Raw genomic sequence first — 144,179 nt, forward strand, 5'->3', positions numbered from 1 at the left:
TACAAAATAATGCAGCACGCGCTGTAATGGGCCTTAAGCGCAACATGCACGTCTCTGACGCCAGGCGCAGCCTTCATTGGCTTCCAGTGAAACAGCGCTTACACCACAAAGGCCTTACTACTGTGTTTAAATGCCTTCATGGTCAAGCTCCATCTTACCTCGCCACTAGGATCAAAAAGAAACCTGTCACCCGTTCCTTGCGCTCAAGTAGCAATACCATCTTGGTTCAGCCCCCATCTATCCTGAAAAGATTTGGGGGTATTAACTTTGACTCTTGGGCCCCGGCTCTCTGGAATGTACTCCCTAAATACCTTACTAATAGTGAGTCTCTGCCTATCTTCAAAAAGCAATTGAAGACCTTCCTGTTTGACAAAGGATAGGTCTCTTCTATCTCTTTAGCATAGCTCGCTCGGTATTGAAATCAGTCTTCCGCTATATTTTCCTCATCCTGCTGGTCTTTTGTGAGGTTTGGGTTCACCAAGTCTCCATGTCTCTTTGTTTTCCCTGTCTGACATTGTTTTTTGTTGTCTGTCTCCTTCTTCCTTTTGTGTGCGCCCTGAGGCCTATGAGTTAGTGGCGCAATACAAGAATACAGATAGATAGATATAGATAGATAGATAGATAGATAGATAGATAGATAGATAGATAGATACACCGCAACACACAGTTCTTTTCCAGGGACCCATTCTCTGTCAATAAATTCGCCCTAGGACTACCCATACATCAATATATCTATACACCTATGCATCTCTCCCTCTGAATGGGCAAAGCAGGTGTTGGCCAACTGTGAGGTGTACAGGTGGCCAGCATCTACAGCTCTGCCAATATGGGTGTCCCTTTAGAATTTGTGCAATGCATGGACTGTCCACCACTTTGAATTCAATACACAATTCACAATGATGTTTGCCACATCTGTAACATGCAGTGCTTTGATATTCTAAAATGGCCTGAGCACTTGCTTATCTCTGGTCATCTGTCTGTTTACAAAAGAACCCTTGACAGCCACACTAACAATACCCTCTTCTCCTGCGTGTTGATATCCCTCTGCACTGCTGGCATAAGGGTGTGGTACGTGCCATGTGGTTCCTCTGTCCACTCCTGAGCACAATACCTTTCTAGCTGAACGAGACCCAAGTCAATCCCTGAGTCCCTGACGTTTCACGAAAGGCATCAAGGTGCTAGGCAATAGCATTGCTTGAAGGCCACCAGGGTCAGGATCTCTGAAACAGAAATCCTGTCAAGTATCCCTGGAAAGAACTCCTCACACAGCCTAGAAACCTATGAATGGCGAAGGCCACAGTGGTACTGTATTTAAGATGCAACGCCTATCCCATGGACTGTGCCATTTGTCCACATGACTTCTCTCTAACCAACAACTTTGCAAAGCAATGTCCAAATATCCAAACACCAGCTGAACCTTCCTAAACTCACGCGTGTGCATAACCGGCAGCCACCGCAGCAAAGCCTGCCACGTGTCACGCTCCTCCTCCAGGAGCCTAGAAGCCAAAGGCACTCATTCGGCCTCAGCTTCTGTGCACACCAACCTGATACTCAGCATTTCTGCTTTTATTTGGCACTAGTAGCACTCTCAAATCCTCTACCTTCTCAATGAATTGCAAAAGCAGCCAACACAACCACAGACATCTGCTTTTTCCAAAAACTAAATGTCATTAAGGTAGCAAATTACTTTTCCTGAAGTTCCCAAAAGAATTCCATGTGACAATAATGCTTACAAATCTAAATCTTTGACTCTTCTATGCATTGCTTCGTTTGTTTAATTAGTACATTTGAGTTAGTCATCCATAATGTAATTTGCCCATTTTCTTGTTGTGCTACTTTTAATCTACCAAATCTTTATATTGAGGCTTAGCACCATATCCCCTGTTTTACCCTCCTCATGTCTTGTTTTCTGCTGCCACCCAGTTTATGGCCCTATTAGTGATCACCTCTCTTCTATACCGGTAAACTTTTTGCTATGCTTCCTGCCCTTCATCCATGGGTTTGACTCCCTTGGGTCTCCCTCACTACCTCTATTGCTAACCCACCTTTCCTTTACAACCACCTTTATTTATTTATTTATTTTATGTATAACTCTCAGACCCTGGGCTATCACGACCTTTGCCTCCCCGTCATCCCCTTGTACCGTGTCTTGTGCCGCCTGTACCATTCTGTTGTAGGATTGTGTCCTCCTAAAAAGTCAATACCTGCCAGTATAAGAATACTGCCTGAACTGCAGTCTGTAGAAGTAGGTCATGATCTGGCACATATATTTTTAAGTGTGTTAATTTGCCCGTAGACTTCTGAGTACACACTGAGTGCAACAGTACTTATGATGATACCCAAAGATAAAGCATGGATCCCAGAAAAGGGAGTATGAAAAAGAAATACCTTCTTCAATACCTGCATGTGAAAGCACTTTGCAGTTATCACTCCTATGGTAGATTGTTTGCAAGACTATTTTTTATTTTTATTTATTTAGTTTTTCATTTATAAAGCACACTATGCCCGGATGTATCAAGGCACTGTTACAACCAGCTATGCAAAATCTTGGGTGGTCAAAGAAATAGAGAAGAACAGCGAAGGGGGATGGAGAGAATAGAAGACAGTGGAGTATGTATTGGGTCAGTTGGGGTGAGTCCCTCAAAATAGAGTTTGTTGAACAGCTAAGTTTTCAGTGTTCTCCTGAACACCCAGTACAACTGTTCTGCTCTCAGAGTCAGGGGGAGTGCATTCCATTGTCGAGCTGCAAAGGTGGGGAAGCTTGCCCCTCTGGTTTTGGCTTTTTTGAATTTAGGAGGCACAAGCCTGTTCATTCATGCCGACCTGAGTGGCCTGTCTGACTGGGCTCTGGCGATCTTCTGAGAGAGGTAGGGTGGGGCTGGGATGGAAAGGCATCTGTGAGTGATGGATAGAGACTTGGAAATGATCAGCTAACCAACTGGGAGACACTGCACCTCTTTCCTGGCACCAGAGATGTGCTCCCTTTTGGCTATGTTGATGGCAGCTCTGATGGCATTGTTCTGGATCAGCTGCATTTTTCTAATGTTGTGTTGCAAGGTGCCAGCAAACAGGGTGTTGCAGTAGTCTAGCCTTGCCCTGATGATTGCTCTGGCGATGTTGAGGCGACTATCCTGGGAGAGGAAGGCTCTGGAGGCATTGATATATTTTGTGGTGTAGGCAGCAAATTAGGTGATGGCATTGTGTGGTGTGGGTGGCGAATGAGTTGATGGCATTCACCTGACGTGTGAGTGCAAGGCTGGTATTGAGGAGACAGGGATTTGGATGCTGTCAATGTTGAAGGATGCATAAGTGGAGTGCAGCTGATGGACCAACCAGAAGGATCTTTGTCTTTTTATCGTTCAGAGAGTCGGTGAGTGGCCTTTCCAGGCCTGGATTTTCGAGTACACTTTGTTTAGGATGTGCTTGTTATCTAGTTAATTGCCAGACAGGGGGAGGAGAACTTGGGTGTCATCAGCATAATTGTTGTAGAATATGCTGATGGAGTTGAGTAAGTCAAAAAATTGCAGAGGGTGGGGGCTACGCACAATCCTTGTGGGACTCTTCAGGGGATGGGCTCAGGTGGGGCACTGGCATTGTCAGCCAACACTCTCGTGGATCTGTTCTTCAGAAATTACGAGACCCAGGACGTGGCCTCGATGAAAAATGGGCTGCAGTGGTGAGGTGGTGGCAAAGGATGTGGTGGCCGACCACGTTACTAAGCAATAATATACACTGTTCCATGGGTTGTACCATGTAGTCATGTTTCAGGGTCTCACTTCAATGAGTGCCCCCAAGCGGCTTACACCAGGTGCATACCTTGTAATTAAATGTTACTGCAATCAGCACCCTGGGTCCAACTTCCAGGGGGCTAATAGCTCTATTTAACTTGTGAAACTGTGCAGTAGCAGTCCCAAATCTCAAGACAATGGTAGGAAGAGAAAAAAGGAGATGATACCTGTTGTGCCTTCTCCAGTTCCCTAGTGGCCATGTTCTGGGAAAGGGGCTGTGAAGGGAGGCAGGTAAGTGGTTTTTGGAAGGGGGAGAGTTGTAGGAGATTTTGTAAATGGGGTTTGGTTTATTATGGGCGGTGGGAGAAGGGGGAGAATAAGCAGGGGCAGAAGAAGTGTGCGGGAGGTTACATGGGGGTGTTGTGTCCTAGAAAATGTCAGGTGGATCGAGACACACTAAGCTTGTTCCAAACACAGGTTCTGAGCCACATGCTTCAGGTTGCATTCAGAGTGAGCTGATTGGCTACCGTAGCTGCCCAGTATTCTTATTCAGCGTAATGCCTGCATTCCAATAACAAGCTGACAGGCATGAGCTAGTGTATTATGCCAGTTTGAGGAGTGTGATTTCTCCCTGTCACCTCCTACCACGAGAACCTAAATTGTATCTGTGTTTACTTTCAGCCAAGAAGAGCCCATCGACCGGCTAATGGCCATCAGACATGCCTTAAAGATGGTACAATAGGCCCCCTGTTGCTTCTCTGTATGAATAATGATATGGGTGTCATCATAGTTAGTGAAGAACCTTGGACCTAAAAAGTGTATGAGCAACACAAGAGCCTGGAAATATAGGTGAGGTGCTTCATGGGCATGGCATTTAATATATCAGAAAGGCTTATATGTAGTGTTAAAAACCATGCTGGTGGGACAGGCTTGGCTGGAAATGTCTTGCTGGCTTTGTTCGGGCCCAGCGAGGGATTAGGGCCTTTAGCCCGGAGCTTAACTCTATTAGCGCCACGGGGCTCCCTCCAGGCTGCTAATTGATACAAAACTTTGTAAAGGGAAACGAGTACGTAATGATATCACAAGACCAATTTCCATAGACAAGGCTCTTTTCGATATGACAGCGGCAGCCTTTGCAGGAGTATGCAATTATGGGGGGGCTGAGGGTTTAAGGCAGAGGTAGAGCAGGTACCTAGGTAGGGGTTATGGGGAGGAGAGGAGGGAGGTAATGGAGGTGAGAGAGGTCAGTGATGGGGTAAAGCAGGTTGCCCCTGGGAAGACATGGTGGCATGGGGGAATGCCACTGGAGGCTGGAAAGGAATGTGGGCGGATAAAAGCTCATGTTCTTAGCCTCCTGATTTGCTGGTCCCATTCCCCCTGGTGCTAATGCTGTTTGAACTTTCCACATCATTTATTTATTTTAACAGCTAGACCAGCGTAATGTCCGATACACTGAAATATGGTCTTTCCTGTTAATATCAACATAGTGACATCCCTTCAACGAGGCTAATCTGTGTCTTAGGGCTCTTTAATCACATCAAGGCACTCCATTCCCTACTTATTAATGAAAGAGCACAATGTAATCCTCTTACCATTACTCCAATAAATACAGACTTCTGTGATGCAAGGCTATCTCCCTAAGGTCGTTCAGCCATACATTCCAAAAAGAAAAAGGAGTTCAGACCATCGCCCCCAACAATCTGAGTACGGTCCTGTGAACCCAAATACAACAGATGTGCTGGAAAATCCTTTCACTCATAGGGCCTCAAGTCTTGTAACTCACTTCTTGCTCATCTACTTCTTAATGATAAATTCCAGAAATGTCTAAGGCATGAAGACCCGCTACATCACTAAAGTCTATGGCTTTGAGCTCTGATATTTCCATGGGTGCTTAGGCCAATATTTTCTAGCCATAATAAAAGAGTCAGTCATATGCCTAACCTCTTCCACCTGCTTCCTCTTTCATTATAAACCGAGTTGCAGCATTAGCCATTACATTCCACTTGAGGTGCCAGGTGCCGACTCCTAGCACATCGGCCACTGGACGGATCTTTTCATGTCCTATGTTGTTACCCTTCCCCAAAGAGCACAGTGCGGGTGTGGTGTGGCCAGGGATGGTGCAAGGATTTCTGACACTTTAAGCAAATGGTAATTTTGTGCTGCCCTTACTTTTAAGCCATTGTGTTGTGACAATACCACATACCAGATGTCTACTCGCCACTTCACATGCATATCTTGCCCACAATGTTCGCAAGTTGCAGTTTCTCCTTCATGTTCTAGACCTTTTCATAACAAGGGGAAATTGAATCACTTTCTCTTACACATATGTTCAGATCGGGAAGGATTAGCAATACAAATAGGCAGAATCCAGAGCAATCTTTGATATCAGTAGAATTGAATATAATGACCGTTAGGAATCCCCTTCCCACATACCTACCACCTCCCCCCCACATACACACACACACACACACACACACACACACGTGTGTGCCTCTGTGAGGCAGTCTCCTGGGCTATTGTGAGCCATGCTATGTGCACACAGTAGGTCTCTATTTAAAGATTGTTGGAAGGATGCTATTCCTTCCTTCCACCAACACCACTGGTTCTCTGTGAGCACCCACTCCTTTGAGGTGGAACTACCACTGGTGACCACTACCATCTCCCATCTAAATCTACATACTGAATCTGTTGGTTTCCTCCATAACCACCATTCTGGCTTCAGAGCTGCCTGAAGCACGGAAACTGCTCTCCTGAACACCTTTGACAACTTGCTCTAAAATCTTGACTCTAATCTCCCTCTGTCCTCATTCTCCTCGATCGATCCTATGCTTTTGACACAGTCAAACATGCCATCCTGCTCAATCGCCTTTGTGACAACCTTGGTATTACTGATCAGGCCTTTCTCAACAACCCACCATCTCAGTCCAACTGGGGTCTTTCCTCTCTTCTATCTCTATCTCTTCTTGTGGTGTTCCCCAGGAGTCTAACCTCTCTCTCTGGCTCTTCACCCACTACCTGGCACCTGTTGCCCATCGCATCGCTACTTTCTGTGCCAATTTTCAATGTTATGTGGATGACACTCAGCTCTCTTTCAGGCTCCACTCAGCCACTCCTGCTTCTTCTCTCATACCAGACTATCTGGATGCAATTCAGGAATGGTGTGCCACAAATGATCTCTGCCTTAATGCCAGTAAGACTGAGATCCTCCTCATTGGGATACCTGCTCCCTCCTTTCCTCTCTCTGGCCGCTCACTCTGGGCCCTCTTCCTGCTCATTCATGTGATGTTAAGCACCTTGGTGTCATCTTCAACTCCACCCTCTCCTTCTCTCCTCACATCTCTGATGTCAGTAAGAAACCAAACTATCAGCTGCTCCTTCTAAGAGCTATTCTTCCTTTTTCACTTTCCCCCAGAAGCTCACTGTCTGCAGAGCTGTGGTCGTCTCTAGGCTGGACTATTGCAACAGCCTCTTCGTAAATCTTCCTGCCTCTACTCTTCATCCTTTATAACTTATTCAGATCAGGGCTGCAAGACTTGTCCTTGACCTCAAGGCCAGGGATCATATCTCTCCAGCTCTGAAATGTCTTCACTGGTTCTCCATGGCTGCAAGGTTCAAATTCAAGACCCTCTGTGTTGTACACAAGGCTTTCTGGGGCCTGGGACTGCTCAACCTCCATCTTTCTCTTCCAAAACATCTTCCTTCTCAAGCTAACTGCAAGGGTCAGACGTTTCTCCAAGCAGAGAGTTGGGGTCAGATCTATCTCCTCAGCTGGTGCCTCCCTCTGGAACAGCCTCCCTGCCTCTCTCAAACTTGAGCAGAACTACCTCTGGTCCCGGAAGCAACTCAAGACTTTCCTTTTTGCTTCCGCTTTCTCTCTTCCTCTCCCCTGCTGATGCACCTGACTGCTCTGAGCACTGGTCACCTGACCCCCCTCTGACCTCAGTCCCAGGCTCCTGTATGTCCAGTTGCCCCCACCCAGCCTCTGGGCTCCCCAGCACTTAAGGGTCTGTATCTGCAACCCTACAGTCCCTTCTCTCTGCACTTATGAGCCACCTGCTGGCTGCACTTCTGAGGTAACTGCACTTACCCTCTCCCTAAGCACTTCTCCCCTTCCCTCTTCCACGCACTTGTGCGATCTGAATGACACAAGTCCTAGTGAGATGGTTATTTTGTACTCCCTTTGTTTCCCCCTTCTTGTCTTGCCACGCCTAGAAACACTTGTGTACAGGTGCATTATAAATGCCACATCATATCATCACATCATATGCTTGCCATATGTCTGCCTCTGCCTCTACCCACATCCATTAAGCCTCCACTAAAGAGAGTGGTAGAAACAGCTGCTCGAGTCACTGAAAGTGAGAAGGTGTTAGTGTCTGGGGATGTCTGTAGTTTTGCTTTTGCCATTGCTAGCTCTCTTACTTTGTAGCCCACTCTCATCCTTTTTCAAGATGTCAGGTATGGCAGAAAAATACCCTTTGCTTGATTGCATTTGCAGGCAGATGGAGGAAATTCTTTGGCATCTCAGAGACAGCGAGGTGAACAGGAGTGAGCAATCCCCGACGTTCGCAGGCAGGTAGAAAACACTGTCTGTTGTTTCAAGAAATCCACCTGGTGAAAATATGTTGGCCAGTCTGATGACCACCATTAGGGCCAGATATGAAAGTGGCTCTACCTCCCAGCCAGGCCGCCATACGATGGAGTGCAGATGTGGTGAGATCTCTGCTTTCACCAGGTTTTCTAAATAGGGCCTTTAGTGCACTGTGCAGTTGCAGGTTTTACCAATTTTAGTTTCTCACTGTTCTTTCAAATGTCTCATTTCTCACAAATTCCCCAACAAATGTCATCCTGGTACCACTCAGTTTGCTGTGTAACATTTTTCATTGTGTTTCATGAATGTGTGCCGCACCACTTCCTTAACTCACTAACAAGTACAGTACTGGCACAAACTGTGCCAACTCCATTCACACACCAAAAAGACAAGACAACACATGGAGAAGAAGTTGAAGATCCCTGACACACAGGAAAGGTACAAAATGGGTATCAGAGCAAATTACCCTCACACAAAGAACAGCAACAGCATAGGGAGCAGTATTGAAAGATTCCATCATACACTGGACAGAGGCATCATGGCCAGCAACACTGCAAGTTACTATCACACCCCTAACAGGTACATCATGGGTAGCTGCAGGTCCAATTTCCCTCAAAGGTGCCCATAAGCTGTAGTCTATGCAGCAGTGCTGCAAGGTTTCCAAAAGTAAAGATTTCCACACAGATACAGCACATACAGATATTTTGTTTGTTTTATTTTATTTTTAAAATATATAAATTGCACAAACATCGTAGGGGCATTGAGGCGCTGTTACAAGGAAACGACTTAGTTACATGGAGCGTAAATACACGTGGCAAACATAATACTTTTACATATTACATACAGCTAGGTAATAATGTGTGGAACTTTACATAGCAAGGGGAATGTTGGCTGAAACAGCTGTTCAGTTCAGGCAAGCAGAAGTGTTTTGATGGCTTTATGGAAAGCAACAGCTTTCCGGTTAGGCCTCAAATGACACGAGATGAAACACTGTGCAGGTATGCATATGAATGGACAGAACTAGCTCTGGGATATTGGATACACACAACTGATCAGAATTACGACATATAATCTTCTCCATGACTATTGAGAATTAATGCTCTTCCTTCGGCCCTTCTTCGGCCACCTCTCCTACCTCCTTCTCTGCCTTTCCCCTTTTTTCCCCCCGACAATGTTTGTAGAAAGTCTGATTTATGAAAGTCTCGTCAAAACAGGTTCCTCCCTGTTCCTCCAAAACCATCAAAGACCACATTGCCTCCCTGGCTCCTGCTCTGGCCGACTTCTGCTACCACTCCTTCGCCACTGTAGTCGTCTCTTCCCCCCTGAAACACTCCCTTGTGCACCCTCTTCTTAAGAAACCCTCTGCCGACCCATCCTGCCCGGCTAACTATCGCCCAATCTCCATCACTACCTTCATGGGCAAACTCTTGAAAAAACTGGCCATCTCCAAACTCAATCTTCACACTGAATCTGTTGGTTGTCTCCATGATCATCAGCCTGGCTTCAGAGCTGCCAGAAACATGGAAACAGCTCTCTTGAACATCTGTGAAGACCTGCTCTCCAACCTTGATTCCAATACCCCTTGTGTCCTCATCCTACTTGATCTCTCTTCTGCCTTTGACACGGTCAAACATGCCATCCTGCTCAACCGTCTCTGTGATAACCTGGGTATCACCGGTCAGGCCCTGGTGTGGCTGATTTCTTTCCTCTCCGATCGAACCTCCCAGGTTCAACTTGGGTCCTTCCTCTCCTCCATCTCCATCTCTACCTGTGGTGTTCCCAGAGCTCTAACCTCTCTCCCTGGCTTTTCAACCTTTACCTGGCACTTCTTGCCCAACGCATTGCTGCACTCTGCCCCAACTTCCAGTGCTATGCAGATGACACTCAGCTCATTTTCAGGCTACCCCAGCCACCTCTTCGCCCTCTCTCATCTCTGACTGTCTGTCCGCCATCCAGGAGTGGTGTGCCACCAAAGATCTCTGCCTTAATGCCAGTAAGACTGGGGTTCTCCTCATTGGAACACCTGCTCTCTCCTTTGAAGTCACTCTCTAGCCGGCCTCCTTTGGCCCTCCTCCTGCTCCCACCTATGAGGCTAAAAACCTCAGGGTCATCTTCGACTCCACACTCTCCTTCCCTCCTCACATCTCTGACATCTCTAAGAAGTCACACTACCAGCTGCACCTCCTCAGAGGTATTCTTCCTTTCCTCTCCTTCCCCCAGAAACTCACTGTCTCCAGAGCATTGGTTCCCTCTAGGATTGATTATTGCATCAGCCTCTTCCTAAATCTGCCTTCTTCTACTCTCCGCCCCCTGAAACTCATCCAGAACAGAACTGCGAGCAGGCCTCAAGCCCAGGGATCATATCTCTCCAGGACTGAAATCTCTGCACTGCCTCACAGTGGCTGCGAGGATTAAGTTCAAAACCCTCTGCATTGTCCACAAGGCCTTCTTGGGCCTGGGGCCTCAATACCTTCAGCTCTCTTCCAGAATATCTACCTTCTCGAGCTCTTCGCTCATCTGCCTCACACTCCCTTAGGGTGAGTCGCTTCACCAAGCAACGTGTTGGAGGTAGAGCTCTTTCCTCAGCTGGGGCCTCCCTCTGGAACAGTCTACCTGCCTCCCTGAAACTTGAGGAGAATCATCTCTGGTTTCGGGAGCACCTCCAAACCTTTCTCTTTGCTTCTGCTTTTTCTCTTCCTCTCCCCTGCTGACTTCCTGGCCGATACTGAAAGTGCACTGGTTAACTGGTCACCCCCTGATCTTGGGCCAAGCCCCCCCCCCCCCATGCCAGTAGCACACCTGCACTGCCTTCCTGGCAACCCCCGCACTTAGGGACTGTTTCTGTATCCATACAGTTCCACCACCAGCACTTGACACCTGATGTCTGCACTACACTTGCACTTGCCACCAGCTGGCCGTACGCTACTTACTGTTTATTATTCTTATCCCATGTACTGCACTTTCCCCCTCCCCTTCACATGCACTTGCACAATCTGAATGATACCTGGCCTAGTAGGATCGTTGTCTGTCGTCCCTCTGTTCGCCCTCCCTTGCCGCGTCGCGCCTTGAAACACTTGTGTATAGGCGCGTTATAAATGCCACATCATATATCATATATCATATATCATATATCATAGTAGGATGTCTCACAATCGCAGACATTAGGTGTCCTAAGTAGGATGAGTGTCTCCTTTTTAAGAATTGATTAAGTGGTCACCTCACTTGTCTTGCTGAAAGTGTTATATAGACTATTTCTCACCAATACATACCTAGTCAATTACATGAGTCACGTTGACCACTTTGAGGATGTTTCTGCCCCAACATTTGTTCACATAACATGAGGACCCATTGAGTACTGAAAATACTAAATAAATGATATTTGGAAGGACTTGATTATGTAGCAGTAACCCAGTGGATTCCCTCAAGGACTATTGTCTTTTAGATGAACTCTTCGATATTTTATGTAAACGCGTATGACCTTCTTTGTGATGTACTGTTTCTTTTGTTTAATGTTTCGTGTAATTCTATATATGATTTCATTTCTTGCTTCTTAATCTCCCATGTATATCAGGTAACTAAAATGGTTTGCTCATTACTATATTTTACATCTGTTGTTATTATCCATTAAGCTTGTTTTCAATATGACAATTTCACATGTTTGATTTGTTTGACTTTGGTTTAACAATGTGTTTTTCTAAAATTGTTTTGACAATGTTTCGTTGCCCGTTTGATGTTGAATAAGAGGACACTAAATTGCGTTAGGAAATAGTAATTTAAAATGTACCAGTTAAAAGACTGTTCAGCAGGAGCATGTTTGTGTTAGCTCATACAGTTACTATGTGTATAGGACCAGCACAGGCTTCCCTCACAACCAGAACATATACAGGCACAGCATAGGCAGGGCCAGCGCAGGAATTTCACAAGCAGGCACATCATAGACCAGACCATTGCAAGCTTTCCTCAAAATCCATCAGGCCCCACATGGGAACGCACATGTCCCACAGACGCTTTCCACAAACAGATACAGCATGTGAAAGGTCACTACAAGCTTTTCGATCAAACAAGTATACATACTACATGGACTGGGTTAGTGTCTGATTCCATATCAAACAGATTCAGCATTAATACAAGTACAGACTTCTCTCACAGACAGTTCAGCGTCGTCAAGTGGAAGTTGCCTCACAAAAAAACCAAAGCAAGCATTCATCAGAAGAAAGTACAGATACAGAGTGCACAGGCCAAGTATGTGTCCCTCACACGTGGGTAAAGTACATCATGGACACATCTATTGTATGTTTCCTTACCAAATGGTAACATGAACAGCATGGGCAAGGCCAGACTAACTTCCTTCACAAACAGTCATACTGTGTGCCGGGTCACTGAAAGCGCCCCTAACAATCAGGTACACGTTAAGTATTGGCAGAGCAATGCATTGCAATGGCCTGTGCACACTTCACTGAAATGGGCTCATTTCTTCGACAAACAGAATTATCCCAAGTTTCCCTCACACACTAGTATAGGTACAGCACGTGCAAGGCCAGTGCAGGTTTCCCCCATGACCGTAAGTGCTGCATGGCCATTCAGAACCAGGGAAAGTTCCCTCAACAGATGACTTGCATAGCATAGTCAGTTACAGTGAAGGTTTTGCTTGCAGAAAAGTTACAGCATGAGCTCTAGAGCCATGCAAACCCCCTAGGTCTGGTGCATGTGGAGAGTGCCTCCTTTACATGACCCTCTAACACAATCAACAGCTTTTGTCCAGTAACAGTGTGCTGGATGGGGAAGAGGGAATGCACAGGGAGTGCATTGGGCAAGCATGCCTACTTAATCAAAGTAAGCAAGTATAAGCTGATTCCTTGCAAGATTGTTTAGCTTGTAGATCAATGGCAGAAGTATGTTTTGATTACTCTATTTCTTGCAAGAAATCAGCTTATTCTTGCTTATTTCGATTAATGCACATAATTGAAGAATCTGTTCTTCGTGAATATTGGTTCTTATACAATTGATCTACAAACTAAACTTTTGGACCATAACCCTGCGTGACTCACAAATACAGCAAACATCTGCCAAACAGTTCCATGGACGCTGTGGATAGAGCTTCCTGTTTTTGGTGATGAGGCGGGCAACAACACATATATTTGATTTAATGTCATTATTTTGAAAGCCAGCGCACACCCATTGGTGTTTCTACCCTTATATTATACTTACCATAAATATGCATTACTTCCACTTGCGAGCAAACAGTGCAACAGGTCAATTGTGGGGTCAGTAATCATAGTCATAGTCAGCCCTCTTGCAGCATTGTTTCACAAGTTACATCAGGTTTTTCATTCTAATGATAATGTTTCTGAGTAACTGTGCTGCGGGCACAGCACACTTTGTTTGACCTATTCTGAGATGACTAGCTCTTTCCTGGTGTAAAATACCCCATTCTAGCATATCTCAGAGGTCAATATTATCTGTAAATCATAGCGTCACTTCTGTCCCCTTTCTTAAATAGTGGAATAACCGCTGATCGTTTTCAGGAAGGGGGGCATAGGTCCCTGTGACTTATTAATGGTCATTGAAAAGGCTAAACATTTAGGAAAGTGTCTTCTTTTGATTTTGAAAGGCATATTTGTTTCAGATGGAATGATAGTTATGCGCGGCATAAGGACAGTATCTAAGTTTAATCCATCAGTTACACCGGCCTCTATCATGTTTCTTTGTGGACGTGTAATTGTCAACCTTGTTCCATTGCAGAGTCCCCGTGATGGCATAAGATTGCGCAGCAGCATAATCACAGCACCTACTTTCATTTGTCCTACACTTTTTTTTCACTCTTTAGAGACTGAAACATTGAGCCGGTAATTAACTGTTCATTGACACTGGAACTGCTGTGTGAAGAGAAGTGGGCTTGGAAAGAAGTACATTAACATTATTTGAATGTTTGCAATAGTGGAAGGTGAAGGTTTAAAATCGTGCTCATTCTGTTTTTTGAAATGATACCTGTTGTTAAACTGGAAGGGCTCACAGAGTTGCACTTTGTCATTTGGACAGCAGAGGGCAATGTTGCACTGATACATTCCATCGGCTGTTTGTTCAAAAGATAGGGTTGAAGTGGAAGGGCACACAGAGTTGCACTTTGCCATTTGGACAGCAGAGGGCAACAATGATAACTTGCTCTATGGCACCCCCTACTGGCTGGCACCGTCCCTGGGTGTGGCAAGAATCGCAACACAAAAACTGAAATAAATAAAGCAGGGAGAGTTTAAGGAGTACCTTTGGGACATTTGATCAGAATTACTGTGACAAGCATTATTGGGCCTCTTCCTCCGATCTCCTGACAATATTATTTTATAATTTACTTCATAGTACAGATTCTACCAGCTCATTTCCATGTAACTTTTAAGAGCACTTTACATGCTGATGAATTCCTAAGATTTGATGCATCTACGAAAATCTGTCAAGAGACAAAGCCAGCTCACTTGAAAGCAGAGGCACACTCGTGGTATTTGGGTATTAAAGGGAGAAGTAAAGAGCAGCCAGTGTCCTGAGGCGCAAGTTTTATATTGCCAGCCTCGCCATTGTATACCGTCAACAGGGTCGTTGTGTTGCGGTTCCTAAAATACGTGCTGCTTGCCAAGCAATTGGATAGGGCGAAGGCCCGTCTTCTATATGCTCTGACATGTTTTGAAAACTCGGTTTTGAAGTGCTCTCCCAGTCACCGCTTTCAAGCATCAAAGCCTGAACGGATGTACAAAGCTTTCGCGAGGGAATTGGGCACGCAAAGAGGGCGCTTCATCCTCGCTGCGGTGGCACACCGTGCCTATTAACCTTGGAAGTGCGGTGCCTTCTCTGCCCCCGGCCCCCTCCGTTTACTCGCCGCGAATTGGCGGTGAATGCAAGCTCATTAAGAATTGACGAGGAAACCGCTGAGATCCGGAGAGCGATTCTTGTTAAGACTGAGCATTGATGTAGTGCTTTAATTGCATATATAAATAGCTTTTTGACACCCTGACACATGAATGCAATTTTAGCTTGATTATTATTGAGTTAGCTTGTCAAAATATTTGAGAACTGTGAATCTTTTCCAGGGGAAGAGGACTGCTCCAAGCTCTAATAGTGGTGTGTGTTTTATACAAAGCGCCAAAATGCTGCGTTTTACCACTTCAAAGCACTTAATATGCTACACACTTACAAAAAGTTGTGAGCAGCGCTTATGTTTCACAGTGAAATACCACATCCATATATTTTTTAGAATCGGAAAATGAGAGAGATTCACAAAGTAAAACAATAAGTTTGTTTGGTGTTCATACATTTATCTTTCATAAAATCTGTTTGGTGTTGCCAGAAGTTGAGCAAGATGCTGTCTGACCTCTGTATGATCACATACAGTGCAGGAAATTGACTGCAATATGACAGAGCAGGGCTCTGCAAGACGGGCCTCATGCTGAGTTTGCAGGTCCGGAAATTAGGGTGGCAGTAAAATCACCAGCACCCTTGTTTCTGGACAGGCAAACTACGGGTTTGCCTGCTGGAGCTCCTGTGCCCGTCAGGTCTGACCCTGCCGGGCACAGCGGTCATGGCAGGCAAAGCCGTAACGGAAGCACCGGCACCGTTAACAATGGTGTCAGTGCTTCGGTGTCCCCACTCCCATGGGACAACATGTCTTACCCCCAGACCCAGGGGCTTGTCCACAACACTCACTCAGCATGGGTAACTGAAAACAGAAACAGCCAAATCCTCACATATGTGTTACAGCTGTCCAGACTGGTATATATGTCCTGCAATGTAGAGACATGTTTTCCTTATGGCGAGTCGTGTGACCAATTAAAACTGCAGAACCCAACTTCCATTATTTGCTCAAAAGGGTTTCTTAATAAATCACAATAGAACATGTTTCAAATTAAAAATTCGGGACATACTTATGTTCCCATAATGCTTTTTGCTTTTATGCAAATCGCTTGGATTGGGTTCTAAGAAGAGATAGTGTATTGCGCGACCTGGCCTGGGATCATGCCACTCGCCCTGCACCCTCCTCCCCATAGCCCCGTCCCTCCGAGGATAAGAGGGTCCCCTCAGTACATTTTTCCCATGTCCAGCACTGATCACTTACAATCCTAATTCCCTTCGTTTTTCTATTTTTACCATCCCTAAACTTACACAAAGTCCTATTTTCCTTTCTGCTGACCAAAATACACTGTATCTGAATTGTTGACATTCGAAGTGCTTTCTCTTTCTGATGGCTAAGAAGTTAATTGGCTAACCTAATTACTGATAACTGCTGCTACATTTTTCTTGAATGCGTTATTGTTCACCTTCTGTTTTCATGCACCTTAAAATACACTCCTCTGTCATCCCTTTGGATGAGCCACTAAAATATCTGCTGTTTTTGCTGACATCACGGCCATCTGATGCAAGACTGCAAATATATTGGCGGAGGTGGGACCATTATCTCTGATTTTTTAACAAGACAGTGTTACTATTTTATTGACAAACACAGCCACACAGCAGTTGCTCAATGTAAACAAAAATTACTGACAAACAGCAGTACTAGCTCAACTCCATACTAATGATGCTTTGTGCACAATTCTGATTGAGGTGTGCCATTTTTCATGACTTAGAATTATATTTAATAAATAAAAAGTAATACACCTATTTCTGTGATATGCAATACCCTAGAGAATGGACAAAGGAAACACTATGTTTCAGTACTTCAGTGTGAAATTTGGGGGCAGAAGAGTGTGTGAGGCTTTTAGTGACTCTGATCAGAATGAAACTGTGACGGCCATATTTGATGTAGTGCCTTGTGACCACCAACTGTTGTTTTTGACGTCATAACTGTTCTCGGTAACAGACTGTGGTAAATCACAACAGCAACTATTGCAGAACAGTCCTTTTGTCTCTGCCACTTTCCCAGTCCACCAGAGTATTCCAAAAATGCAGTGCTGGCTAATGGGCCGGATTTTACTGGATCTGGGATCTGTACTAAAAAATGTCTCCTGCCAGAGGACGTTTCAGAGCAACAACATGGAAGAGGAGTAAGTCGGGGTCTTAGGGGACCATTTGTTTGAACGAGAGTACAATAACCCAGTGTCTGCAGATGCGAGAGGGAGAACTGTTGGCATGAATTAAACCAGGAGCCCAGGTATTGCAAATTACACATTTACCTACAAAATGGGGCCAACTCCTGGTCAAAAGAGGTTTCCAAGACAAAGGCTTTCAAGTCAAAGTTTTCCAAGTCAAAGGTTTCCAAGACAAAGGTTTCCAAGACTAAGGTGTCCAAAACAAACGCTTCCAAGTAAAAGGTTTCCAAGTCAAAGGTTTCCATGACAAAGGTTTCTAAGTCAAAGGCTTCCAAGTCAAAATTTTCCAAGATGAAGATTTCCAAGAGAAAGGTTTCCAAGACAAAGGCTTCCAAGTCAAAGGTTTCCAAGTCGAAGGTTTCCAAGTCAAAGGTTTCCAAGATGAAGGCTTCCAAGTCAAAGGTTTCCAAGATGAAGGCTTCCAAGTCAAAGGTTTCCAAGTCGAAGGTTTCCAAGTCAAAGGTTTCCAAGATGAAGGCTTCCAAGTCAAAGGTTTCCAAGTCAAAGGTTTCTGAAATATGGGTAGCACTGGCATTTGGGAGAGTAGATCAGTGTGTGATGAGAGAAGGACCTGACAGAAGTCCATATCTTAATGCTACATGCATTAGAGCAGGGAGCAGGAGCCACATATGTGTTTCATTGGCCATGTCTCTTGAGTAAGGGGTTAGTTTGAGGAATCGACCAGACAGAGAGCATGTGAGTGATGTGTCGGACATCCCTACAGATGAGATTGTGTTCGATTGTGTTGGGATCTAACCATAGCTTATTACTCTGAGCCTTGTAAAGATGTTTCATTTCTTGTATAATCCCCTTCAACAGTGGGAGCTTAAGAGGATTTTCTTTTCACACATCACTGTCATTTAGATGGGTCCGGTACGTATCAATGAATGTTTTTGAACAATATCAGTTGATGTAGAGAATGTTGTGATGTGGTATATTGGAAATATATTTTTCTCTAAATTCAATAAAAAGAAAAGTACTAAAAACAGAAGCTGGCACCTGAAACTTGGAAGATAAATGAATGAGCTGCCTAAATAAGACCTCATTCAAAGAGCTAGAAACTGCTGGATGCAGTCAAACATAGTCATACTCGCAGAGGATTTCATAATGAAGGGGTGTTTCCCTCCAGGAAAGACTTCCCGGCATAGTAGCTATGCTCAAGGGAACTGGTAGGAGCATATCTACACCCAGACCGCATATATGGGGCCACCAGGTTTGTGGGATCTGGCAACTGTGGAAACCAACAAAGGAAATGAAAGATGAACAGGAAGCTACATGGTAAGCACGGCCATTGACCAACATTGCTTGCTGCAAGCCATGACATCCATAAGTCAATTCTGCATTGACAAGCTCTCTGGGAAGATGTGGCCCTGATCACTGCCCAGTTTTGCATGTAGGGATGCAATCTTCCTGTGACTGCGTGTTTGCAATTCTATGTTCACAGATGGATGTGGGCTTCATGGGGATCTCTTGTCTGATTATATACCTAGGTTTGTGCGATTGATTATTTTCATGATCTTGCTAACCAATCCCAGAAGGTGTCTTAGCTGTTTTTAAAATATCTTTGCAAGTATACATGTCTAATGTTTCACAATCATTAAACCAAAGAAGAACATTTTCGAATGTAGATGGATTATTTTCCAGCCATTTCAGTGCCATATGGCACCTCATTCAGATTTTATTTGATCCAGAAAAGAGTGAGTAAAGTTTCAGGTTCAATGTTATTTTGTGTGTTGACCAAAAAATAGTCATTGTATGATTGTTTTTTATGGTTTCTGTTTTCTTCTTTGCATTTTTAATTTAGTGAGATATTAGAATACGGAGCATTCTTGCTATCTTTAATTGTGTATGTGCTGTCACTTGGTTTTATCTTTTTAATGAACTGTTTTGCAAGGGTTTCTTGTGTATTTGGAAACCAAAACAAATTTAAATAAATAAATAAATAAGTAAGTAAATAAATAAATAAATAAATAGTCATTGTCGGCTTTTGTAATATAGACATTATATGTAAGCTACACATGCGACTCTAATTTAGAGATGTGCTTGTCTCCAAGGTTTCAGGCCTCTTCAAGAACTACCTCATGCTGAATAAACATTTCTGGTTGAAGTCAGAAGGAATAATCATTCGGAGATACTTTATAATGTACAAGAATTTAACTTTATCATGAATTGTTCCTAATCGTCTTTTTTCAAATTCAAAATCAACAGCTTGGCAACCACCTCCCTCCTTTTACTGCTGAGTCGTATGAACTCTTGTTGATTCTGATTCTTCTCTTATTATTGGGATATTGCCCTTCCCTAACTTGTGTTCCTTGGCTACACCTCAGGCCATAACTTGGTGGCAGCCAATTATTGCACAATAATGACCCCTCCTGTGCACTTTCAGGCTCAAGGGCTTATATTGATCTGGTTAGTTTTAAATTCTGATGTGGACATGGACTGCCCATAGAATCTATCCATCCAAAAGGTTAATACTATGAGAGTATTGTTCTCTTTGTAGGGTAATAAACCGGGTAATGCTCCCCCAAATGGAAGTTTTACATATCTTCATGGCTGTAGGGATGTGGGAGGATCATCTATTCTATATTAGTTTCCTAATGGCTTATTCTAAGGTTACCATGAATTCTAGCTCAGATACAAATAGTAGGTCAATATGCCTGCAGTATGGCGATCTGCTTTCCAGTCTCCTAAAGCTATTAATGTTGTCCCAACACAGCTAAATCATTGACTAGTTTAGAACAAAAGCCTTGATCATTGGAATTAGAACTATGTATATACTAGCCTTAGTGATATGCTCTGATTCGGGAAAGGGTTGTTTTGGCACCAGCCCATGTTCTGCGTCCGTCCACCACTGATTGCTCTTTTGGCACCCCAGAGTTTGACCTCGTGTGCAATGAGGGCCACTGTGTGTATGCCTGGATCCTAATATGCTCACTGCAAAAGCTCCCCACTCATTTCATGTACTCCTCCAATTCTATTGCTAATTAGAACTGCCCCACATGCTTTGACACAGGATACACAGATGATACTCTCAGGTGGAACGCCCTACATAGTAATTATCATGGGGCTTACCCCGGCACTCAGAACACTTACCCATAGCTTTCACTGGAGGCAGAGAGGTAATGTGCAAGTGTAACTTTGGCTATAGGACACTCTGAGCACTTAAATGGCTTTGGGGTAGGATGGCCAATCCTCTAAGACAAATGGGGGGAGTGAAGGGAGGGGGGTAAAAAAATAGGACAAACTTAGATGGTTCTTTCCTGTGAGCACTGGAAACGATACCATTGGTGTTACGCCATAGGTGGCAATGTCTAGTTAATGTATTTGCCTATTCCACTCAAAGAATACCACTAGACAGGTCCTTTCCAATGGTAGTAGGCTAACCCCCCACCAGAAGATTCACTCGAATGAACCAGTTTATCGCCTTGGGAGACCTAGGAAAGCAACATCGAAGATAAACTCCTTCCGAGTTTAAGGTATGTATAAATCACACCACGTCTGTGGACACATGCCGCAGGCACGACTCCCCATCCATGCACTCTAGAATGCAGCTACGGCTATGTCAAAATCGGTCTAGTTGCTTGCGTAGCCATTGCCACTGAAAACCCTGATGTGTCTTAACACTTCTGCCATTAGCATACAGCGACAACCTACGCCAAATTCGGTCCAGCTGGGTAAACACTGAGTCTCCTGTCTAGTACTCTCTCTTAACCACCGACAGCACACGCCCATGTACTTGATCTCTAGGTTTCTTACGGGAGCCTAGCCAGCCATCCTAAATCCTGACAGAATGCACACACATCTTGAAGTAAACTCTTAAAATGTTCCCACACCTGGACTTCGGTACCTGAGGGCGGTCCAACGACAAAGCGCATTGAGGCAATAAAACTGGGGAAATGGCGCTAAATAAATGACTACAATACAAAAGAATGTCAGCAAGTGCTGAAATGACAAACACTAGTTACTACATGTCCAATCATAGACCCTTCCGACTGCAGTTTACAGGTCAGTTCAAAATGCAAATTGTTCTAACCCAGTGTGAACTACGGTACTGTCCAAATCCACATAACACTCAACACATATTCAAAACATATGTAGGAGGAATATTAACTTAGTCAAACAGCTATATGCTGGCAAAAAGGCATGGTTTTAGAATCTCACGTGCTCAAGCTATAATGGAGAACCGAAAGAAATAGGGACCAGGGAAGGCTGGAGAAAGGAGGGTTATATTGAAGGGTTAGGGTGAACGAAGTTGTGTGTGTGTGTGTGTGCACGCGCATGTGTGTTTGGGTGACAGGGTGTGTGTGTTTGTGTGCATGCGTGTTTGTGTGCGTGTAAACACTAGAGACAATTAGAGAGTGGAGGAAGAGATCCTGGGTGTCAGAGATAAAGAAAAGGAACAGGAAGCCAGACAGAGAAACAGAAAATGTGAGAGATGGAGAAGAAAAAGGTCAGCGTGAGGGGGAATCAGAGAGAGAAAATAGGTGTAGAGAGATCGAGGTTGAGATGTGCACTGTTAGTGAGCTAGGGAGACAGAGAAAGAGAACAATGGAGATAAGGATGCCCCAAGAAAGGTTTGAGTGGGAGAGGGTCCAAGATAGAGGGAAATAGAAGGAGTGGAGCAGGGAATGATGGAGTGAGAGAAAGTGTGTTTGTGCCAGAGACAGCAAGAGTAAGTGAAAAAGAGGGGTGACGAGAGTGAGAGGGCGAGAGAGAAACATAGAAAGACAGAGGAAGGGAGGAAGGCAATGTGGAAGAAGGAAAGAGAGCTATAAAAAGAGATTATTATAGAGAAGGAGAGAATCTGGGATTCAGACATCGTGGCATTGAAACAGAGAGTGGGCAAAAGTATGACTGGGAAAGATACACAGACAGTGGGAGAGCAACCGAGAAAGAGCGATGAAGATGGAGTCATGCGGCGGCGAGTGGCAGAGAGATCATTCTAGCGAGAGGGAAAGTGGAAGCGAAAGAATCGGAGAGAGACGGGAACAGCGGTACGAGAAACGAGGGCGAGAGAGAAACAGGGAGAGAACTACAAAGTATAGCAACTAGGAAAGAGGCAGCGAGGTGCCACTCGTGGCTTAATACAAATGCCATTTCAATAAACTCAACCGATTCCCCACGGGATGGGGGGGGGGAGGCTGGCCCTATTATCTTGTAGCAATGTTGAAGTAAGGGTCTGGGGCTCTTCCATCTGAAACCGCGCTTCCCTGAAACTTTCATGTGAGCAGTGCGTGCCAATCCTACGCCACGGTGACACCTGCTGAGATAACATTATGCTCGGCAGTAATTGCATTTGCTGAGAAATGATTTGCATAATGTAATGCAGTCATAGTATGCGGGCATGTGGCTTCCCTTCAGTTGACTCCACCACATCTCATTTGTGTCTGTGCCAATCAATCTGCGCTGGCAGGACCTGAAAGAGGGGATCGCTGCGACCTTTTCCCCCTGCTGGGCCTGTGTGTTCATCAGTGCTGTGTGCCACAACAGATCCTGGTGCTCGCCTCGCAGTGTCACACTGCAACCAGAACACAAGGATGCACAGACGTCCATAACAGGCACAATGCGAGCTTTCATCTGTCTCCCCTTTGATGAAATGAGTCTTGGCAACTGGAGGGCTGGCTGAGTTCTCATGCTGCTGGAATACTTATTCCAAGAATGTACATTTCATATCTGGTAGAGTGAAATCTACATGGAGAACTTTAGCAATACTCATGTGCAGTGTGATGCATACATAAGTACATACAGGGCTTGATTCATGGAATATTTTGCACGGTGCAAAGTACTTTTCACTGGTGCAAAGTGACTTTGAACTGCCAACAAACACTCTGATTCATGGAACAGTGCGAAGTGTCTCTTTGCCGTGCAAAGTTACTCTTTGCACTGCAAAAATACCCTTTGCTCTGCTCCACCCTGATTCATGGAACAGTGTATTTTTGCAGTGCAAGGTCACTTTGCACTGTTCCATGAATCAGGGTGTTTGTTGGCAGTGCAAAGTCACTTTGCACCAGTGAAAAGTGCTTTGCACCGTGTAAAATTTTCCATGAATCAGGCCCACCGTCTCTATTTTCGTGGCAGAGACAAGCACTTTGCTAATAAAGTACAGTCTGTGCAATGTTCATGGTATCTTCAGCATAGAGATGGTGGATGGGTCTTAAAGTCCACTCGGATCCCATAACGGCTTGTGCAATGGATTCTCCTGTTTTGAAAACCATGTAGAATCCATAGGAAGTCATTATAATGCTAGCTGCCATACACGTACTTGGTAGCCAGTATTAAGGATGTTTTGTTTTAGTTGCTATAAAAACGTACAGGAATCTGAGACCATCCAGATTCCTGTGTATGGACAAAACAATCACAATTTCATGGAGAGGTCCGCGGATAAGCAAATGTGCGCTGGCCTGTTCCTTGCTTGCAATATCCACGTCACTAAGCCACGTAGAGATTGGGCCCGATTCATGGAACATTTAGATGGTACAGAGTGACTTTGCAGTAGTGCAAAGTGACTTTGCATTGCCAACAAACACCCTCATTCACAGAGTGGTGCAAAGTGTATTTTTGCCCTGCAAAATGACTTTGCGCAGGTACAAAAGTGGTGCAAAGTTCCTTTGCACTGCAAGAATACACTCTGCACTGCTCTGTGAATCAATCAGGGTGTTTGCTGTTAGTGCAAATTTCTTTGCACCAGTGCAAAGTCAATTCGCACCATGCAAATACATCCATGAATCATGGCCTTAATTTGCTCAAGTATATGAGGAAAGGATCAGAAGCTGACAGAAGCCTAATTCAAAGTGATGATAAGTTGGGAAAAAGAGGATTCAATTAAGCTTGCTTGTGAATGGGTGTTGAGTGTGTAAACGAGCTATCCATTAACTTGCTAGAGTCCGTGAACACCTCAATGGGAGTGAGCTAATCAAGGAGTGAGTGTGCATGTTAGCCGATTAGGGACTTCTTGAATGGGTGAATGTGTATGTGTTTATATGAGAAAGTAAGTAATCAAGTAAACGAATCAGTTTGTGATCATTAGGGAATCAGTGACTGACTGACTGACTGACTGTCTGACTGACTGAGGGAGAAAGTGAGGGAGTGAATTGAATGCAGTGAACAGATGGGAGATTGGGAGAGGGCATGGATCACTAGTGGCCTCAGTGAGAGCAGGCTCAGAGACAGGCAGGGCTGATGTGAGTCTGTGTGCCTGTCCATGCCTGGGAGAAGGACAGTAATTGCATGTGCGTGTGTGAACATGTATGAACATGTGATTAAGTGAGCACATGAGCAAACGTGCCAGTCAGATAGTGAGTGAAGAAGTGAGTGAGTGAATCATTGAGTGAGACAGTAATCAATTGTTGAAGTCATATGGAGGAGGGACCACCTCTGGTTGCGGAAGCACCTCAAGACCTTCCTCTTTGCTTCTGTGTTATCTCCTCCACTCCCCTCCTGCTGATTTCCTGGCTGAAACTGAAATTGCACTGGTCACCTGGCTACCCCCTGTCCTCGGGCCCTGGTCCCCTCTCCACCCCATACACTCAGGGGGTAAGGGCGCTGTTTCTGTATCCCTACAGTCCCCTACCAAGCACCTGACACCTGATGCCTGCACTTACTCCTGCACTTGTCACCACTAGGCTGCACTTCTTCTTCTTGTATTTATTGTTTTTTTATTTATCCTATGTATTGCACAGCCCCCTCCCCTTTCCTCCTCACACTTTTCCCTATTCCCCATCCCTTGCATTTGCGCGATCTCAATGTCACCTGGCCTAGTATGATCGTTGTCTCTTCTGTTTCCCCCTCCCTTGCCTCGTCGTGCCTTGAAACACTTGTGTATAGGCACGTTATAAATGCCATATGATATCATATCCTATCATATCTAATCAAATTACATGAATGTGGTGTTAACATTCTTAAGTATCAAACTACAGGAAAGATGACATTTTTAAAGAATATAACACAGAGGTGCATTGTTGAAGAAAGGTAGAAGGAAATCAAAACATGAAAATAGCTTCTTGTAGAGTACTCCTATGTAAATTGATTCCAACAGAACCTCGTGAAATCCTGGAAATTGCTGGACATGTAAGGATTATTAATATTGTTATTATTATTAGGGTATTTATTGAGTGTGGACCGAGCTTCAGGACGCAACAGAGCACTTTACAATCATAGAGGGCCGAACACAGTGAGGGAAGCAGAGAAAAAAGGAGCAGGGAGCTAACAGGGGAGGGTGGGCAATTGGCAGCAATGGTGGGAAGACAGGGGGAAGCAGATCACAGAGTCTCAGATAGGGTGGGGAGTGCAGTTTCTCTGGACCTAGGTGTTAAGGAGGATCCATTCCTTGAAGAGGTAGGTCTTGAGCACTTCCCTGAACTGTAGAAGTAATGAGGCAAGTCTAATGCTGATGTGGGAGAGGTTCCAGAGTCTTGGAGCAGAGGTAGAGAAGACCTGTATCCTGGTTCTTTCCTTCCTGCACTGTCACAATTCAAGTCTGCACATTTCCTTCTGCTGGATCGCAGGGCTCTGGGGATGCTGCGTTTCTCAGTTAGGTAGCTTTGAGACTTCATTATGACAGCCTTGTAGATGATGCATCAGGATTTGAAGATGATTCAGGCTTGCTGTGGGAGCCATGGCAGTTCGATGAGGGTTGTAGGGTGCATTTAAAGGCCCCAAGCAGAAGTTCCTTTCACATGAGTGGCAGGGTTTTAAACACTGAAACAAAAACGACCATTTGTTTTTGTTTGTCAAGTAAAGTTAAAGAGCCATTTAGAAAGGGGCTTACCTGTCATTAACAATGGATAAGCAGCATTTTAATTTACAAAAGAAGGAGGAATCAAAGATCCCTGCCACATGCAAAACAGGACTTTGAAACATAGAAAAACAAAAACGCCCTGTACATGTGTGTGCAAATAAAAAACATTTTTTTAAAAGTAAAAGTGAAAACAATATCACTGCTCACAGACAAATATCAGGAAAACAAAACATGATGTGTGAGTTGACAAAGAGCAATACATATTATGTTTCATCTACAAAACTCCAGTGACATTTGGAGAGCAAGATTGTCTTCATGAAAAGAAATGCAAGCCTAAAGGCAGCCTGGATGTCACACCACCCATCTAATGACCAACCACAATAAAAATTTCCTGCTAAAGGCATCAAAATTCAGTGTTCTCCAGACCTGCTAGCTCTGAAAGCAAAAGTTACCCTTGGCTGGAGCATGACTAATATGTGTGAAAATGGGGACACTCACTTCAAAGAGCAAGCTTCCAACACAAAGCAGATTGAACAAAACAAAATAACCTATGGGCACTGGCTCACCCAGTGAAAACAAATGGATGGAAGCAGGAGCAGGACCATTTGTACCACATGAAGATTCACAATTCATTTAAAATGACTTTTCTCAGCCATCATAAGTTGGATGGATTTCATCTATGTAAACATGTTTATGTCATTTCCAGGCAATTTTGAGGATATAAAATGAATCTTCCTGTGACTCTGGGAACTGTAAATGCCAGTTGAACTAAGTTTCTGGCTGATCTGAACATGTTCCAAATGTGAGAGTTGGTGAGTGGGTGGAAATTAAATTAGGGATATACTTAATAACTTACAAATGTATAACTGTTGTGCTTTTTATGGAAACAGCAGAAAGGTGCCACATAGTTGTGCTACATGATACAGATTTGGTGGTTGGCTTATCTAATTCCCTATTATTAGCAGAGAAAAACTTATGTTTACTATGGCAGTTGCTGGTAAAGTTATGAAGCTGTGATACATAACTAGTTTTGCCAAAAAGTTAAAAGGAGAACAAAGGATAATGACAAATGGGAATTTAAATCTGTTGCTTCACACCACAAACCAATCCTGCCTTGAAGGCTGAGTTGGGAAGAGAGAGAAGCGTAACTGTCCAATCCTAGTGGCAGGGATTATAGCAGGGAACGTCCCCAAGATTGTACAATTGGTGGTGTCATTGCTGCTATATAAGGGGGAGTGCACCAGGACACACACAGGAAAAAGGAGAAAGACAGGAGAACAGAGAGAAGAGACAGACCATCAGGAAGGCTGCTGAAAGTTACCATCTGACATCTCTAGGGAGACACCAGAGGAGATTGCTGAGAATGCATCTGGGTGGAGCTGTCTATCTCTACAAGGGCCTCAAAGCTGACTGGGTCCTATGGTGGAGAGCAGGAAGCCATCTTTGAGAGTGGAGTGACCAGACCCTGGACTCATCTTTCCAGAGTGTCCAGAGATGCAGCTGGCTTTCCTGAACCTTAAACAGAGGCATGCTATGTAAGTAGAACTGAGCCCTGGGAAACAAAAAGATGGGGGAGTCTGCTTGCCTTGAATCCCTTTCCTTTATAGTGGGCAGGAGGACAAAACTGTGTACATCCTTAGTGTAATTAACCAAAAATATTAATTTAATTAATTCTCCATTTGGCAAAACACTACAGGGTAAATTTTAGAAAAATTCGAAATTAACAAATGTCACTTCCCAGTGTTTGCTGAAAACTATAGCCTATAAATGAATTGGGTAATCCTTGTTGTCCAGCTAACCGCAAATTCTTTAAGGCAGAGGGGTCCAGATTTCCTCAAAGCATTCCAATTTTTCTGTCTGACTTCACAACATAGGCCAAAGCAGGGGGAGGGGGGTGTCTGAAAAACAAAGTGATACATCACACTGTGTTTATTTTTAACCAAAAGTGTGGGGAAAATTTTAATTGCCATATGTATTTTTATAAATCTTGAAATCCTACTGCTACCTTTTTAAGCCTGAAGGAAAATCAAAATCGCACAACATTACCTAAGAGCCAGTGTAATTATTTCATGAAGTGAAATTAGCAGAAAGTTAAGTATTGTAATTGCGTTCTTTTTAAACTCACTTTTTGGATTTATTTATGCTGCGAGAAGTTGATTGTGTAATGCCACGGATAAAGTGGTTTCTGATATTTGCGTGCTAATTTATATAATTATCTTTTAATTTGAATGAATAGCAATATATTTCCAGTACACCAGCCAGGTTCTTGGATCATTGTTAGCTCAGGGGAGAGGCATCCAAGGGGAATGATATGTGTCTGAGATAGGGCTAAAGAAAAGAATCTGTCAAACAGTTTGATGTGTCACCACTTGAGTGGACAGGGAAGGAACTCCCTGTGTTGAGGGTGGCTTATCAATAAACAGCTACAGGGTTGGAGTGATGTGGTCAAATTTTCAGAGTCCTTTAATGAGTCCTGCTGCAACATGCAACACACGTTTCAGGTCTACCAGGGTAGTCACCGGAATCCCTTCAAAAAGGGCATTGCCACCATCCAGGTGGGAGAGGACCAAGACTTGGACATCGGATCTGAAATTGTTTTCTGGAATGAAGAGCTTGGTTATCTGCAGTAGAGAATGATGGTATCAGGACATTTAGTTCTTCCTTGCGATGTGCTGTTTCAATGTGAGCTGTCTATTAATGTTACACCTAAGCGACTTGGCACAGGGGGGGCAGCTGGGGTGTGACTCCTTTGAGGTTCATAGCAGTGAGCCAGGTCTGGATGTTCAGTGTTGATGGTCAGCAGTAGGAATTCAGTCTTGGAGGGGTTGAGCTTTAGGTAAGCAATGTACATCCAGGACGGGATCAATGTGAGGCAAACCTTCATTCTGTGGATGTCTTCGATGAAAGATATCTTGGGTTATATCTGCGTGTCATCTGCATATTGGTGAATGTGGATGTTGTGTGGAGAGATGAGGGTTCTGAGCAGTTCCATGCAAGAGTTGAAAATCACAGAGGACAGGACTTGAGGGACTCCACAGGTAATGGATAGAGTTGGTGATCTGGAAGAAACCATTTGTAAGAACTGTTGATGGTTCGCAAGGTGGGATTTGAACCAGCTGACGATGATCTCGCTGATACCCATAAGGTGATGCAAATTGTCAGTGAGTGTCTTGTGGCCTATTGTTTCAAATACTGCTGAGAGGTCAAGGAGAATTAGGAGGCAAAGATGGCCATCATCGATGATTTTAAGGGCATTGTCGATCACCGTGATAGGATGCCGAATGAAGACATCTGTTGCTATGGCAGAAATGTAATGTGGAGAGCCGGTTGGTCTCCTCAGACAAAAAGAATCACTACAGTGAGGAAACCTTGGGAAAAGAGCTTCACCAGGCAAACCACACAAAAAAGGATATACTGGACCGGCAATCAACGCACAGATACAGAACCAGTTGCAAAATGATCTCAACAGACATCTGACATACGCGTTTGGAAACTTGCGCAGATATTTCTTCAATAAACATACAGACAGAGAGCCCAATTCATTACAAAATGCTAAATTAGTGCAACGTGTTAGTTGCAGCACTAATAAAACATAACACTGCACAAAGCAAAACGGGGTAAAGGCAAGACTGTAGCAACGTACACGCCAACAACACTCCGTCGGGCCTGCCCAACACTGCATCGTGGGCCCACAAGGTGCCAAAACAAAGGAGCCTTGGATGCACATTGCACCGCTACTGGAAGTGCTAAACAGGCAATTGCAGCTAGTGAGAGGCGCAATCTTAGAGAACGCCTCAAACAACTGCTCTCTTCAACCTCCTGGCAAAGATAATCTGTGAGTGGTGCTATCATACAAGGGCTGACCATAGAAAAATGCAGCACACCTGGAAGAGGGACTACCAAGTGTGATTCACCTCAACATACTGCACCATGAAATCAAAGCCAATTACATCACAAAATGGCCAAACAGCAGTACTAGTGGCAGCAATGTATGTGTAGCATCTGGCCTTGAGGCAACATTACTTATACTGAAGGATGTTGTTGGTCGGCATCTGTTGAAGTACATGGACGGTTACTAAATCACCAAGGCGGAATCCTAGGAATGACATATTGATATTGGGCCAGTAGTTTATGAGCCACTTGGGTGAAGTTTTGGTTATTTGATGATTGCAAGCATTTTAGAGTCGTGAGTGTTGAGGTGAAGGTGCTGTGGTGGAGGGAGCTGTGGATGATTGCCAGCTAAGGGCCGACTTCTCCTGATGGGAGGGCAGGAGTACAGAGGCATGGAGGATGGTCTCTATGTACCATGCGTCCTTCAGTCAACATATGCATGAACAGAGATGTCACATTGTCAGAACTTAAAAGTTGCCAAGTCAGTAGTCCTTGAGCAGAACTGGGTGTGGAAAGTGCAGTCAGTTGTGCTGCTGCTGACTTATGTGAATTTGGATTCAGAACAGCAGCTACATGATTATACATTCCATGATGTTGGAATCCTTCATGGACCACAGTACGTGTGTGTTGGGGATACACTTCATGCAATGTGTCATGGCCCCAAGGCAAATTTACCTTTGCTGTTCTCAGAGGCGTAGCCAGGATTGTCCAGCAAATGGGGCCTGAAGCTAATGTAGTTGGGCCACCTCACTGACAAAAATATCTGTAAATACCCACACAGCTATGCTGAGTGGGCATTTATAGATTTTGGGTGGGCCTTGATTGGTTATTTATAATGCGCTTAATATCCAGAGGTTTCCAAGTGCGGACCCAGGGATCGAACCAGTGTTGCTCCGTGTTGTCTTGCTTCCAAGGCGAGCATGTTGCCCCTGAGCTATCCTCTCGAGAACTTTAATGAAAGAGCTACCGATATTGACATCCATTAGGATTGACATCTTCTTTGGATGGTCTCTTGATAGTGTGCTATACATACTGCAGATGAGGATCTCTCACCTGTGTGTGTATTTGGGTGACCATCAGGTCCCAGTCATGAAGAAGGTGTACAGGTCATGTGCATGGTTCAGCTTGGCAATTTATGATGAATGTCACATTTTTGACGGCTTGTAGGGAAACCTCACTCCTCATGTGGGCGGGTGCAGTTGACGTGATGACAGGTAAGGGTCTGAGGTAACAGAGATGCCATGTCTATGATGTTTCCTATGAGCAGATGCATCACCAATGAGTGGAGATGATGATTCTGGCTTGGAGGAAGGGAGAGAGGTGCTGCAAAGGCAGGGGGGCAGCAGAGGTCATATCACCTACAACCACTTGGCTCCCACAATGACACCCTTTTGTTGATCTCTTGCCAACTGCTCCCATCCATGTGCGCAGACTTATATGATACATTAAGTGATCCATAGCTTCATGAAGCAATCTTACAATCAATAAACACACACATGAAAAAAGAAAGACCTGTTCCAAACGTCTCACCCACATCACCTCCTCATACATCCACCAACTGCTTACAAGAATACACTTCCTTCATGTCTAGCAAACACTGGAAGGTGTTATGCAAGTTATGTGTTGCCCAAATACACAAACATGTGAAAACTGTGAAACCGTCACCTGCTAACTCTTTTCCGTGACCATCTATATCCGTTGGCCATGATACCCCGATACATACCCACACAGTGCATCATCCGTACACATTGCCCACAGGAACATGTTAATTACCTGATTGACTCACAGAGTATTGCATCTAACCGTGTATACTCATACCACAGACCCTGGAACATGGAGATCATGTTTCAAACACACAGCAACATGGTCACTAACCAACACAAACATTCAACAGCAAGCAACCACATTTACCAGATACTCTAATAAAGCTTCAAAAACATAGAATGTCATAGAAAATGAAGTAATGTAATGTAAAAACACAAGATATGAGAAAATCAGAACATATGTGCATAAAGAAAAGGAAACCTTTCAAAACAAGCATTAAACTATCCATCCCAAATAATAAATAACTCCACAAGTACAAATAGTAATTGTACTCCTCCAGTTATGCTGACCCACGCTGGTGCCTGGGCAAGGCTAAGTCAGCCTACACATTGAAGGTGGGCGTTACTTTCTATTTGGAGGATCTCTAGGGTCTGCCACATTCTTGCCTCAATGTCTGGGCTGCCCTAAGAGACTCCTCCATGATCAAATCGCGAGCCCAGGTTGTGGTGCCCTCTGCATCAGCCCTTGTATTGGCAATGACAGCTGCTTATGCCACAGCCCTGCTTCTCCGCCTGCTGCCTCATCTGTGCAACCACAGCTGCCACATGTTTGTACACCCCTAACCTGGTCTCCTGACTTGCATGGGTGATGTTGCAGATCTGTTTTACCCACCTTTCCTTCTTGGTCTGAATGTCACGCCTTCTCTGATGATTCAGCTCCTGATGCCTAACAATCCATTACAGCCGCTAGTTCTATCTCCACAAAGATGATCAGCTCTGGAGAGAGGAACCCATCCTGACACTGTTCTGGAATGAAAGTTGCCCCACTACATTCAGTCCTCCATCAGGCACCATGGCAGGTGTAGAGGAGGTGACAAGTACAGCCTGCACTCCAACCGTGCATTTTGAAGTACCAGGAACGTTCATGCCGAACTATGTGACCTATGATGAACAAATAAACCAGCAGAGACCCGCAGTGGGGCTCTGTCCAGTACCTATCAGAAGAACAATGCTTATTTAAGTACCCATACCAAGGAAACCATGGACAGTAAGGTACCCATTGAGAAAACCGTATCAACTAATTAAACAAAATGAAGATCGTCTGAGTACAGTCCCTGAAGAAACTAAAACGGTCTTAATGGAAGACGAATGGTGACGTCACGAGATCCTGGACTGACTCACATACAGAAGTAATGACAACCAGAGAATGACGTAAAGAGACGGAAACTCCATGAACAAGGGGTATTGTGAACCTAAAGTAAAGGGACGATGTCAAATATATGAAGCTTAAGCTGTAAGCATTTCAAAGATATTCCACCAATTTACACATGTATATATGCTTGGAACCGCAAGAAAGCTAAGAAAGTCATGCGGCTTGCTATACTTAGTAGAAAGATAGTGTGGCAAGTGCCACCTATACATATCTACCTCAACAAAGCATGTTATATAAGTATACTTCCACTTTGCACAAGAAGCAGAATTAACCAACGGTTACTAAAGGCCACACGATGAGAGCTTCATATTTGGCAAAATCGAGAATAAGCGGCAGAAACGAAACTCAGCAGAGGCAAATTGTGCCAAAAAAGCTAAGGTCGTATCAGTAAAATAGACAAACAGAAGCTACAATTAATTGAAGCTAAAAACAGAATATCCTGCTTCAGAAAGGTCAAGATAAGAAACTGGAGGCAGGTGGTGGGTGAAACGAAAATCAAATACACAAATTACATGAAGAAGAGGCAAATTCACTGTGTCTGAATCACGTGATCAGCTGAGCAAGAAGAAGTGAGACTTTCACACCTATGCATGCAGCAGGCCAGGAGAAGATATCAGATCTTTTCCAGACAGGAGATGCAGTCTCGAGGCCAACCACAGTGAAATAATTGACACATGGCCACTAAAGTGATGATTGATTGTAACAATAAGGAGCTAAGGGGCACCCTGCACCTGGCCGACCATTCTGCGTGCTGCTAAGCAAAGTGGAATAGTATGAGTGGGGTTGGTGCCAACCCAATCACAATGGACCAAGTAATCTAGGGTACTATAGTGCTTAGAACCAATGGGACGTTGTACGTTTAGTGACGTCTACAGTAGCCATTTTGAAGGTAGGGCTTAGATGTCCCACCCGACAATGTTTATCCAATCCCCTTACTCTGTTACCATAGACAGACATAGTACCTATGTTAAAGTTACCTTTCTAGAACCAATAGATTTGCATGCCAACTTTTAAGCGTTGAACTTCAGTGATGACGAGTTTTTAGTATAAATGATGTGTTCTTTATGAAGTTCGTTGGAGTTGTGAAGCGAGAGAGAAGATTATATTCATGAGACTTCCCGTTTTTTGTACTTGTCATTGCCAAACCGTTGAGTTGTCATTATTGATTTGGCGTTGGAGAATTAATCTGCACCCCCATCCATCTCACGGGTGCAGCCATCTTGTCTTAAAATGCTTTTGGGCAAACCCTGTCTCTCTGGGCCTGTTGGGGGTCCCGGAGTACACAGGGCTAGAGGCCTGCACCTTCCCCTTCAGTACATCAATGGACGCCACCTCATCTGCCTATGTAAGGACCCCTACCTCCACTAGGAACATAGGTAAATCCAAACAGGCCAATGGTGGGACAGCAACAAAAGAGCAGAAGAGCCACAGAAGATGCCAGTCATGGAGGCGCCACTTGTGGCAGTATTGGGCACAGATGTGGAGGTGGGGCATAGAAGTGGAGAGCCAGAAGGGACCACCCCTACTCAGTGGTGCTGCTAGGTGGGTGAAGAGAACAACCACATGGGATGCTGTGCAGCCTGTTGATGAATTGCAAACACTGCATCAAAGAGAGCATTGGTCTGATGCAAACCACTCACTCACAAAATGTGGCAGTACTGTGGCTGGATTGTCTCTTCTGCATAAGAACTAAGAATTGTCTAGGTGGAGGCATCAAAAAAGGTATGTAGGGCAGTGGCTGATGTGCCTGGGACAGGAGGATGTGCTGATACCCCTACAGTGTCCTGGACACCCTCTTGTCTCACACTCATGTCTGCAGCATGCACATCCTCCCTCAGATCCTCCACCACACACGAAGGGCAGGCACTAAAAGTCCTCCACCTCCCCCTCCAGAGCCAACACTGACACTACAGTTGAGGTCTCTAGACACTGTGGCTTCTCTGTCACCAAGGAAAGTATTCCCTGTGCCTCTATTGCCGAAAAAAAATCCACAAGAATAACCTCACCAATGTGGGTTTGGTCGTTTAATTTTGCTTCTATAGCACTTTACATCAAAGCACTTTACACTAGTTAATGAGATGTTAAATGAATAAATTACATAGAACCAAGGAAAGACATAGCAAGAAAAAGAAAAATCTTATAGAGAGAAAACATTTCATAATGAATTAATAAACAGATGGGATGCAGGTCCGGCAATAATATGCAGAACAAAATTAGGAGAACCCACACAACTTTGATAACCACTATGGTGGGAAGGACCCTTCTAAAATAATCCGAAAATACTGCAAAACATCAGACCAGGAATGTAAGCGGACCAAAATGAGTAAGTACATGATGTTCATGGTCTGAGCATAAATGTCCATACTGACAGTACATTCCAATCCCAGCAGACAAAGGTGAAAATCCATCAGTTCATACAGGCAATCTGAATACCCTACATCCAGGGGTAAAAGGTGAAAAAGAACCTTGCTGTGCCCCCTCAAACAGTATCTGCTATGATCGATGCAACTGCTCAGTCCTCAAGCGTATCTTAAGGGCACTTACTATGGCTGTGCAACCCGTGGTCCCTCCTACTGGCTGCCATACAATAGGCACACAACATGATGCTGACACAGCTTGCTGACAACACTACCATACACCTTCCTTCTTCTGCTGGGTAATAACGCAGCAGCTCTGGAGCCCCAGTCTGTAGAATCATATAACATACACTGCCTACACTGCACGCAACACTGCACAATTGAATCAGTGTCCTGGGCGACAGAACAGCTCAGCCATGCTGCAACATCATGGGGAGCAGCTCCATCAGAGGAACAGTCGTAGCAGTAGCGGTGCGATGCAGATCAATGCATCATGGAAGCTCTGTCTCCTCTCAGTCAAGCGTCCTACTGCAAATGTGGGCTGACCAGAGCCATATGCTTAGGAAACCCGGGTTTCCTCTCCTTAGAAACGTCAGGAGGACAACTCTGCCAATGTCCTCACCCTCGCCAGCTGTGCCCTCAGAGGAGGCTGCAACCAAAAGCATAAACACCTCCCAAGAGATATGATATGATATTTGATTTGTATCATGCTCTCACACAAGTGTTTCACAGCGCAAATCAAAGTAAAGATCAATGCAATGAAGTGGTACTGGGGTCTGTGGGGCCATCTGGAGGCATTATCCCTGGACTGTAGCTTCTCCTCATGGGTGAGTCCCTCTGAAGCTTCTTGAGATACTGCAAAAGAAGGACAAGAGAAAATATCACCGTGAGTATGCGTAGTGACATGGTGCCAGGCAGCCAATAGCGTAGACAACACATGTACATTTCTCTGGACACAGCTGCATATATCAAATGCATGTCTGCAGAGGCAGTGTAATGGAAATGGAAGATGGGCACTTGCCATCCAATTCACTGACTCATGTCTGTCCATCTTGCTATGAGCATCCCGTACAGTTTGGGAGAACTGTATGCAATGCACGTGAGTCACCGCCAGATGCTGGACTTGTGTACCCTCCATCACACATACACTACATGATAGCATGTTCCCTGACACTCTGTAAATGTGTCATGCTGTTCTACTTTTTTGGCAAAAGCATGGAGGACAAAGCAAGAGAGAATGAAATGTCTTGCTGGCATAAGCTTCTCAAACAACCCATGGGCATGCATTGCATGAAATGCTTTTACTTGTTGGCCAATTTACCCCTAATGGTACTACACTAGCACATTCACCTCCCACAGTCCCCTTTGGCCATCATCCCTCACATGCTGGCATCAGGCAGCACCAGATGCATGTAGTCTGAGCAGATGATGAGACTGCATGTCCTTCCACACTTCACTTGTGAGCGCATCACACCGTCTCATCTGCAAAAACACTGAAGAACAGGGAATGGACACAGTCGTTGTAATCAATGACATCTGCACATGCCTCTCACATCTGGCAGAGCTTGCATCCACTCTTTGATGTTTGTTTACCCTTTGTGGTCCACTAGGCAAATGTACCCCTTACCTTTGTTGCAGCTTGTCAACGAGCCACCATGCAACATGTTCATTGGATACCTCGCTGTTAGTTGTAGACATCTTATATCCCTACACCTAATGTCATCTCCTCCATGCCAGAGGGAACATGCAGGAACTGCTTTCCTTCGTGTACCCACCAGCAGCTTGGATCCAGGCCATCGGATCCAAACCTGGACAATGTGAATCCTGCGTTTCATGCCCAGGTAATTCACCTGCAGGCCTGTGTCATGCAATGACAGCCACAAAAATGGACCTCCACCACATATCCTGTCTCAATGGCCACGCTCGTTGTGTTCTGGCTCCAGATCCGCATGTAATCACAGTACTGCTTGACACTGTCAACAGCATGACTGACATCTCCTCTGCCTAGATGTCATCTGCAATGTCGTACCTGATTCTTAAAAGGGTGGATACCTCAAAATCCTTGTCAGCACGGAATAGAAACCTTTTAATGCCTTAGGACCTGGTCACCCAGGCTACCAACTTCATTGGCGGAGAAATTAACACCCCTCAGCCTCAACACCTTGGTGGAATGTGATGATGCACCAGCAATTGCAAAGGTGGGGCTGGTAGGGGTGAGAGTGGGCTCTGTGAGTTCCTTAACTGAGGAGCTGCGATCGTCCAACTGAGGTGTTGGCATCCAGATGAGTCCAATGGGGTGGGCAGGTGAAGTAGATGTTGTAATGGTGCACAGTGCTCCAACTTGATGTGACGGACACTGGTGGGCAAACAGTGACTCCAGGATAGTGCAAGTGGTCCGCCATAAATGCAGGACTACCAGGTAGCAGGAGTTGTCAAACAGGAAAGGGGGCAAAGGCAACAAATCAGGCAAGGTAGAAGCACACACAAGGTAGACGTGGCATCAGTGAGCACTATGGGGCAGCAGATGGAAGAAAGCAGGGGAAAGCCCTCAGAATGTAAGTTTTACCATGCACAATATATGCGCTATGCATGCCCTGTGTTCATACATTCAGTCGCAATCGCAAGGGGCATAGCCATTGATTGCTTTTCTGTTGCACCCTCATAGGTGGTGCATATGTCTATCCGATCTGTGTGACTCAATCACATGTGACAATAGGACAGCGTGAAGCACCATGAGTCAGAGGCGACAGCCACAGGAAGAGAAGGGCCCAACAAAAGAAAAGGAACTATCAAAAGAGAAGGGCCCAACAAAAGAAAAGGGTCCGCCAAGCAAAAAAATGTTTGAAGATTAGGAGCTGATTATCCACACATACTTTGCGGAGGAGCATGATGTGGAAACAGGAATGATTTACTAATTGTATACAATTTATAGTGGGGCTACTGTTAAAACACCTACCAACCCAATCCTTATCAACATATGCACAATATACTGTAAGATAATATGCAGCAATTGATATAGATGCCCCACACTCAATATGCATGCACACATGTTCATGAATTGATTCTCAATAAAGAACTCTCAATGAAGATCTAACACTCACCTGCAAAGTGCATTTATTTTTATTAAGAGAAATACGTACCGAACTTTGCAACTATTATTGTGACTACACATACCACACTCAATTTAACAAAGGTTATCAATGAAAACACTTCTATAATTTTCTAGCTTACATTTTGGCTTAAAATGAATCACCCAAAAACCAAAAAACACAAAGCCAATCATTTGCTCATCAATTCTCACTAACAAGCCTCATGAATTGCACTACCCTTTCGGAACTTCCCTATTTTTCAATGTGATTTTAAAATGGGTAAAACTATCTCTCATATTCACAAAATGCTTCTGTGTAGAGAGCAGAGAGCTGAAAGCCTGTAGCTGGAGGAAGGCTTCTTGAGATGTGCAATTGAAAAATCACCAGAAAATCCACAAAATACAAAACATTAAACTCAATCCCCAAAACTACCTGGAAAATCCATCATGACCTGCTAATGACTGTAACATGGCCTAAAAAGAGATCTAGTTTCAATTTTAATTGACCATGATGCAAACATAAACCAAAATTGAGCAAGATAAACAAATGGTTTTCAGCTGCTGTAGCTAAGGGCTTGGGGCTTCCTTATACAGCTAAATAAAAAAGGATAGTTCTCTCCAAAAAAAGTCAAAAGCAGAAGCTTCTTGAGCCTCTATAATCAAAAATCCAATTTAATGCTGCAAAAGCTGTGGAAATTCCAGGCAGAAAAAGAGGCCCGATCGGCCCCTCCTTCCTCCGTAAATCAGAATGGAGAATGTTTCCCAGCTTGCTGTAGGACCCCAGTTCTGCCTCCCATCGGACTGCATCCAGTGGCAAAACCAAACAGCTCTGTCCACCCCTCCTAGATCCTCCTTTTATATCGCTTCTAGGTTTATGCATACTGTGATGAATCAGAGGTGGTCATCCCAAAAATTCGGACCCGAAACTTTGAGAAGGCTGAAATCTATGTGGATTTCAGAGGTCGCATAGCATGAAGCAGTAGTGAAGCCTGCTGCTCCGCAGGAGAGAAACACTCAATACGTCCTGTAACCCAGTGTGAGATTGTCAACAGTGTGCGAACAGAGCTGTGCAAGCTCCTTTGACAGCAAGAGCAGAGCTGTCAAATGCTAAGGGAGGCCAGACGCGTACAGAAGTAGAAGCGGCGAGTCAGAAGGAGATGCCAGGACATACCAGTGAGTTGGCCTGATACAAGTGGCCCTGGGGTGCTCTGAAGTAGATCGCTGTATGAAAGTAAATCTTTTGAATACCGAACATTTGAATTTAAGCAAACTGGGTGCAATTCTCCTATTAGGAGATGTTGAATAGGAGAATATTGTAACATGCATTGCCAATGCCAAAAAGAAGCACATAATTTAGAATGAATACAATTTGCCTAAAGGTAGATATCTAATAAGAGAATACTATAAACTGAATTCCCAAGTCAAAGGAGGCTGTGAGTAACAGCAAGGCAAATTGAATATTACAAACACAGAAGTAAGTACACCTTGGGAGAAAGTTGTAAACTCCATTGCCAACAGCCAATAGGCTGTGTAAAACAAAATCTGAAATTTCAGTAGAAAGACCTTCCTTATACATGTCATTAAGGAGGGGAGAACAGCAACCTGCATTTCCTATGGTAACCAGATCAAAGTAAGAATAATTGTCAGTTGTGAAGTATATTTGTGGACGAAGATGTAAGCCAAGTATGTTGAAAGTCCAAGAAGCAGTTGTTAATTAACTTTCCCCATTGCAAATGTAATTGTGGAGAGTTGGGAGCAAGCCTTACCACATAGTACAAGGTGTAGTAGTAGGTGTTTTATCCTGGCAGGCGAGTAAACCAGGAAAGGGAAAAGAAGTAGTTAGTACTGGCAGGTGAGTGGACCAGGAAGAAGATACTTTGAAGTACTGTAAATGTGGTGTACATTTGTAGTGGAAAAGAAGTGTAAATCCCACTACCATGTATGTTGAACTGTTGCATAACCATCCTGACTAAAGTATTGTTTATGAAAGAGAAACTAAAATGTGATGCAAAGTGATTGGTCTTCAGAGAAAAGATTAGGTACATTGACTGTTGAGTTGGTATGAAGCAACAGTTTTGTTGGATTGCCAAGTAGAAGGTTTGTGGAAACATTTGCCTCGAAGTGTGAAAAACCCTTTGGAACTAAAACTGTCACTTTGCCAAGTATAAGACCTAATGAGGAAACATTTATTTGTATTATATATGGAGTGGAACCTGGCCAGTGAAAAGAACATTCTATAAATTGAACTTTGCTTTGAAACATCCTGAATTGATTCAGGGGAAGGGGACCCAACCCTGGTCATAAGGATACTTGTTTATAACTTTTATGTTTGAATTTATATGATATCGTGTCAAGTTGAAATAGCCACACAATTCCTGTATGATTTTCATGTATGTATTAGTGTGAGGTACAAAGTATCTACTACTTGAGACACTCCCATCCCTTGTACACTGTTGGGTGTCCCCACCCACGTTTGGACTATTATGCTGCAACATTTGGTGCTGTGGGTTTAGGAAATCCAAGATGGCGGAAAAGCCCACATTTGCGTCAGGATCCTGGAAAACTGAGCAGTTTTTGCGCACACCAAAATGGTCGCCTAACCAGCCACCCACCAGTGCGAGCGTGGTGGGCCAGAAGCGCCATGAGTGAAACGTGGTGCCAAAGGAAAAACAGCAGTGCCTGTTAGATCAAAAAGCGCTTTGAAATCACCTTTGTTTCTCTGAAACGCAAGCTAAAAATGCCTATTTTAAACATTGCAAGATATTCAAAAATCTCACTGAACACCAGCAGACATTTGGCAGAATGTAGTCTTGTGTGCATACAAAATCTGGAAAGATGAAGAGCCTAAAATAATGTTTATAACAAAACTGGCTGAGCTGTGGATGTCAGCAGCTGAAGTGAAATTGGACTTAAAGCCACTAAAATCTAAATGTTTAAAATAAATGAGTGACCAACTGTTGAGTGTCACATAGTTTGCAACTGTTAAATGTCATAGTTTTGAACTGAGAATCAGCATTCTAGCTGCATGTGTAAAAATTGTAGGTTTGATTTGAATGAAGAAAAACTGGGAACAAAAGTGACATTTGGCTGAAGCCTGGCTTGATGAGAGTGAACTCTGCCTGGCAACTACCCCCGACAGGAGTTGAAACTTGCTCAGTCACTCTTCCCAGGCCTGGCTGCATTCTGCTACCCCACCAAAAGGAGATGACACCTCCCTGATTGAATCAGGGGAGGAGCACCTAGGGCTGGAGGGAAACAGAACAATGAGCCTTCCTTGGCTCAGGCAAATGTTAAATTAGGGGGGTCGTAAATGGCTTCCTCTTGAGAGAAACGGGGAGGGGCAGTGCCTCTGTGAGCAACTTGAGTTGAAGGAAGTGGACAAACCAGAAATTCCACCATGTGCTTTGGGAAACCACACCCCTCTGGGCCAGAGCATAATTTTAAAAAGATGGATAATTCGTAGTACGGACTTGTCAGAATTATATAATTAATATCATTATTCTTGTGATTTTTCTGTGCACATTTTAAGAGGTGTTAGGACTCTGTACCATGTTCTGAGGCAAAACCCCATGAATTATGGAGATTGCAGACACGGGGTTCACGCTAGAAAAATGAAAATTTAGTGGAATATGTGTAGAAAGGCGGTGGACATCTGTGTAATTTTTGGTAAAAATCCAATATTGGTAAACCAACTAAAAACGAAAATAAGTTGCCATTTTTGAACCCTGGCTCTTAGAAACATCAGAGTTGGAACAGAGACCTACCCAAAGTAATATATGATATGTACATGTAATGTCAACCACTTGTGTATTTCGGAAATATGTTTAGTTATGAACATGATTTTCTAAGGTAAAAGCAAAGGGGAGTGTTCTTTCTTTGGAGCCATAAACATGACACCTGATGACATAGGATGACTCACTGCTCCCTTCTCAAATCAGGTCAAAGAGAAATCCCTGACCTATCAAATCATGAGTGGGTTGGGCATAGAAAGTTAGCATCCACACCCATTTTCAAAAGACATAAAAAGAGCCACTGGAAGCCAAACAGGGACATTGATTTTCCAACCTTCAACTGAATTCCTGCGCAGCACGCTGACGGAGAACTCCAGAATCCAGAACTCCAGAGATCCAGACTACCTCCAGAACAAAAACTCCAAAGAGCTGAAATCTTCAGCAAGCCTCAAAATCTTTTGCAAACTATTCAACCGCCGGGCTGTGCGGTTTGCTGCTTGCTAAGAGTCCTGTGTATCCAGAACAGAACCAGTACCCAGAAAGCAGTGCAGTATCCAGAATCCACTTGATCCAGACCAGCAGAACTGGAGACCCAGACCAGACCGCTGTGAACAGAACCGGTGCCTGATTGATCCGCCGAGCAGAGAGAACCGCAGCTAAACTTGTTGACCAGATCCGTGACGAGGCCATTCCTTTCAAATGTATAGTGTGAGTTCCCAGCTAGAACTGTGCAGAACCCATCTCTTAGCTTAAAATAATCTGATTCAAAACATTTAACTTGTCCAAAACTGCATCATAGAATCGTGTGTCCCTTCTCCGATTTTAAACCTGTAAAAGTGTCATTTGCCATTTTGAATCATTATTTCATTTCTGAAAAACTACCTTCATAAAATCGTCTGTATCTCTTGAACCGTTTGTGCTAGGAACGAGATTTTCCCAGCTTTCCAACAAGCTCTAAACCGACTTGCTACTCCTTATAGCCCCTCCGTAATTGCGCTCGACGCACTCGTAAAAAAGTGCCGCGATTTGACATTTGCTTCATTTCAACCATGTGTAGAAAGATCTGTCCTTTGCTTCCATTCCTGAAATCCGTTTTCAACCTGATAATCCCTCATTAATCATTGTTAGTGTGGACCTGAACTGATTTAAAGTATCTCTCACTCACCCTGAACATCTAGAGGGAATTAAAATCAATTTTAGCATATTTCACTCCCTTGCAAATCACCTGAAAGTCTTTTGCCTGTGTTTCAAAATCATCCCTGGTGCTATAAGATTGCTAGGGGGGAACTGAATTCGTATTGTACTGTGATTGTATTCCTGAAGACTTTGTGTGTTACTTCCAACTCCTTACATTGCATAGGGAGGGAGTGAATTGTCAGAGAAAAAGTGATCATATTATCTTTTGCTGAAATCATCTCAAGTTTATTTCTGTACTGCCTTTTATTCATCTTTGCATCTCCTTGAAACCATAAAGCATTCCCAGCTACCTTGTTCTTTCCGTACCAACTCCTAAGTAATAAAATAAGTGTGCTAGTATAACATTATCCATTGTTGATCGACATTATACTCATAAGTGTGATATCGAATATTAATTTATTATAAAGTGTGATATATATCTATTGTTTAATTTTTCAAATAAACCTTTTTAATTTGCAAAACAAACCTACTTCTTGGCTCACTGAGGTCAGGGGGATTCTAATTGAGGGGCGGTATACAAGGGTTGATCATCCAGATGATAACTTGTCATAAAAATATATAAATAAGGGCTTCCCTTGAGCAATCCCAGACAAGGCACTGACTTAGTGGGAATGTTTTATTGGAGTCATTAACAGATTGAGGGCTCGTAGCCGGGGATTCTGGATTAGGTCTACCGCTTGTGCAGCTTAAAACAGTGTACTAACTGATAGGATACATAAATCCTGTTGGATCACCATGCTGTGCTACGCTGTGAAAACACCCCTCAAAAAGGAACGCTCTCAAGAAACGGTCTGTTTTGCAAAATAAAATACTAACTTCGGTAAGTCAGGAAGGAAATGAACTTCCAGAATGACGATACTGGTAGACATCAAAATAGCCAGAGAGCACTTCTTACATAAGCTATTTGTGAGAGGTGAGTGGGCTCATCAGGACCAGGCGGTCTGGTTGCAGGCAATCGCACCCCAGATCACTGAAACAAGGTCAGACATATGGAGAGATCAGGTTCCATTACATGTGGCCCTGAGTGAACTATATATGGCTCCTAAAGCTAAAGATGAACACGACAAGATTGTCAGGATAGCAGCATATTTGTATCTATATATGGGAGCCATACAGGACAAATGTGCTGAATGCCAAGATCTGGCAAATCGGCAAATGATGGCATTACAGAAGGCCCAATCTGATCTGGACTCTTCTGAGCAGAGGCTGCACAGAAGCCAGGAGTCCGAAAATGAGAGTAGACAGTACATCATTAAAATAAAGGAGGATATGGATATCCTGCAACAGGAAAAGGCTGACCAGGATACCAGAATTCTGGGCTTGCAGAAGGAGCACCAAGACAGTTTGGACTCCTTACTGCAGAGCCAGAAAAAGCTGGAGCAACAGATCAATTACAACAGGGCGTACACAGAGCAGGTAGCCACCCTACAAATCCAACAAGACAGAGAGAAAGAGGAAAGCAATAAAATGATTTTGAAATAACTGGATACCCAGGCAGATTTTGATGAAGAGCGCCAGAAAGCTGGTGCCCTTCAACGGCAGAGGGACGACCTGGCGGCACAGATGCAGGCTCTTACTCAGGAAAGGGATACCTTAGGCCAGGAAGTCTGCCACATAAAAAGGAAAATGGAAGAAAATCACCTGGCCCTCCAGGGACTGGGTTACCTCCAAAAATAGCACCACGACTTGTTAGAGCACACCAGGAGGGTGGAAGATGCTCTGGCAAGAAAGGATCAGGACAGTAGGGATGGTACCCAGGAGGTAACCACCCTGCAGCAAAGACTGGCCCAGTATTCCAGGACCAATCAGGAGGCGCAGAGAGAAAATGAGGCTCTGTGTCAGCACAATGATAGGCTCCAGCAACAGGTATCCATGCAGGAGAGACTGATAGAGTCTAGTAAGGCCTTAACTGAGGAACTGAAAGCGCAGGCTCTTGCTTTGCAACAGGGAGCAGGGGCTGACAGAGATGAAGTTCGCTGGGAAAGGGAAACACCTGAGCATAACCTCAGGAGCCCAGTACCAGAGGCCTTCATCTCTCCCAGTCCTTGGACTCTGCCACCCCCATGTGCCCTGGCGCTCATGAGCACAGGGCCACAGGGATGGCAGATTACTATCCAACCAAAAGTATGGGGTTCATAGGCCAGTACCTCCCAGGAATGGATGGGCGGGCATCCGGGTGGAAGCACTTCAGAAACTGAAAGACCCCACAACTCTGCGGGAACTAAGGAGCCTCCTTTGACTGACTAATTACAGCAGAAAGTTCAATGAGGGCTACGCAGAGATCACTAGACCCCTGATTCATCTTTTGAAAGGGGGGGTCAAGTGGGAATGGGGTCCAGAACAATCCGAGGCAGTAAGACAGCTCAAAAGAAGCCTCTCACAAGCGCCTTGCCTAGCTTACCCTGTCAGAAACAAGGAGTTCTTCCTGGAGAAAGGGTTCTCTAATACATGCTTGATGGCAGTATTATACCAAAAGCATGACAAGGTCAATAAAGTAATCTCTTACGCGAGCAAAACTTTATCCTCTGTGGAGGAAAAATTCAACGATTGTGAGAAGGCACTCCTGGCAACGGTGTGGGCATTGAAGAATTACCGTCCGTTCATCCAGGGGGAACACATCATGGTGGAGACTCCACACCAGCCTCTGCAATATCTCCAAAGTGACAGAATCTGAGCCGGAAATATGATTAATTCCAGAATTACTTCCTGGATTCTGTCAATGCAAGGCTTTCCTGTGGAGGTCTGATATGGCCAAAACAAGAAGAGTCCCCTCGCGCAAGGGATGGCTGACTTGCATGATTGTGCCAGAGAAAACTGTCTCGAGGACGAAAGTCTGAAAATCAAGCACAACATGGAGGCCTACCTTAATTCCCCACACAAAGTCTTTGAAGAAGACAAGTGTGAGAGAATGCCCACTGTCTATGTGGATGGATGCTCTTACCATGTTGACAACAACGGGGAAAAAGAACTGGTGGCCGGCGTAGGGAATGCGTGGGTGAATGAGTCTCCAGAACCCTCCGCTGGGCACAAAATTGGTCCCCGAAGTAGTCAGGTGGCAGAATTGATGGCTGTGCATCAGGCCATCCTCACTGCTGTCCAACATCAACTCCACAAACTGGTCATAATCACAGATTCAGATTATGTACGGAACGGGTTCGTGGAGCACCTGGTTAATTGGAAAACCAGAGGCATGTTATGTGCTAATAACAAACCCCTGAAACATGGGAAGTTAATTCAAAATATTGATCCGATAATTGGTAATTTTTACCAACACATTGAGGACCCTGAGAACTTTCCTATGACGGATACCGATTACATTGGGAAAGAGGACCTTAGAGTGTTGATGAAATGTCCAAAGATGTTCCGAATCCAAGACGGTTTGTTGGTAAGGAAATCCCAAGCTGGCCATGATCAGTGGGTGGTTCCTACCTCATTCCGAAGCCTGATGTTAAGTCATGCCCATGATGCGGCCACCGCCGGTCATAGGGGGTTTCATACAACACTTGAGATCTTAAGAGAGGTTGCATACTGGCCACACATGGGGCAAGACCTCGACCAATACTTGAAGGGGTGTCTTTTGTGTGCACAATTTTAGCCAACATCCTTCACACACCGGGCACCTCTCCAAAAGAGGGGGATGACACTGCCATGGTCAGATTTGCAAATCGACTTCATAGGCCCCGTGATTGGCTCGTCTAGGGGAAACAAGTACATGTTGACGGTCGCATGCTTGTTTACCAAGTGGGTGGAATGTCTCCCGGCCCCAAACTGCAAGGCAGAAACAGCAGCTGCCTTGATGATCAACCACATCTTTTCACGTTTTGGTCTACCCCAAAGGATTGAGTCAGACAGAGGTAGCCATTTCACCAGCGAGGTAGTGACAAAGATGTGGGAGATACTGGGGGTCAAAAGGAAGCTACATATTGCTTACCGGCCAGCTTCTTCTGGGGCAGTAGAACGCTACAACCGGACCATTGTGAGCATATTAAAAATGTTTGTGGCAGATTCTGGGCCAAGTTGGGATATCCGATTACCGCTGGTCCTAATGGCCATCAGATCTACCCCTTCATCTGCAACCAAAATGTCACCATTTGAGCTGATGACTGGACGCAAGATGGTGCTTCCCCAGCATTTGCTCTACAGAACCCAAGAGCAAACTTTGATAAATGCCTCCACAACTCATGAGTATGTGGAGAAGTTAAGGAAACACCTCCAACATGCTTTTGCCTATGCTCAGCGAAATCTAGAAAGATCAGCTGATAGCATGAAGACCCATTACGATTTGAAAACTTCCAGGAAAGTATATAATGTGGGAGACCGGGTCTATCTATACAATTTCCAAAGGAACCAGGCCAAACAGTGAACATATTTGCCTACATGGAAGGGACCTTTTGAAATTATATACAAGATCTCCCCAGTTGCCTACAAGATCCGCATCACCAAAGGTAGTTTGGCAGAAGGGGAAGACAAGTGGGTCCGTATAAATCAGTTAAAGTGTTGCCATCCCAGGCACACTCTGCAGCAACTGGAGGAGTCCTCTGCAATACCAGAGGGGGCCGACCCAGAGTAATACAGTTCCAACCCTAAAATATTCCACATATCAAAAATATAGTAACATAATGTAAATGTCTCCTAATTATATCCTGTTTTTAAAATAAGACTGCAAAATGTATCCTGATGTATAAAATGTATCTGTTCGCCACACCATTAATAGTGGTGGAAAATTGTCCAGGAATATGTATTGCCACTTTGCTTTGTCATCCTAGGAGAAAGAAAACCCAGAGACTGACCACGGAAGACGACCTGGAGACCGGGAGCAAAGATCCGAGGGGCCCGGGGTACCGCCCAATACTCCCATCAGGACCGGCGAGGAGAACCGATCGATCCATCCTGATGGAGGAAAAGATGCTGAACTTTGTCATCTGTGGAATCGAAAGAAGATGATGCGGACATCCCAACGCGTGGATCAAAACATCCTTTGCACCCGACTCTTCCTCGACTCAAAATCAAAGCGCAGTCGGGTGGGGGGGCTTGTTGGGTGTCCTGACCCACGTTTGGCCTATTATGCTGCAAAATTTGGTGCTGTGGGTTTAGGAAATCCAAGATGGCGGAAAAGCCCACATTTGTGCCAGGATCCAGGAAAACCGCACAGTTTTTGCGCACACCAAAATGGTCGCCTAACCTGCCACCCACCAGTGCGAGCTTGGTGGGCAAGAAGTGCCATGAGTGAAACGTGGTGCCAAAGGAAAAACAGCAGTGCCTGTTAGATCAAAAAGCGCTTTGAAATCACCTTTGTTTCTCTGAAAACGCAAGTTAAAAATGCCTATTTTAAACATTGCAAGATATTCAAAAATCTCACTGAACACCAGCAGACATTTGGCAGAATGCAGTCTTGTGTGCATACAAAATCTGGAAAGATGAAGAGCCTAAAATAATGTTAATAACACAACTGGCTGAGCTGTGGATGTCAGCAGCTGAAGTGAAATTGGATTTAAAGCCACTAAAATCTAAACGTTTAAAATAAATGAGTGACCTACTGTTGAGTGTCACATAGTTTGCAACTGTTAAATGTCATAGTTTTGAACTTAGAATCAGCATTCTAGCTGCATGTGTAAAAATTGTAAGTTTGATTTGAATGAAGAAAAACTGGGAACAAAAGTGACATTTGGCTGAAGCCTGGCCTGATGAGAGTGAACTCTGCCCGGCAACTACCCCCGACAGGAGTTGAAACTTGCTCAGCCACTCTTCCCAGGCCTGGCTGCATTCTGCTACCCCCACCAAAAGGAGATTACACTTCCCTGATCGAATCAGGGGAGGAGCACCTAGGACTGGAAGGAAACAGAACAATGAGCCTTCCTTGGCTCAGGCAAATGTTAAATTCGGGGGGTCGTAAATGGCTTCCTCTTGAGAGAAACGGGGAGGGAGAGTGCGTCTGTGAGCAACTTGAGTTGGAGGAAGTGGACAAACCAGAAATTCCACCATGTGCTTTGGGAAACCACACCCCTCTGGGCCAGAGCATAATTTTAAAAAGATGGATAATTCATAGTACGGACTTGTCAGAATTATATAATTAATATCATTATTCTTGTGATTTTTCTGTGCACATTTTAAGAGGTGTTAGGACTCTGTACCATGTTCTGAGGCAAAACCCCATGAATTATGGAGATTGCAGACACGGGGTTCACGCTAGAAAAATGAAAATTTACTGGAATATGTGTAGAAAGGTGGTGTACATCTGTGTAATTTTTGGTAAAAATCCAATATTGGTAAACCAACTAAAAACGAAAATAAGTTGCCATTTTTGAACCCTGGCTCTTAGAAACATCAGAGTTGGAACAGAGACCTGCCCGAAGTAATATATGATATGTACATGTAATGTCAACCACTTGTGTATTTGGGAAATATGTTTAGTCATGAAAATTATTTTCTAAGGTAAAAGCAAAGGGGAGTGTTCTTTCTTTGGAGCCATAAACATGACACCTGATGACATAGGATGACTCACTGCTCCCTTCTCAAATCAGGTCAAAGAGAAATCCCTGACCTATCAAATCATGAGTGGGTTGGGCATAGAAAGTTAGCATCCACACCCATTTTCAAAAGACATAAAAAGAGCCACTGGAAGCCAGAAAGGGAGATTGATTTTCCAACCTTCAACTGAATTCCTGCGCAGCACGCTGATGGAGAACTCCAGAATCCAGAACTCCAGAGATCCAGACTGACTCCAGAACAAAAACTCCAAAGAGCTGAACTCTTCAGCAGGCCTCAAAATCTTTTGCAAACTATTCAACCGCCGGGCTGTGCGGTTTGCTGCTTGCTAAGAGTCCTGTGTATCCAGAACAGAACCAGTACCCAGAAAGCAGTGCGGTATCCAGAATCCACTTGATCCAGACCAGCAGAACCAGAGACCCAGACCAGACCGCTGTGAACAGAACCGGTGCCTGATTGACCCGCCGAGCAGAGAGAACTGCAGCTAAACTTGTTGACCAGATCCGTGACGAGGCCATTCCTTTCAAATTTATAGTGTGAGTACCCAGCTAGAACTGTGCAGAACCCATCTCTTAGCTTAAAATAATCTGATTCAAAACATTTACCCTGTCCAAACTGCATCATAGAATCGTGTGTCCCTTCTCCGATTTCAAACCTGTAAAAGTGTAATTTGCCATTTTGAATCATTATTTCATTTCTGAAAAACTACCTTCATAAAACCGTCCGTATCTCTTGAACCGTTTGTGCTAGCAACGAGATTTAACTACTCCTTATAGCGCCTCCGTAATTGCGCTCGACGCACTCGGAAAAAAGTGCAGCGATTTGACATTTGCTTCATTTCAACCACATGTAGAAAGATCTGTCCTTTGCTTCCATTCCTGAAATCCGTTTTCAAACTGATAATCCTTCATTAATCATTGTTAGTGTGGACCTGAACTGATTTAAAGTATCTCTCACTCACCCTGCACCTCTAGAGGGAATTAAAATCAAATTTAGCATATTTCACTCCCTTGCAAATAGCCTGAAAGTCTTTCGCCTGTGTTTCAAAATCATCCCTGGTGCTATAAGCTTGCTAGGGGGGAACTTAATTTGTATTGTACTGTGATTGTATTCCTGAAGACTGTGTGTGTTACTTCCATCTCCTTACATTTCATAGGGGGGGAGTGAATTGTCAGAGAAGAAGTGATCATATTATCTTTTGCTGATTTGCTGAAATCATATCAAGTTTATTTCTGTACTGCCTTTTATTTATCTTTGCATCTCCTTGAAACCATAAAGCATTCCCAGCTACCTTGTTCTTTCCGTACCAACTCCTAAGTAATAAAATAAGTGTGCTAGTATAACATTATCCATTGTTGATCGACATTATAATCATAAGTGTGATATCGAATATTAATTTATTATAAAGTGTGATATGTATCTATTGTTTATTTTTCAAATAAACCTTTTTAATTTGCAAAACAAACCTACTTCTTGGCTCAGCGGGGACAGGGGGATTCTAAGAGAGGGGCGTTATACAAGGATTCATCATCCAGATTATAACTTGTCATAAAAATATATAAATAAGGGCTTCCCTTGAGCAATCCCACACAAGGCACTGACTTAGTGGGAATGCTTGATTGGAGTCATTAACAATACCAATATCACTGAACATATAGTCAACAATTTGTCCAAAATCATAAATAGTTTACTTTCAGCATGGTAAAGCAAAAGACAACATTTTCCATTAATACATCTCAGGCCATATCTTCTGCCAACATCTTAACACATATTATTTACAAAACTATGTGTCTCCAAATCAAAATGAAGTGGAGGATCTTTGATTTGAAGTACTTCAGGCCCAATGCGTTTCGAGGGTGAAGCCCTTCTTCAGGAGAAAACATTTCTGAAAAAAAACATATATGAGGAAACCACTTCAGACCTATATTCTTATACAAATTCCAAAAGGTTCTATGTTATCATGCCTATCAGAGATACCATCACCCTATTAGTGTTTCAATTCCAATCAAATGTTATCAATAATGCTGCTATCCAGTGTTAATAACATCCTCAGCCATGTTATTTTATATTCATTGGATTGGCAATCCATACCCGTGTGCCAGATATTGTGAATACCAGACTTGTTAGAATGTGGTCGCCAGTGCCCAAATGCTAAATATTCCTACCACATCTGGCCCAGTGATAAAAAAAAGTCTCAGATATACATTTTAAGAGGATTCAATTCAACACTAAAGCTAAGTCAATGCCTAGTCTGGGATACTGAATGGAAACCCTTATTGATATATCTTTATGTCCAGTTCATGAGTTCTGGATGACTACCCTTATATAACACCCCTCTCTTAGAATCCCCCTGACCCCACTGAGCCAAGAAGTAGTTCTGTTTTGCAAGTTTAAAAGGTTTATTTGAGAATGTAAACAATATATATATATCACACTTTATAATAAATTAATAATTGAATATCACATTTAATCTGAGCAGTAATCAATAATGGATAGTCTGGCACTAGCACACTTCTTTATAATCAATGATGAGTGGGTATAGGATGGATAAGATAGCAACAATACTTTTATGGTTTCAAATAGATGCAATGTGGAATGAAAATGCAGTACAGAAAATAACTTGATAGGATTTCAGCAAAAGACAATGTAATCACTTTCTTGGACAATTCACCCCCCCCCCTTTATGCAATGTAAGGAGATGAAGATGAGAGCACACAGTTCTTAGAATGCAATCAACTAGAATTCAGTTCAATTCCCCCCGTGCAGCTTATACAACAGATAGGAGTTTTGAAACACAGGCAAAATGCTTTGAATATGGTGACAATGCGGTGAGAAATATGCTAAAAATGCTTTTAATTCCCTTCAGGAGGTTCAGGGTGAGTGGTAGCTAGTTAATATTAGTTCAGGCTCACTCTAGCAATGATTCAGGGATGGTTCTTAGGAGGCAAACGAAATTTTAGCAGTTCAGGCAAAAGCTGCTGATTTTTACAGGTGGCTGAAATCAGCCAAATCGCAAATCGCGGTAAAATTCACGAGTGCGTGAATCGTGATTACGGAGGCACTATAAGGAGTTCCTAGCCCAAACGGTTACAGAGTTATGAACAATTTTGTGAAGGTTGTTTTTCGGATTTGAAATTTTAAAAGTTCAAAGCGACAGGTTACAGCTTGCAGCTAGAAAATGACAGGTGACAGCTTTGCAGCTGCAGAATTGACAAATGACAGTGGTGCAGCTTTACAAAATAACAAGTGACAACTTCTAGGAGGCAGTTCTGGTTAGATTAAAATAGTTTGGATTAGATATTTTAACTAAGAGATTGGTTCTGCACAGTTCTGCTAGGTACTCACAATATATTTTTGAAATAGGCCTCGCCACGGATCTGGTCAGGTTTTGGACTGGACTCCGCTTCTGGTCTCGGCACTTCACAGTGATCTGGGTCAGCTCTGCTCTGCTGGTCTAGCCTCTCTGGATTCTGGATATAACACTGCTTTCTGGGTACTGCTACAGGTTCTGGAGATTGATGGATTTGAAGTCTGGATCTCTGGATGTGAAGTCGTCGGTCAGCATGCTCCGCAGCAAATGGAATTGAATGTCTCTACCTGTCCCAGCAGTCTCTTTTTATGTGTTTTGAAAGTGGGTGGAGAGGCTAGCTTTCTAGGCCCAACCCTTTCAAAGTTCTGATAGGTTGGAGAATTCTTTGCGTTCTCACTGGAGAGCAGGATTGTGTGTCAGAATGATGTCATTTAATGGCTTGCAGAAAGGACACACCCCTGTCAAATTACACACAAATCTATATTTGACCTAAATACATATTTCATAGATACACAGTGGTTTGAAATTACATGCACCCATCACGTATCACATGAGGTATACTCTGTTCAAACTCTGATGTTTCTAAGAACTCACATTCAGAAATGGCAACATTTTGCATTTTTTAACTGGTTTTGCAATATTGGTTTTACATTAAAAATTATACACATATACACGGGCTGTCCATACCTACTCCAGTAAATTCCCATATCTCTAGCTTAAATAAAGTGTCTGTGGTGTCAATAAATAGCGGGGTTTTGACCCAGAACATCACACAAATTGGAGTTTGGGGTTGAATCGAAGGTACATTTTTTAAATTAAGGCTCTCAAAGTTATGCATTCCTGTCATTTGATTACAAAGAGTTATCAGTATTTTTATTAGCTGTATTTTTTTGCTTTCAATTCAGTTCTCAGAGTGTTGGAGTCCGCCTCCAAGACTTGGGTGGGTCAGAAACCATGCCTCTGCTGGCAGGCAGGCCTTTGTTGACAGGAAACAGTCAAAATCAACATATTCTATTCAAGTGCAAGAGTCTATTGTGTGGTCTCTGGGAGGCTTAGATCAGCAGACCAGGGGGTCACTTTGCATTTGGTTATTATGACCATGTGATATCCTGGGCTGTGATGTGAATCTCTTGAGGTGCGAGGGTTTCCCAGGCTCCTGGCCTCTGGGGACAGCAGGTGGCTAATTTTTGATTAAAATGCAGCCTTTGAAGTCAGCTGAGTCAAATTCCTTTGTCAGCAACTGCACTCAGTTCTCCTGTCAGAGTTTAGACCGCTAGCACCGCCTTGAGGATTTTGTTGGTACTGCATCCATTTTTGGGATCTTTCTTGGATTAATGCATTCCAAACAGGAATGGTTCTTACACGGTAGTAAATAATCCTTGCTTAACATTGTTTTGATGGGGCTCCTTACAGTAAAATGGTTATGTGGAACCCCACAAAAGGGTTGAATCTTTAAAGTGGTCCGCTGAGCCACGATTTCAGCAACTTTTTGACATCAGTAACAGTGGATTTTGTTAACAAAGATCTTTCTTTACACTGGTGGGTGGCAAGTTAGGTAACCATTTTGTTGTGCGCAAAAACTGCGTGGTTCTCCTGGATTCTGGCGCACATGTGGGCATTTTGGCCATCTTGGATTTTCTAAGCCCACAGCACCAAATGTTGCAGCATGATAGCTCAAACGTGGGTCAGGACACCCAACAAAGCCCCCCCCCACGCGACTGCACTTTGAATTTGAGTCGATGGGGAGTCGGGTGCACAGAAGGTTATGACTGTAACGCTCACCTGGTTCCCACGGAGGCGCGGCGTCGAAGGCGCAGAACTCTGAAGATGGACAGGAAGGGCCCCTCTATTCTGGCTTCCCTGGCTCATTGGATACCCTCCTGTGCGTGAAAAGGGAGTATTACCAACTGTGGAACAATGCTCAAGCCTCCCACTCCCTTCCAACCCTCCACGATACCTCCTCCACGATTCCCCGTGAAGCCTCACCTTAGGGTTTGGAAGGATGAGCTCTCCATCCTGCTTCTGATGCAGGGGCGCGTTGAAACCCAGTTACTTCACTGGATTGAGGATTGATGGGAGTTCAGGTAAGCTTGACTGTTCAGGTAAGGCGCTGTAAAAGTTCTGTTCAAAAGTTCAAGCTTAATAATAATGTTCGTTGTCTAATTGCAGCAAGCTCTAATGCTTATGCCTTTTTCCCCTTAGGGGCCGGGGTTCGGAGTGCCGGAGATATGGCGCCGACCCGAAGTGAAACAGTTCTGGATGAGCGCTCAGGTAATGTCTTTGCATTCGCTCATTCAATGTCTTTGTCTTTTTTCCCCATAGGGGCCGGGGTCCGGAGATGCCAGGAAGCGGCAGGACCCGAAATGCAGTGGGAATAATCCAACAGGTAAGACTTAAAAGGAAACTGAGCTTTCCTTATTCCTTTTCTCCCTCTCACCTTTGTTCTTGTCTTTTTTCCTCTAGGCGCCGGGGCGTAGCTGAATCCGGAAGATTGCTGCTGAAGATGGAAGCGCCTTGCCAAGGTGAGTAAAATGCAGCGCTGCAGCGATCGAAACGAAATGCCTTTAAAATGATGTCTTCCTTTTCAGAGCCGTTGGAGAAATGACTCCGGGATGCAGATTTAGCAGGTAAGGGCTTTTCTTCTCCTATTCTCTTCCTTTCTCCCCTTGCAGGTGTCCCAGGGTGCTGGCAGGCGTGGCTGAAGTCAGGATGCAGGAGCTGACACGGTGAGTGTCCAGCTGCTAGGTGCAGAACAACGCGAAGCACGTGTGGCTGTTCGGGTGGGGTTTAAATAGCCTTGGAAGAAGTTCCTGGTATGTATCCTTCCACCAATCAGGTATGTATCCTTCCCCGACCACACCCGGGTGGTGAAGTAGTCCTACAGGTAAAGTAGTCCCATTCAGGCCTCAAGAGGGCCTGGATGAAGCAGCAAGGTCTGCATCAGGTAAGTGTGCACCCAAGCACTTAAACACATATCCTCTTCTATGAGCCTGGCACCTAAGGCGCCAGGACTGGGGTCCGCTATGAGCCTGGCGCCTAAGGCGCCAGGACTGAGTCCAAAGGGCCCCGACTTGGGCCCGCTGAGACTTCCCTGGGGAAAATGATGTCTGCCTCTGGGGTTGCTGGGCCCGGCCTGGCTCCTTAGAGGTAGGCATCATGACAATGACCCACACACTGGTATGTCCGCATAATCTTCTTCCAATCTGCAAATGGCACAGTTCAGCATCTTTTCCTCCCTCCAGTCGATCAATCAGTTCTCCTTGCTGGTCCTGATGGGAGGATTGGGCGGTACCCCGGGCCCCTTGAGTCTCTGCTCCAGGTCTCCGGATCGTCCTCCAGTCTCCAGGTTTTCTTTATCCTAGGACGACAAAGGAAGAGCGGCAATACCTATTCATGGACATTTCTCCCCCACCATTGATATAGTGGGGTGGCATATATATTTTAGAACTCAACAGATATGAACATGCACATTTTTTTAAATTAAGAGACAGGAACACATAAACTTGAGAAACACAGAATTTGATAGGCTATATGTAGGATCTTTTAGGGTTGGAATTGAATTACTCTGGAGCGGTACCCTCTGGGATTACCGAGGACTCCTCCAGTTGCTGCAAAGTGTGCCTGGGATGGCAACACTTCAACTGGTTTATGAGGACCCACTTGTCTTCCCCCTCTGCCGAACCGCCTTTGGGGATGCGGATCTTGTAGGCCACAGGGGAGATCTTGTCTATAATCTCAAAGGGTCCCTTCCATGTAGGCAAGAATTTTCGCTGTTTTGCCTGGTTTCTTTGGAAGTTGTATAAATAGACCCGATCCCCCACCTGATATTCCTTCCTGGACGTTTTCAGGTCATAGTGGGTCTTCATACTCTCTGCTGATCTTTCTAGATTCCGCTGAGCATAGGCAAAAGCATGTTGAAGGTGTTTCCTTAAATTCTCCACATACTCATGAGTTGTGGAGGCATTTATCAACGTTTGCTCTTGGGTTCTGTAGAGCAAATGCTGGGGAAGCACCATCTTGCGTCCAGTCATCAACTCAAATGGTGACATTTTGGTTGCAGATGAAGGGGTAGATCTGATGGCCATTAGGACCAGAGGTAATCGGATATCCCAACTTGGCCCAGAATCTGCCACAAACTTTTTTAAGATGCTCACAATTGTCCGGTTGTAGCGTTCCACTGCTCCAGAAGAAGCTGGCCTGTAAGCAATGTGTAGCTTTCTCTTGACCCCCAGTATCTCCCACATCTTTGTCATCACTTCACTGGTGAAGTGGCAACCTCTGTCTGACTCAATCCTTTGAGGTAGACCAAAACGGGAAAAGATGTGGTTAATCATCAAGGCAGCTGCCATTTCTGCCTTGCAGTTTGGGGCTGGGAGACATTCCACCCTCTTGGTAAACAAGCATGTCACAGTCAACATGTACTTATTCCCCCTAGCGGCGCGAATCACGGGGCCTACAAAGTCGATTTCTAAATCTGACCATGGGAGTGTCATTCCCTTCTTTTGGAGAGGCGCCCGTGTGTGAGGGATGTTGGCTGAAATTGTGCACACACAAGACAACCCTTCAAATATTGGTTGAGGTCCTGGCCCATGTGTGGCCAGTAGGCAACCTCTCTTAAGATCTCAAGTGTTGTGTGAAACCCCCTATGACCGGCGGTGGCCGCATCATGGGCGTGACTTAAAATCAGGCTTCGGAATGAGGTAGGAACCACCCACTGATCATGGCCAGCTTGGGATTTCCTTCCAACAAACCGTCTTGGATTCGGAACATTTTTGGACATTTCATCAACACTCTTAGGTCCTCTTTCCCAATGTAATCGGTATCCGTCAGGGGAAAGTTCTCAGGGTCCTCAAGGTGTTGGTAAAACTTACCAATAATTGGATCCCCCTTCTGAGCTGTAATTAAATCAGCATCAGGGGTCTCATTACTCCATTGGGCAGTTGAAAGATCATTGTGAGCATTTGTCTGGGACCTAGTGATAGCAGTGACCTGGATTTCCCCCAACAGGGACTCAATCTCAATTAGATCCCCTTGGATGGCCCCGGTTTTGGCCAGCTGATCAGCTAAGTCATTTCTGGTGTCTGGTCCCTCTACTTTGGAATGACTCTTGATCTTTTTCCAATAGATGGTCATCTCATTCGAGGTGACCAGATCATCAATGTTTGGGATCAACTTCCCATGTTTCAAGGGTTTGTTGTTAGCACATAACATGCCTCTGGTTTTCCAATTAACCAGGTGCTCCACGAACCCGTTCCGTACATAATCAGAATCTGTGATTATGACCAGTTCGTGGAGTTGATGCTGGACAGCAGTGAGGATGGCCTGATGCACAGCCATCTATTCTGCCACCTGACTACTTCGGGGACCAATTTTGTATCCAGCGGAGGGTTCTGGGAACTTCTTCACCCATGCATTCCCTACGCCAGCCACCAGTTCTTTCTCCCCGTCGTTGTCAACATGGTAAGAGCATCCATCCACATAGACAATGGGCATTCCCTCACAATTGTCTTCTTCAAAGACTTTGTGTGGGGAATTAAGGTATGCCTCCGTGTTGTCCTTGATTTTTAGACTTTCGTCCTCGAGACAGTTTTCTCTGGCACAATCATGCAAGTCAGCCAGACCTTGCGCAAGGGGACTCTTCTTGTTTTGGCCATGTCTGACCTCCACAGGAAAGCCTTGCATTGACAGAATCCAGGAAGTAATTCGGGAATTACTCACATTTCCGGCCCGGATTCTGTCACTTTGGAGATATTGCAGAGGCTGGTGTGGAGTCTCCACTATGATGTATTCCCCATGAATAAACGGGCGGTAATTCTTCAATGCCCACACCGTTGCCAGGAGTGCCTTCTCACAATCGTTGAATTTTTCCTCCACAGAGGATAAAGTTTTGCTTGCATAGGAGATTACTTTATTGACCTTGTCATGCTTTTGGTATAATACTGCCGTCAAGCACGTATTAGAGAACCCTGTCTCCAGGAAGAACTCCTTGTTTCTGACAGGGTAAGCTAGGCAAGGCGCTTGTGAGAGGCTTCTTTTGCGTTGTCTTACCGCCTCGGATTGTTCTGGACCCCATTCCCACTTGACCCCCCCTTCAGGAGATGAATCAGCGGTCTGGGGATCTCTGCGTAGCCCTCAATGAACTTTCTGCTGTAATTAGTCAGTCCAAGGAGGCTCCTTAGTTCCCGCAGAGCTGTGGGGTCTTTCAGTTTCTGAAGTGCTTCCACTTTCTTTTCCTGGGGACAGAGACCCTGAGGAGTAATCTCATGCCCCAAGAAATTAACATGGGTTCTACACCACTGTGCTTTCTGAAGAAAGTTTTGCTCCGGCGGCCCTCAACTGGGTCAGAACATAACGGATCTCCACTACGTGTTCCTCCACAGATGAACTTTTGATGAGGACATCATCTACATAAGCCAGGGTACCCCTTGCACCCAGGTCGGGCATGGCCTTATGTAGGAAAATGTTGAATTCATTGCTGGAGTTGAGGTATCCGAAGGGAGTCCGGGTCCATGTGTACTGCTGGCCCCCAAAGGTAAAAGCCAGTTTGTATTGGTCCTCCCTACTGACAGGCACTGTCCAGTATCCATTGGTCAGGTGTATTGCTGTGAATACCTGTGACCCCAGAATCTGGGCCAGCCCTTGGTCAATGTAGGGCAGAGGCCATCAGGAAGTATGGTCCCGTTTGTTGAGCTCCCTAAGGTCAGCGCAGAGTCTCCACTGGCCGTTTGGCTTCAATATTCCCAGCACCGGATTATTGAAAGTGCTGTGGACTGGACGGATTATTCCCCGGGACTCAAGGTTCTTAATTATTTCAGTAAGGGACTCCATGGATGCGAGAGGCAAGCGATATTGCTTCACAAACACTGGAGTCATTCCAGGGTCCGTGGGGATTGTTGTTGTGTGGATGTCGGTGAGACCACAGTCATATGAGTCTACCGCAAAGAGATCTTGGAAATCCAAGAAAACTTGTTTCAACTTTTGCTTTTGTTCCAGAGTCACACAGGCATCAGCTAGGTTGACTCTCTCTTCCACCATCTGCCTGAAGCCTGGAAAGACTTCTGGTTCGGCTATCTCAGCGGCCACCTCCAGCTGGTTGGAGAAGTCCCTGGTCAGAGTGCTGATTTGGACTGGAGGCCTCAGGTGGGAAAGGCAACCCTCATGGACCTGGAAAATCACCTCATCCCTCCTGAAGTCACAAATCACATCTTCCTTACCATAAGGGCAAGAAGTGTACACCAGGAAGTTCCCCCCATGCCGGGTGAAAATCCTGTCTGGTGTTGTATTGTCATCACTGTCACTGTCAAAGCAGTCCTTGGGGATTGGTCCTAACAGTTCATTTCCTAAATCAATGGAAAAATGTCGGTCATCAACCGCCATTCCAATAATGATGCCTGTGGCTAGAGTAATAATCTTTAAGTCGCTGTTATCCACCTCTATTGGAATGGTGTCATGTTCTATGTTGACTAATGGAGTTGGGTTTACCCCCAACCCTTGCTGTTGGAGAGAAGCACTTAGATGTATATAAGCATCAGGGTTTTGCAATTTTTGTCCTCTTTTAACTTTCACTTCCAGGGAGAATTGTCGGGTCCTTTCTGGGATGGTGACTTCCTCTTTGATCTGAATTTCAACTGCATAAGGTAGCAATTGAGCTGACCTAAATGCTTTTTCTGGACCATCAAAGCCCATGGCATTATCCGCTAATCGGGACCAAGCTTTGTAGTTTATTAGGTCCAAACTAATGGCAAAGCGATTGAGAATGTCACTGACTAAGTAAAAGGCGGCAGTGACGTCTCGCACGACCCAACAATTATGGACTATGCTCTTGTTGCCAATGGAGATTTTGAGCATACACCTGCTTGGCAGGAGATGTTTGGAATTGGGTGCTTCCAGGTCCATTTCCCATTTGTCTATCAGTTTGAATGTGGGAGTGGCTGGATCTTTTGGGAGTTGGCGGAACATGGCTTCGCTGATGAAGCTCTTACCGTTGTTCACACACACTCGAGCGAGAATAGAGTCCTTCCCATCATTTAACTGAACAGGGATGAACACCTGCTCTCCAATTTGCTGAATATCAGCGAGGCTCTGAGCTGATTTCACATCTTTCTGGACTATAGGAGTGGGAGTTTCTGATTGTGGATTAGTAAAGAATTTCAGGGTGTTTCCTTCCAGTGTGGAATACCACCTTAAACTGGAAGGAAGGTTGATTTTCAGAAATAGAGAGGACCCCCCATCACCAGTCTGTTGTCCTACTGCTATTACTGTCACGTCTGGAGTTTGGTTGTTCTGGAAGTGAAATTCTACTTGGTCAGATTTTTGTTCAACCATGTGGCAGGTGCCGTTTAAACTAACATGGTTGACACTCTGTTTTAATTTTATTGGCCGGCTAGTCTGGGTCCAGAGGACCTTGTTTACACAATCTATTAGGGGTGACAACCTTCTCAGGAGGTCATTCCCTAGTAAACAAGGGGTGCCCTCTGGAGTCACTACTATGACCGGGTGTTTCACCTTGTGTCGCCCAATTTTAATGTCCAAGTCTGCAGTCCCCTCAACAGGAATTTCCTTCCCGTCAAAGTTCTGCAGTTGTCCAGGAAGAGAGGTGAGAGGAATACGGTAATTCTCCCCCCTTCCTGCATTTAGTTCCTCAAAGGCCCTTTTGGACAGAAGGGTGGCTTGGGATTCAGTGTCCACCAGTGCCAAAATTGTACCCTGCCCCTGTACTTGTACCGGGGCATAGTATCTTCCCTCCTTCTCCTCAAGGGGGCACAGATAATGCACATTTTTGGACAACTGGTGGGCTAACTTTCTGGTTTTGGACATTGCTAGAGAAGAGATTTGGGCAGAATTCTGTGGAGAATCTTGGGAATCTGAAAGAAAAAGTTGGCAACTGGAGATCAGAGCCATTGTGGATTCCCCTGGTTCCGGTTCTGGGCCGCCCCCCCCCTTTTTGGAGGCAGTCACCAGGATGGGTTTGAACCAGGGGATTTCGGTGTTGTGGGTTCTGGGATGAGATGATGGTCGGCGGTAGCTCAGTCTCCACATCTCCCCAGTCTGGATTGGAATCCCTTGGGACCCATTTTTCTTTCGGAGGAGTTCCCCCATCTCTGAAGTAGAAGATCCTTTTCCCAGGATCTTCTGAGGATCCCTCTCCCACAAATCGGAAGACCTGCACCTTCTCCACAAAGTGAGTCTGTTTGGGTCCTTTGTTTCTCCTACCCCCCCTCTGCTGCTTGGGAGGCAGGCTTTCAGGGGCAGGAGATTTTGTTTCTGGTTCCTGGTTTTCCAGGGGCTGTTTACAAGTTGGGAAGGAAGCTTCCTCCAAGGCTTTACACCCCCCTTCCCCTTGTGCCTCCTCCCTGGGAACCGGTGGGTTATCGGGGTGCTGCCCCGTCATTGTTCTGGAGCACCAGGTCCCGAGTTTGGGGCATTCTGCGGTGGCATGCTCAGCTGAGGGTTCTGTTGAGCCCTCAGTATGTGACCCAGATCTCATGCCATATTTTGGACCTGGCGCTCAAGTTGTGAAACCCGCTCAGGCTGATACGGGGCTCTATTTTCTCCCCTGGGCTGATCCCGGGAAGGGTAGCTATCCCTTCTCTGGTAGTACCCCTGGTTGGGAAGATTTTGGTACCCCTCCACCCTTGGCTTCCCCTCTCCCGGATTAGGTTGTCTGGGCTCAGGGAATTGGGGAAAGAAGGATGGATGATTTTGGGGCTGGAAATTGGGTGGGTACCTGGGGAAAAAGTTCTGCCCAGGATTTGGAGAATTTCTGCCCTCCTGTGGGAAGTTGGGAGGGAAGTTCCCCGGGTCAGGTGCTTGGCTGGATCCCCCCCCTTGGGCTGGAGGAGTCCACACATAACCCAGGATTGGTCGGTTTCCCTTGTAGCGGGGACTTACATAGTCAGGGGAGCGGGGGACCCCATTTGTGGGACTACCTCCTCGACTCCCTGTCTGTGACTGGCCCGAGGGCCTTCTGGGCTGTGAATTATTTGGTGCAGGCAGGTTTTTAGGCCCCCCCATCTCCAAATCTAAAACGGGGGCAACCTTTACCTCTGCCACCTTGGCAGCAGCAGGGGTGCTGTTGGTTTTGGGGTTTTTTGGCGCGTTATTTTTATTTTCGATAGGCTTCTGCACCTCATAGATCCGGGTAGCCTGTTCAATGACCCAGTCTAAAGATCTTTTCTCATGAAAATCTCTCACGAGCTGGGTCATTATGTATTTGGGCAAGGCATGGAAAAAGGTATTGACAAATTCTCTGCTGTCTGTGCGCACCCTTCTGGTGGTCTGCGCAAAGGCACGTTTCAGTTCTTGCACAAATTCTTGTGGGGCCTGATCCTCCCCACATTGAAAATTGTAGGCTACCTTGCGAGCCTCTTGGGGATTTCTGTGCACAGAAAAATGTTTCAAGATGGCCGCCCTATAGGTGGACCACCTTGAATGATTTTGGTCCTCCAGCCCCGCAAAGAAACTGGAGTACTCTGGGGAGAATGTCCACTTTACATACTGAATACAGCTTTGGCTGTCCTTCAAATGAAAGGTCTCCATCATTTGCTCATAGAGCTCCAAGTGTTCCCAAACAGAATATTTGGCGTTCTTATGATGAGGCGTGATGACACTCCTGATTGCCTTAATCTGTTTCAATGGGTCCTTAAGCAAGGCCCTTTTTGCCTTATTGGCTTTTTTGGTTCGGGTAACCCTGGTCCATTCATCCTCTGACTCAGAGGCACTGCTCCCAGAGGTTCCTGACTGATCTTCCAGGTTTTCCTGGATTCTGCAAGCCTGGGAGTGGCTGGCAGAATGTGGGGACCTGGTCTGCTGTGTCCTGTACCGCTCAGAGGAGTCTTCAGATCCCTCCTCGCTGCCAGGATTTGATGGGTACCCCCCCACTGACCTAACTGGGCAGAGGTTTTCAGGATGCCCTTAATGGGCCTACACTCCTGGGGTTCCCCACTAAATTGCACTGTGCTTGGGTGCCCATATCCAGATGCCCGCCCCTCCATTCCTGGGTGGTACTGGCCTATGAGCCCCATGCTTTTGGCTGGATGGTAATCTGCCATCCCTGTGGCCCGGTGCTCATGTGCGCCAGGGGACATGAGGGTGGCAGAGTCCAGGGACTGAGAGAGATAAAGGCCTCTGGTACTAGGGCTCCTGAGGTTATGCTCAGGAGTTTCCCTTTCCCAGCGAACCTGGTCTCTATACGCCCCTGCTCCCTGTTGCAATGCAAGAGCCTGCGCCTTCAGTTCCTCAGTTAAGGCCTTACTAGACTCTATCAGTCTCTCCTGCATCACTACCTGTTGTTGGAGCCTATCATTGTGCTGACAGAGAGCCTCATTTTCTCTCTGTGCCTCCTGATTGGTCCTGGCGTACTGGGCCAGTCTTTGCTGCAGGAGGGTTACCTCCTGAGTCCCTTCCCTACTGGCCTGCTCCTTTCTTGCCAGAGCCTCCTCCACCCTCCTGGTGTGCTCTAACAAGTTCTGGTGTTCTTTTTGGAGGTCACCCAGTCCCTGGAGGGCCAGGTGATTTTCTTCCATTTTTCTTTTTAAGTGGCAGACTTCCTAGCCTAAGGTGTCCCTTTCCTGACCAAGAGCTTGAATTTGTGACGCCAGGTCGTCCCTTTGCCTTTGGAAGGCACCAGCTTTCTGGCGCTCCTGATTGAACTCTGCCTCGGTATCCAGGTCTTTCAGGATCAGTTTATTGTTCTCCTCTTTCTCTCTGTCTAGTTGGATTTGCAGGGTGACTACCTGCTCCGTCGATGCCCTGTTGAAATTGATCTGTTGCTCCAGCTTTTTCTGGCACTACAGTAAGGAGTCCAATCTGTCTTGGTGCTCCTTCTGCAAAGCCAGAATTCTGGTATCTTGGTCAGCCTTTTCCTGTTGCAGGATATCCATATCATTCTTTATTTTAATGATGTACTGTCTACTCTCATTTTCGGACTCCTGGCTTCTTTGCAGCCTCTGCTCAGAAGAGTCCAGATCAGATTGGGCCTTCTGTAATGCCAGAAGTTGTCTACTCGCCAGATCTTGGCCTTCAGCACATTTGTCCTGCATGGCTCCCATATGTAAATATAAATATGCCGCTACCCTGGCAATCTTGTGGTGCTCATCCTTGGCCTTAGGGGCCATATATAGTTCACTCAGGGCCACATGTAGGGGACCCTGATCTCCCCATATATCTGACCCTGTTTCAGTGACCTGTTGCGCGATTGCCTGCAACCAGACCGTTTGGTCCTGATGAGTCCACTCACCTCTCACAAATAGCTTATGTAAGAAGTGCTCTCTCCCTATTTTCATGTCTACCAAGGTCGTCATTCTAGAGATTGATCTCTGTCCTGACTTACAGAAATTAGTATTTTATTTTTGCAAAACAGACCTTTTCCTTAGAGTGTCCCTTTTAAGAGTGCTTTACAGCGTAAAACAGCGTGGTGATCCGACCGGATGTATGTATCCCGTCAGTTAGCACACTGTATTAAGCTGCACAAGTGATAGATCTAACCCAGACGTCCGGCTCGAGCCCCCAATTTGTAAGAGGATTCAATTCAACACTAAAGCTAAGTCAATGCCTAGTCTGGGATACTGAATGGAAACCCTTATTGATATATCTTTATGTCCAGTTCATGAGTTCTGGATGACTACCCCTATATAACACCCCTCTCTTAGAATCCCTCTGACCCCACTGAGCCAAGAAGTAGTTCTGTTTTGCAAGTTTAAAAGGTTTATTTGAGAATGTAAACAATATATATATCACACTTTATAATAAATTAATAATTGAATATCACACTTAATCTGAGCAGTAATCAATAATGGATAGTCTGGCACTAGCACACTTCTTTATAATCAATGATGAGTGGGTATAGGATGGATAAGTTAGCAACAATACTTTTATGGTTTCAAATAGATGCAATGTGGAATGAAAATGCAGTACAGAAAATAACTTGATAGGACTTCAGCAAAAGACAATGTAATCACTTTCTTGGACAATTCACCCCCCCCCCCTTTATGCAATGTAAGGAGATGAAGATGAGAGCACACAGTTCTTAGGAATTCAATCAACTAGAATTCAGTTCAATTCCCCCCCAGCAGCTTATACAACAGATAGGAGTTTTGAAACACAGGCAAAATGCTTTGAATATGGTGACAATGCAGTGAGAAATATGCTGAAAATGCTTTTAATTCCCTTCAGGAGGTTCAGGGTGAGTGGTATCTAGTTAATATTAGTTCAGGCTCACTCTAGCAATGATTCAGGGATGGTTCTTAGGAGGCAAACGAAATTTTAGCAGTTCAGGCAAAAGCTGCTGATTTTGACAGGTGGCTGAAATCAGCCAAATTGCAAATCGCGGTAAAACTCGCGAGTGCGTGAATCGTGATTACAGAGGCACTAGCAAGTCGGTTCCAGGTCCTTTGGAAAGCCTAGATTCTAAGCTTTCAGAGGAAAGTTAAATCAAGTTCCTATCACAAACGGTTACGGAGTTATGAACAATTTTGTGAAGGTTGTTTTTCGGATTTGAAATTTTAAAAGTTCAAAGCGACAGGTTACAGCTTGCAGCTAGAAAATGACAGGTGACAGCTTTGCAGCTGCAGAATTGACACATGACAGTGGTGCAGCTTTACAAAATAACAAGTGACAACTTCTAGGAGGCAGTTCTGGTTAGATTAAAATAGTTTGGATTAGATTATTTTAACTAAGAGATTGGTTCTGCACAGTTCTGCTAGGTACTCACAATATATTTTTGAAATAGGCCTCGCCACGGATCTGGTCAGGTTTTGGACTGGACTCCGGTTCTGGTCTCGGCACTTCACAGTGATCTGGGTCAGCTCTGCTCTGCTGGTCTAGCCTCTCTGGATTCTGGATGTAACACTGCTTTCTGGGTACTGCTACAGGTTCTGGAGATTGATGGATTTGAAGTCTGGATTTCTGGATGTGAAGTCGTCGGTCAGCATGCTCCGCAGCAAATGGAATTGAATGTCTCTACCTGTCCCAGCAGTCTCTTTTTATGTGTTTTGAAAGTGGGTGGAGAAGCTAGCTTTCTAGGCCCAACCCCTTCAAAGTTCTGATAGGTTGGAGAATTCTTTGCGTTCTCACTGGAGAGCAGGATTGTGTGTCAGAATGATGTCATTTAATGGCTTGCAGAAAGGACACTCCCCTGTCAAATTACACACAAATCTATATTTGACCTAAAGACATATTTCATAGATACACAGTGGTTTGAAATTACATGCACCCATCACGTATCACATGAGGTATACTCTGTTCAAACTCTGATGTTTCTAAGAACTCGCATTCAGAAATGGCAACATTTTGCGTTTTTTAACTGGTTTTGCAATATTGGTTTTTCATTAAAAATTATACACATATACACGGGCTGTCCATACCTACTCCCGTAAATTCCCATATCTCTAGCTTAAATACAGTGTCTGTAGTGTCAATAAATAGCAGGGTTTTGACCCAGAACATCACACAAATTGGAGTTTGGGCTTGAATCGAAGGTACATTTTTTAAATTAAGGCTCTCAAAGTTATACATTCCTGTCATTTGATTACAAAAAGTTATCAGTATTTTTATAAGCTGTATTTTTTTGCTTTCAATTCAGTTCTCAGAGTGTTGGAGTCCGCCTCCAAGACTTGGGTGGGTCAGAAACCATGCCTCTGCTGGCAGGCAGGCCTTTGTTGACAGAAAACAGTCAAAATCAACATATTCTATTCAAGTGCAAGAGCCTATTGTCTGGTCTCTGGGAGGCTTAGGTCAGCAGACCAGGGGGTCACTTTGCATTTGGTTATTATGACCATGTGATATCCTGGTCTGTGGTGTGAATCTCTTGAGGTGAGAGGGTTTCCCAGGCTTCTGGCCTCTGGGGACAGCAGGTGGCTAATTTTTGATTAAAATGCAGCCTTTGAAGTCAGCTGAGTCAAATTCCTTTGTCAGCAACTGCACTCAGTTCTCCTGTCAGAGTTTAGACCGCTAGCGCCGCCTTGAGGATTTTGTTGGTACTGCATCCATTTTTGGGATCTTTCTTGGATTAATGCATTCCAAACAGGAATGGTTCTTACATGGTAGTAAATAATCCTTGCTTAACATTGTTTTGATGGGGCTCCTTACAGTAAAATGGTTATGTGGAACCCCACAAAAGGGTTGAATCTTTAAAGTGGTCCGATGAGCCACGATTTCAGCAAATTTTTGACATCAGTAACAGTGGATTTTGTTAACAAAGATCTTTCTTTACACTGCTGGGTGGCAAGTTAGGTAACCATTTTGGTGTGCGCACAAACTGCGTGGTTCTCCTGGATTCTGGTGCACATGTGGGCTTTTTGGCCATCTTGGATTTTCTAAGCCCACAGCACCAAATGTTGCAGCATGATAGCTCAAACGTGGGTCAGGACACCCAACAACATATTCCCACCAGTTTCTATCACAAGAATTCTGCTCACAGCATTCCGCATCTACCTGTATTTACAGGCAGATGTGTAAATGCTGTAGAGGCTTAACTGTGCCAACCCGTTCATCAATGAGGACTCACAGTATCGTCCTATAGATGATTTGTCAACCAAAATTCTCCCAATTCAATCTTCGGGTGTCCTACATATAGAAACCAATATTCAATCCCATGGCGCTCAGACACACATTCACAATTTAAAGAAAACAATACCACTCTCTGCGTGCCACACCTACCTGTGTATACAGGCAGACGGGTAAGCACAGTATAAGCTCAACCGCGTCAACCCGTTCATCGAGCTAGACCCACAAAGTCGTCGTAATGATGATTCTTCAACAGGTAATCTCCCAATACAATCTTCAGGTGTCCTATACATAGAGACCAATATGTATTCTCATGTTCAAATTATATTGACAATTACACTTGAGCGTCTAGCAGCTATTTACAATGCTCATCTAGTATTAGTGTGAAGGAAAGTTACTTTTGGACAATAGGTCACTTTTCATTATCAGTGAGGGACATCCTTGTTAGGTTAGGGAAAGATAGGTGTTTATGCCACCTCCTATTATTTAATAAAATGGCTACTTGTGAGAAAAATCTACCTTTGTTTCTGTCTCACATTATTGACCCCTCATAATATGCTCCTGGAATGTTTATGAATACGCAACAGGCATATCAAATCCAAGTCTTCTAGTTGTTTATACATAGACTCCAAGAATGCTTATCAAAACACTCCAGGTGTATGCATTAATAATCTTCCGCAAGTGCATCTGGCCTTACCCGGAAGCCCCATCAAACTTTGTCCTGTAGTCCATTTTAGTTCTTCAGAACATTGTTTACAATTTGCTGCAACATCAGGTGCTATTTACATAAACAAAACAGCCAATGGATCACAGCCCAAAACTTATGCTCATAGTATTCTCCCAGTGTAGCAAAAAAAACGGATAACCTGGCTGAAAGGCCAGACTTTTCACAAAACATTAAAGGATTGCATAAGTATTCACTTATAGAATACAAACTGAAATGTAGAATCTGCCTCATGTTACTATAATGTTTATATGCATGCCTTCCTAATTAAGTCCCATGTGTGTACTAGCAGTATACATATATAACAGGACTTCACGAATTATGAATATTGCACAGATCCCCAGAATATATTTCCCTCGTCAGCTAAAATACATGATAACCTAGTGAGCACTTCATGGACATTGGAGCAATTGACACATACATGGCCACATTTGGTAAGTGGCATTATTGTAGATTCAATGTAAGCATATGCTCAGAGACATTATTCTGAGCCTTGCTCTTCCTCCCACCATCAAACATGTGACGTGAACATGCCCTGCCCCTTGTGATGGGTGTCGCACATCTGATAAAGGTATCATCCTAGGGACAGTGTTGTGTAGTTTAAGTGTAACAAAGCTGCCCTTTCAATCAGAAATTGACATAAGAGAAAATGACACAAGAACACATGATATCCTGCTAAACTGCCCTTTGAATATAACACACAGGTTACAGCAGATATTAATAGTGTCAGATCAGGACATTGGCATGTGGCCCCACTACTGATGGCTCTTTCTGGAATACCCTTTTCTGCTGTCCATTTATAAGTCATGACTTGGGTGGCTTGAGCAGCCGCTGGCAGAGAAGCGTGTACAATAGATGGTTCATATGCCTTCTGGAATTCTGTGCTGAGGTGGCAGTGATGAAATGTCAGTCATCATACCCTGGCCTGACTGTGAGTGCCATCCATAGACTGCCTAGTGGTATCGATTGTGCCCATGTCCAGCTTTGACTTACAGCAAACATGTAGCGGCTGCATAAGAGCATTTGCAGGGATACCAGTGAACCTTTGTTCTATATGAAATGGAAGGTGGCCATGAGGATGAAAGTCCCTCATGACCTAGCATGCATTCGGGGGTTGTAAAGCATAATGTATGACCCTCAGAGGTAGCATGTCGATAGGCCTCATATGTAGCAATGGAACTAACTTCAAGTCTGATATTGCCAGTAGTCATAGCTACCATGTGCATATACGTATGTAGGTATGGTAATAGCCAAGAACTCTAACTGCCTTTATTCGGGCCCCCTAGAGTGTGTACATGAGGATGTCTGCTGTACTGTTACATGTGTGGGTGGGTAGCACAGTCGCTCCATTCATGTGCAAGTGTATCACATGATGGGCAGTAAATGCACCCACAGCCCCTATGATCTTTCTACAATCATAGATGTGCACCCCATCACATTGGGTGAGGACCCATCAGTGCTTGCTGTTCACCTCGCATTAGTCTGGCATTTGTTCATTTTGTTGTTTACACACACATTTGACAGGGGTCAGGGTATCTACTGTCCAGAATGGCTACTGAGTAGATGTGCATCGGACATGTGTGTGGAGTGAATTTGCCCTGTTGCATGAATAAGCATGAGTGGATTGAAGGAGCAGGACCTTTCTATCAGCATTCACTGTTTATCATGGTACTGCCTTCCAAGAGGGCAATAAGGCGTGTCAGGCAAAAGCCTTCTGATTGTGGTCAGTGCCTCTTCTAACCTCTGCTTGTGGGTGATTGGTACAGTGTGGGATATATAACGGGACAACTCATTGGGAGTTAAATGCTGAGCCGGGTCTCTACTGAGGCAGGGTCAGGTAATGGAATTCACACTGGGAAAATATAGATTGAGAAGGTGGAAATGATGATCATGCATGCTTTGTCATTCGTACTGTGGGCATTGTCCTTGGCATGTGTGTATTATATGTGTCATGACAGGAACTGGCACCACATGTCCATTGAATGTTTCCGGTATGGAATCGTGCCATGGGCCTTGCATAGTGTACACAGTTAGAGGAAGTTGTGATTGTTCATAGTCATTGCATGTTAAGGTGTGATGCTCTTAACAGCCATTCCGTGGCCGACACATAGATGTGATGGTGTGCATGACGATTGTGTGGAGTGAGTATCACCTCTTGCATGTTGTGTTGCTTTTCAGCATATGCTAAGCTCTGTGTTGAAGTCACATGGGATAGGCTTAGGAGGCCATAAGCATGTTAGGATGCATGTGATACATTGTAGAAACTGTGTAGCCTATGTGTGTACATTTTGAGGTTTATGATTGATGCTGTTTGTTCTTTTCCAGGTGAGTATTCCCCCAAGAACAATCAGCGTGCACCACCTAACAGCACGGGCCAGCTAGCAGTGTCTGGCAAACATCCCCAATGCTTACAGGCCATAGATAGCAGGCTGAGAACTTTGCCTCTTCATAGTATGTCTCTACTAATGTGAATGAAATATTTGGTGAACTCATGTATGACCCCAAACTCACCAGTCAGGATGTGGAGAAGTTCCTCCTGTTCATGCCAAATGCTGCATACGAAGGACAGACTAAGACGAGATTGCCCTCGCCTGGTGTAAAAATGGAACAACATGCTACATCTGCTGGTGGTACCAGGGACAATGAGGCACATGTGGGTTAGACACATATATGGCTTACTCTGGTGTGTCCACAACTGCAGGGGCTGCATCTGTGTCAGTCACATTGCCAGCAACATTAGAGGTGTCCTCAGTGCTGTGTGGCTCCAGTAGATCAGGTATGTAATGTACAGGTCAGATCCCCAGACTGTGGGCTCATTACGACAGGACAGGCCATTTTCCTCATGATTGCTTAGGCTGTGCAAACGTGGGGCACACTTGACTGCCAGTCAGTCTGACTGGGATGAAGAGTTGCTGATGTGAGCAGCAGACAAGAACAGATCCCAAACTAGTTGTCTGGGAATATCACCTAGACTGACCATGTGGTGGTAGCATCAGTTGGGGAGCTTCACCAGGAGGTGTTTGCCTTGACGGAGGACATGCACCAGGACATGGTGGCACAAGGGAAACCATGCAGCGAGACATCGTGGCACTGAGGGAGAACATGCACAAGGATATGACGGCCATTGGCTGGATGTTGCATGCCTCTCTGTCTTGCACTGCTGTGGCTATGGAGGATCATACTTTGGCACTGCATGGTTTCAATGATCTCCCAGTGCAGAATATCCCACAGGAGGGAAGGGACCAGTAACTGGGGGCATGATGCCTCTCCTGGATTGGCTTACATCTGGTATGCATGCTATTAGGTGGGCCTTGCCATGTTGTTCTATTGACCTTCAAGTTGGTGTTTGGGATGTCTGCCAATGTGATGTGCTTTGTTGGCAGTGCACTCTTATTTAGAAGGCACATATATGATGCACCCTGCATTTATTTTGGGGCTCAATCTATGGGAATGAATTTATGGGCTTCCTAGTAAATGTGATGTTCAATGGAACAGGTTTGACTGAAATCAGTCACCTACAGGCATAGGTGTGCACCTATCCCCTCACAGTGAGTAGACTGTGAGGCCACTCATAGGGATATACGTTTTATCTTTTAGCAACTTCTGTGTGAGTTATGGGCACTCACAATAATGAATAAAGTGTCCTGCGAGTGTGCAATGTGGAAATGCAAGCTCTCATCCATTTAAATGGGTTGTGTTTGCTGGTGTTTGATGGGTGAGCCTTTTAAGTGTTGGTGAAATTTGTGTGAGTTATAGGCACTCACAATTATGAATAAATAAAGTGTCCTGTCAGTGTGAAATGTTGTTATGTATACTGTGAGAAACCAAAGGGTGTCTCACCTGCTAGTCCCCATGGATCTCTCTCTCTCAGGTGGCCAGGGCACGGCCATCGCCTTTAGATCTAGACCCTGGGGGTGGACCAGTGTGGATCACCTGGGTGAGGGGCCTTCGGGAGTGGAGGTGGGACATCCAATGGTGAGATGCAGTATTCCTTCCTTTCCCGTACCCATGATCCCTTCCATTACGTAGGATTCTCTGATGTCCCAACTACCCCCCTTTTCTACACAAACACTGGGCTGAGGAAAAGGGTGACTGAGAGTAACAAAGCTAACTCTTACACATCGCATTGGACATGCCCCGATTATTGGGTCAGGCAAAGTCAGACACTTGAGTCTAAGTGTATACATCTGATTCCAATTAGGTCTCCTCACACAGATAAAAAGGCAGAAAGTAGAGACACACTCTGAGGAAAGTGGAACACGAGTAAGAGCAGAACTTACAAGGCAAAGGCAAACCTATTGAAGCAGAGCAACAGAGTGAGGGACGAGAGCCACAGGTGGAGAACCCCAGGAGTTCCCTGCAGGAGGTTGTGGCCTCCAAAAGGCTGCGAAAGACACATGGAGAAGGCCAAATCCCAACCAAGAAGGCTGTATTGTGTTTCAAGGATGCCAGTGATCCTCATGGGTGAACGATAGAGTTGGGGAGGCAAGACCAAGCCTGTGGTACTAACCTTGACTCGTAAACTGGAATACAGTAAAGACAAGAAATAATCGCTCTCAGCCGGTGAGTTGGCAAGCAACATGAGAGACTGGTGTGTGCTAAAGAAAGATTGATCTGGCAACATTATATCGCACAATTGAAGGTTGCGCTGAGGATGAGATGCAAAGAGAGGCAGACCTGCGAATGAATTTTGAAGTAACGATAGCTGTAAAGTCCTCGAATCTGAGTAATGTAGTGGTCTCGCAAAAGGAAGTAGCCCAGTCGAAAGTCTCACTGAAAGGTGGAAAGTTTGTAGCGATAAAGTGAAATTAACCCTGAGAGAAGGGGAAAGTGAAAGATGAATGTTGTACTTTGTTGCATAGGACAGTGAACTACCCAGACCAGGAAGCGCTGGGGTAAATAACGTAAGAGTGTGAGTTGAAAGCTGGAAAGTCGGAGTGGTCCTGCGGAGGTCTGTAGAAGAAAGCAAAGCACATTCAAAAGTCTTCGACATCAGGAAATGGTCCGACCCCAACAGAGGGAGAGCAGAAGTATATTAAGTTAGGGGTAGGGAACAGATGAATTAAGCTTGATGAAGGGAATGCCTGCAAGTGTTGTGTTTTTCTGGGAATGGCCTGAGCCCGATAGAGGGAGACCAACGTGAAATTTTGTTTTAAGAGGTCTGACCCCGACAGAGGGGGACCGATGTTAACTTTATGGTGAACCTTTGTCTTGGAAAGTGAAGAGGCAAATCCCCATTAATCAAACAGTGATTTGCAGGCAGAATGGCACGCAAATCCCCGTTTTACATGCAAATAATTTCATGAATCAGGGGCTAAGACTTTAACATGAAAGGCCAGACGGGCCTCGATCCATGTTTTGAATTGCCTTTGTGTTAAGAATCTGACCCAAGTGTGTCATTGTTCCTAAAGGGGCTGCCTTACTCCATGCTGTCCAACGTGGGGAGGAGAGCTGACTCAGTCACATTTATTCTTTATATTTGAACTTTGATTTTCCTTTGCATACATATTCTCTCTTTCACAAGTTTTGTACAAGGTATAAGGCAGGCATTAGGATTTCTTAATATAGGCCATTTTGATTTGATGGACTGAACTATGACTGTTTTATTTATTATTTGATGGTCGAGACTACTCCCATCCTAGCTATAGGACAAAGTAAGAGTTTCTCAAACCCCACTGAAACTTCAATAAAGGTTTTACAAACTGTACCTATTCTGTCGGTGTCATTCTTGTGATACCATGCCCCCTTACATTACTTTTTTTCCATGTAAACGGGCTGTTTATTGTTGGGTGATCCCTTCATATGTTGGTTGCAGTGTGTCATCTCCGATGTACGTTGGTTTCTGAGGTGTATGAATGCAGGTTGCTGTTGTTAGTGTTGGGGAGTTAGCTAATGGGATGATGGCACTGCATGTGTGTTATGGGTTATGGGAGTCTCGGGTGTGTTTGTGTGTGTTTTTGTCATGTATAGGCAGGTGAGCTTACAAGCGCAGTGTGTTATGTGGAGAAGACAAGATCATTGAAACCCATCAGAGATAGCGGTTAGTGTAATATATTGGCCCGGTAGTTATTTCGAGTGTGTGTTGGCCATGTGGAATGTGGGCACCTCATCAAAGAGGTGGACGAGTTCTGGAGAATCAATTGGGAGGTCAGGTGGAGGATGGTCTGCACAGCTGGGGGCTGTATCTATATTACTTTACGATCACTTTAAGCCAGTCCGATAGCACAGCGAGTAGAGCACTCGCTTTGACATCTGTGCTGAGCCTGCTGACGCAGGTTTCAATCCTGGCAGGGCCAAACTCAGCCTTTCATCCTTCTGAGGTTGATAAATGAGCACCACACACCGTGGGTAATAATAAGCAGCGCTCCGATGCGTGAGGGTTCGTAGTGCTATATAAATGCTAAATTATTATTATTATTATTATCAAATAAACATGCTTCCCTCAAGTGAACCGCATCAGGTAGCTTTATTTCACACGCAACGAGTTCAGAGCTTCATAGAGGCCGCTAGCCACTGCTTCCTTCAGCTCGTTTATGGAGGACCACATGCATTTGCCACAGCCGTTTGTGGCACACAGCGCCTCTTCTGGTGTATCAAAGGGCTCTGCGCTGGCTCTCCATATATTTGGGAAGGTAAGGAGAGCCAAAGGTGCTGCCTGGAAATGGGCAGGGCTCAGGTGCGAGACCGACGTAGATGCTGCACGTCGTATAAATGAAAGGCAGAGAGACGCTTGATGCATCGTAACATTGACACGAAACCAATAAACAATGCCGGGTTTGACAACTGGTGGATGCGAGGGGCCAGAGGAGACATCACGAGAGATCGTTCAGGAGTGCTCTGAACCTACTGGGTCCGCTTTAAGCATGCTAACCTATGCTAAGCACATGCATACTGAGCGCGAGCTAGTTTCAGCTGTGCCTGTGGGTTTTCTTTTGTGCTCCCCGTTCAGAGTTGGTGGCTTACATTAAACAGCACGTTTTTTTCAGTTCTTTTTTTATGGAGATCCGACTTTGGGGATCATGGCAATTCAGAGTGTCCTTGGTCCTGTTATCTCTATGGCATCACTTGACGAAAAAAAAAAGAAAGTTGTCCCATTTGAAAAACTCGGCATTAATTTAAGGCCGCTTGTGGCGACAGGAAGGTATCCTTGCAGATGCACTTTCTAGGGTATGAAGGTCAGCACATTTTTGAGACATTACCAACTTTACCAGAAGATGTGGCCACAGATGAAATGAATGAACTAGAAATTGCAATGCTGAAACTCGATGCACATTTCATTCAATGAATAGAACAATTTTGGAACGTTACAACTTTACATTTTTTAAAAATGTAATGCGTATGGCCGGTATAATTAAGCCTTTTGCATCCAAATCATCACAGTAAGTACAAAACAGTAAAAACAATTCATATTTACGCATTAAAACATCACAATTAAAATCATTATCAACAATTCATATACTACAACTTCAAGTTATCATTCACTAGTAGTTACATATACAGATGACATTATTCATGTATATATATAATACTACCTTTCCATTAATATGCATTGGCCCATCCGTGTCAGGAATCTACCTTTATTCTTATTCGATGGAACTGGCCCTATCGCTTATTTGCGTTTTGTGCGTGTGCATTAATAGCATGCCTTGTGTGCGCTCCCAGACATGCGTTGCAGCTGCAGTGATCACAAGCGACTCTGCCACCGCAATCATAGACCAAACCTGATCTGTTACAATACTGCCTGGCCATGAGAAAAATATCACTCGTAGCCCTCGATGTAAAGCTCAGTTACCTTCTCACATGCCATCATGATGTGCCTACCAGTTTCTATAGATTTGGCACACAAACAGCACAATCTTGTTTCTCGTGGTATGTTCTGCCAGGAGCCAGTATATTCCAAAACCGGCAAAATATTTACTGGCAGATACATGATAAAGCTTCTTAGTGCGTACGAACAGGCCTTAATCAGATAACTGCACAGCCTATGATATTTGAATCTTTGTTTAACATACTGCTTATAAGTACTCTAGTGTTAATTAGATCTCACTCAATCCCTCCCTGTGACTTGAGCTTCAGTTTTTGTAGGTAAAAAGCAATATCTGCTGCCTCTATCAGGGGCAGGCCAATATGTACAGAATCAGCCAATTCAAAATGTGAGTTATTACCCATTCGGTAAAATACATGTGTTTGGGATATAGAACATATATCAGGGATCTCCATAGTGACACTAGCTTTATTTATTCGTAACATTAACTTACTACAACTTATTTTCCTGATAGTATTTAAGGAGGTAGTACCTAGTTCCATTCTCAAAGCCGCCAAAGGAACGGTCGTGGGTGAGCTCATTTATGACCTTAGTATTTTACCCTCTAACTTGTCTAACCAACCCAGGTGATTTTCAGGAACAGTTTCTAAACCGTATATTATACATGGTACCATTGCTTTGGTATAAACTTCCAAAAGTCCCTCTACTGACTCTCCACCAACCCTCTTGATAAATCTTGTCAATATCAGCGATTGTCGCATAGCTTTAGCTTTAACATAGGCATAGTATTGTGAGGATGTAGGAGCACTGTAAAATGGGAGCCCATGGTATACATAGCTCCAAATTCGTATCATTATTATGCCAGCTAAAGCTGTAGTGTGTCGACCTTTACTCTGTATGTGCATAACCATGGTCTTTGCAGGACTGATCTTCAAGTGGTTCTCATCCATAAACTGGCCAAGGTTGTCAATGGCCAAGAGGGATGCGGCCAAGTAAAACCGTGTTATCTGCTTTAGCAATCCACAGTAACGCCACTCCTCAATATATAGCAGAAAGATCAGTGTTGTGCTTATTTCTACTCCATATCAGCCACAAAGAGGTTAAATAACGGGGGACAAGAATGCACACCTGTTTTAGACCCCTATTAATAGGCATGGGGAGGAGATACCTCCATCTTGCAAAAGGCAGACTGTAACAGTTGTATTGGTGTATAGGGCCTTGACAAAGTATAGCAGTTATTTGGCAATACCCCATCTTTACAGTTTTGACCCCAAGATATGACGGTTGACACAATCAAAAACTGGGTCCATATAGCCTGTATGGTGGAATAGCCCTTCCTAAATACTGGCTGTTGAGGTTTTAGCAGATGTTTTTTGCTAACCCATTTATTCAGTAATTGCAATAAAATGATTGCAACAAATGTACTGCTTGTGTCTAGCATGGCTAGTAATCTGTAGTTTTTAGGGTCTGTGCGGGAGCCATACTTGTGTATCGGAATCAATATTAAGTTGAGCCAACTCCCAGTTAGCACTCCTGTTGTGCATATTTTAATGTACATTTCATGCCCAAAATTGAGGGTTGTACTTCAACACAATGTTGGCTAACCCATCAGTTCTGGGGCCCTAGATGGTTTTAATCTTGCCGGAATATCAATAATTTCACTTATTTCTATATTCAGTACTATCCCCCCAAGTAAGCAAAGGAGGGTTTACATTTCACAATACTTTGGTTCCAACAGAGTCCTTTTACATGTGCCTTCCAAGCTTCTTTAGCTATAGCACTGATTTCCTTAGGGGCTTTGCAGCGAAATAAGTGTGATATAAATGTCATTTGTATGAATAAGTCCGTAGACCATTTTCCAATTTGCTGATTCAAAACTGGCTTTATGGCCAGGCAACCAATTCTTGTGTTTGGAAAACATGACCCCAATCTTAATTTTTTTTCTTGGAACCAATCTTAATTTTTTTTCTTGTAAATTCAGTCTCTTATTTCTCTTAAAGGCCCTCACCCTCTTGGTTAACAAGCACTTTTCAATATGAATCCGATAATAAAAAAATCTAGGGTTGTCCTTGCTTTACACAATCAACTTCCCTGCCATACAAGGCAAGGCTTAATTAATGCACATAATGCCCCCAAATCACCTTTACACCGGTTTGGTATTTCTTCCGTGGAGCAAGCTACCTGCACAATCAACTCATTGCCGCTTTTTAAATTGACACCTTGCCTAGTTCTGCCTGCCTGTTCTTCTGTACACACACAAGAAAGGTAGCTTTCATCTTTGCATGGTCACTAACTCGGGTACATCCAATTTCATATTTTATTGCGTTACAATGCGCAGTGTCCGAAAGGAATAATCTGTCCAAACATGAAGTAATGTGCCCATTAGGCCATGTAACCATCCCCATTACTTTAGCTTACTTTAATAATTGATACTGCACACCCATGCTCATGGGTGCAACTAACACAGACGAAGAACAGAGACATGTAATAAAAAAAGCACAGCTAAAAGGGGAAGGGAAGGCAATATCCAGGAAGGAAGTGACAACTTGTTACCTAAACACGTGTGTTTTCCGTTTATTCTTGACATTTTCAATCATACTGGTTTTCTCAGTTATTCTGGGAGAGAGTTCCGGCTATGGGAGCTACTGCATAAAACACAGAATGCTTCACTTGTGTAAGTGAGAATCTAAACTCTTTTAGCTGTTTTGTGCCATTTGACCTGTGCATTGTTATGTTGGATTGAACAGTCAGGCATCGTTTAGATATGCAGGCCCTACGCGCATGATACTTTTATGTGCCATGACGAATATACAGAATGTAATCCTCTCTTCAATGGGCCACCAATACAGGCGTCTTCATGCTAAGGTTACATGATCAAACTTCCTCAGCTCTACGATAACTCTAACTGCACTATTCTGTATAATCTGAAGTCTGCCAATAGTGTTTCATTCTTGCTAGGTAACAATGGTACTATGTTGAATTCCAGTGGTGCTTCTGACTACCTCCGACCTTTCTGTGTGAATGCGTGGGAATGCTCCGAAAGCAAGCTCCATTCGTCATCTGTTATAACATCACTTACCAAATGAATATATTGTGCATTGAATTCACCATCTATAATTAGACGTCACTTGGGTTCTTTAGCTCCCATGTTGACAATATCTCTGTCACCCAGTTCAGCACTGATGCAGTATGTGTTGCATCAGGAGGATCATATACATTTAATGTTAAAGTGCATTCCATTCCAATCAAAAAAGTTCTTAGTTTCAACTTCCAAGCCTTGTCCCAAGATGTTCCAGTATTGTACCCCCTGTCTCGTAACCATGTGTAAGCTACCATTGGGTCGCCCTTTCCGAGCTCTAATTGCTGGTTGAAAAAAATATTTGATAACAAATTTCTTGTCAGTCGTGGCAAGAGCAGCATGGCCTATTGGTTTTGGAGTGAACAATTCAAATCCCCTTGTGTTCCATGATAGGAGGAGGCTGATGGTCAACACCATAGTTCTTCAGCCGAAGAAGCCCAAGGCTTGTTGGCCAAAGTTCATTGTATCAATTGTGATAGTTGTCCTAGGTATCCCAACCTCTTTTTTTGACCAAGTAGGTTTTGCTACTGCTTTTCCCTCAATGGAATACACAGGGGTCCTAAAGCGTTCCTCCTTTAGTGTGCCATAGTACAGTTGCATACAGTAACTCATGGTATACAACTCATCAACAAATTATATGAGCATTTTCACCACCATAGAGCTGACACACATTACCATCGCCCAATTAAATTGGCTATGATAGCAGGCTAGTTCCACCCTTTCAATATCTTGCAATGTCAAGATGGACAACTCGTCAAATTGTTGAAACAGTGTCATCAGCTTTCCTATATTTAGAAATGGGCTATGGCTGGTAGACTCAATTTCCTCAATGCAAATGCATTGTGGATAGTATGCTGATTTATCATGTTGCTGGTTATAGCCTTGGGTCCATGCAAATTGCTCATCTTCCTGCAAGACTTGTGTGGGGCCTAGTTGGTCCTCAGCTATCTTTGGCATATAAGTAGGTGCGTGGGTCAGCCCATTACCCGAGTGGGGCTTAGCTATTGTCCTTGAGGCAGCAGACTCAGTTCTATTGGCAATCTACATTGTGTACCCATATCATATTTTATTGGTTGCCCCCTGATGTCTAGCACTTTATCTCTTTGTGTGGGTATGTTTAAACATTACATTGCTGCCCTAGGTGTCATACTCTCTTCAGGAAATGTTATCAATTTGTCTAAAGTACCAGATCATTGCTTAAGCTGTTTATTTTCAACAACGATATTCTGGGAATTGGCTCTCTTGATCTTCATGGTGTCACATTATTGTTTACATTTGGGATAGCCGCCAGTGCTGATGCATTATTAGGTGCTTCCGCAGATACCTTTTTTATGTTTAAACAATTGTTTAGATTTATTTCTCTTTCTGCTTTTCTGTGTTGTTTTCGAAAGGTTATTGGGTGATGATCTGCAGGCTGGAGGAGATTTTATAGCTGGCTGTTCCTGCATAAGCCTCCTTTCATTCCTACCCACAAAAGACATTGAGTGGTCAGAGATTGAAAGAGGGGTGTTTATCATACTTCTCTCAATTGATTCGTCCTCCACTTCTGCTACACAATCTACCTCTAATATTTCTCGCATCTATCCCCTGTCCACTACAATATTGGTCGGAATCACATCCACTACCCTGGCCAAGATCCTCTTCATTGCTCTCTGATCATTTGCCAATGTGAGGCATAAGCCAAAGATGGCATCCATTGTAACGGTAATTGTGTTCAAGTTTGGCATGAAAGTAGTCATTAAAATTATCATCTTCTTCTACCGTGCTTTTTGAAGTATCCAATCTTGTATTACCCACAGTAAGTAAGTGGGTGTTCACTAGTTTTTCAGGTGTTATTGACAAATTGGTTGGAGGCAGTGATGCAGGTAGTTCAATATTGGGTGAATTTTCTGATAAGGATGCTCAACTTAAGTTCAAATACATGTTTAATAGAGAGTTATTGTTTTCAATGTTAACCATCGAGTTAGGTGAACTCGCTGCTACAGGAGGGCATTCCGGTCTTTTCATGTAGAGAGTAGGAAAACCATGTGTTATCTTCTCTTGCTCCTTTGGCAGCCCATCCACTGATCATGTTAACGTAGCACACTGGAAGCTTTCTATCTCTTTAATGTGTTCAGGAACCACAGTCGATAATGCAGGGGGGCTATCTCCTCTCTCTTCACACAATATTTGTTAATTGGTGTTAATGTTCATCCTATCTATAATAAGTTCAGTCAACCCCTGCTTAGGTCATGATTTGGACATGACCTAGTTTCTTTTGCCAATAGGCCTGTGGCAATCCCCTTAACTGCACAAAAAATACACACAAGGCGGTAGCAGATTGACCAATTTCTTCTATCTTCGTAGTCCTTCCCTTTATGACAATAATCTCGTACTTTCTAGTACAATGGCAGTACTAGAAGGGAATGAACATTGTATTTACCAGAATGTAAGTACCCCTGGTCCTCCAAAAGAACAAAAGTGCCAGAAGAATCATGATACAAGACACTGCCACCCAGTCCAAAATGGCAGCCCAACCATAAGCTATGGGGACTGTCAGCGCCAAAGATCAATTTTGTCTAGCTGCTCCGAAATGTAATCAAGGTCCAAACACTAGTCTTATGTCCAATGGAAGCAGATTAATCTTGTCCCTGGTTAAGAATCAAACAGCAGTCATTACAAAAAGAAGGAGCACTGCGTTTCTACCCATGCTCACACCATATAGGGGTTCCTGAATGTTGTCAAGTGGAGAGTGTACCAAGTATGACTCTCCAACCACACTGTGGCTTTTCTCTGCCCATAATAGGCACCTAAAGGCTCCACCATGCACCTAAACACAAAGAGCTTGCTGCATTTGCACTATCAATGCTCAATGAATTCCCCATGGGCATCAATGAAGACCACTAGTACAGGAAAGGCCATGTACTGCTGCAGAATGTGATTTATTAAGCATCTCTTAGGGTCCCAACTAAGGTCTCCCATCCATACAGCTGCTACAGTCTAAGCATTTAGACACAATCCCCCTGTGCCTGTCCCGCTCACGCTATTAAGCTATATGGCAAAATGACAGAACCTCTGGTTCCAGCAAGCAACAAGCAGATTTAGTCATTCTGCTGTCCCAGAGCCCACACTGAGCCCAGTCGCCACCCGCCAAGTGCCCAGCTCAGCCCAGTCACCCCGAATCAGCTCACTCCACTCCTGCTCCACGGAATACACCACGCCACAGCAAGCCGCTCCACCACTGAGGAAAGGACCTCAGAACGTCAGCCAAAGCACGCATCAAGCCACACCTCCTCTCTCAATTTGAAAAAAAAAATGGACAACTTCAATTTCCAGTTCCAGGAGAGCAGCAGAAGCATGGAAAAACACATTATTGCTCTCCATCATTTTACTTTTGAGAATTCCTTGCTTGAACACATCTTTGATCAGTTCATGAGGAAGTATGGCTGAAAGACGATCCCAACCTGGAGGAAGTTGTTTTGATTGCTGAGTGAGTTGAGCGCTCAATGGGACTCAATTGCATGTGTAACGAAGCTGGCCAAATCATAGTGCAAAGACACAACCTCAGAAGTGCTCAAGATCAGTGCTAATGACAAATCAAAGAAGAAGGGAGGTCAGGGATGTGAGGAAGATTTTGAATTTCCGGAAGCTGAAACTTGGATGAAAGGAAGGAGGTTAAACTTGACTGTGGATTCGGGAGCAAAGGTGCCTCTCTTTTTGAGGGAAGTGTTTGAAAAGGTGGTAGAAGGTAGTGTGGAAAACCTAATTCCACCAGACATAAATCTGGGAGGGGTATAACATTGATAAAATAGAGCTGTTGGGATATTTTGTGGCAGATTTGAAGTTCAAGGGAAGGAAGGCAAGAGGGAAGGAATACGTAACCAAGAAGGGAGCAATGTCACTAGGGTGGCGTGAGCAGAGAAGTTTTATATATGTTGACATCCAAACAAAAGTGACCAAGTGCTACATGTGGGACAGAGTAGTGTCACAGGTGACGTAGAATGTTATGAGAGAGTATTTTCTAAGGATGTGGGAAAACTAAAAGGCATGAGACATCAAATTGTTTTAAAGAAGGTTAGTGTACCTGTTGTGGCTAAATCGGGCTATATTCCATTCGTTGTGTGCAAAGGTGTGAAGGAGAAATTGAATAAACTATGTAGGATGGGAATAATAGAGAGGGCGAGTGGCATAGTGTGGGTGTCACGTTTAGCCATTGTCAAAAAACAAAGTGGTGGGTTGTGCCTTTGTGTAGACCTCAGACAGCTTAGCAAGTGTGTTGTTGTTGTGAGACACCCCTGCGAAATATGTAGGAAATGTTTTCTATGATAGGAAAAAGAAAAAAATATTTACAAAGTTAGATCTTGCTTCTGTGCACCACCAGGTAGAGCTGGAACCAAAGTCTCAGAAACTAACAGCATTTCAGTTTTGAAGGATGCCTTACGGTTTAGTTTCTTCGTCATTTGTTTTCCAAAAGGTTGTGTATACATTATTGTTGATGCTGAAAAAAGAAAAGTGGGGTTTCCAAAAGGAATCAGTACAATATTTCGGTCATGAAATAATAGTGGGCAGAGTGAGACATAAGAAGGGTATGGTTGAGAGTTTTAGCAACATTGAAACCCCGCCAGCGAAAGAGGAGTTGCGCACATTCATAGGTAGGATTGTATTCTATCAAACATTTGTGAAAAGTTCCAGTGACAAAGCATGTAAAATGAGGACATTGTCGAAAAAAGGGGAGGAATTTATGCGGAATAACAAATGTGAAAATGAATTCCAATAGATAAAGAAGTAGATTGATATGGCAAAGGTATTAGAACAGTTTGATACAGGTAGGAGATCAGTAATAACACTGGATGCCAGTGAGGTGAGAATTGGAACAGTGCTGACGCAGATTGTTAGGCATGGTGAAGCAAAGGTGATTGGTTATGCTGCAAGGGCTTTGTGTGGACCAGAGAAACTTTACTCAGTGTTGGAGAAGGAAGCATTGGGATGTCATTGGGCTGTGGAAAAAAGTATCAAAACAGGTGGCCAGTTGGGTGGCAAGGATGCAAAGGCATAACCTGTTGTGTAAATGGGTTGGTGGATCAGTTATCATGATTGTTTGGTAGAGAAGATGATGAGAAAGTGCAAATGACAGAGCACAACCCATTATCAGTCACATTGAGTGGGAACAAGCAATGAGGGAAGATAAGGAAATAATGTGTGCAGTACAAGGTGTGGGGTCAGGATGGGAACAGAAATAGAGGTTGATGGGATAAGAGAGAGCATACATGTAGGTAGGGGATGAGCTAACTGGCATGTTTTACCAGTAGGGTAGAATATGTTGTACCGGCTGAGTAGAATGCGGGTAATATAGGGATTACAAGGACCAAAGCTGTATTGAGTTGGGCTTTGATAGAGCAATTGAGAGGAGGTTAGAAAGCTGTGCGGAGTTGAGGACAGAGGGGACGGTGTAAAGGCAATTGCCCAACCCTTAATAAAGCCGACAGTGTCAATAGGTGAATGGATGAGTTAGCAGTGGATATATTGGGTCCAGTGGATGTTGGAGTTAGCCATGGTACGTCCATCATTGTTTTGGTGAATTTATTGTAAACGTGAATCATGTTTATGATTATGAGGGAACCAGATGTCATGCCAGTGACTGGGTTTTTGGAGCAGATATTTTAGATGGAAGGGTGCCCAGGGTGTATCCTTGCTGATAATGGGAGTCAGTTAGTGGGAAAGTAATGAAAGAGTATTCAAAAAGATGTGGAACTGTGCACAAAAAGATGGCCCATTGGCATCCTGAGGCCAATGGTTCAGTTGAAAGGATAAATAGAAGCATTATGGATGCAATAAGGTTAGCTGGTGCATGTGGAGGAAACAGGAAGGAAGTGGTGAAGGACAGGGTATATGCTCTCATGATGTCACTGCATGGAGTGGTGTGAGTCCTTGGATGATGAGGGGGAGGAAGGGAAACACCAAAGTATGTTCTCCATGGTTGGAGAGGGAATGAGTGACTGAGGTAGATGTTGATAATGTGAGAAGAAGAGTGGATCAGAAGAAAGAGAAATCGTTGGGGCATTCCAATGAAAGCACAGCATGGGAAACAATCGATATACATGTTGGTGATTTGGTAGGGATAAACACGGGGGTTGTGTAGAGGAGAGGTGATCCCTTGTACAGTGAGACAGTATGCGTGGATAAGGTGATGAGAGGTGCTGTGAGGATCAATGGTGGTCAAGCGTGAAACTTAGGCAGGGTGGCGAAGGTGAAGGAACCCAAAAGTGTGAGGGGTAAGGTTTGAGGAAGGAAGGGAGGAGTGTTATATATTGGGGTGGTTGCTATTTGTAGGGCATGGGGCAGGGTGGAATGTGGAATGTGGGCACCTCATCAGTGAGGTGGAAGAGTCCCAGAGAATACATTGAGAGGTCAGGTGGAGGACCATCTGCATGGCTGGAGGCCGTATCTACATAATGTTCGGACCACATGGTTGCAGGTGCCCTCTCCCTGTGAGTGGGACCTGAATGATTTGCTGCAAACACTCCTGCACTTTCACAGTTATGCCACGCTGTGTTCCTATGTTGGGTAGAACATAACACTCCAATGTGATTTTGCATACCTCTGGTGGTGTTTATAGCAAAACACCATCACAATGATCAAGACAGCAGAAATGTGATATGAGCACTCCAAATGTGTGCTCAACTATATGTGTGCTGCATTGTTGCAGGTCTCACCTGGGTTAGATGAATTCCTGAATGGTGTTAGGATGAATGGTGAGAGGGGGTAGGCACTGTCCCCTGAAAATGGGTAAATGATAAATATTGCTTAGCTTGGTTCCTGTGGTTGCTGAATGTTTTGTAAGTCCTTGTTTGTGTATGCGGTTGGCTGTATGTGATTGATCATACTAATCAAGGATCCACATGTTGACAAAGGTTCTAGATGTAAGAACAGCATGAATATGTGAATGGCGGAGGATGCAGTAATCATGAGTGCATCTGGGAAAATTGGCATTCATGTGCATTATGTGGCCATTTGCATTACAGATGAGCTGCACATTGATGGAATCCCGATTTTTGAGATTTCTGTATATGTTCTCCATTTCTTTGTGGGGCTGCAGCACTGCATGCATGCAATGAATGTCTCCAATGACCATGGGGAATTGTGTCATAGCATTGAATTTCTGGTCCTTTCACTTTCCCACAGAATGTCGTGGAGCGGCTGATTGCCTCTGCAGGAAGTCCTGCCCCTTTTCTGTCTTTATGTTGGAAACTGGAAATTGCAACATGCGCAATGCCAGCAATGGCACCTATACTGCGAAGAGCCTTTGAGACAAGGTATCCACTGAGAAAATACTACATGTTGCATCCCCAAACCGATAACAGTCTCCTGAGGGAGATCCCCGAAGAAGTGTGAAGATATGAAAAGGAAAAACCGGTGACTGACACACTGAGAAGGATGACCAGAGAAGAGAATGCATAGACCTTATAGAATCTGATGGCAAAATAAGTAATCGAGAAGACTTTCATGTGCGAAATGAAGATTGCAGTGGATAGACTTCAGGCTGTGCCACCAATATATATATGTAGAATCTGGACATTCAATGCCACAATTTTAGTAAGCTCAACCTGTGGAGAAATGAGGATTGATAGCTGTGTATGCATTGCAGCAAAGAATAACCGAAGCTCAAAAATGTACTAAAGGAAGACTTCCTGGCCTGGTGTCAAAGGTTAAGAGCAGCCAAAACTGGTTATCAGTCCTTGAAGAATATGTGAATGTGAGATACCAAGGCATCCCTTGTTAAGTTGCAAAGAGAGAACACCATGAGAGCCAGGTTTCTTCATTTAAGACAATTAAATGATATAAAATTGGACGAATCACGGTATCTGATCATGTGAGTCCAAGATGGAAATAGATGTGAGCAAGCAAGCCTGAATCTTGATAAGAATGTGCTCACACTGCCTTACATTCCCAGAGACAAGAAGCAACTACAAGGCCATGTTCAAAGACAATCTGAATGGCAGTCAGCATGAGTGATGAGAGATGATGGGCTAATTGGGTGAGGAGGTACGGTTGCATCCACCCACCAGCACCTAGGGTACCAACTTGCATGCTGCTAGAGAATCGGATGTTCCATAAGGGTACAAGTGTGCCAAACAAGTGTAGAGGGCCATATAATGAAGGACTTTATAGTTGGAGAGCAAATGGTATGCTGTGTACTTAACTGTTGAAAATGACTTGCACTAAGGGAGGGCATGAGATGCCCACATGACTGTAGACACCCAATCACAATCCTATCCCAAATAGATAGTACACTTAGATGCTCCCCTTAGTCCTATCATAATCCCGCATAGGTTTTTGTAGTTTGCCACATAGTATGATGTCACGTATGACAAGTTTTTTCTATAAAAGTATGTATTTTCATGAAATGCATTGAGATTGTGTTGTGTGCCGTCCGTTGATGTCCATTGTACTCCCTTGTTTTAGACAATTGAGAATAAAACCGACATTTTGCCAACTTCCTGAGTGGGTCTTCTTGTTTGGTGTGAAAGTTATTCTCCATTGCATCCACCGTGCGATGTGCTACCTTAATTAAAAGGACCATACGGGTTCAGTCAGAATGGCTATGCCACACTGCAATGATGCACTGCAGCTGAATTGTGTGGGATGGTATATGCCCTCTTCAAAGGCTGTGGCATACTGGAATGAACCAGTTGGCAAAAAATGAAGGGCTGATAAAACCTGCACACAAAGAGGTACAGCATGCAAACACAAGGTGAGTGGCACCAAGTCAGTTTCCCACTCTCTGACCATGTCCAGGATGACATATGTTTGAGGGTGTTTGGTCATTGTGTGAGCACTATATTTGGCGTGAAATAGTTTGTTTTGCATTTTAGTGGGTTTGTTAGCCTGTTGCCTACCTGCTCCCATGTAACTCCCCTTTATCGCAATATAATGAGGCCTTCGCCTTTTCTTTGCGCTAATGAGGCGCTAACATTGTGAGGCACATAGGGCACTGACTCATATTTTTCTGGGCAAAGACACTTTGCAAAACGTTGTGTAAATGATGCCCATCTGTTCAAAGAGTTGACTGCAAAATGACTGTGGTCGTCTTGATGATTATAAGAAGCCAAAGGACACAAGAACAACCCGTTGCATTAACTTGCAGCACTATAGCCAGAGTACCAATAGCACTCACATGCTAAATAGCCAAGTTGTGTTGCTCCTTCTCAGAACCTAGTTCTCACTTTCCCTGCTGTTCAACTTTAGAAAATGTACTCATATGCAAAGTCATTTGTACTGGACCCTGATGGGGGTTACTGTTAATGATCTCTAGGAACTTGGCGTTGATGTGCCCTCTGAATTTGGGCCCTGATCCCTGCCCACCCATTTGTAAATCTGCACCGCCACCTAGCAACCCTACAGTCCCCCTACCTGCACTTATTAGACACCTTTCATCTGCGCTTAACTCTTGCACTTGCCACCTGCTGGCCACACTACTTGTTGTTTTTGATCCCGTGTTCAGCACTTTCCACTCCTCCCCTGCCCCTCGTACTTTGCCCGTTCCCTGCACTTGTGCGATCTCAATGTCACTGGGCCTAGTAAGATTGTTATCTTTTCCTCCCCTGTTCCCCTCCCTTGTCTCGTTGCGCCTTTAAACACTTGTGTAAAATATCATATCATAGTAATCTGTCAGAAGTGCGCACCTGCACGGAAATCATGTGATTACAGAGAGTTTCTGTGCTGGCTCTTTTTGTTAAAGAGTGGACAGGGCAGACAGAGCCACGTGAGTGGCACAGGTTGTACCTAGGTACACTGGTAAAAAGAGCCCAGACTCAGTCTTTCACAACATAGGAAATTATCCGCCAGACCCTGGAGGTACCTCCTACGGAAAACGCAGCTGATGGATCACAATGCTATCACCCATGATGCGGAAGCGAGACACGCTGGCACGTTTGTCAAACCGCGGAATGCCGCATGGGTTACAGAGAAGCAGAACTTCTAAAGCGACCCAACCTAAAACGTGAGTAAAACTGTTTAAGCCCTATGGGGACCCCATGACTGATCAATTTCAAACCCAGGAAGAGTGCCCCCAATCAAAATCTCTTGAACATTTGGATCAGGTTGGTCAAGATGGGCCAGGGTGGAAGGTTATCCCTAATGGAAGTCTGGTTTTCACCGTTTTTGAGACGGAATCCCTTTAACAGACTAAGGGGCAGATTAATGGAATTATTTGCGCCGAAAAACTGAGATTTGTGTGCCATTCTGCCCGCAAATCCCTGTTTAACAAATGGGGATTTGAGGGCAGAATGGCACACAAATCCCCGTTTTTGGGCGCAAAAATTCCTTGAATCAGCAAGTAAATTTATATATATTTATCTATGTATATGTACCTATAAAAACTCATTCGGCCGATTTATGGAATTTTTTGTACAGTTCAAAATGACTTTGCCATGCTGACAAGTGACTTTGCACTGCCAACACAAACCCTGATTCATGGAACTGTAATTCATAGAACTGTGCAAAGTGTATTTTTGCCGTGCAAAGTCAGTGCAAACTCATTTTGTACTGTAAAAATGACTATGCACTGACTTTGCACAGCAAAAATACACTTTGCACAGTTCTATGAATCATGGTTTGTATCGGCACTGCAAAGTGCAATGTCACTTTAAAGCGTGCACAAAATTCCATGGATCTTGCACATTATATATACAATTTTATTATGCACATGCATTTTCTTTAGTTCAGTGATGCTATTAACGGTATTCTCGGAACGCATATAGGTATCCACTAGGAGTTTGGTGATAATTACCACCAAACTCAATTGCCGCTACTGCCACTTTGTCCCGTGGAGTTACCATGGGATTACAAGTTTTGGTAGCCAATGTAATTACTAATTTTTGGGGTCCATAGGACTCCACAGAGAGTTTGGGTGGATTTACCGCTGGTGGAATTAACAAGCGATACATTTGCAGATTTTTGGTGGTAAAGTGGAGGATTGATCTCCAGCAAAAATATAATTTGCCTGTGCAGGAAAAACTGTCAACTCTGTAACCATCCAAAAAAGTGGCAGTAACAGAATAACTGGCACTTTTTTCCCTTCCTGCTAAACTTGTAATGTGCCTAAATATCTTTCTTTCATATGAAAATCCTTGTTGTGTTTTAGACTCATAATCAAAGTGGCAGCATGCCTTGATATCCTCGCTGCTGTGTTATTGGCTTTACACCCTCAAGAACATGTTTTCTGCAGTGCCATCAAAATGTACAAACATTCGTTTTCTGCCATATGTTATGCGGCATGGACTCATTTTCAGCTCTCGAGATGGAAAGAGGTTCGAGAGTGGCTTCTTTCCTTACGAAATGGGCCCATAGACAGATTGGACCAGGCCGAGAATGACATATGGAGAGGCAAGCACTGTGAACGCACTACCTATCGTCACGCAGGGTGCGATGGACAACCAGCTGCATATAACCGCGAAGGGAGGAAACCTCTGCAGAGAGCAAATCACACATTGGGACATGATTTCACCCATATAGGCTAATACACTTGGATATTTTAACCATGAAAACAAACGAAAGCTGTGCTTTTACTCAACAAAAGGGCTTACTACGATGATGGCGGTGCCGGAGTTTGCCCCTGAAATGGGTGAGTTACCTTCTGCATCATGCTGGAGGTAAATCCTTCCACTTTCTGCTGAAAAATCTGCAAAAGTGGTAGAATTATTGCAGCGGTAATTCCACTGGCAGTAATTCCTCCGAAATACCCAGTGGAGTCCTATGGACTTCAAATTAATGGGGATGGCACTGCAAATACCACTTGTAATCCTGAGCTAAATCCGCTGGACCAAGTGATGGGAACAGTAATTCTGTTGGGTGGTATTCTGGTGAATTTACTGCCGGAATACTGCCTAACTTGTAATGAGGCTCATAACCTCAACATTTTGCACTGTAGGAGGTGGTTTGGGCTTGTCTCCCCTGTGAAATGACAATGTGCGCATCTTGGGTGGCATTACAGAAACCTTACACAGGTGCAATTAGTACTAAGAATAAAATAACCCTAACAAACAAACCGTTGTATTTCTGTCATGTTTGCACCCTTGCACTGTTGCCCTAGTCCTAGTCCTTTGCCCTGGTGCAAGATGCATTGAACTTAATATGCTTTGTGCACAATATAAATGTTTGCCCTACTGCTAATTGTTAGTTCCTGTAATATGGCCATCTGAATTGACATCTGGGAAGCTTCTGGCAGAGACCAGGGCTTACAATATTCCCCTATTACATTCAATTCCATATTACTACAATGCTCAGTAGCGCAGCCCAACACTTTATGTTTGTGAACCTCAGTATCTGTTTAAGGCTTCCACAGTTATGCGTTATGCTGGATCATATTCAGTTATGTACATTTTGCTATGAAACATCTAGGCGCTAGATAAATTGCCATCAGCAGATCTATTGCACTAGTCATCTTTAGGCTCATTGCCATGTTTGAGTGGGTAGGTGATGATGATGGGCAAATGGCTGAAAACAATGCATTCTGGAATCATGCCCATGGCACCGAGGGGTGTAACAGTGCGGCCAGAGAAGATTAGGTTGACAACCAGGGTGAAGTACAACCTGGTTGTCCTTTGCTCGGGTATCACCTTAATAGGAATATCCTCCCAGTTGCTATAACCCTGTACCCCTAACGCAGATCAGCTAGTGCATTGTAAACCGTGAGCTAAACCCGGATAATACTTGTATTAGTAGTTGTATTGGTATTTGTAATGCAAGTCGAATTTTTCTATATGATTGGACTGATATTTTTAATGTAGTGTTTGTAAAAGTTTGTTGAACTATAAGTAAACATGCATTGCATGGTACCACTTTGCAGTAACGCACTTAAAACCTGACACTAACACTGTATGCAAATGCTGTTTGGCACGACACCTGAAACCCATGCAGGGTAACTGCACTAACAGAACTTAATAGTACTGTTAAATTAACAAACATGAACACAGATAGTGCACTCTGATGGACTGAACTCGACAAGCGCTATATACGCACTTGCTGCACGCATGTTTGGATATATCACTAACAGTACATCCCACTACTCGTATTGGCAACATCAAAGCACTGTGAGGGTGTTTATTTATGTATTTATTTATTTATTGCATATGTCATACGTCCAAATCCCGGGGGTATCACAGCATAGGTTCCAGAAAGGCTTGAATCTCTGGTTACAGTGAGGAAAACAGTTACATTTCATGCAGATTTGTTGACAGTGCATTTAGGACCACAGCGTAACTTGCAGGAGGCTTAAATCTCTGGATACAGTGAACAAATAGTTACCCTTCCTCCCAATGTATTATGGGTGCATGTAAATCCCTGAGTACAGTTACAGAACAGTTAGGTAATAGTATAGAGTGAAAATGCATCATGCATAGCTGGGGGTTATGTAGGTGGGCGGACAAGAAGACCTAATAATGGGCTGCACGCACAGCTTTGTTTTGCAACAGTTGGTGTTTGGCCAGATTTGTATTCGAGGAGCCTTGCAACAGAACGTTGCAGTAATCTAATTTAGACAAAATGAGTGCACGGGCAAGAATGATACAATTTTACGGGGTCAGGAATGGACGACTTAGGCCAATAAAATTAGAAGTATACGACGTGGCTGATGAGAGAGCCTTAACATGTTTAGTCATGAGTTGGACTTTTTTGGACATGGAGGTACATAGGTTGTCATGGACCACCAAATGCGGCAGACAGGTCCAATAGGAAAAGGATACAAAGATTGCTGGCATCTCTTACGGAGTCCATCTGGATTTTGAGGTCCAGGAATGCGATTTCAGTACTATGATTAGGCCGGAAGCCAGGTTGGCTCCTAGAAGGTTGTTCTGTTCAAGATGCTTTTGTATTTGAGAGTAGGCTATTTTATCGATTATTTTGAACAGGAAGGGAACTGTGGTTATAGGGCGGTAGTTCGTAGGTACAGTCGGGTCCAGCAAAGGTGTTTTGAGGAGTGGGGTAACCCACGCTTCTTTATAATAGCAGGGACAATGTTGGTGCAGATGGAAACATTGACAAATTTGGTAATGATGGGTATTAGCGTGGGAGCGCAAAGTTGGATTAGATGGCGAGGGAAGCAGTCTCCTTTGCAGTTAGATGGTTTTAACTTGAAGATAGTGTCCAGAACCTGATCTTGGCTGATCAATGAAAATTTGAATTGTGTGCCTGAGTTTTCACATTCTCTATCCCCGATTGGGGGAGGTGAGCTTTTGCTGGCCAGTAATTTTCTTTTGGATAAAAATTTTGTCTTGGGGCATGACTATTTTTGAGGCAAGTGCATTCTGAATGCTAGTGCTCCAGGCTTTACTCAAGTTGACAGGGGTAGTAGACAGGATTTGTAAAGTTTGTTTGCTTCCATTAAGGACTTGGCCGAGTCGGTGGATAGGGATTTTCTATGGATGTGTTCCAGAGATCTTTTGTTGCGCCAGAATGCCACCAGTTCCTCATTGAAACAGAAATCTGTGAGTTTGGCTGAACGTGGTGTTTTAGTTGTAAGTGGGGCTAGGGTCTCGATGGTGGTTTTGAGACAATTGTGATAAGTAGAAGCAAGGCAACTGGTGTTGCTGTTGGAGGGGGTGTGGGTAGAGAGGGCATCCATCAGGACAGGGGTGAGGCTGTCTACTATGAGATTATAGGTGTTTCTTATTTCAATAGTATCCAATGTGGTAGGAATGGGGATGAGTGTCTCTAGAGACATTAGTTTGAAGCTAATTAAGTAGTGGTCAGTCCAGTCAGTTGCCCTGATATAGTCAATTGATAAGCGGACGTTTAATGTTAGTATCCAATCTAGTATCTTACCCTTGGCATGTGTGGGAGAATTCACTAGTTGGGTGAAGTTCATGTCAGTGAGGGATGAGCGGAGGGCACTGGCTTTACGGTCTTGTTTGTCATTACAGCCTAAGTTAATATTGCCTAAGATAATGAATTTGGTGTTGGGCTTGAGGTAGGGTCTAATGAGCAGTGGGATGTCAGATTCTGGGTGGTTTACATAGTTAGGTGCTCTGTAAATGATAAGAATATTGGTTGTAGTTTTGTGGTCCGTTGTAAGTTTGATAAGGAGTAATTCATAACTTTCTATTCTGTTTAGTGGGCATAGTCTAAGTGGAAGGCTGGTTTTGGCAATGATGGCAGAACCTCCTCCCAATGCATGTATACATGTATGATTTAAAAGGGAGTTTTCAATATGAAAGAACCATTGAAACATGCTTTGTATATGAGGCCCCTAGTGTACTACTAAAAGAAATAAATTGGCAGGGACAAACTGCACAAAAAATACTCTCCAATATGCTGGTGCCACCAACACAACAACTTTATGGACAACAAAAAAATCATTTCATGGCTGCAATGCTGGAAATGCTTTCGGATGGACAGGGCCTCCTCGTCCTTGTCCTACCATTTCTCTGGATTTCTTTTCTGTGTGTTTTCTGCACAGATGTCCGGTTTAAACCCTTGGCAATGCAGCTCTTCATTTTGACCTTTTGGTGAAAAAGATACATGGGATACTCATGCATTGCCAAAAGCAGTCTTCAATTTAGACTATGACCACTAAACACAATAGAAGGGGTAGGTTTGCGGGCACATATGCGTTACTTACAGAGCAGGGTATGGACCGGTGGCAGCTACATGCTGACTTGAGCGTGGTTCTGGGTATATTCCATTTTGGGATACCAAGGCCCTGCCATAGGAATCAATGGGTTCCTACACAAGGGCAAGATGCACACTGTAGACTCTTGGTTTCTTTCTGCTTTTATCCCTTGTTTCTCAAAGTCCTGAGAGGCCCTGGCTCGGTTCCAAACCACTCAATGGCTGTTATGTGGCAGGGCCATATAAGGCTTCCCAGTAACTGCTTGGTGTGGATAAACCCTTGGGGTGGGCCCTGCATGAATGGAGTCAATTCACATCCAGTGTAGTGGGTGTCTGGTTTTGGTTGTGTGACACAATTCCTGAGCCAGGTGTTTGGTTTTGAATGAATGGCCTGAATGCTGGTGTGCCTGATTGGGTGTTGCTTGCGAGAATGCACTTGTGTGTGATTGGCTGATTGAGCCTAGCTCAGCTGAGTGAATGGGGAGTTTTTTGTCTAACAAGGCACCCCTTATTCACCTCCTTGTCAGAAGCTGAAAGTCAAAACCGAAGCAAGAATCTAAAGTCTCAAGAAAATTGTATCCTGGAAACCAGCTGCAGGAAGAAGCTCTGCTGCTGCAACTCTTCAAGAAATCGAAAGGCTTTCTTGCTGATTTAAGGATTGAACCAGAGCGGACCTGGATAGGCAACCTCTTGCCATAGCTACGAAGGGACTTTGTGCAACTGCTGCTCTTCACCCGAAGTGTCCTGGAATCCAGTCCTGTGTGCCTGCCATTTGTGGAAGGGATCTTTGGGGTCCAGAAGAGGAGTGCCTGGGCATCTTGAGCCCAAGAAGTCCTTATGTGTCACCAAGAGTCTGGAGGAGTGTTTGTGATCGGTAGAAGCCAAGTGATGTGTATAACCCAGAAGAGGGGATACCCTGGCATAGTGCTGCCCGACACCTGTTGCTGCCAAAGTTCCAAGTAATGCAAAAAAAGTTAAAGTGGCATTGCAGCCATTACATCTTTGCAATTTTCTGTGCCAGAGAAGATCCAGGGTCGTAGCTGCCATAGGAGTGCTAGGTGGTGGATTTCCCACCACCAAACCACAAAGAAAATGTCCCGAGGGTCCAGATTTGGTGATGGTCTACATGCCAGTCCATTGCTCAAGTCCAAGTTGCCATAAGTCACCCTATCATCTAATATATCCTGTAACCCCATTGGCATTAAAGCTCTTGCACTTCACACATTCCTTGTACCTCTTCTTCTCTTCAATTTGCTCCCTCTCAACAGGCATCTTCTTGTCCTGACACAAAAATGTCAGTCTTTCCATACTAAATAACCCACGTCTGACCCTAACAGTCTCTTGTTTTGTAGTGTGTCTCCCTCCATCCACACCATTACAAAATCCTTGGGCGAATTGTCTTTTACCATATTGTCACCTACCTCAAGGAACACACACTTGCTGATCTCTGAGCCAATCAGGGCCTGGAGTACACAATCAACAAAAACTCCTCTCACCCATGTGTCTAATTCTCTAACCACTGCTCACCATTCTCACGTCTCCTCTCACCTCATTTCACTTGATCTCTCCACAGCCTTTGCCACAGTGGACCATCCCACCCTGCTACAACCGCCTTCTCACCAGGGTTAAGGACACCATATGTAATTTGGTGGTCTTCTATCTCTCTAACCACACCTTCCATATTAGATGGAACTCTAACACCTGCATCCCTACACTCCTTCCTTCAGACTTCCCTCTAGTCTCAGTCATTACTCCACTTCTCTTCATCTTAAAACTTGTCTCATTTTCTGGCTTTCAATACCACCTCTTTGCTGATGACACCAAGAACATTTTCTTTTTCCTCCCCCTGCTATCTCCAAGCATAGCTATAGCTGCCTCACATGTATCCATCATTGAACGGTTCTATGCTGTTTGAAGTTTAACTCCTACAAGACGGATTTCATATTTATCTCTGCAGGTAAACCCACTCTCCTAGTTCCAACAGCTCAAAACCTGCCTCTTCTGCTATACTCCTTCTCTCCTCTAAACAATTGGCTCACCTTTACTAGATGGACACTCTGCAGTCTATCTACAACCTCCCCACAACCACTTGTCAACCTAGCATGCTGTGCTTGATGGCTCACCACGCAAAATTGATCACTCTCTAAATCCCTGCACCTTGATCTTCCCTCACATCAACCTGGTAACACCATGCTGGATCGCTCTGCATGCAAAATCTCTACATTTCGGCACCTAGATAATCTGTAATGTTAGCCTACTAATATGCTTGAGGACTGCAGATGCAAAATTGCCCTCTCTCGGAAATAATGATATGATATGGCATTTATAACGCACCTGTACACAAGTGTTTGTAGGTGCGACAAGACAAGGAGGGGAAACAGAGGGAGGACAAGACAATCTTACTAGGCCTTGTGTCATGCAGATTGTGCAAGTGCAGGAAAATGGAAGAGGAGAAGTTCCAAGAGGGAAGTGCAGGAGTGAGAAGTGCAGGTAGTCAAAAGTGCAGCCAGTGGGTGGCTCAGTGCAGGTAAGTCAGAAAGTGCAGCCAACAGGTGGCTCATAAGTGCAGCAAGAAGTGACTGTTGGGTTACAGATACAGACCAAAAGTACTGCAAGAGGCAGTGCAAGGTGCAACTGGACATGCTGGGACCTCGGCCCAAGTTCAGAGGGTGGTCACGGCGTGGAGCAGATGGGTCATCAGCAGGGGAGATGAAGAGAGAAAGCAGAAGCAAAGAAGACGGTCTTGAGTTGCTTCTGGAACCGGAGGTGGTTCTGCTCAAGTTTGAGAAAGGCAGGGAGGCTGTTCCAGAGGGGGACCCCTGCCGAAGATAGAGATCTGCCCCCAACTTTCAGCTTGGAAAAGCGACTGACCCTCAGAGAGTTGGAGGCGGATGAGTGAAGAGCTTGAAGGGGAGATGTTCCAAAGTCAAGAGATGTAAAGCCAGAGGTTCCAGCTTCCCATACATTGCTGCAAAACTTTGGAACAACCTCCCTCCCTCCCTTATGCTGAGCAGTCTTACTAGCTATTCCGCAAAAAGCACTCAGAACACCGCTCTTTGCATAAGACCGGTATCTGTCAATTGTATGCCGACAATAACATGCATGATAATACTTTTGTTCTTGGTTTTTGATCCTACACTTTCATTACTGATGTATTTCATGTGAACTGCATGACAAGCTACACTTACCTGACATGTACCTGTAACAGCGCCTCAATGCCTCTGGGTTGTCTGTGCGCTTTATAAATGAAATGAATAAATAGAAAGAGAGAGTTGGAGGTAGTCCGGTCCACGGCCCCAGAAAGCCTTGTGGATGATGCAGGGGGTCTTGAACTTGACCCTACCCACCACTGGGAGCCAATTAAGAGATTTCAGAGCTGGAGAGATATGTTCCCTGGGCTTGAGGCCAAGGATAAGTTGTTAATGACTCAATCAAGCATTCCCACTAAGTCAGTGCCTTGTCTGGGATTGCTCAAGGGAAGCCCTTATTTATATTTTTTATGACAAGTTATAATCTGGATGATGAACCCTTGTATAACGCCCCTCTCTTAGAATCTCCCTGACCCCACTGAGCCAAGAAGTAGGTTTGTTTTGCAAATTGAAAAGGTTTATTGGAAAAATAAAACAATATATATATATATTACACTTTTGTAATAAATTAATATTTGATACCACACTTAAGAATATGACGTGATCAACACTGGGTGATGTTACACTACCACACTGATTTTATTACTTAGGAGTTGGTATGGAAAGAACAAGGTAGCTCTGAATGCTTTATGGTTTCAAGGAGATGCAAAGATGAATAAAAGGCAATACAGAAACAATTTGATATGATTTCAACAATAGATAATGTGATCACTTTTTCTTTTGACAATTCACTCCCCCCCTTTATGCAATATAAGGAAATGGAAGGCGAGCACACAGTCTTCAAGAATACCAACAAAAATGCAATACAAAGTTCCAATTCCACCCAGCAAGCTGAGAGCACCAGGGATGATTTTTAAACACAGGCAAAATACTTTAAATGTGGTTTGCAAAGAAGGGAAAAATATGCTAAAAATGATTTTAATTCCCTATAAGAGATTCAGGATGGGTGATAGCTACTTTAAATTAGTTCAGGATTACTTTAGCAATACTCTATGAATGATTGCCAGGTTGCAAACGAATTTCAGCAAAGGAAACAAAAGACAAATATTTTTACACGTGGCTGAAATGAAGCAAAATGTCAAATCGCGGCAATTTAGTCGCGTGCGTTGAGCGCAATTACGGAGGAACTATAAGCAAGTCGGTTCAGAGCGTGTTGGAAAGCTTAGAATCTCAGCTTTAAAATGAAAGTTAAAACTCGCTCCTAGCACAAACGGTTCAAGAGATACGGACGATATTGTGAAGGTAGTTTTTCAGAAATGAAACAATGATTCAAAACGTCAAAAAGACACTTTTACAGGTTTAAAATCAGAGAAGGGACACACGATTCTATGATGCAGTTCTGGACAGGTTCAAATGTTTTGAATCAGATTATTTTAAGCTAAGAGATGGGTTCTGCACAGTTCTAGCTAGGTACTCACTCCTAATTTTGGAAGGAATGGGCCTTGTCACTGATCTGGTCAACAGGTTTGACTGGACTTCTGGGCGGTTTCTGGTACTGGTTCACTGGTTCTGGATCTCTGGTTCTGGTCTGGTCTGGTCTGGATCTCTGGTTCTGCTCACAGCGATCTGGTCTGGGTCCGGTCTGCGGTTCAAGATACAGCTCTGCTTTCTGGGTGTTTCTGGCACAGGGTTCTAGGCCAGAATCCGACAGCTCAACCCGGCTGTTTGAATAATTTGCAAATGATTTTGAGGCCTGCTGAAAAAGGATTCAGCTTGTGGATTCAGGCCTCTTTGCTACAAGTTCTGGAGTCTGGATTCAAAGTTCTGGTCTCTGAAGATTGATGGATTTGAAGTCTGGAGTCTCCCGGCAAAGCGTCCCGCAAGAAAGTGGAAAGTGAATGTCCCTGTCTGGCTTCCAGTGGCTCTTTTTATGTCTTTTGAAAATGGGTGTGGATGCTAACTTTCTGTGCCCAACCCACTCACGATTTGATAGGTCAAGGATTTCTCTTTGACCTGATTTGAGAAGGGAGCAGTGAGTCAGAGTGAGTCATCTTTATGGGATACAGAAAGAACACTCCCCTTTGCTTTTATCTTAGAAAATCATTTTCATAACTAAACACATTTCCCAGATACACAAGTGGTTGATATTACATATACACATCATATATCACATAAGGTAGTCTCTGTTCCAACTCTGATGTTTCTAAGAGCTTGGATTAAGAAATGACAACATTTTGCGCTTTTTGGTTGGTTTCCCAATATTGGACTTTTTCCCAAATTTACACAGAGGTACCCTGTCTCTCTACACATATTCCAGTAAATTGCCAAGTCTCTAGCTTAAACCCAGTGTCTGCAAAATTAATAAATTGCAGGGTTCGGTCCCAGAACATCGTACGGAATTGAGTTTAGACTCAAATTGTAGGTACATTTTCCATTTTAAGGATTTCCAAATTGCACATTCCTGTCATCTGGTTACAATTAGTTATCAGTGTCTTTAAAAAACATATATTTGACTTCAATTCAATTCACAAAAAGTGTCTGGCCCGCCCTTAGGAACTGGGTGAGTCATGGATCACATGTCTCTTCTTCCAGGCAGAGCTCTGTTTACAGTCCACAGCCAAATCAGCATATCCCATTCAATTGAAATGGTCTAGTGTGTTGGGTCCTGCAGGCTGGAGGAGAAACCCCTCCCTCTCAATTAACAGGGCCATGTGATATCCTGCCTCCTTGTGTGGGTCTCTGTGGTGTTAAGAGTTCTCAGGAAAGGCATGTCTTTTGAACATTTAATTACATAAGACCCCCTTCTGTTCACTGCACAGTTCTGCAAGACACCTCTCCTGTCAGGATTTATAGAGCGACAGCGCCGGTCAGTGTCCAATGCCGGTACTGCACCTATTTTTGACAGCTGTCTTGAATTAATACATTTCAAAAGGAAAGGATTTTACTTGATAGTATATGATCCTTGCTTGACATGGCATTGATGTGGATCTGTAGTAGAGTAAAGTAAAACACTCAACCATAGTTGGATTTTTGTTTGGTGGTTCCAGGCCCATGATCTTAGCAATTTTTGACATTAAAAAAATGGGTTTTGAACAGAACCATCTTTCTTTGCACTGGTGGGTGGTAGGTCAGGGGACCATTTTGCTGTGCTCACAATTGCACAGTTGTCCAGGATTCGGGCGCAAATGTGGGCTTTTCAGCCCTCTTGGATTTCCTAAGCCCACAGCATTTTGTGAGCGCTACGGCCAACCCCTCTTCGGGTTAATATTCTACTTTATACATCACCAATTCTAGGGTTTGTTGCCGAGTCTCAAATAACCGCATCTAACAGGTTCATTCTTTACTACATGTAACAATAAGCGTATGCATTAACTGTGTATTCTAAGTTTCGTATTGCAGGTCATCATAAACATTAATACAATATAGTAAAACAGATGTTCTTTGTCCAATGTGTAAATACATTATCATAATACATACTCGTGGATTGGTTTATTTGTGCGAGTAATCCTTTTACACATAGGTCAACGTAGGACGAGGTCTCAGTTCATGACCTCATCAAGTAGCCTGCAGGCAGATTACACATTAGCGATGTACAGAGGTCAAGACGGCCTTGTTGTATTTTGCAATGACATCGTCCACCATTTTAGCTCACAGGGTGACTTTTCCACATAAATCCTAAAATGGCGTTTTGACCTAAAATGGCAGCCTACATAGATTAAAGGTCAGGACCTTGTAACACAGATCTCGCAAATAACTTTCGAGCAGCTTGGCGTAGGCCAATATTAATATATTTATTACAATAGGAGGCACGATATACTTTTTATTCCGACAAACCCTCCTTTTGGCCTATGCCAAGTGCTAAAAACTATTTTGGGTCTCCTTATGAATAACTCCATACATCAGTATCCATGTACCCTGAATCACTATCTGAAATATCTATTGCCATTAGGTCTTTTACTAATATATCTTTTAACACATATTCTTTGGAAGTTTTATCCGAGGCATACACCTCATGTCCTATCGAATTTATCGCTTGTGCACAACACCCCCCTAGCATCGAACACATACCAGGCAGACACTGAATACAGCAAAAAAGGAACAATAGAACTCCTAAAATAGTTAATAAAACCGAAAGTACCTTCCAACCCCAAGATCGCAAGAAGTCCCAGAACCAAGCGCTTAGATCCCAGTTTCCCTCGAGAACATGCACTTCGGAACCAGGGACAGATTTTGTATTGCCTTAAAGATAGTTGAGGAGGAATCTGGTGCGAAAATACAGCAAGAGGACCCCACTAATTTACATACTCCACCACGTTTGGCTAGAATGACATCTAATGCCATTTGATTTTGGAGTGCTACTAATCGTATTGCTTTCTTCTCTAATGTCATATTGTAGAGTATATCTGTGGTCCGGTTTATGGTTCTCTCCAGTACTCTCGCTAGTTTTCTAATATCTTCTGAATTCGCTATCTGCACCCAAAATGGCACAACTGATTTTGCTATATCTCCCAATACTTGTGCCTGGGTATCACCATTCTCATCCCGCCGTGGACGACCCTTCAAAACTTCTTTAGTACTCGCAATAAACACCCCAGGTAACAGGATCCCTAAATAACAGGTTCCTTGCCAATCCCTGGGCAACCATGGAAACGCTATATTACCGCAAACAAAATAGACAGGTTCGCCTACATACAAAGGTCTGTCTTCCCCAGTCAAATTTGCAACGTTGGCACAACCTTTAAAATCTCCCATTGACCGAGTGCCATTCCTCTGTATGCAGAAAGAAACTGAATCGGGGCTATGGTTAACAGTGTAAGAAGGAGGCAAGGCATCCTTATTGCCTATTGGAGCCATTTTAAAGGAAATCAAAGATTGAAAAGGACGAGACAGTCTATCAGAAGGCCTAATAGAAGCAACATTCGGTCTACTCCTATTCAAAAAAAGAGAGCATCCCAGGGGAGTCAAAACACGTTTCTCAAAACTATTCAAATTGGTGCCATCAAAGTTCCCTGAGAAGCTATCTTTCCATCGGCCAAAGAACAGTGCTCTAAGAGAAGCATAGCAAGCAGTTGTCAACGGTAAAGGATGAATATACCAACTTAGCTCCTTTTCCCTGTGTTGCAGTAAATGTGAACAGACCCAGCAATTGGATCTATTAAAAATGGCATGTTTAGCGTTCATTATAAGTAACAAAGTATTATTATGATACTTTTGTCTGTGCTGGTAATCTCTAGGGGACAAAGTATGCGAATGCACAAAAGGTGTATGAACAGTGGGTACATTTACAGTCGGTAGCGAAAACTCTAAAGGATAAGCTTCTTCTAAATACCAAAGGCCTACAACAGTGCCTATTATAAAACCAAAGATAATTACAAAAACACAGCAGTACGTTTTTGGGGCCCAGGCATTTTGTCCATTGCCCCGGTTGATCACCACCTTATTTACAAGTCCAATACGAGCGGCGGCGGTAGCAGGCATTGCAGTCTTCAGACGGAAACCCCAATGTTCGTTGCTGGCGACCCCCTGGCTGCGTGATTTCTGTGTCCTTACAAAACTCTAGCCAACAGAATCCCCTTTCTCAAATTTGGGCAAAAGCAAGCCCTCGATGATTCTTTTCCTTCCTTGAATGCACAGTCGAACCGTGTCGTATGTCTATTTTCTTGGACGCAAGTGGTATCTGGTTTTTCCTGGTACTGATTGATCCGGAAGCAATGTGTCGTCACTTCCCGTTGGAAGCAACGTATCCGGGACAAATGAAGGGGCTGCGTTTGAAACAGCCACTCCCTGGTGCAAAATCGGTGGAGAGTGTGGAAACAAAATGGCAGCTTCCCCAAGCCTCTCGGGCTTAGAGATATTCTCCAACACACTCTCGGTGCTGTTTACTGCTTTGGGATCATTGGTTGCAGTATCAGCAAGGGGTTCTGCTTCTTCTGTAACGTGTGGCACAGGGTGAGGAAGTTCCTTGATGTGTGTCGCGTGGATCCAATTCTTTCGGCAAGCTACCCGCACCACTGTTTGAGTGACCAACAAGACCTGGAATGGGCCACGCCAGCGAGGCGCAAGGCAGGAGGTGTGCTCAAATGACTTAGTGAGCACCCAGATTCCGGGTCGTATGCCGTGGCTCGGGCCTTCGTACCGCACAGGTAAGGCCTCTCGTATCTGATGGTAAATCAAATACAGGTTTTTAGTCAATTGGCTACAATAATCTGAAAGTAATACATTTTCAATATTTCTTAACTTTCAACATTTTGGCAAATTCCAGATATTGGCAGATCTCCCCATTGCCACCTCAAATGGAGAGAGCCCAATCTTAGTTTGAGGGGTTGTACGCATCGCTAATAACACAATCGGTAAGGCGTCCGGCCATTTTAGTTTGGTGCCGGCACACGTCTTAGCGAGTTTGTTCTTGATGATACCGTTGTGTCTTTCTACTAGTCTGGCGCTCTGAGGTTGTCTGGCCGAATGGAACCAGATAACTCTCGGCAAACCGAACCGGGGAAAAAGTATTCTTTTAACATGTTTTCACAGTGGTCATAGCTGTGGCATCTTTAACAGGGATAGCCTCGACCCACTTACTAAAAGCACAAATGACTACCAATACATATTTTAAATTATTGCATCACTCCATTTCAATGAATTCAAAGTGAATTACTTCAAATGGGACAGAGGGTGGCCCAAAACTTCCCCTCAGGGTTGCTGTCCCCTTTTCCATATTATGTTGTAGGCAAATCATACAATTCCGGACATAGTTCTGAGCAATTTTTGAAATTTTGTTGTTTACCCACACTCTTTCTAACATTTTTGTCATCTGTTGAGCACATACATGCATCATTAGCACATACGCATCGGGGAGTAACCATTTCCCATCCACCGTGTCCACCCAACACCCATCGTCATCAAGTTCTCCTAAGCCCACCTCTTGGCTTCTTCTACTGTGGCATCGGCTTGGATATCCCGTACAGACCCCACTCCCTCATCCATCACATCAGCATTTTCAGTCTCCCTAGAAACATATATCTCTGTACAGAGATCAGTGGCAGTTTGTTTGGCTATTTGATCAGCGAAAGAATTCCCTTTTCCAATGTTATCTACAATCTTGCGATGTGCTGCACATTTCACAACTGCTAACTGGGTAGGGAGCGCAAGTGCTGAGAGAAGTTGCACTATTAGGGTGCCATGTTGGATCTTGGTGCCATGCGAGGTTAGGAATCCTCTTTCCGACCAAAGTCTCCCAAAGTTATGAACCACCCCAAAGGCATACTGACTATCAGTATATATATTCACTGCAAGCCCTTCGGAAAGTTCACAAGCTCGGGTTAAGGCTATAATCTCTGCGGCCTGCTTAGAATTATGTGTAATTCTCTTAGTTTCCACAACCGTGCTTAAGGTAGTGATTGCATAAGTGGCTGTGGATGTACCATCCGGAGGTTTACAGCAGGAGCCGTCACAAAACAGCTCTCCTTGCGGATTATCCAAAGGGGTATCTTTCAAATCAATCCTGCCCTTTATTTCTTGCTCGGTCGTATACAAAAAATCATGTGAATCTTCATCGCCGCAACTAATATCTTGCGGGCAAGGTAGGAGTTCAACCGGATTAAAAACACAACACCTCCTAATTTGAATGTGAGGGGCAAACAAGATCAATTCGTATCTCGTCAACCGTGCGGAAGTGAGGTGTTGCGTTTGAGTTCAGTTCAATAGAACATCTACAGAGTGAGGCACCATCAGGGTCAAATCGTGGCCTAGGACCATTCCCTCACTCTGTTTTACAGACGCAGCAGCGACAGCGATCAAACATCTTGGCAAAGCGCATTCTACAGGATCAAGGGCGGAGGAATAGTAACCGCATGGCCTATTCTTCCCTCCATGGTCCTGCGTTAATCAAGCCAAAGCACATCCATCACGTTCATGCACAAACAATAGAAAGGCCTTTTCATAGTTTGGTGTGCCCAAAACTGGTGCAGAGCATAATGCAGTCTTAAGCAAGTCAAACAATTGCTGGTGTTCCGAAGTCAATGGCAACGGCGAAGCAATGCCCTTCTTCGTCAAGGCCAACATCGGTTTTATCGCTGGTGAAAAATTTGAGATCCACAACCTACAGTAAGAAGCCATACCTATCAAGGTCCTAACTTCCTTCTGCGTATTTGGGACAGACACCAGAAATGTGTTTTATTCTTTCAGGTGTTGATCTTCTTCCCTCCTTTGACAGGAGGCCTCCTGGCAACAATATTGAAATTTCTTAAGCGAAGCTTTGTGACCATGCTTAGCTAGATGAATAAGTAGTAACACGGTGCCCTCCTTACAGGCACTCTCAGAGTCTGCAGCCAGAAGCAAATCGTCATCGTACTGAAGCAAAGTACAAGTTGAGGGCAATTCAAGGGTATCAACTTGCTCTTTCAAAGCCCTACTATAAATACTAGGACTCTCTGTGTACCCTTGAGGTGCACGAGTAAATGTAAATGAGTGTCCCCCTAATGTTAAATGTTAATGTTAAAGGACATTTGTAGTGTGCACTATCACCACCGCAGTGGTCCCTTGGCGCCCTGGCGGCTCTGAAAGAGGAGGGGAGGTTGAGTTAGTGGGAGGAGGCAGGAAAAGTGCAAGAGAGCAGTGATGTGCTGTTGGCGGCCTCAGCCCGGTGGGTCTAAGGTGAAGGCGAACAAATATCTACTATCCTTGCATATAGGAATACTAAAGAACACATTCTTTAGGTCCACAACACTAAAGTAAGTAGCTGTAGCTGAAATCATTGTTAAGATCGATGCCACATCAGGCACAATTGGAAACTGTGGTGCCACAACTTTATTAATGGCACGTAAATCAATTATAAAACGGAATGGAATTACATTATCGCCTTTCTTGTAAACGGGTAAAATCGGACCATTACACAAACTTCCTGAGATTTCTTCAATCACACCACGGTGCGCAAAATCGGAAACAATACATTTCAAAGCTTGCTCGCCCTCAACCGAAATCTTATACTGGGGAATGAGTGGCAGCTCAATTCCATGTTTCAAAACTATCTTAACAGGCTCAATCTGCAAAACACCGACATCATTGTTGTCAACAGCCCACAAGCTCTCTGGTACATCAATGAATTCTGGAGGCAAAGGTCTAGTCAGAAATTGCGAGGTGGAAGATTGCTGCAGTGAAATTGTCAAGCGTACTCCATCAGAAGAACAATAAATCACTGAATTTAATTATTTTAACAAGTTCAATCGCAGCAAGTTTTCCCCACAATCCGAAGTCAATAGGAAAGGACACTGGTCCGTAAAAGGACCCAAAGAAATAGGTACTGGCATGGAGACCGGACAAATAACTGGAGTACCGGAAAACCCTACAGAAACATTGGTTTGCCCTGACAGTGGAACGTTTGGAACCCGTGAACGATCAATGGAACACTTCTGCGCTCCAGTGTCTATCAAAAAACTGATATTTCCTATTTCCCACTATCATTTCAACGTAGGGACCTTTCTGATTGATGGGAATAGGTGTAGGTTCCAAACCATGCTTTGGGCAATCCTAACGAAACAGAATATTGTCAAAAGGAAGCTATGTTCCTAGTATCCACACTCGGAGTCTGATTGTCCTGTGAAAAGTTGTTGAGGGTCCTGTGTGAACTGACCTCTACCGTGGCCCCCTACACCCAGGCGACCTCTAGATCACCTACCCATGTTATTATTCAACCTCTGTTGAAGGACGGGGCATTGTGCTCTCCAATGACCCTCTCGTTGACAATAAGAACATTGATTAATGTTCACAGGACCCAAGGGCACATTCCCCTGTGGGACATACTGACCTCTAACCTGAGAGTTACCCCCTATGGGGCCTCTAACAATTTGCTGCAATAGCACCTTTGTTTTTAAATCACCTTTCCGTTTTTCAATCCTATCTTTTTCATTGTTGACACGATTTTCATAATACTGAGCCATATTCAGTACCTCTGATTGCGATTTCACCTGCCAAGCGCTCTCAGAGGACAAAATCTCTGACTGGATGTCAGGCAGAAATCCAGGTACAAATTTGTCCACAAATAACCTTTTCCCTGACTCTGTGCTTAAGTCTTGTCCACTGAAATCCGAAAATACCTGTTTGAACCGATAAAAGAACTCGGTAGCACCCTCAGACTTTCCTTGGACACAGGCTGTAAGCTTGTCCCATATAATTCTTTTTTCGGGAATTATGGATTTTAATTTAGTAATGATTCTATCAGGCAAGGTTAATATCACCTGCTGTGGTCTTTCACCAGCTGGCCTTACCCCATCGAATCTAGTTAAATTCGCCCATGTATCTCCCAAACCGGGTACATCGTCAATAGTTGTTTTTATAAATCTACGGGCAGGAGTACTGGAAACAACAAATCAATGTCACCCAAGGTGAACACTGAGGATTGCAAAACGGATTCCATCTCTTTATAGAACCCTGTCGGATTTTTCCTTATATCAGGAATAGACTGTCTAATGGTGTTCACTTCCTGTTGTGAAAACGGGACGTGAACAAACTGTGACACATAATGTGCGGGAATGTCCACAGCGACTATACCTCGTGCAGCATCGGCCGCAACCTCAACCTTCGGCACAAATGTCGGGGGAACCTCTCTCATAGGCAACTGAGATGTAGGCAACTCCGAACGCTTACTAAGCAACAGAGCCAAATCGAGCGCTAAAGCAGTCGAAGAAGTGTCAAACGAAAAAGCTCTCTTATAAATATTCAATAACTCTGTGGGACAACTAATATTCCTCTTTACACATTCATCTTGCAGGTACTCTATCATTACCTGTATCACTTTTCTCTGCATTTCCAACGTATATTGACTATATGTGTCATATACCTCAACTGGAGTTATCGATATGTCTGAAATCCATCTAATCGCATCTTTCTTACAAATTCGTATTTCCTCCAATATCGGTTTACGACACAGAAGGTAGTGTTTCTGTACATACATACTTTCCTCTTCATCATCCTCATTCCGTATCCTTTCTAACTCCTTTCTATATTCAAATAGCCTTTCAACATGCTCATTTACCTTCTCCACAGTATCTCTGGAAAGTGCTAGAGTATTTAGATCCCTTAACCCTTGCGGAACATCCATATTATTGAATCTTCCCCACATTATACATAACTGAATCCCCAAACCTTCAATAAAAACATTTTTCTCAGGAAAATTATCCGTATTAGAAAGTGTGGGAAAAACACTAGCCTGATCATCCTTCTCCATACAATGTTTAGCCCATGCAATTAACCCACAGTTCTTCTCCGGTGGTACAGTACTGCGAGTGACAACCTTCAGGTCTGCACCATGATCGATTACAAGCGGCCCAAGACCACTTGGAAGAGAGGGTATAGGCAAATTCGATGGAGGAGCTATAACTGGTGCGACAGGAAGAGGCAGAGGAGCAGGTGGAGGAACAACAGTCAAAGGAATAGGAACAACAGGTTGAGCAGGAAGAGTAGGAATAACAGCAGGAAAAGGTACCGCAGCAGGAAGAGGAACATACGGAGGTGGCGCAGAGGCACCAGGCCTTCGTTCATTTAATATTTTCTCAAAAAACTCATCAGAATCATGGAGATCTTTGGAAGGATAGATTTTCTGAATACCAAGTGAAAAAGCCCTTTCCATATTTTTAGCCGACTCAGCCTGTTTATCCTGATCATATAATAATACTTTTTCGGCAACCTTCTTTTTTCCAATTCTGTCAAACATCAAATGCTGCAGGTCTAGCCTTTTTCTTTAATAATACTGACTCCAAATATTCAATGCGAGGGATCTCAAAACTACCATTGATTGGCCACTGAAGTTCAGAGGTATGCCTGGTTTGTCTGTGCCAAATATCATTAAATACTATACTTCCAATGCCATGCTTACAGTACATAGTACATGCCGGCGAACCCTCCTGTGGTGCCGGACGGCTAAATTCCAAAGATTGTCTATCACTGCGGAATAATGCCCTAAAGCAGGTAGACAATTTCCCAGGCATATATCAAATTCTTGGTGTTACCTGGTCAATATTTGTGTCTGCAGATACAATGCGCCAAAATTCAAATTGCCAGGGTTAAATTAAGAATCGGGTCACGACTCACCTGGCCAAACCTAAGGAGGACCGATCGGTACTTCTAAGAATCTTACTTAACTAATCTTACCTCGTGTATGGTGATTTCGGCAAATCTGCCCGCCTTGATAAGTGGACCCTCGTCAAGATGCCGTCTCAGACCACAGGCTAGTCGTCCAGGGATTGGATCGTGCAGCGCTGCTGAGGTGTCGCGTCTCATCCAGGGGCCCCTTACTTTTGTACACCATCCGATCCCGGTCCGATAGCAAGTGTCAACCTTCAACAATCCGGTATCAATCTTGAGGGACCATATTCGGGCGCCAACTGTGAAAACAGAAACAAAATATCGAGGCTGAGTACCCCAAAAGGAAATACACCAAACATAGGTTTCAAAGGAACTTACAAAGTACTTTATTCTCTATCGAATACAATTACAAAACAGTGCAAAGTCAGATAGCTATCAGCCCTCAGTACAACACAACGAACTCCAGCGTGGTTCAGTGTGTTCAGTGAGAGACTGTACATTAGAATGCATTCGCTTTTTATACATTTTGTGAGCGCTACGGCCAACCCCTCTTCGGGTTAATATTCTACTTTATACATCACCAATTCTATGGTTCATTGCCGAGTCTCAAATAACTGCATCTAACTGGTTTGTTCTTTATTACATGTAACAATAAGCGTATGCATTAACTGTGTATTCTAAGTTTCGTATTGCAGGTATTCTTAAACATTAATACAATATAGTAAAACAGATGTTCTTTGTCCAATGTGTAAATACATTATCATAATACATATTCGTGGATTGGTTTACTTGCGCAAGTAATCCTTTTACACATAGGTCAACGTAGGACGAGGTCTCAGTTCATGACCTCAACAAGTAGCCTGCAGGCAGATTACACATTAGCGATGTACAGAGGTCAAGACGGCCATGTTGTATTTTGCAATGACATCGTCCACCATTTTAGATCACAGGGTGACTTTTCCACATAAATCCTAAAATGGCGTTTTGACCTAAAATGGCGGCCTACATAGATTAAAGGTCAGGACCTTGTAACACAGATCTCGCAAATAACTTTCGAGCAGCTTGGCGTAGGCCAATATTAAGGGTGTAGGTGTTACATCAACATCAGGCATCAAATTACATAGATAAAGGCACAGCAGTAACCATATGTCCTTGGGACGACAGGGTGTCGACATTACAAAGAGTTCCTCATCATCATTCACCATACATAAGTCTTTCAGGAAGTCACTTCGAGTTGGTCTCGCTGAGGATTTCCAACACTTCAGGATGCATCGCTTGGCGATAACAAATTAAATATTAAATAGTTGCCTCGTGGTTTCCTTCACCTTACCAATATCTCCAAACAAATATTTCAAGGGGGATAGGGTCGCTGGGATCGAAGTGATTTCCTGAAGGAGCTCTGCCACCTCCCTCCAGAACTCTACAATCAAAGGGCACGACCAGTACATGTGATACGTTACAGCATCTGGGGCATTGTACTTTGGGCAGCATCCTGTACAGTTTCCTACGAATTTGACTAATCTGGCCGGGGAGTAGTGTAGTTGATCTAAGATTTTTAATTGTATCAGTCGCAGCCCAGAGTTCATTGAAACAGATTTGGTAAGTTGACAATAGCGAGACCAACTAGTGTCTTCAATCAGGGTGCCCGTGTCACATTCCCAGGTCTCTTTAATTGTGTTAAGCGAAGTGGAATGTGCCTGCACCAGGGAGTATAACATCGAGACCCCCTTGCCATGACCATCTGCGGGCACCACAGCTCTGATACATTCATGCGTCGGGGGTTCCAGTGGGAATGTTGGCCATCTAGCAGCGAAAGCAGCCCTCATTCGGTAGAACTGAAAGCGTTTAAGCTGGCCCCCCCACCGCGTTAATAAAGTCTGTAAGTTCCCAAAAAGTGCCATCCGGGAACATGTCCCACATCTTGAAGAGTTTATTAGGGTCCCATGATTGCTGGAGGGCGTTGTCGGAAGTTGGGGCAATACTGGGGAAATTCCACAAGGGAACCTCCGGGTCGTATGGTGTCGCTAGGCCAACTCTCTTATATATCCTGGACCAGGCTTGTATGGTGGTACGTAACGGGTCAAATGGACAGGAGTCCTTGTAGGTTGAGTTGAAAATAATGGAACGTATGTTGTTGGGGCGGGTGGTGTGTTTTTCAAAGAGTATGTGGGGATCTGTGTCCTCTGGGTCGAACCAGTGCTTTGCAAATTGTGCCTGTGCAGTTAAATAGTATAGTTCAAAATCAGGGGCGGCGATACCGCCCTGTGAAAATGGTTCCACCATCTTTGCCCACCCTAGCCTAGCTGTCTTCCCATTTCAAATAAAGGAGGAGGCAAGTGACAGGAGTTTTGTAAATAAAGGCTTACTGGGCCAGATCGGGATCTTGTTAAAGTAGTATAGAAGTTTTGGGAATACTACCATTTTAAGTAGTGCCACTCGACCGTATAGGGATGACGGAAGATTAGGCCACAATTGGAACTTGGTCGTCAGATTTAGCAATAGCTCCCCGTGGTTTTGTGTATATAGCATTTGTTTACATGATTCCCAATTAGCGTACCTGGATAGGAGCGGGCTTAAACCCCCTTATCTCGGATAGGTCTCCAGTATTCAGGGTCAGAGGGAATATTTCAGACTTTGAGACGTTAATTTTGTATCCAGAGTAATCGAAAATGTGTGTATGTCTGACATTTTGTGTTGCACATTCTCCTGTGGGTTTCAGACATACAATAGGGTGTCGTCCTCGTACAGTGATATGATCTGTGGGGGACCAGTCATCCTAAGTCCTCTGTGTGAGTGGTTTTTACGGATATATTTAGCCATTGGTTCTATGGTAAGTGCAAATAGGATGGGTGAAAAGAGAGAGCCCTGTCGAGTTCTTCTGTGTAACAGGAATGTGGGGGACAATGTATTATTATTGGTCAAAACTCTGGCCGATGGCTGTGTATATAATAGCCGCACACATTTGATAAAGTATTGACCAAGACCAAACCGCTCAAGCACCAAAAAGAGGTATGTCCAAGAGACTGAGTCAAAGGCCTTTTCGGCATCTAGTGCCACAATAGCTACCCTTGCCCCGGGTCGATCTGTGCCATTATGCCAGCTGTCGATCTAGTTGGGATAAAACCAGCCTGATCACGGTGTACCAGGATTGGCATGTACGGAAGAAGTCTGGTGGCTAGTACTTTAGCAAAAATCTTTGCATCTGTGTTTATTAAGGATAGGGGTCTGTAAGAGGCCATGTCTTGTGCCGGTCTATGGGGTTTCAGAAGGACAGTGATAATTGCTTTGCGCATTGACTCTGGGAGGGCACCTCGGTCCATAGCTTCCTCCCACACTTTCAAAAGTAAAGGGGCTAATTTGTTCTGAAATTCTTTATATAATTCGGAACCCAGGCCATCCGAACTGGGGCTCGACCAGAGGATAATGATTTAATAGCTGTGACAAGTTCCTCAACTGTGATAGGTTGGTTGAGAATGTTCTGTGTCTCGTGGGTTAGTGTTGGGAGGTCTAAGTCATCTAGGTACCTGATTGTGTTTTCCCTGGTCTTGTTCTTTATTAACCGTTACCCCAAAAGTTGTCTGTATGCTGGGGATAGGATTGTGATGTCTATCGGCTTTGAGCATATTGGACAAGAATGTGCCAGCCTTATTACTTTCCCCATATCTATGGGCTTTAGCCGGGGCAGACATATATAGGACCTCTCTATTGGCCAGTTCATTGAATTCCTTTAATGTGATGTGGATTTTCAACAGGGTTTCCTTGTTAAGTGTGGCACTGTATTCGGTTTGTGAGGAGTCTATTTTCCCTTCGGATATGCCCAGTTCCCTTCGCACAGACTTCAGCATACCTGTGGGCTTGCCTAGGATGGCTCCCCGGATCCAGGCCTTGAATGCCTCCACAGGGTAGCATAGGTGCTCACCGCCCCTCATTTAGTTCAAGAAATTCCTCAATTTCAATATGCAGAACTTCACATATATGGGGGTCTCTCAGGATTGTGGGGGGCATCTTCCATCTTCTAGCCAGAGATGGGGTGTCGCTTAGGTTGATATCGAGCATTATCAGCGAGTGGTGTGAGAGGGTGCAGGGGTGCATCTCACAACCGGAAACCGTTCCAGATAGGGACGAACTGATAAGCCAATAGTCTATGTGCGAATGGGAATCATGCACAGACGAATAGAAGGTTAATTTCCTCTCATGCGGGTATAGTGTACGCCATGCGTCTATTTTGTCTTTCTGTTCCATTAATTGTTTCAGGACCAGTGCGGCTCTAGAGGGAGCCCTTGAGGTGGTCGACGAGAGATCTAGGGATTGGTCGAGTATTGTGTTGAAAATCTCCTCCCCAGATTATTTGTGCCTCCCCCGATATGGACAACATATCAAGTATTGTACAGTAGAATTCAGGGTCATCTAAGTTGGGTCCATATGTGTTAATTATTACTATCTGGCGCCCCGCCAATCCCCCCCATACCAGTGCATATCTACCTTGTTGGTCTATTTTACTAGAGTGATGTTTGAAGCACGCTTGGGATGTATGAGCATCACGACTCCTCTAGATTGAGCTGAGTATTCCGTGTGATATCTGTGAGGTCCAAATCGTGGCAGGAATTTGGTATTGACGTTACCTAATGCATGTATTTCTTGTATAAGAAGAAAATGAGGGTTATGGCATGTTATATATGCTGCAATCTTCCTGGCTTTAACCAGGTTGCTAAACCCTTGGATATTCCAGGATAGTAGTTTAATATTTAATCCTTTGCCGCCCTGTGTCATAGTCATATCTGGAATTGCCCGTTTGTCTGTTGCGTTGCCGCATTTCTGCGCACTGCGGGGCCCCTGCTATAAAACAGCTCCCTGATTTTAACTTTGTAACTTCCCCAAACAGTGCTGGCATACTGCCAAGGGTAATCCTTTCTCGATTCCCCCTCCAACCCTCACCTGCATCATCAACCCCAACCAGATGATGTATCTCTTTAACCATAACTTGGGAAGTCTCCTTGGGGTGCAAGCTGTACTCACATGGCTGCCAACCGAGGGGGCTCACAGCCCTACTTCAAACAAGTGGTGATCAGGGCCACCTCGCCACCAGGTTTTGAACTTTAGAACATGTGCAATACGAAGGAATGTCTATCAGCCGGCAGGGTCGTTCAATTCCTCAGCAGGTTGGGGTGGCAAATTCTGGTTTATTGCATGATCTCTGGGGGGCAGAGGGATGGAGGCTTCAACATATGTCATGCCTTCCATGGGATTTTCAAAGAAATGTGCTCTGCCCCCATGTTGGATTTCTCATCTTTGCTGGGAAGATGAGCGCATAGGGGATCTGACGTAACCTCAATTGTCTCTTAACTGGTTCATAGGACATTCTCAGTGTTTGCACGTTTGTCAAAAAATCTGGATATATATGTATTCTGCTGTTCTCGTAGAGTAGAGTACCTTTTTCCCTGGATACTCTCAGGATAGCGTCTCTGTCCCTGTAGTTGAGGAGATGGCCTATTATCGTACGAGGTGGTGCTCCAGGTCTGGGGGTAGGCGCCAGGGTGCTATGGGCTCATTCCACGAGAAAGTGGTTTGAGAAGGAGTCAGGGCCCAAAAGGGTTTTCAGGAGGGTTTCCACTTGGTGTTCCATGGACCCCTTACCAAAGGTTTCTGCCACCCCGACTAGGCGGATGTTATTCCTTCTGGACTGCGATTCAAGGTCTTCGCATTTGTTTAGAGTCTTTTGGAGGTCCCCTTTCAGCTGGGAGATGTCACGGCTGTGCTATGTTATTGAATCCTCATTGGTACTGATCCTGTTTTCCGCCTCAGTAATACGTGTGCTCTCCTTGTCTACCCTTGCCTTCAGGGAGCTGATTGTTGCCACAATGTCGTCCAATTTGCTGTTGAACACAAGGAAGCCGTTTTGGACCATTGTCATTAATCAGTCCACTCTCTCGTCCGTCGGGGATTCTAGCTGGCTGTCCATTGGCTTTGGTGGTGTGGTGGACCCATGAGGCTGGGAGCTGGCAAAGGAGTCCATTGGACCTGTTTTCTTGGGACCCACACCTTTCTTTTCGTGGCGGCCCATATGGTGGGCAGAGTGGCTTGTGTTCTCCCATGTCACTCTGCTCTCTATAGTGTTATTATCCAGCAGTCTTGAGTGGAATGTAGTATTCTCGAGTACGATGGAGGCAATCCTTCCTGTCGTCTGAGTCGGACTTGTATAGCTCAGCAGCAGTGAAATAGAGGTGCCGGGGTCGTGCTGGGGTTCGTACTGTAATGGCTGAGCTGTATGTCGGGATATAGGTACTTATGTGGGCTCTGCCGACTGTTGAAGCTTAGTGTTTCCAATGATCACCTGCAGGTGCACTTCTGCGGTCAATTGCCAAAATCTGAGGTTGGTGCGTGATTACCTTTTCAGAATAGTGCCCAGTGCCAGTGGCAATTGCAGCGCGCACCACCCGCCTGCTGCGTTACGGGTGCGTCTGGAGTTGGTAGACCCTGTATTCAAAGACAGGATTCATATGGTCTTCTTAAATGGCGCGTGTTGTAACTTGTGGTTGATCCAGATGGGTCACTCTGCACCATCGATCCGCCTGGCCCCTTGATCTATGATCGCGCCACAAAATCGGCATATAGGCCGGACCCAACAGTATATTTGCCCCCCTGGGTCCCCGGGGCGGGAGGTTGGTGTCCTCTGGGCATGTGAAATGAATTCCAACTCCCGCCGTCCTCCCCAATTCCGCAGCTTGTCTGGATTGTTCCCAGGGCAGCAGCGTGGGGGGGTAGTGTGTGTCTTTTAAGGACTTGCAGGTTAATGGTAGGTCGCTCCAGGACCCAATCGCCCCCTCACAACTTGTCATATGGCTCCCAATGTAGTGGGCATGTGCAAGCTGGAGCGGCTGGACCGCTTTATGGAGGGGCCGCCACGTGGGCTCCTACCTTTAAATTGGTCTGCATGGGCCTCCCACTGCGGGCCCGCTGAGTGCTTCTACTGGTGGGGATCGTCACCGCATAGCAGCGGCCCGTATCACTGGTCACTGAGGGGCCCGCTCCGGTCGCGGGCCCGCGTTCCCCAGGCAATCTCGGGCGTGGGCGAGGGTAGGTCCATGTCCCTCCGATGGTTGGGGCGGAGGGCTGTGTGACCTCGGGGGGGGCCGTCTCACAATGTTCCACTGCCGCGGCTCACCTCTGCCAGGTCGCCGTGTTCAGTGGGGAGAGCCGGCTACCTCTGTGGTTGCCCTTCATCCGCTCTGGGGGTGCACGCCTGGGTTGGTATCTGGGTGTTTGTGGAGCTCGCCGCAGACAACTTGCTGTGTCCAGGCGGGCTCCTCGATATTAAGGCACGTAGCGTGACCCTTCCCCCACTCAGCCTGCAGTTGGTGTCACGCCCCGTCCTGTCGTGCTTTTCCTGTGGAGCCGCGACTCGGGGCCACCTCCGCTGCTCCCACGGTGCAAGTTCCCTAGGTGATATCTCAGGACTGCGTGTCAGTTTATTCTCAAGTTTTGTCAGAGTGGCGTTGCAAGTCTTCCGTTGCCGTTTGCGTGTGTTTTCCGGCGTCCAGGTGGCCCCTGAAAGGATTAATTAGTAAATCGGATGGATTACGGCCCAGAGCTCTTCCCTCAGGCAGCCATCAGCTTTGTGCGCAACAGCGCTACCCTCATAGTGGTATTTTGAAAGAGTACAATATGTGGGGGGCGGCCATGGTTATTAACAACCTGGCAGCCCTATCCAAGGTAGGCCCAAACAAAGAGAGGAGCTCAGTGAAGGCTATGGGCCGTTACCGGTCATGGCGGCCCCCCCACAGTGGGGGGTGAAAGCCATTTGCACCACTGGGTTTATCCTGGGTGCATTTGTTTTTTTTTTCTTCCTCTGGAGATTTGCATCACTTGCACCACCAATCTCCAGAGGTAGCAAAAAAATCACCCTGGTCCCAAGATGGCCACCTGCATTTCTTTGGTGATGGCCTGAGCGGGTGGTATGCCTGACTGAAGCATATAGCGCCGGTGCTGCAGTTATATTTGTAGAGAGGAGGGATTGGGTTGCGGTGTAGTCAGGAGGTGGGAAGGGAGAGGCTCCGTGTTGCCTCCCCACATTCAGAAAAAAACATGGTGCCACCCGGTGAAGGGTCTTGGGTGACTGTTGTTCTAGCTACCTGATTGGCTAATGGCACTCCCCCGGGTGCAAATAGGAGTTTGCCAGACTTTCCATCTTGGAATGATAACCTTCTATCAGAAAATCATTGATATGACTATTCTAAGCCCTGAGAATGCCCTTAGCTCAGTATGACAAGTGTAATGTTCTTATTAGGACAACAATGGGCCTCATTACGACGTTGGCGGTAGACGTGCCGGTAATTACCAGCATGGCTGCTGCCGGAGTTGTTTTTTTACCAGTACCCGGCAATGGAGATGTACCGGGGCATTCCAGCCCCAGCAGACCCTGTACATCCCCATTGTCGGGTGCCGGTAATAATTACTCCCCATTCCCTTTGAGCCCCATTGGGCTCAATGGGAATGGGGAGGTCGGATGCACCAGCACCATTCGTGAATGGTGCCGGTGCATCGGACATGCTCTGCTCGCGGGTCCCGGTAGGCCCGCCAGGTCAGTCCTGCTGGGAAAAAAGGCACTCGGGCGCAGACCTCGTAGTTTGCCGGTCCAGTAGTAATGGCACCGATAGCTGACTGGCACCGTTAATAACAGACCGGCAAACTTGTAAAGAGGCCCAATATATACCCAAAGATATAATTAGAAATGAACATTGAACATTTTTAAAATGAGCCAATTAAGAATGTTAGTACAATTTAATAATTTCCTTTTCTTAATATCTTCTTTTTCAAAAAAACACAGAACCCTCTCTATTTGAGATGCTTGTATTTTTCTTTTCTCGTTGCACAAACCTCAGCAGCAGCTGCAGTAGCTCCAGCAAACATGCCCCTGACAACGGGACTCCTGCCCAGAGACAGAGACAGAGAGAAGAAGCATAGATTGAGACAAACAAAAAAATCCATCTTGTCAATGTCACTAAATACATGGTGTGGAGATGGTGGAAATGTATTGTTAACTATGTATATGTATATATTTTAGAAACCAGAGGGTGCCTCTCCCGCTAGTCCCTGGGGACCGCGCATCACCTTTGAATCCAGACCCTGGAGGTGGACCAGTGCAGGAGGATCAGCTGGGTGAGGTGTCTTTGGGGAGTGGGATACCTAATGGCGAGACATGGTATCCGCCATGTAACACCTTCACCCGATCCTAACAGTAGGATACCTGGGAATTTTACCCCCCAGCCCCTTCCCTACACAAACACTTTCACACAAACAGCCCGCTCTGGGAGAAAACAGACTCATACCCGAGCAATTCACCTGACATGTCCTACTGCTATTTACTTTTGACAACTCACACCGACTTACATTAAGCTTCCCCGCACGGGTAAACGGAGGAGCACAAGAGCACACTCTGAGTGAGGAAAAACACATGAAGGAGCAGCCTTTTCCATGCAGCAGCTGAACGAGTGGAGAAATGCAGCAAACCGAGAAGGGAGAACGAGGAGGGAGATACCCTTGACCTTGTCAGTGAGAAACCGTTACTTTCCAGAAGTCTTCAGAATAAAAGGCGTAAGGTAGGGAACCAGACTGAAAAATCATGCATTGTGTGTCTGAGATACCCTGGTCCCTCCTGCCTGAATGGCTGAGATGGGGAGGGGCAGCAGCCGCTGTGGTACCGTCCTTAGCTCCAGGATCAAAGCATCCCTAGAGAAATCAACACAGCCAGTGAGTTGGGAAGACAGATACAAGACTTGTCTATGTTGTAGCTAATGTTGCAAGCGGGAAAATTGTATTAAGAGCAAAGAATATTAATGCGTGTGATGAAAGACGGGAGTAAAGCTCAATTGCCGATGGATGTTTGAACTTTAAAATGAATCAGAGAAGGTATTAAACAAAGTAATAGAGTTGTCTGGCACTGCAGGTATGCTCAATCGAAGGTCTCTGTTTGCCAAGAAGTGGCAGAGCGAAAGTAAAGTTTAAAGGTGAAACTTATGAATAAAGTGAATTGAAGTGGTCCTGCAACAGTTTAAGCAAAATCCATTGCAGAGTTGAAAGGCTTCAATTTTGACAAAGAGTGGAAAGCAAGGAAAGTGAGATTACAAGGTTTGAGCCCGACTGAGGGAGATCCGTTATGAACAGTAAACCTGAGAACTTGTGAATGTGAAAAATCTGATGAGAAAGGAACTTTGGCATTTGTTTGTTAATCTAGGCACTCTGCAAATGAGAGACTTTTAATGGGAAAGAGACTTGGGTGCAGAAGGCCGGGATATCTATGTTCTGGACTGCATCCTTGTGTTAGAGGAGCCAGAGTGTGTGCAAAGCTCTGTTGTGCCACCTTGTTCTGTGCTGAAAACATGGGGAAGGGAAGCTAACTGCTCAACTATCCTGACATTGTTTCTCGAACACTTTTTATGCATGCATCATTTTCCCACACTATTTGTTCTTAGAGGTAAGGATTAGCAATAGGACCACAGTTTTATTATTTGATGGTTGTAGCTTGCACCCATACTTAGATTTAGGGTTAGATAAGTTGTTCAACCAACTCATTGAAGTTCAATAAATACCCTTGAACCGTGATCACTTGTGGCTGTCTTCACTGTTTGATAGAATGCCTTCCTTACAACATATACAAGTCAAAAGTTGTATGTAGGTTTGTGGCAACGCGCTGTTCCTTATACAATCCCATGCTGTTTCACCAATTTGCACCATATGTTGCACAGTTACCTGTTAGGACCCTCTGGACAATACCGGCTACATGACATTTGGACACCCCACCCCTTTCCCCAGATTTCAGCAAAACTCTGAATTTGTTTGTGGGTTTGTGGCTTGACGAAGAGTTGTTCCTTATGCAATTCTACGCTGTTAAACCAATCTGAGCCACAATTTCCATAGTTACTTGTTAGGACCTTCCTGACATGACTGGACAACCCACCCTGTTCCCTGGATTTAAGCACCTTCACACACTGCACCATGCCAGGGTGAGGTGACAGGTGGGGAGAGCGCACACAAAGTCCCAGTATGCAGAAGCACACCAACTCTCGTCTCCCCCAAGCGTCTGCTCTGGTGTATGTGAGCCAGCCACACGTGCCCATTCTCACTACAGTTTACTTCTGTGTGCAAAGCACATCAAGCGATAAGCGAATCGGAACAGCGACCTACAGGAACATTGATTGTCAACAAATAATGAGAGTGCTATTGTGTCTGTCTACAGAACCAGTTAAATATATATTTTGTGGATGCTGCAAGATTATGCTGAGAACATGATTGATTTTTTTCAAGAAACTTGTATATATGAAAGAGAAAACGGACCTACAATAATAATAACACATATTCACTTTTGATAAATCTGACAGCCTCATGTCGGTAGTTGCATTGAGAGGGGATTTTTTGCTTGCTTCAAGTTGATAATGCACCCAGTATAATGCCACAGATGGGTTCCCCCCTATGAGTATCCAGAAACCTAGATTGAGCCAACTGGAAAGAGAGAGACTGGAAGAGAAAGAGAGAGAAAGCCAGAGATAGAAGGAGAAAGAGAGAGATTGAGAGAGAGGGAAGACTGAGAGCGAGAGTGCACTAGATTGGTGTATGATATGCTGGTTACAGATAGTTTAATTTAAAACTCTTTATTGTTTGAAAACACCAACAAACATCACACTACAACTGGCACTACGTTTTGGATTCTGCACTGTGCCATCCATCTTCACGGCACGCTGGCTTGGCTTCCTCTGTGTCTGTCCCCAGTGTTGTCTTCCTCTTATAGTCCATATCCCACTGCCTCCGGTTTCCCTCCCCACTGAGTGTCCCATTACCACTGTGCTGCCAGTTATTCAATCTTCCTCCGGCCCACCAGGGTCTGTTGTACCATGCTTTTCAGTGCTTTCGGACAGGTCTTGTATAAGGGTGTTCCCTGCAAGTATCTTGGCCCTGCTTTCTCCCTCAGCCCCCTGCAGCGCTCCGTTCCACACCAATGTCTCGGCTATCATCCATTTCTTCAGGTCCGCCCACCACATTTTGAACCAATTTCAGAATCTCTGCTGGTAACATCCCAGCCAGCATGTAAAGGGCATTGCAATTTCATTATTGCATGGCCTTTACAGTACACCCATGTCAATGAATGATAAGAAAAACTGGTGACAATTTACATTGTCATCTTATTAATTTATTGAGGAGTTTTGTATAATTCTCACCCTACTGGATGGCCACTTCAGTGGGCCGCGAGCGCCGAAATGGAGAAATATTTAAGATGCCAAAGGTGGAGGTGAAGCACTAGCCGCTAAGCAGGCTGGATACGTACATGATGACGGTAGACACGCATCTGCCGAAACAGATGAGGTGGCTATGGTTTTATTGAAGGCTTCACTGTGTGCTTATCATATGCTGTTCCTCGAGACTTCCTGTCCTGGGTAGGGATGGCTCCTCCCACCATTTCTACTACCATTTTGAAAATATGAAATTATCGGTTTGTATTGTTTGATGTAGGCCCCATGTAAGGTGCGTGTTCCCGTCTCCACGTTACTACTACTCGTCCTTTCCACTCTGGAGTCGGGAGACAGACTGCTGTAGTCTCGTGATGTATTTAAGCTGATTGGTCCTGACAAAAAGGCAACAGGAAAATGGGACAGGTGGACTGTGTGATGATATTCCTGCTTTTATGTAATGTAGTAAAGTGGAAGGTAATTGCATCAAATAGTTGTTTCCAAATATCAAATGTCCATTAGTGCGTAATTACCGAGTTAATGATGTGTTGCCTAACAACATGGCCTGACCTCCTTTTCTGCAGCATTGCTAATGCCTCCTATTAAATTAACGCTTCCTGGAATTGTGTACTATGGAAAAAATCTGTGCCAACGAAAATGCTCTGAAAAATACTTTGGCGTTATATTGCATAATGGAAAACCTCTAATTTGCCCATAACATGTATATTAGCGTGCACAATATTCTGATCATGGGGAGCAGGGGGGTGCAGTAAAGATAGCATATTCACGGTATATGATTTTGTAGTGAAGTGGAAAACATAATATTTTCACACTTAAGCTGAATGAAACGAGCATTGCCATAGCAACGTCCTGAGTAAGAATAATCGTATATTCATATAGAGAATGGGAGGACGGGAGAAAAGTGGTGTGATTATGAAGATGGTGTCGTGGCCTTTATACAATCAGAGGCTTTCCCACTGTCCACCTGTCAGCGTTGTAAAGCGGAAGCAGATGGGTAGCTGACAAGCGCTGCCACAGCGCTGGCACATCACTTCCACTGTGAGATAGACAACCATTCAAACTGGAGTCGCACAATATTTTCAAAATAGAGGGGCACACGGACACAATATGTTTTTCCTTACTGCTTATTTTCCATTGAAACAAGTTCCCTATATCTTCTTTTCCACATGTGTGTAAGCATTGTTCTCGCTATGGGGGTCCTTCATTTTGTGAGCTGTATTCAAGTCGCAGTGACGTCAGAGGAGGAGTGAAGGAGAAGTCTGTAGATCCCATTTAGCAGCCAAGGTGGCCTTTCAATAAACTTTGCACTAACAAGTTTACTTGCCTAATATTCAAGCCACACCAAAAGTAGTACCCGAAGTATGAGTGCTACAATAAAACGCACTACTAACAACAGTAGTACCACTACGACTAGCAGTTGCCGCAATACTACTACTATCAGCAGTATTGTTGGTACTGCCAGTAGTAGTATCTTTAGTAACAATACTAGTACTACTACTACAGGTGATACTTCCAGCAGTAATAGCAGTAGTTGTAAATAGTATTATTCACAGTACTTCTGCAACCGGTAATACTATTTCTGATGCAATTAGTACTACAAATACTGCTGCTACTTTTACTTGTCACAGTATTGATATTTGTGTTAGCAAAGGTAGTAGTAGGTGTCATGCTACAACAACTACTACTAATATGACTACTAATACCAATAGTACCAGCTCTACCATCAAAAGTTGTGGTAGGACTCCTATTACCGTGGATGTAATATAATTACTGCTACTGGTAGTACCTCCTTGAGTACTATGGGTAGTACTACCAGTAACATTCATACTACTGATACCACTTATAGATACATGTAGCCACAGTATTAGTGGTACTAACAGAATCCAAAATAGAACTACTACTACCAGTAGCAGTACTGATACTACTGGAAGTAATGTTACTATGACTGCTCTCAATAGTACTATATGATATGAGATGATATGGTATTTATAACGCGCCTATACACAAGTGTTTCAAGGCGTAACGAGGCAAGGGAGGGGAAACAGAGGGAGTACAAAGACAGCGATCTTACTAGGCCTAGTGACATTGAGATTGAGCAAGTGCAGGGGAGAAGGGCATGGAAAAGTGCCCGGGCACGGGAGGAAGGGCGAGTGCCATACAATTGATCAAAAACAAGTACTGCGGCCAGCAGGTGGCAAGTGCAAGGATTAAGTGCAGACAGCAGGTGTCCAATAAGTGCAGGTAAGGGGACTGTAGGGTTTCAGATACAGACCCAAGTGCAGGGGTTGCCAGGAGGTACTGCGGGTGTGCAACTGGGAGGGCAGGGACCTGGGCCCCAATTCAGAGGGTAGCCAGGTGACCATTGCAATATCAGACAGGTGATCAGCAGGGAAGAGGAAGAGAGAAAACAGAAGGAAAGTCTTCAGATGCTTCCGGTACCGGAGATGGTTCTGCACAAGTGTCAGAGAGGCAGGAAGGCTGTACCAGAGGGAGGCACCAACCGAAGACAGAGATCTACCCCCAACTCGTTGATTGGAGAAGCGACTGACCCCGAGGGTTTTGGAGGTGGAGGAGCGAAGAGCTTGAGTGGGAAGATATTTCTGAAGAGAGAGTGGAGGTATTGCGGTCCCAGGCCCTAGAAGTCCTTGTGGAAAATGCAGAGGGTCTTCAACTTGATCCTTGCAGCCACTGGGAGACAATTGAGAGATTTCAGGCTGGAGAGATACAATCCCTGGGCTTGAGGCCAAGGACAAGTCTTCCAGTCCTGCTCTGGAAGAGTTTTAGAGGGCGGAGAGTAGAAGCAGGCAGATTTAAAAAGAGGCTGTTGCAATAGTCCACTGCAGTAGTCCACTTTCAGTACTAAACATACTGTAGTAGTACTAATAGTAGTGCTAACACTATCAGAGTGGTTAATGGTCCTAATAAATGGATACCGGTACTGATGACAATAGTACTACTTTTAATACTGCTAATAGTAGCAGTTCAACTACTGCTAGGAGCGGTGGCACTTCTATTAGTAGGAGTACTAGTATTACTGCCACTAATTGTAGCACCACCACTTCCATTACTAATATTGGTGGGGAAGGATTAGTATTGATAAATAAAAGAAAATGCAACCTTTTACTTTGGCCCTTTGCTGCTGTAATGTAGACTGCAATTCATCTCACCATTTGATGTCACTTCCTAAGGGCTTTGAAGCAGCTCACAACATGGAAGACAACCAAGAACAATACTTGCACAAATGTTGAAAATAAGATAGATCATGATATGTATTTGGCTGGAAAAAAAGATAAAAAATCAACAGTTATGAACAACATATTGGATTTTTGCAAAAACAGCATGCCACCACGGCATAGGAAAGCATGGCATTTATGATGCACAGTGGAAATTCCTTATCAGGATAAGGACTGCTCTATGAAGAGTTAGGATTTTGAGATATTCGCACATTATCCTGGATCACTACATTTTGCACCAACGATTCTGTGAAGGAATATCGTACATATGAGCTATGGAGCATTGTTGCACAGTGCTATTGACAATGTTGAATGATGTTTAAAAAGCCATTTTATTGCAAGTCAAGTATTGCTTTATTAATAGTGATATCATGTTTTATAGACGCTACTACAATGTATGTATGACATTTATGAGCACTGTAACTAGCACATGCTATTTTTTCATAATTTGATAGTACTCACCATTCCAACATTACAATATCAAGAGAGGGCACTTATTTTACTAATCTGTGTTGCGGGTATTACCATTATTAGCAGTTGAAGCTATAGCCCAGCAGTTTCTATATTTTTAATCACACTATAGAACACAGATGTCTTAATTTTTGTATTTATACATATAGCTCTTGACACCTCCTTTGTCATAATATATTACAGACAGTTTCATGCCCGTTTATGGCACAAACATGCCCGGGCATGTCTGCCCCAGCTCAACCTAAAATTACAACCAGCTATTATAAAATACTTTTTTTAATTCACTTTTATTCATTTTTTAATCTACTTTTATCCTCATTAAAACACCGAAACCTATTTATAGCTCAATCCTTTTATATAAAATCTATGTAAAATCTATTATAAAATAATGATGTCAGCTATACAATACATACCTGGTTCACACCGCCTAAAAGGCCAAACCCACTCCCGCGTCATCAACATGTCACAATGCCAACCTTAAGATTCACAGTCTCTCTCTTCACAGCTCACTTCGTCTTCAACCCTCAAACAGGCAGCAGTACAAAAATATGCTCCCAGCCAAATTTGTATATACATTTTATATTCACTTTATATCATTTTAATATAAAATGTATATTCACTTGAGATCCTTTTTCATTTAAAATTAGAACACATGTTATATAAAATATACATTTGATATGAAATTGATATCAAATATTATATCTTTTTTATATTAAATGTATATTAAGTTTATATCAAACCAATATCAAAAGGGGGCGGGACTAAGTACAAAAACGGGGTATTCCCATTTGTCAAAATTTTGAATAGAGTGAAAAGGGGGTCCCTTCTACTACCCACATCTTCAATCACCATTTTCCAAATAAATCGCGACTTTTAGAACTTTCGGTAGCCCCAACACAAAAAGTAGTCTAATTTTACAAAAAACTAGGTGGGCTGCATATTGTTACACCACCATACAAAGGCCAAAATGCATGTTGCTGGTAATACCCAATTTAAGTCTATCCCATATGCCTAATACATGTCCTTGATATGTTTCAAACTCACGCCTGCCACTTAGAGAAGTGATTGAAACATACTATTATAAGGTCACTCCTTTTTTCAAGTGCTTACCAAGGGCGTGTGTTTGTATTTGCATATGTTTTAGGTGGAGCAACTGTTTATTAGAGAAATACTGTACAACAAGGTGTACACAGGCATCAGATCTTTTCCAATTGTATGTGCCTTCCAATGGGTGAGCCGCCGACCCACAGCATGTCATGGACCCTTTGTTAAAGGGGAAAGTTGGGAATAGCAAATGCTGGTATGCCAGCGAGATAGTCTATAACATATACACGATATATAACTTTGCATTCAGAGAGTAGCCCAACAGGGAGTATTCTCTGAGAGTGGCAAGCTTGCACAGTCAGAAAGCAGGCTGCCATCCACTGTAGAACAGTATCATAAAAGATTTGAAATTATTATAGCAATAATCACCTCTTTGCAGGGCTTCATGGGCCAGTAACGGACCTTAATGCCCGGCTGCAGCGCTGTTACTGGCCCATGAAGTCCTTTAGGTGGGTGATTATTGCTTTCAGCAACCCAGGTTTGTAAACCATTTTGGTGCTAGCTATCCATTTGTTTCAATCACTGAGCAGTGACCTCGTCTCAACCCGTTGATTCATGCAAATACTCTCCCAAAATGGCTGTGTCAAATATTTAGCACATCTGTGACTGAAGTATATAGTATTCAGAAAGCAAGGCTTATTATAAGCCGTTTTAAGCTCTATGGGCCTCATTATAAGTTTGCCGGTCTGGTAGTAACGGCACCGGTAACCTACCGGCAATGTTACTACCAGACCAGCAAACTATGAGTTGTGCTCGCGGGTGCCTTTCTGCACGCCAGGTCTTACCTGGCAGGCAGAGCAGCACCCGCGAGCACAACTCGTCAGATGCACCGGCACCATTCATAAATGGTGCCCTGCTTCCGACCTCCCCATTCCCATTGAGCCCAATGGGGCTCAAAATCGGAATGGGGACTAATGAATACTGGAACCCGGCAATGGGAACGGACCGGGTCTGCCGGGGTCAGAATGCCCCCGTAGGTCCCCATTGCTGGGTGCCGGTAATTTCATGAGTTTGGCGGCAGCCGTGCCGGTTGGCTACTTTCAAACTCGTAATGAGGCCCTATGATTACCATCAAATAGTTGACTTTGTCCGGTCTTGCTCATTCTACCATCAAAACCTAGGCTTGGATACATTTTTGCTTTATTTCCTTTTTACGAGAATGTAGCCAAAGAAAATCAATAGATGTGATAAAGCTCAGGTTAATGGGATAAATATCCGAAAATGATCCTCCCTCCTGGCCCACAGAGGAGCTTTTTCTGCTTGACAGCCCCTGCATTTTGAATAATGTAAGACATTAAAGCTATCAGTGTCCTTGCCAATGCACAGAATAAATCTGACTTTGCATCTGTTCATAGCTTTATTACACGAGCTGAGTTCCTCATTGATTTCACATGAAATCAAGACATTATACTCTTAAAAGAAATGCACCCGTGCATCTGTGGGAAACAGCGAATGCCAGCGTTCCAGATACAATGTATCTCAAAACCTGTGGCTATTTAGCAGCTCAAGAGCTAAATGATAAATATCCAAGCGGGCTTTTGTAGCACCAGAAGCAGGCCATTCCTTATGAACTCAAGGGAATGGGGTGCTTCATGAGCTGCAGACCGTGGGGACTGGGCTTGTAGCCATGAAATATTACTGAGATTTAAACCACCTTTCGCGTGGTCTCCATGTACTCTGGGTTAGGTTTGGAGGGTGAGGGGGAAATAGAGAAGAAACTTTTTGGGGGCTTTTGACATTTTTGTGACATGTGGCTTCCCGGTGTAGGAAGGAAAATCCTTTTCCAAGATGGCCACCATGGAAAGGGAAGGTGGGGGTTCCATACAGGGCACCTCTTCGCTTTCCATGGCAGCCTGCAGAAGGCAAAAAGAGAACCCTATGACCATATTACCACAAGCACATTTTTCTTCCCTTTCAAATCTATCCTAATTTCGAATATCTTTACCACAAAGCCAATCCCAGGTGTACATGGCCATTTTAATCCTATGTTTTGTCCCTTGTGGTCATGGCCAGTAGCCAGATTGTCCGGATCATGACCTTATTGCATGACCCAGACAATCTGGACACTGCCCATGACCATAGGCTACCCCTCAGTCACTAAAGGTATACCACTATTTTTTTTTTGCTACATTATGACACTTGTCAAAAAATAAAACACTGGCACATTTCCAAAACCATGCTTGTAGGTCCTTGCCAATGCTCCTTACGCAGGTTATATAACCTAGCACCCACTTGACAAGTTATATAACCTAGCCCCCACTTGACAAAATCCATTCAGACTTTACGAAAACATTTATATCTAGATCTATAATCTTTTTGAAAACCTTTGTGTAGATTTGTCAAATGGCACCACATTTATAAGCCTTCACAATATTTTGGGACCCCCCCTTTAATGTTGCCCCCTCTTGACAGAATCCCACCAAACTTTGCAAAACCATTTATATCTAGATCTATTATCAGTTTCCCAAATGAAGTGTAGATTCGTTAAATGGCACCTCATTTATAAGCTTTTACATAATTTTGGCACCCCTCCTCTAATTTTTCCCCATCATGACAGAATCCCACCAAATATTGTAAACTCATTCGGAATCAGGTCAGAAATATATATGCAAAATTTCATGCAGTTCTATTAAGTGGCGCCAAAGTTATAAGCCATTCAAGAACTGCTTTTCACCTACCCTGTAATGCAAAGGTGTCCGCGAACCTCACAGGACTGTTCGTGAACATCCAAACTGTTCGTGGACCTTTGCGGCAAAAAACACCCGTTTTTTTGCTTCTTGCAGCCATATCCCATCCCATCCTCATCACCCCTCACCTCCCCAGAGATTATTTGATAAATTTGACAAGTGCAATGTGTTTTTTAATATGTTTTTACTGCGATGTTCGTGGACACCGGCAGATGTCCGCGAATCCAAGATGGCGGGCATTTCCAAAAATCTGATGCACTTCACGCTCTTCACCATCCAATCAGCGAACACGTCGCATGTCCGAGGACGTGACGCAAGCCAATTAACAATCGGTGTCCTGTCCGCCGAGCGGACATAGATATCACTAATTTTTTGTGACCTACTTTTTGGTCATTTTTTAAAAAAATACTGGACGGATTTTCACCAAATTTACAAAAGCACGCTTTTGGGACCGAGTCACTGCTCCTGCTGCAATTTGGTGAAAATCCGTCCAGCGGTTTGGGCTGTAGGCATGAGCAAAGTTTTTACCCCATTCAGTCTATGGGAAAAAAAGACATTTTGGGACCCCCCTGTAACTTTGCCCCCCCTGGAACAAACCTCACCAAACTTTGAAAAAGAAATTCGGAGTGGGCCATATACGTTTTTTGCACAGTTTGATGAAGATTCGTCCAGGGGGAGCAAAGTTATAAGCCACCCAAAAAGTGCTCTTCCTATGGGATTTGCAATTTAACCATAACTACACAACCAGTACGGCGGCTGTGTAATGAACCTAAATGAAAATATAGCAGGATTTAGAGGAGGAAATCATTGCATGGGAATGCAAACTACACTGTCCTATTGCTGGTGCATATATGATAGGTGAAGTCAGAGCAATGGAAAGACAAATAGGACTGTAGACTAGATAATATGATTTTCAGTAGGGCAGACATTAGGAAGTTGAAGCATTGGAAAATTGTTCAATGGCAAGTCTAAAATAACAAGAATTGGCAACACCGACAGGTCCTGCTTTGCACATTTTGAGGATAGGCCGTTTTTCCAGGCCATAAAACAAAATATGCAACCTGGACTTGGTTAGCATAAAGAAACTGAGCTGAACCCTTGAAAGATAATGGCAAATCTCTGACTGAAGGGTGGATGACAAGCTTGCAAAAAAGAGCAAAGTGCAACCATCAGTCCCTCCAATGATCACAACACAATGTTTACTCCAACAGAACCGTGAAGCTGCAAACAATTAAAATAATTATTCCTGATCATCACACAGGTGTAAAATATTGCCGAACAAATCAAGTGCTTGGAGCTATCAGGGAAAGCTTCAATTTAACCTGTCAACAGAATTACATATATTCAAAACTCAATAAAGTCTCAGTGTAATGGAACTCCACTCTAGACCATCCTTGGCATCTCATTTCAGTAACTTTAAAAGCATAAACAACATAGATATCGTGAACACTGTGATCGACATGAAAGTGCTGACTAAGCATTGTTATACCTGTCCTATGTCCGTGGTCAAGGAGCAAATAAATCCTACACGCATCCTTGCTCTATGAATTGCCAAACTGTGCTGGGTGTGACTTCTTTTGCATTTAAGTTTGTAATTAACAAACCGCTCTTGAGAAGAAAATCAAATAACAACCCAAGTGAACTATCTAACTAAAGGCCAATCTCCAACCCTACCTTCTCTTGACACAGTATTTGGGAAGACTGCCAACAGTACAACTTCAAACTGTCTGTGAAATGAAAGACTTTTTTCTTTTAGGAAGGATATTCAGTTGTCCCACTATACCACAACACAACACTTGTTGATTGACAACAAACATCAAGAGGTATTAATCTTACTAGACGTATCAGTGACTTATGACAAAGTAGGCCATCACATTCTCGTAAGAAGACTAAGTAGCCTGAATAGGTATAAATAACCAAGCTCTACATTGGATTGGATCCTTGCTGAAAGACAGAGCCACACAACCAATACTAGACACATGTCTTTCCAAAGCCAACACATTACACCCTGCGGATTATACAAGGGCTCCACACTATCACCCTGACTGTCCAGGCATGCATGCTACCGGTTTCTCCAATTCTAGACAACTGCACTGACTCCTTTCAGTTATGTGCGGATCACATTCAATCCGTTTTCAGGATTATTGACAATGCATCCAAGAACAACAGAGGCAGGGCTGTACCAAAATATGTCCTCGATCAAGGACCCACAACTGTTAAGCAGAAGCCAAATTATCAAGTACGTTTGTCACCACTGAAGATGGTAAACTGGACCTCACTAAATCCTATTCATGTTGGGTGTGGAAAGCCTGCATCAGCACCTTCTGGATATTTTTTTTTAGACATTTAGAGTTTTCTAAAGAGATGTCTTAGAAAGGTTTCTTTTAATTCCAGGTATCCAACAGCTGTATTTTACCACTTATTATTGGAAATAGTTGGATGCTTAGAATTTTGTATTCAGACGAGAGATACTTGGGCCTACATACACTTTTTATTGCAAAATGATTATGAATAATAAATAATATGACATTTTTTTACATAGAGCCTCATGCTGGATTCACCTTGTCTCCAAATGTTATGATATTAGCTCATATCATTAACTGTTTAGTTTGTGACATCTCAGCCCTGCATCCTGCTGCATGCTGGCTTTCGACTTCATGATTGACAACTCTAGTACCTAGGTTATGCACCTCCACATGATGTTTTTATTTTTAAATGCTGCGGTTATGTTTTGTCAGTGATGTGTATTGTCTTCTACTCTTTTCCTTTCACTTCTTCAATTTTAGTATTTTCCCTTTTTGGATTGTTTCACCTTTTTATTGTTTCCATGTACCCTACATTTTCAATGGATAAATGTAGTGTGTTACATAGCTTACAGTAGCACAGGCATATCTAAGCAACGCAATGGGTTCACCTTTAGGACTCATATTCACATGGCTGGTCCTTACCACTGAATTCCTCTTATATTCAACGTTGTTCATTTTGATAGACTTCCTCTATGTACTGTGTGCAATTTTTAAAAAAGCTCGAAAATGTGTAACTCTTGGATTACTTATTGCAAACTTTAATTGTGCAGTTATGGGTCAATTGTATGCAAACATATACATTTTGAAATTCCAAAGTCTGTCAATTAAATATATACCCCTTAGCATAGTGTGTACTGCTATGCATTTAAGTTTGAAAAAGTTAGTTTAAAAATATTTTTTTCTTGATGCATTGTTGTGAAAGAAGATTTGTGGAACTCCAGGTACATTGCCATCAATTTTCTTTTATTAGGGTACACAAAGTCCATTACGATCAAAGGACAGGAACCCACTGGCTACCACTTTCCAACTCCTGTGCCAGTAACTCAACATTCTGTCACTCATAATAACAATAAGATTGCATTTCTTACATAGCGCTACACACATACACCTCAGAAGGCTGAAATAGCAGAAGACATTATCATCCCACATAGTGGTACTCAATTTATCAACCTTGGAAAGATTAAAGGCCGAGTTAACCCTGCCAGGATTTGAACCTGTCACAGCAGGCTGCGCACAGATATCAGGGGAAAGCGCTTAGCTCACTGAGCTATCTGACCAGCTGCGCACGCATGCAGCACATTCCAACTTTCCATTATTTCGCCTGATGTCATCCATTTCATACAAACCTGCAGCCATCAATAAGGAAAGCGTATCCCAATACTCCTCTTTCCTTACCGAAAATTCACACACACATTGTCCACACATTCACACCTCCTTTCATTTCATTAAATGAAAATAGTGAACAAGAGTTGTCCAACAACTACAACACTGAGGCAACCAAATACATGTGGAAGCCATATGCCGTCAGCCACACACACAGTATGAAGACACCACCAAAACATCCCGACACATCTCTCATGCCAACTAAAAAAACACTCTACTATTTCTCCCTCACCTCTAATCTTCACACACTTCCACAACGAGTTATAACCACGCATAGCACAATGATGCCTGACGTGCATATTTAACTGCACAACTCCTATCCAAAATGGCCCTCTTCCACATGAGCCCATATTGTGTGGCACCAGACTGGTACTGCAAAACCTTTGCTACAAAATCCATACATCAGTGTGACAAATCATCTTCCGGTGCACCAGTGGTCCAAGGATGAATATTGGTTTTTAAACCGTCAATCAGCACCACACCAACAGTACACCAGAAGGGATATGGACAGATTGGAAACACAAGCAGGTTATGAACCGTGTTGTCCATATTTGGTAACATGGATGGAACGGCAGGCTTATCTCCGAATGGTCATGGATAGTTGGTTAGTTGCTGCAGAGCAAAGACACAATTATTATTAACACAAAAGACAGTTATATCACACTACACATTGCAGCCCGCCCTGTAAAGGAAAGCAGAGGACAGACAGTTTCAAAGAAGGAAAAGGAATGCACTCTGGATACTGACAGGCGGGTAGTTGGCATAGTAAATAATCACAACAGTTTCTTGGTTTCAGCACAAAGGAAGCAATGGGTTGTACAATCTTACTCGGGGCCTTTGGAGAAGGACCAGGGGGATAGAACCACAATGTACCTTGTGCTCGTAGGTGTTTTTGGTGCTCAACAGTGTTGAGTTGGTTTCAGGGCACTTCGTGGCTTCTCTGACAGAGTTCAAGATCAGAGACAACTGCGGCATCAGGCGGCAGGCAGTTCAGCTGCGAAGCTGGAAGGACGGCTGCAGGCTGGCCTACACTGTGGCTCGGTAATTGGTGTCTCGGTGCTGGTTGGTGGTTCTGAAGCACTGGTTGAGATGTTTTGGGTTGGCTTTAAGACTGCGCATAACAACAGTCAGTGGTGTAGTCAGTTGCAGCTCGAGGGGCTCGTCTGGCTCACAAATTTCCTTTAAGACAAATAACAGTAGATACACTTCAAGGCACTTCTAGTTTCTTCTCTGGGCTTGATTTTGTTTTTTAAAGCGGACAGCCAAAGCTGAGGAGTGTGTTGCAGGTAGCTGCCTTGTCCTCGGTTTGGTTCAGGGACTCTCTAGCACTTCCCACCTAGGAAGCTTGCTGCAGAGACTAGCAGGGCACACTGTGAACTGGCTGGGTAGTGGTTCTGTAGCTGCTGGATTTAGTATCTCTCTCTGTTCCCTGGGGGATGTTTGGGAGAGTGATCATACTTCCCTCCTAGATGTCCTGGCCTTCCTTCACTGGCAGAAGTTGTAAGGAAGACTGTACAGTCAGCCACAGTCTAATGCTGAATTATTCCTTCTGCTTCTGGTGAAGCCTTCAGATGATCTGCCAAAAGAGGGGCTCTGCCCTCTTTTAAAGCCAGATGGACCACAGGGATTGGTGTAGGCTAAGCCTACTTAGTGAACCAATCATGGGTCCCCACCAACAATCTCATGTATGTGTGAGGTCATAAACAGAGTGCTTGATAAAACGGTTGAAAACATGTTCTAGTAAGTCTTGTTGTTTGTTGTGGATCAAAGGGTATCCCTGTTTAATGGAGCTCTCTGCGGTTCCTGATAAAAGCCGCAGGTCTCCCTTGAAGCAGTGGCAAGACCAGACTCTCTTGCTCCCCCAAACCAAATTACCATACCTTCTGAATGGGATCCCCCTGCAGGTATGACTACTATAATACATGCAGTGCCAGACATGCTGCTTCACGTCAATCGATACTGAGGGCGGGAGTTGGCTTCAGGTTAATATAGTACATATGAAAGGGTGTTGGGCCTCCGCAGGCAAGCCCCATGTGAACCTGTTTGAATTAAACTCTGATTAGTATGCAAATGCAGCCACCAGCTACATGGCTCAACAATCCATGGATATGATTGGTTATTTGTAACATGCTTAATCCCAGAGGTTTCTACGTGCGGACCTTGGGATCGAACCTGTGTTTCTCCAAGTTGTCTTGCTTCCAAGGTGCGCATGTTGCCCCTGAGCTATCCTCCCGAGCCTTTGTTAGTTAATTAAGCTTGTCATGGCAGGGGGAAGGTTTGGCCTCCCCCTTCTGGAGATGCATTGTGTAGACTTGTCAGATCCCAACTAAATATAACAGGGGTGGACTGCGCCTGCAGGCTTAGTCCACCCAGTGTACTCGAGTCTATGCGTATGTTGTGCGGTGACCATAGGAAAATGTGTGCAGGTTTGCCCCACACATTTTCTGGAGGTTGATCTACCATCATTCAATTTAATTTAAAATGTCAAAGAAGCCCAGGCGAGCACACACCCACTGTGCGGATGGTCGAATTCCACAAAATCATGTACCAAAATGTCAACACAATAACTGCTGCCAAATCCATCAATCTGGCAACAAACTGGCAACAGAGTAACCTTTGCTACCAAATCCATACATCTGGCGCCAAACTGTGACCACAATATTGTTCACTACCAAATCTATACATCTGGCACCACAATAATTTTTGCTATCAATCCATGATCCAGCGTTTTCAGCCGCCACCTAACGGCAGGCAAGCCACGTCATCCATCCATTCCATAACAACTGGCATAGAATTATTGCAATCAATAGTATTCATTCCTCATCCATCATTCCATAACCACTGGCATACAATGTAGCAAAGCCAAGCAACAGTATTCATCCCACTCCCCAGCACACAACACATAACTCAATGCTGCCAAACAAACACAGGACACACTGTTCTGTGATGCCCCAAAAAACTTTTCCAACTCAATCCATAAATGGCATATACAGCAAGAACCGACCAAGGTCCTCCACATGCACATCAATAATACATGGCACGTTACTATAATGTCACATAATAATATCCGACACTATCCCAATCACATGGCACAGATTAAAGTGATGTCACATAGTAATATGCAATACATTTGCGACATATAGCTCTCATTCGGAGATGCGAGTGCTTTCGCATATCCCAAAGTTCCAAGTTAGAGTCATCCTAAACGTCTCTGTTGCTTTCTTGCAACACTATCCCTGAAAGCCACGGAAAAGGTAAGTTACTGATGTGTAGTGTCTCTTCTTCAGCACCACTGCCTTCCTGCACGTTCTATGATACGTCCTAAAGACTTGCTTCTTCGCATATTCATAATGTAAGCATTTAACGGCAAATCGAAGCCATCGCCCCACACATCTATGACATGGACTTTATCCCATAGTATGCAACTGCCAAACAGCACTATGTTGGTGGTTTGGGAACGAGGAATTTAAATATAGGGTCAGAGGCTGCGAGCTTAGCTCTTATCTGAAATCAAGAACCTAAATCATGTTTGATTTCAAGATATGAAATGTATAGTGTTGAAAATGTTATTCTAATGAAATGTGGAGAGTAGCTGATCAGGTTCGATAAATTGTATGTAGAAACTTCTATTTATGTATGCATATTTGTATGTGTTGACTTTATGTCGAATACCAGTTTTTTGGCTAACTTAGTTCAATGTGCAATATGCCAGGATGAAGACAATCGGAACCAATCACTCAGTTCGTTTATGATATGTTATTTAAAACGCCCTTAATACCCAGAGGTTTCTAAGCGCGGACCCGGGGATCGAATCCGTGTAACTACGTGTCGTTTTGGTTCCAAGGCGAGCACGTTGCCACTGAGCTATCCTCCCGGGACCTTAAAAGGTACCTTCTTACTATTGCATGTGTCTTCTATTATCAGGCTCAGGCTCGGACTGGCTTATGGCAACAGGGCAATGCCCGCACCAACAACGCAAAAAGCTATTGTGGGCCAGTTTTTTTTTTTGTCAGAGTGGGCCACCTTTTTGGCCCATCTGGGCCAGTGTGATAAATTACTTCACCATGAGGGTATGAGTTTTAACCAGTGTTACTGAATGAATATCCTTTCACATATACAATTTTCATCACATGTGATCAAACACCTCCGCCTTTGGGTACTACTCAGTCTGTCACAAAAGGAATGCAACTGTGGGCCACTTTTTCATTGGTGCCCGAGACAATTGTATGCCCCATTCCGACTATAGCCTACACATTCTGCTCCATACTACCTGGTATGCTTCTTCTTACTTCCACCGCTTGGCTTTATTATCGGCAGTTAATCTCCAATCCTGCCTTCCAATCCCCAAGTAACAGCCTGTGCATGACACTTAAACTGTTTCTTGAGCAGGTAAATATCCTTCTAGATGGGGTTCCCGAAAGGATCGGTCTTGGATCCTTTTTTGTTTCTCTTTACATTTCCCCTCTTGTTTCAATTATTTCTTCCTTTGGGTTGTCTGACCACATCTATGCCGATCACACCTAACTTCTCCTATCCTTGTCTTCTTTCTCCCCTACTAGCCATTCTACCTTAAACTCTTGTCTCTTGGCCATCAAATCTTGATGTCCAATCATCATCTCGTTTGCCATTCTGCTAAGACAGGAGTCCTTTTCTTTACTGCAGCTACCATGCCCCCTTCTCTGCCTCCTACATCCATTTATTTCCTCCTTCTTTTCTTTCTATTTCTTCTTCACCTCGTAACCGTAGATTCCTCGCTTTCCTTCTCTCTTCGTATTTCCTTACTTTCGCGTTCTTGTCAGGCACACCTTTTTAACATTTGTAAGGATCAGCCCTTTCCTGCCTAACCGCTGCAAAGCTACTGACTTCTTTGCTTATATTTATTTGCCTCTTCTGTTGTTCCGCTCTTCTTTTTGGCCTCCCAGTCGCTTGCCTTAGTGCTCTTCAGTCAATTTTTAATTATTTTTTTGTCTTCTTTGTTCTCTGTCTCCTTGTGACTCTATTTCTTCTTGCCTTATCTTTTCTCTCCAGGCTATCTTCTCATTCTCCCTTAAATTTAACTTTGTTTGTATGGTTTATAAATCCCTTCACAATCTTTACCCCTCCTGCCTCTCTTCCTTGATGTCCTTCTACTCTCCCCCTCGTTCTCTCCATTCCCAGTTTCTTTTTCTTTTAACTGTCCCTCGTCCACCCAGTGCCGAGGCCTGATTTTGCTAATATTCTTTTCAATGGAACCTGCTTCCACTCCCTCTTCACACTGGCATAAAGTGCTTCACAAATACAAAATAAACATAAAAATACAATACAGCGTCTCACACAGTGTCATGTCCTCTTCTCTAAACTGCCCATTGACAACAGTTACCATTGATGTTTGGCACTGAACAGCCGGCATGGATGGAAGTTCAGCATCTAGCATGCGGAGATTGACCCCCTCACAGCTCCTGCATCCTGGACTCTCCAAGGTTGTTGTGGGGGAGCCGAAGCTACTCAGGTAAGTCTCAATGTAATCTCTCCTCAGGGCACTGACGCCAGACGACCCTTTCTCGCTCCACGGCTCTTCACATCAATTGCGTGCCACTCAAAAAGGATGACTCATGCAGTATTTTCCCCTTTATTTGTATTATCAACTTTAACGCAACCACGCACCACAACTACAATCCTCATTGCCACATCCTAATACACAATGTTAATTTCCTTCAGTCCCATTTTCAGTGCCTTTGTTTCCCAAGCATTTCCTTGTCTAATGCAATCCACTGGAGATAGGGTCTGAGTCAGCATAGATCATACTATCATTAATCTATGGCACTCTTTATCGCTGGTAGGCATGTCTGTGCAAACATTTCTTTTGCGCAGCTATTTCTACACATCCTACTTCCATCCCATCACTGCCCTGGGTATCACTCTGCCCTGTTCTTCCTTAGCATCTATATCCTACAGCCTACCTCCGTTCTTGTAGGCTACCATGGGTGGCTGGGACGTCCTTGGGCGAGGTGGGTCATTTTCTAGCTGCTTCCCCAACTCCAGCTTACTTAGCTTCCTTCCTTCCTCCTTCAGCAAGAGTGAGTCTGTTTCTTTGGCCTCTGAGAAGACCCGCTCATCCTAATTCGGATCCCACCTGCCCCGCCACTGTTGCGAAAGAAGGTCTGTGGAAACCTGAAGGAAGTTGCAATCGAGTTCCTTTATTTAGGGTGCATCAAAGTGCCTTGAGACATAGGACAGGAACACACTGGATCCCACCAGCCAGGCTACTTTTTCCAACTCCTATGACACAACATTATCTCACTCAGGCCTGCACATTCCAAACATTCACTTTCACCTCAGACACTCCAAAGCACCCTGCATCCATCCATAAGAAAAGCACCTCACAAGATGTCCATGTTTTATATAAAGTACCTTCTGCCGCGCTCCTGAAATCCCTCTGTCCCTGCTCCTACCCATCTTATAATTCATGTACGCCCCCTTAAGGTCATGTTTTTCATTTCAACATTACAACGCAGAGTACCCTCTGCTTTCCCCTTTTCCCCAGCACTGACACCTTCTCTCTCCTTCCTCAAAACGATGGGCCTGATTTTAAAAAACATGTTACAAAGGTACAAACCCATTTTAAAACGCTTTATAAATCAGGCCCTATGTGTCCCCTTGCCAGTATTACAGTGTTTTTCCGATTAATATTAAAATGGGTTTACAGGGAAGGCAGCATTGGTTTCCCTCCCTGCCTTCCCTGTGCCTCTTATGTCCTGGGTCTCTGTCTACCCGCTTGTTCGTCAATTAGATATTATTACCATTGTTCTTGGTCGTACTCTTTTGCAGATTCTATTTTTTTTTTGTTTCTTAATTTTTAATTGTCAATCTGGCCTCTTGGTCTCCATTTAGACTGTACTATTTTCAACCTTTGTATTGCTTTTATTTCAAATCTTAATGTTGTTAATGACGATCACATTACATTTGCTATTTGTAAGTCCTTAAATCATAATAAAATGTATTCCAATAAAACGATTGGGTTTACATAACCCGGTACAACGTACTTTCCTCGACAGCAATTTTTTCGACTGTTTTTTTAATTAAATGTTTTTGCCGGAAAAGCCATCAAAAAATATAGGGGGGCATATAAGGGTTGGGGGGGTTGGTAATAGTAAAACAATGATAGGGGCTGGGGGTTTGAGGGACGGAACCCCACACAAATAGAAAAATACATTTGTCAATGTTTTTTTTTGGCGACAATCTTTTGTAAAAGGAAACATCGAAAAAATAGCTGTCGATTAAATGACATAGAACCACATAACCCTCTGTGCCCCCTCCCAACACACTACCTCCTGACTACATTTACTGGTTTCTTCATTTTTTTCAAAAGGTTTTTCTCTATTTCTCAAGTGTGCTTTTCTTTTTTTGTGTTTTCAAATACTTTTTCGCTGAACATTTTATATTTTTTTAATTTACCCCAGACACCCACTCTGCTGCATCCTTCTGTTCGCTTGCACGCTACCAACGAGTACTTAAATAAGATTAAAGTGTGATGCTCCTAATTTTCCAAATTGAGAAAATTCGTGAGCCTGCCCTGGTTCGCATTAACTACCATGTTTATTGTTGAAATTGATTGTGTATTTTTAATTAAAAAACGAAATGAAGCATCATGAAATAACCGAGTGCCTTGCATGAAAGCAATCTCCAGAGTCTGGCTTCCCAGCACGTTGAGGACACCTCATTAGAAGACCATTGTTTCATTCGCCTCATGCCAAGCAATATTTTGTGTCTTGGCAATGCCACAGATGTCTGAAAGATGCCCTTCATTAACAAGTGTGGCAAACGAGCCTCATCTCTGGGAGCCTGTTTAGATCCGTGTTAAACCCGATTATTTTTAAGAATATAAGGAAACTTAAGGCTGAGTCTCACGCTACGATTGTAATGGAAAGGATTAATTGCATGAGAAACTGCCTAAGATAAGGTCTAATCTTTCCCCTTTGGAAAGTCCAGCAGCAATTATATTTGTGTGAAAATGTAAAACCTTTCTTATGGGACCAGATACATTGCCAACACTTTTCTGGCAGTATTAGATGAACCGGTGCAGTCGTCTAGCGCCAAGAAGCACCAGAGTGCTGCACAAAGACATGGGGGGCAAGGGGGGAGAAAGGCCAGGATGTGCAGTGTTTCTGATTTGGCTCAAGCAAGGTGGAACATTGTGCAATTGGCTCCATGAGTGATTTGCCAGTGGCATTCACTTGCACTGACCGCTGTGGTCCCCTGTCACTGTCCTTTCCTGCCAATATGCAGCACAAGCTGTTCGCTTAGTTCACCACGTGCAGTCAAGCACTAACAGAGCACACACCATATACTACTTATCAACCATCTGAACAAAGGTTCCATTTTATCCTTCTTTTTGCCATGTTTGTGAATAGAATGAGTTAAAGTATATTAGGTGCCTATCAGGTATAATCAGATACATGTCAGAACTGTCCAATCCATAACCCTTGGTAACGCTCAGGTTTGCACTAGTTATTTCCATTTCTCGAACTATACTAATTGCTCTCATCCCATGCATTTGCTCATTCACACACGCGTGTCCTTTCACTTACACTAATATGTAATACAATCTTCTTCCCATAAATGGAAAAACATGTTTTTGTCTTACATACAATTTGGATTCTTGTGCATGGCAACATGATCTCCAATGCTTCAAGCAGCGCGGTCTGCTTCTGGGGATTTATTTGCTATGAGGATATAGAAAGAATTCGATGTCATTTCATCGACACCATTTTTACGACAGAGTTTTGATGCAGAATTTTTGCCGAAAAAACCTTTTGAAGTTTTTAAAAAAATATTTTTCGGGGCTTCCCCGCCAACCCTTCATCATTTACCTATTTTATTTCCCAACCCCCAACCCTTTCTATGCCTTTGCCCACCACCCAAAAGAAAAAGAGAAATGTTTTTTTCAGCAAAAATGCAGCGTCAAAACACCCGTCATAAAAATGGGTGTCGATGAAAGGACGCTTTAACATAGAAAGAGAGACAGTGCTGTACCAATACTTCGTAGTTTAACAGAGGTTGGTAAATGGGAAGTCACAGGTTATAGTAAATTAGATACCCTCTACTGTAGGGGTGGTACATACCTATGGGCACCACGTCCTAAGAGACCCCTAGGTATTCCGAAGAGCACGGTCTTGAGTTCTTTTCTGACCTGCAGGAGCATTGGCACGGTCCTCATTGCCTCTGGGCTGGTATTCGTGTAGAAGGCACTTCCTGGTTTTCACTTTGCGTGCCTGTTTAGTTTCAAGCATCGCAAGGGCTTGCTCCGAGGAGTGTCTCCCACCTGAGACCATGAGATTTCTGGTTAGGCAGATTGGTGTTCAGGCAGCAGTTGCCTTATAGATGATGCAGACACCTTTGAAGAGTAGCCTGGCTGGGATGAGTAGTCAGGGTATTTCTTTTAGGATGTGGGAGATGCTGTCATATTTTCTAGTCCTCTTTACATGGCACGCAGCGGCCTGTTGAACGTCCCACGAAGGGGACAAGGAGTGTGAGCAAGCCACTAGTGAGAAGGGCATTCCATTCATCAAGGAGTGAAATCAGAATGCCCTGTATTCCAAAGTCCTCTGGTAAAGGGAAGGGGCTTCTCTGCAGGAGGAGTGCCAGTTGTTACCAGCAGTCGATATGGGCATTTCAGTTGATTAATTGCCCGAAGGAATGATTGTTGGAAATACTGAAGCCAAGTCATTCAGCCCCCCCTGGATGGTGTCCAGTTTGGAAGGATAGTGCAGCAGGATGAATTCCATTTCCTTGGAGTTTA

The sequence above is a fragment of the Ambystoma mexicanum genome, chromosome 1q (genome assembly GCF_040938575.1).
Source record: "Ambystoma mexicanum isolate Mex_15411 chromosome 1q, UKY_AmexF1_1, whole genome shotgun sequence".
Lineage (NCBI taxonomy): Eukaryota > Metazoa > Chordata > Amphibia > Caudata > Ambystomatidae > Ambystoma > Ambystoma mexicanum.